The 144179-nt window shown below is 32.4% G+C and overlaps 1 protein-coding gene across 1 annotated transcript; it reads left to right on the plus strand.

Annotated features, from left to right (window-relative positions):
- The first annotated feature begins 2547 nt into the window (after positions 1–2547).
- SI (sucrase-isomaltase) lies at positions 2548–93756 on the plus strand. The gene is made up of 48 exons (XM_072752316.1): positions 2548–2740; positions 4071–4188; positions 5249–5385; positions 10093–10210; positions 10540–10649; positions 11555–11706; positions 13054–13225; positions 15018–15117; positions 16244–16356; positions 19275–19400; positions 19992–20123; positions 20213–20332; positions 22205–22318; positions 26763–26847; positions 27807–27924; positions 29345–29516; positions 32807–32923; positions 35059–35213; positions 36243–36327; positions 37045–37101; positions 37996–38120; positions 39743–39831; positions 42943–42992; positions 43689–43859; positions 46137–46292; positions 47749–47952; positions 50420–50574; positions 52068–52236; positions 54601–54697; positions 54799–54911; positions 54995–55120; positions 56626–56754; positions 57580–57690; positions 59421–59483; positions 65659–65775; positions 69728–69815; positions 70726–70864; positions 78196–78329; positions 79526–79560; positions 79643–79759; positions 81751–81899; positions 84147–84231; positions 84316–84372; positions 84960–85081; positions 87677–87765; positions 89714–89763; positions 90002–90169; positions 93221–93756. The coding sequence occupies exons 2-48, from the start codon at positions 4071–4073 to the stop codon at positions 93287–93289; spliced, it is 5478 nt and encodes a 1825-aa protein (XP_072608417.1). The 5' UTR covers positions 2548–2740; the 3' UTR covers positions 93290–93756.
- Positions 93757–144179: the final 50423 nt, after the last annotated feature.

Raw genomic sequence — 144179 nt, forward strand, 5'->3', positions numbered from 1 at the left:
GAATTCACTTTATAAGCAATTCATGAGCACATTACTTCCCTGGTCATAAAGTTAATGAATGGAACCAGAGCTAAAGTAAGAGGAGCTATGGACCAAAGTGAGCATAGGAAAGGCAAAGGCCAGTTCACAGGACCAGACATGGAAACCTGGATATGAAATAGAAGGCATGAAAATTTCAAATCACATAAAGCTTTTTAAATCAAGAGGACAAACAGTAGTATTTAAAATATTTCTACAAATTAAAGGAAATCTAAAAGATGTTTAATTAAAACTTGACAGATATACAGTTTCAGTTCAAAGAAATGAGAAACTGGAGTGTTTGATCTCACTTTTAGAAGAGCAAAAGGGTGAACAAATTGCTAATTACTTACTTTATTTTGAACCAATCAGAAAGCCTAAACTGCAGGAAAAAAACTAACCTCAGTTTTAGGACTGATCCATGTTGTTGCATGAATCAATATTCATAACTTTTATGCTGTGTAGTATGTTAGGGTTAGGCACCTTAGTTGTTTCCAATTTGGGGAAATTACAAAGTTTGTATAAACATTGATGTAGAAAATTTATAATCAACTTGTCTATATTTACTTGCTGGGATTTTTACTGCAGTTATATTAAATATGTAGATCTAATTGTGAAAAATAAACAATTTAACAATACTGAGTCTTCTAATCCATGAATAATTTATCTCACCATTTATTTAGATCTTTGATTTCTTTTATCAACATTTTGTTGTTTTCAGAATAGATATTCTGCATATATTTGATACGGGGTATAGATTTATACCCACATATTCATTTTTCAAGCTATCATAAATTATCTATATATCCCTTTACATCTGTTTGTAAAGATATATGCTAGATATATGTCTATAGGTATATAGGTAATATTTATCTATATATAAATAAATTTAAATATATATTTAGATAGAATATCTAAAATTCTAAATATATATAAATATATAATATATATGTACATATATAAGTATATACTATATTTAGTTTCAGTTTCCAAATGTTCTTTGCTATTTTGTAAGAACATGATTGGCTTTTGTATATTAACCTATATCCTGTGACCCTACTACATTCACATCTTGCTTCTAAGGGATTTGGGTAGTTTTACTGAATTTTCCACATACATAATTATGCATTCTTTGAATAGAGAGTAAATCTCTCATGATTTCTATTACATTGAGCTTAGTTTGTGCCCACTGAGTCAATCTAGAATGATTCTAATGTTATTTCCATATACTGCTCTTTATATATTGGAAGTTCTCCTTTTTATTCCCCGGATTCTTTTTTTTTTTAAGATTTTATTTATTTATTCATGAGAGACACAGAGAGAGAGATGCAGAGACACAGGCAGTGGGAAAAGCAGGCTTTCCTCAAGGAGCCCAATGAGGGAGTGATCCCAGATCCTGGGGATAACGCCTTGAGCTGAAGGCAGATGCTCAATTGCTGAGCCACCCAATTGTCCCAACCCCAGATTCTTGACAATAATCCATACATTCACTTCGACTGTTTCTCCTTAAACTCATATTCAGGTTGCCTCAAAAAACCAGTTACTTTACTTTGTATGAACACATTATTTTATTTGTATATTCCTTTTAAAGAGTATGTTTATTTGTATATTCCTTTATTATTCCTTTATTATTGGTGCAGTTGTATATTTTAATGTATTTTATTGTATTATTTTATTGTATATTCCTTTATTTTATTATTTTAATGTATATTCCTTTTAAAAAGTAGTGCCCAGATTGTGTGCAGAACTCTGACACTAAGCATTTCAGATTGTATCTATGATAGCAGAACCGCAATAATAATAGACTATATTAGTGCATATCTCATGATGAATCTGTGGGTAGGTATTTTTATTTCCTCTTTGTAAAGTGACTTAGTCTTAAAAACATTAACAAATTTGCCCCCAATTTCTTAGGAATATGTAGTAGACCTAGCATTTATATATACGTCTCTTGTATCAAATCTTTTGATCTTAAACACTATACTGGCTTAAATCAGTAATGTAATTGATACCATAATTTTTACTGTATGAAATGGTGTTTAGTATAATTTTTATAATGAAATATGTGCCTTAAATAAAAAATATATAAATAAAATTTTTATTTCTGGATTACTTATTTATATAACTCTACTTTTACATTGTATTCTAATGGATCTGTTCAGCCCGTCAAACTTAACATTAATAGTGAGACACAAGAGAGAGCTTTTATTTTAGCATTACTTTTTATATTATCTTCTATTTTATAACTATGTTATATATCTTCTATTAAATATTATCTTCTGATTGTTCTGGCAAATGTTTTTCAGATCCTACTTTACCAGTGTTTCTACTTTTTAGTGATAGTTTAAATTTCACATAATTTGGTGAAATAATTTTCAAACTATATAAATAATGAAAGACATAAACTTTTGAAAAAATATAAATAAATACTTTTATACTTTTGGACTAGTTAATAGCTTCCAGAAATCAAAGACTATCTGAGGGCTTAATTATTAATTGACTTATGTTTCTAGACAGAAATATTTATGCAGCTATTTTCAGGGTTACATGTTTTTCCAATGCACGTTGAACAGAAGTTTATTAAATACTGATAGGCCAGTGAAGATGCAATAAAACTTTATGAGTAGCTTAATATATAGCTGAGCAGTTTCCTTGATCATTACTTTGGCAGTCTTACTCAACTCTGGTACAACTTAGCAAACAGAACAGGCTATGAAATAAGGTAAGTTTGCAAATCATATTTCTTTGTTTCTCTCATGTTTCCAAGTAATTTTTCCCCTTATTACGTGTTAGCAATACTCCTGTTTATAGGTGATTGATTAAAATAGAAAGCATAATATATTTTCATTTGTCATTTTAAATATATAGTCCTTATACTAAAACAGGACAAAATATTTTTAGTTTTTCTTAAAGATATGAGAGTAGCATATGAACAATTTTAGTACTGATTGTATATGAGTACTCACATGAGTAATTTAATTTTAATACAATAATTTTGTTGTGATTCTTCTAGATAAAAGGTTTCCTTTGAAACAAGATGCATTTTTGTTTTTAGACTTTTCTTAACAATAGAAAGGCACAATTCTTATTGACTTCTTGATACCAAAGTAAGATAAAACTTTCAGTGAGATAAACTTATTTAAAGTTAAACATTAAATTCAACTGTGTCTTTTCTCAGAGAACATTGAGCAATTCAGTTTCATTTTCTTAACAGCTTCATATATCCCCTTGTAAGCCTAATTTACACTTGTGTCTTTGAAGATTACAGATTCAATAAAGAACTTTCATATGTGTAATAGGAAACCATACGCTAAAATTGAATGCTAATGCTTACTTGATGTCAGGCTCTGAACTACTTCCATGATTATTGTTATTAAGAATATAATAATACTGGAGTGATGGGGTGGCACAGTCATTTAAGTGTCAGACTCTTGGTTTTGGCTCAGGCTCTGATCTTAGGGTTGTGACATCAAGCCCTGTGTGAGGCTCTGAGCTCAGTGTGGATTCTGCTTAAGTCTTTCCCTCTCCCTCTAATCCTCCCTCCCACTTTCTCTCTCTGAAATAAATAAATAAATAAATCTTTTTTTTTAAAGAATATAACAAAAAAATTTAAAAATTAAAAACAAAACAAAACAATCCAATTAAGGAAATTAACATATACATTAATAAAGGCAATAGATTTGTTATGTGGTATGGTAAGATGGAAAAAGATAGATTAACTCTGCTTCTAAGAGTAATAGGGAAGGACGCATCAAGACCATGCATAAATTGGGACCAACCTAGAAGAGCAAAAGTGGAAGGATTAAAGAAAGATTAAATAGTATGCACTTGGGGCACCTGGGTGGCTCAGTGGTTGAGCATCTGCCTTCAGCTCAGGTCATGATCTCGGGGTCCTGGGATCGAATCCCACATTGAGCTCCCCACAAGGAGCCTACTTCTCCCTCTACCTGTGTCTCTGCCTTTCTCTGTATCTCTCATGAATACATATATAAAATCTTAAAAAATATATAAATACATATTTATTAAATATATAATTTCCTTTTTTTCTTTAGATGGCAAAGAAGAAATTTACTGGATTAGAAATCACTCTGATTGTCCTTTTTGTTATAGTTACTATAATAGCTATTGCCCTAATTGCTGTTTTAGCAACTAAGACACCTGCTGTTGAAGGTAACTAATGTTAAAGATACTTACACATTATAGTGAAGTTAAAAAAAATTTACCCCTTAATAGTTACGGATTTTTAAAAGTAAATCTGCATGAGATGAAACATGTGAAGAAAGATCTCAAGTAAGTTACATAATTATTCCAAATTTTTCTATCCATTATAGTTATTTCAATGAAGAACTGTTGTAATTTTTTGGTTTGGCTTTCAGATACTTGCAAAAGTAGGAGGAGGGGTGGAGAATCTGGGGGGGGAACATCCTCTTTATTTTAGTCTCATTTTTGTTTCAAAAGAAACAGATGATGTATAACAAAAACAGGTAAAAGGAAGGTAAAACAAAGCTTGAAGTGTTTATCATTTTTTCTGAATATTTCTATCCTAATTCAGAGTAAATGCTTACTACTCTGATCCAACTAATCTCTTTTTTCCCATCATTCTCTCTTAGAAAAGATGTTCTGATTATCTTCTAGTCTAACTTAGTTTTCTACTGCTATTAGGCATTTGTTTTACCTTCTCCTAGTTAACTGAAAGCTCACTACATTGTGGCGTGATCATTTTATCTTTACTATATCTTATTGCTGGCAAGTTCTTATTATATAGAATTGGGATTTATTTTTCCTTATAGTTCCCTGCTTTCTTTACTATTTACTTCAAGGTATTGTTTTCTTCCTATTTCTCCCTTTTTTGCTCTAATTCTTACCTCCTTTTCTATATCCTTTTCCCATCCATATTTCTCCTTCTTCTTTCTTGATCTATAAAACACATATTTCATAAATGTGGTAAAATGAACATTTTGCTTCCTTTTGAATCTACCTCAAGACTTTCTGTGATAATATTTTGTTTTTCTGCAGAAATAGTCAATAGGGCTCTGCACAGTCAAATTTTAAATATTGTTTCAGTATCTTCTTTTGGTAATTAGGACTTGAATTTGTGGGGATTTAATTAGTGTAAAATTTATTTTTCTTATATATAAATTAATGTATTCTTTCAATGTAAGGTATTTATTACCCAAATAATCTGAAAAAATGCCATGGTTTATTTTATTGATCTCTCTCTCTTTCCTAGCAATTAGTAATTCTACTTCAACTCCACCTACCACTCGTACAACCACTGTGTATCCTAGTTCAGGAAAATGTCCAAGCGAGCTAAATGATCCTATCAATGAGAGAATAAACTGCATTCCAGAACAATTTCCAACACAGGTCTGCAACAAAAGACTTTAATTTTTTATGAATATATATATAATAGTAATTATATTAAGATAATTGCTCAATATTGGATCAATTCCATATTTTTAAAAGCTCTAGTCATCATTAGGCTTCATTTATCTTTTTATTACTGCTCCATATAAAGAGATGAGAGATAATTGAAGTTGATGAGCTTGCTTTTCTGTACTTCTAATCACTTTAAGTTAACAAGTTAATATTTTTCCATGCTTAATAAGCTATTGTTAATTTTAAAAACCTTTATGAAATTCTATCCTTGCAAATCTACACTTTAAAAAAGTATAGCCTTTGACCATATAGAATGTTTGAGAGACAATATGAATACTCCATAAAAGTATTTGTAATGATGGTACTAAGAAGTGTCTGGAAAATGAAATAATACTGATATTTTGGAAAATTATTATTAGTTTTTTATTATTATTTGGTAGTTTGGGAGAAGAAGCTCAAATGGAGAAAATTAAGGGTAACTTAATGGGTTCATGTAACCCTAAGTTGACTCTTCCGTGGTCTTCATAATATATGTGGGAATAAAGGTCAATGAGAGTGTGTGTGTGAATATGTGTGCATTCACATTTTGCAGTATCTATGTATTGTATGTAATCAATAATATATTATGATATATACTAATGTAAATATATATTAATCAGTGCTTTTAAATATTATATGTTATATACATATTATAATATGTACATCTATAGCATATTATTATATACATGTAACATGCATATCTATAATATATGTTAAATCTATAATAAACATATCTAAATCTCACCTCTCTCCCTCCATCACAAAAATAATTAAATTAACAGTAAAATTTCTATTAGCCTTATCCTACCATTGCAACCTCATAATTAACACATAATTTTCTGATTAATTTGCAGTGAAAAGTTGCACATAGATGAGATTTTTCTTAGGACAACATTAGGAATAGTGGGTCTTTGTAACTGATAAAAGAGCTAGATAAATAGTGTTTAATGTGACATGCTAAGATAATTGTCCAGATATTCTCTTCAGGCATATTCTCCTTAGGAAACAGTTGAAGCTTAACATGGAATTCTATTAGGAACAATATTGGCTGCTAAGATCTTAAAGGGAAACAACATTTCAAAGCCAAAGGTTTAAGGTTTTGATGCCTGCTGTTTTTAATGTCAGTCTGTTTGGTTGCTAAAGAGTGTTTTCAATGTGAAACAAGTTAAATTTATGAATTTAGCAAATTTCAGCTAATGTAATTTGTCATTTAAGAAAAGAAGGTGAACTTAATTTAAGAGCAGCTATAATTCTACCCAGAGTGCATAAGTCAGCCTGGACTTCTGTAATAAAATGTTAAGCTAGGTGGCTTAAAAACAGACCTTTATTTTCTCACTGTTCTGGAGGCTAGAAATCAAGATGCCATCAGGGTTTGTTTCTAGTGAGACTTTTCTTTCTGGCTTGTAGACAGCTGCATTCTTGTGTCTCCACATGGTCTTTCCAATGCACAGGTCTTTCCATGCACAGAAAGAGAGAGAGACAATATATATGTGACCATGCTCTGGAGTCTCTTCTTTTTATCAGAGCACCAGTCCTATCAGATTTGTACACCAGTCTATGACTTCATTTAACCTTTATTACCTTCTGAAATGCCCTATCACCAAATACAGTCACTTTGGGGTTAGGGGATTAGGGCTTCCTAATTATGAATTGTGGGGGGACTCAATTCAGTCCATAATACAGTCCATCTGTATACCGTAATATAAATATTGTTACATATATTTCTATATGCATACTCACACACATATAATAAAGATAAGAACATAACAAGTGTATTGTATTTTTACCTACCAAAGTTTATGCCTATTGATGTGTTTTACTTTTTTTGTTTTTTCAAATTAAGAAGAAAATTGAATTCACTCATATGTGGAATAATTAGAAAAGGCATAATTAGATGTAGATACACTGTGGAGAAAGCTGTGGAGAAAGCTTTAATATTTGACTACTGAGCAAAGGTGAAAAAAAAAGAGAGAGGGGGAAAATCAAGAAACAGAGTATTAGCTATAGAGAACTTACTGATGGTTACCAGAGGGGAGGTGGATGCGGGGCGGGGGGCGGTGAAAAGGATCGTGAGGATTAAGGAGGGTGCTTGTGATGAACACTGGGTATTATAAGGAAGTGTTGAATCAACTATATTGTACACCTGAAACTTATATAACACTGTATCTGAACTAAGTGGAATTTAAATAAAAACTTAAAAAAATTAGGAATTAAAATAAGAGGGGAAAATACCTGAAATCTTGAAATCTAGGCAAAATGACTAACCGTAAATAACCAATATCGAAATCTATAAAAAATAAACCAAAATTTACTGGGTGTTATGCTATATGTTGGCAAATCAAACTCTAATAAAAAATATACAAAAATACCCCCAAATAAACCAAAATTATTCATTTTAAAAGCAACAATGAGGATATACATTTTTAAATTAATATTTTGGTGTGTATATGTAGTGGTATGAGGGATGTTCTCCAAAAATTCATGTCTACTTGGAGCCTTAAAATATGACTTTATTTGGAAATAGGAATATTTGCAGATGTAATTAAATGTTAAATGAGGTTATGCTGGAGTGGGATGGGCCCTAAATCCCATAGCTGGTGTCCTTATAAGGAAAGGGGATGACATACAGAGAACTACAGGGAAGAAGGCAGAGTAAAGATGGAAGTAGAGATTGGAGTAAGGCATCTTCAAATCAAGAAATTATAGATTACCAGGAGCTATCAGAACCTAGGAACAGGCAAGGAAGCAGTCTTCCCTAGAGCCTCAGAGGGAGCATGGTTCTGCCACCACCTTGAAGCAGGACTTCTAGACTCCAGAACTGTGAGAAAATACATTTCTGTTGATTCAGACAATCCTGTTTATGGCTGTTACAATACCTAGTAACCCAATACAGTATGTTTGGAAGAACTTCATCTAATTCCATTTTAATGTATATTTTCTATTTTAGCAAAATGTGATTGTAATTTGCTTATTTATTTTTTTCTTAGAATCTTACACATTCCCAAGTCAGTGTATCTACATCTAATTATGCCTTTTTGTTTGTACCAACCTTTTTAAAAAGTCTTTTAGAAAGACTACTGTAAAGGGAAAATTGCCTGATAGAAGTCACACATATTTTATATTCTGATAGGTAATGACCCTCTAAAATATCAGAACCAGTTGTACTTACCATTTGCATGCATATGTGTATCTGAAGCCATTTTAATTTTGTGTTGTAGTAGGAGAGAAGTTAACATGTCAGCTACTAAAAATGTAGGCTTTAAACTTTTTTTCAAGGTCAATAACCAAAAAAAAAAAAAATACCATAGATGCTCATATGAAAGTGTTTCAAACTATTAAATTTAAATATTAAGTAGATTTTTAATTATACCAATGTTAGCACACAGCATTACCACTTTTGGTATATAAGCATTTAGAACTTTTTCCACTTCACATAATCTTTCCATACAGATCACAATACTACTCAAGAGTTCAGTGTTTTATATTATCCATTGGATATAAGGTCTTCAACTAGTTGAGACACCTGGCCCATAAATTAGTTTAACTAGTTTACTTAAGTACTGCACTAATAAGTGGCTGGAACTAACTGTCTTAAGCATTTTCTGTAGGCTTGAATTCAGGGCAGCCAAAATTCACTTGTAGCTTGTTACATAATTGATACACAAAAAATATTTCAATATTTCTGGGTTGACTACATGACAACAGAATAGATTATAATTCCTCATAGGGCAGGAACTTTTACTTTTTTATTTTAATTTTTTTAAAAAAGATTTTATTTATTTGAGAGAGAGGAAAAAAAAAGATAGAGGAGCAGAGGGAGAGGGACAAGCAGACTCTGTGTGCTGAGCATGGAGCCCAAACCTGTGACCCAGAGATCACAACCTGAGCCAAGATCAAGAGTCGGATGCTTAACCAGCTAAGCCACCTAGGCACCCAGGGCAGGACATTTTTTTAAAAAATATGGTCTCAGTAGTATAACTTGAGATCTGGGATTGTGATACCTTCAGCTTTGTTTTTAGTTCTTAAGATTACTTTGGCTACATGGGATCTTTTCTGGTTCCATACAAATTTTAGTATTATTTGTTCTGATTCTGTGAAAAATGCTGGTATTTTGATACGGATTGTATTGACCCTGTAGATTGCTTTATTCAAATAAAAAAATTAAAAGTTGGGGTACCTGGGTAACTCAGTCATTTAAGCGTTTTCTTTTGGCTCAGATCATGATCCCAGGGTCCTGGAATCGAGCCATGTGTCAGCATCCCGGCTCAGTGAGGCACCTGCTTCTCCCTCTCCGTCTGTCTGCTGCTGCCCCTGCTTGTGTGCTTTCTTTCTCTGTCAAATGACTAAAATAAATAAAATCTTAAAAAAACTTAATAGCAAAAAAACCCCATAGGTTTGTAATAATGTGTATTAATATGTTGATTTTATAAATCACAACTAAGAGCATCAATTCCTGGTAGGGTGTAAATTAATTCAAGTTTTATTTCTCCCAAGTGAAAGGAACAAGAAAATAGATGATGCTTTAACATATTCTTGAAGAAATAAGCTTGTTTTTCAAACATTTAATTCAAACATTGGAGTGAATGTTTTAGAAAAATAGAGCCTGCACATGATAAGAGTACTAACCTATGGTTCCTTTTATAAATGTTTTATCAGGCAGTTTGTGCAATGCGAGGTTGCTGCTGGAAGCCATGGAATAACTCTATTATTCCTTGGTGCTTCTTCGTAGATAACCATGGTTATAATGTTGGACAATTGACAGCAACAAGTACTGGTGAGAAATGTTCTGTTATTAGTGATCCAAAAGAATATATTTTAAGTGGAAAACAAAAAATATGTTTAAAATTTTTCTTTGGAAAAAAAAAATAAAAAAATAAATTTTTTCTTTGGACAAATATCTTAAAAAGAATCAAATGGAAAGTTTGTACATAAGAATGTTTAAATTGTTTATGTCAAGGATTTATTTTTTTGCATAATTATATTTTCCAAATAACAAAATAAGTCATTTTTTGTGATAAAGGAAATATTATTATAAAATATTTAATATTTTCTAATCTTTATAAATAAAATCATCAGTCATGACAACTTTTTTCTTCCTTTAAGGACTTGAAGCCACATTAAACAGGATATCTTCACCCACATTGTTTGGAAATGACATTACTCATGTTCTCTTCACAACTCAAAACCAAACAGCCAATCGTTTCCGGTTTAAGGTTTGTTTTTTTATTTATAAAGAGAAGTTAATTTTTAAAGCAGTTATGATCATACCCTTCATCTTACCAAGACATTTTTCCCTCTTAAGAACTATTTATTCCAAAGCAAAGGACTAATTGGGCTAGTTATGCCACTTACTTGAACCTGTGTACTGAACTGTAACATTAGTTTCTCCAGCAGTTAGAATTTCATACTATAGTCAGGGTAAAATATTGGATACAGTGTCTTGATAAGAATAGATACTCAATAAACTTTAGTAATTTTTATTATTTCAACCCAGACTAGGATGAAGAATTAGTTTACAATTTAAGAAACATTAATTGTGCTCTATAAATGGGCCTTATACTTATCAGTTCTTTTTTACTGGTATCACTTTTATTCATGGTTTTAAATAAAGTAATTCTTGCTATTTTTAAAGCAAGTTGTTTACTTGCATGGTCTTTTGGATTTGAATGTGAAAACAACACCGTACCTCTTGTATATTACTTTTTAAAGCAATTTCACAAGAATTAAGAGGGATTTTTTAAAGCAAATTTAAAATCTTCATGGGATTTCTAAGGGGATGAACACTGAAAAGCAATAACAATTTTTATATTCACAAAAACATGTATTCAAAAATAAATATTTGGTAATACTATCATTAATTTCTGTATATTTTAAATCAGTCAATACTAATCTTTATATTATATACAATACTTTTATAACCAATTCTATATTCCTTAATAATTTATACAATTCTGTGCATAACCATTCAACAATATTAAGTTTGACTAGATTAATAGCTCCTCTATTAAATTATTATATTTAGTATTTTCCATTCAAAACTTGCATTTGATAATTCAGAATTGAAAAGTGAAATAATGGTTTTGAATCAAATAATGCTAATTTGTTTAAATATTTGCAGATTACTGATCCAAATAACAAAAGATATGAAGTCCCTCACCAGTTTGTAAAAGAATTTACTGGAACTGCAGCTTCTAATACATTGTATGATGTACAGGTTATGAATAATCCATTCAGCATCAAAGTCATTAGAAAAAGCAATGGGAGAATTTTGTAAGTATCTTATTTTACATTTCTACAAGGTTAAATAACTGGTCAATTTTATTCTATTATCATAGAATTAGGAAAGTTTTAATTTTAAGGCATTTCTTGAAAAAAATAATTTCCTCCCCAGAGAGGGTGAGGGTACATCCTTGTAAAGAATAATGGAAAAAGAGTTTTATTTCCTGTGGATGAAAGGTATGAGAAGGTGAATGAAAATATACAAATTGGAGCCAACCAAAGGTGAAGGTAAAGAGCATCACTGATAGAATTTTAGCTTTGCCTATATTTTTACATGGCTAGAATTCTTATTGTGTCCTTTCCCTATTGCTTATCATATTTTGTTGCCAGTTAGTAGGATCAAATAGCTACTATTCAGAAAAGGGCTAATTCCCATAGTAATATTAAAAGAATTTATATATGCATATAGGAAATGTATATGAAAGCATATATAATAACTAAATTAAATATTGCTCAAATGCCTTCATTATGAATGTATTTTGAGGGATATTTGTAGCAAGGGTTTTAGTGATTTTCAAGATAAATGGTCTCATGTCTCTAAGAAGGTTAATTAAGCAGGTGTCAAGATCAAATCTTAGCAATTACTTTTCTTAAATATATTTTAATAATTTGCAATTGACATTATGTTAAATCACAAAAGTATTAAATACTATATAACATTTCTTGTAGTATATATTTGATATGCCTCAACCATACAGTCTTTTTCATTTTGGAAAAATTATTTTGAATTTCATTAATCCTAATACGTATGCTAGAGGTATGAAAGCCAGTATGCGACTGTATTTTAAAACTGTGTTTGGAGCAAGGCAGAACTGGGTTTGAAATCTGGCTCTGCTGCTTCCCAATTTGTCTCCTTAGAAAACATAAATTAATTTTCCCAATTTGTATTATTTGTAAAATGGAATTGATAATGGTAGTTATGGGGATGCCTGGGTGGCTCAGCGGTTGAGCATCTGCCTTTGGCTCAGGGCATGATCCTGGAGCCCTGGGATCAAGTTCCACATCGGCTTCCTGCATGGAGCCTGCTTCTCGCTCTGCCTGTGTCCCTGCCTCTCTCTCTGTGTTTCTCATGAATAAATAAAGAAAATCTTTAAAAACAATGGTAGTTATGCTTTAGGATTGTTATAAAAGTTAAAAGAAAGGATGTGTATGAAAAATCATATTGGTGGTGATGAAGCAAATTGTGTTGATGGAATTAACAAATTCTGTTTATGATGCAATTCATATAGTCCAAGAAATGATATTTAAAATGAAATATTCTGGATGATAACATAGACCCTTATTTGGTAGAAGATTTGTATGTTTCTAAATAATTTATTTACTTATTTTATTGTACAGGTTTGATACCAGCATTGGTCCCCTAGTTTACTCTGACCAGTATTTACAGATCTCAACCAAACTTCCTAGTGAATATATGTATGGTCTTGGGGAACATATTCATAAGAGATTTCGTCATGATATAAACTGGAAAACATGGCCAATTTTTACCCGGGATCAACTTCCTGGTGATGTAAGGAACTATCTTTTATTTTTTAATAAATAAAATATATTGGAGCAGTTGATAATTTTAGTCTATTTGAAACCATCCTTTACTGATGTCAGTGATACTTAATCCAGAAGCTTGTTTACTTTAGGGGTGAGGATTTATAGTAAAGTCCTAAATTAACTCAAAAAGTAACCAACAGATTTTATGAATACTTAAATAGATATAGCTAGTTTATGAATATTTTCTTTGATTTTGATTTTTATATTTTGTCATTGTCTTTTCAGTCCTTATGCTTAAACGTATCCATCGCGGGGCATCTGAGCTGTTGAGCATCTGACTCTTGATCTCAGCTTCGATTTTGATCTCACAGCTGTGAGTTCAAGCCCCATATTGGACTCTATGCTAAAGGGATGGAGCCTACTTAAAAAAACAAAAGGAAAAACAAAACAAAAATCTATCCATGACTAGTCATTGCACTAGAATAATTCTGAATACTGTATTCTATATCACTTTGCATTATATGGTGTCTGCTTATTTATTGGACATCAAGTTGTATATCTACACCTGCTTCTTCCTCTTCCAAAACATATGATAATCTTCCATACGTTTATATATCTGGGGATTGGTTCCTTTTGTAAACACTGAAACTTGAGGTTATCATTTGTACAATAAGTCACTGAGAGCTAATTTGAAGTTCAAACTCCTAAGAACTCCTCCCAAATTCCCTATGCGTAATTAGTCTTTATTTTCTAACCCTTTATTCATATTTTAGTATGACAGTCACCACAGGTTAGTATATGTATTTATATGTATCTGTACTTCTAAAATATGAGATTCTTCAGGACAAAGACCATATCATTAAAAAAAATATTTTTTATTGATTCATGATTGCTTTGAGTCAATTCTTAGTGATTTTTTAAAAAATGCTAGTGTTAACTGTTTCATTCCCTCAAATTAATAAGTGGATTGTTGCTTTAAAGATCTTCATTTGGTAGAGAACTATTATTAATAAACTGCTAATAATAATTCTAACAATTATTTTTATAGCATCACTATCTGTAATGAACACTTAATAAACACCAGGCTGAGAACTCCTTAGCTATACTCCATACATTCTTTCCTTTGAACTTCCATTTCCAGCTAAAAATTCTTTTTTTCCTTTACTTTTCAAGTGTATTTCCAGTTGGTCTCAACCATTTCACATACTCATTAGCTCTTAGCAAATGAACTGCAGAAGTTTTATGAGAATAGACATTACCTTGGAATTCCCTGAAGTGCCTTGGGCAAACATAGGGCATAATGAATAAATATGTGATTTTCTTATCATTAATAGCTTATTAAAACTCAATCATAATAAAACATAAAGTATTCTTAAAGAATAGTTTGTTATATGTTTTATGTATAAACATATTAATAATTAAAATGAGTTAATTTTTTTGCTACAGTGTTTCATATGGTTATGTACAGTAGAGGAAATTAGTATAGAGATATGAAGAGTAAATTACAGAAACAAATTGGAATAAAGGCTATTTTATTTATTTATTTATTTATATTTATTTAAGGATTTATTTATTTATTTAAGGATTATTTATTTGAAAGAGAAAGAGAGAAAGCACAAACAGGGCAGAAGGAGAGGGAGAAGCAGGCTCCCCACTGAGCAGGGAGCATGACATGGAGCTCGATCTTAGGACCTGAGACAAAAGCAGACGCTTAACTGACTAAGCCACCCAGGTGCCCCAATATAGGCCATTTTAAATATATAATTTTATTGTTTAAGTATACTTTAAAAATTATTTTTCAAATTTTTGCCATACAGAATAATAATAATTTATATGGCCATCATACATTCTTCATGTGTATTGAAGACGAGACTGGAAAATCATTTGGTGTTTTCTTAATGAACAGCAATGCAATGGGTAAGAGCAATTTTTCTGATAATATATTTCAATGAGGTTTAACTTCAATTTTAGAACCCTCTCTTATTCCAATCATAGGTATTGTATGTCAGAATACACTCTATTGGTAATGATTTATTATGTGAAATTATTACAAGCAGGTTTTGTAGTATGACAATGGAATTTTGCTTATCACTGTTTCTATTTTCGGGAGAGTGCACCATGTTATGATATTCTTGTCCCTTCAGGACTTTCTTGTCCCTTCAGAGAAACAATGAACACATTCATGAAAAAGAATATTCCTATTTCCACAGCCTCACTTGTTAAGATAAGTTAATGTACCACTATAACCATAAAAGAGAAAGGTCCATATGGGGAGAGAAAAGAGAAAAAAGGAAGATTAATTTTCTAGCTTATTATAATTCAATTAATATAGAATGTTTTTAAATGTTGTGAGTGCAACACTAATGTTTAGCAGATGAATCAGTGATAATAAAAAGCTACAAAATTGAACAATGTCCCAGCAAGAACAGTATATTTTATGGTTATCCAGGCATATTGTCTACAATCAGAAAAAATAAAAACTTTTATTCTTAGATATTAGCATGTGATAGGTAATATAATCTTTTAGAGAATCTTCAACCAAAATAACTGAGGGACGCCTGGGTGGTTCAGTGGTTGAGCATCTGCCTTCAGCTCAGGTCATGATCCTGGGGTTCTGGGATCTTGTCCCACATTGGGCTCCCCACAAGGAGCTTGCTTCTCCCTCTGCCTATGTCTCTGCCTCTCTCTGTTGTCTCTCATGAATAAATAAATAAAATCTTAAAAAAATAAATAAAATAACTAATTGAAATCCAATTTTAGAAAACAATATATTTATTGTAAAAGGACTGATCCTTTGCTATGCAGTTTCCAGGGGGAGACTCTGCCAACATCTGTAAAAAGAAACATCTGGGATATCCTATCATAAACCTCATATATGGTAGCATTCTATTATTCTCCTATATTCTGCCTATTTTCAGTATCTTATTTTACCTTAATCATTTAAAACAGTGTAAAAATATGTGGTTGATACGAAGCACTGCAATTATTTTACCACTGTGTTTATTTTTACTAATTATGTATGCTTCTCCAATTTTATTTGTAGAAATTTTCATCCAGCCTACTCCAGTAGTAACTTACAGAGTTACTGGTGGAATTCTGGACTTTTACATCTTTCTAGGAGATACACCAGAACAGGTAGTTCAACAGTATCAAGAGGTATGTTTTACATATATTTATAAAGTTATTTTCTACCATAATTTTCTTTCGTCTCACATGTCTAATTTTATTTAAGATATCTGCAGCTTCTTAGCTAAATATATTTTTAAATCTTACCATTTTTTGGGTATGAGTAGGTGGTTTTTATTTTTCCAATACCATGAAAACTATGTATATAATAAATGTCTATATTTCTGATATCAAATTTTTGTTGCTTCTAGGAAGCTGAGTTCAGGAGTTGGATTTCTTTGAAATAGTGCATATTAAATCTTTGCTTATTCATGACCTACTTTGGTGAGATAAAGCAGAGGGAAGTATCTTATATTCAAGGCTGAGGATAGGCAACAGATGTACAGGTCATATACCTTGTTGATAAAAATCCTAGAGGCAAGTGAGTTATAAGGAGGGCTAATGAAATTTGCTGTTAATTTGCTGCACAGTAGGTAAACTCCAGGAGAATTGGCTCTGATGCTCAGGCATAGAAAGACAGATTTTGAAATATAGTCTGGAGTCTTATATCTTCTAAGCAACTCCTCCTTACCTATTAAATAATGTCTTCATGTACCTAAATCCAAGATGGGTTAGAGAGTTAAGAAATCCAGGGCTTACACTCATTTGGGGAATATGAATAATAGTGAAAGGGAATATAAAGGAAGGGAGAAGAAATGTTGGGAAATATCGGGAAGGGAGACAGAACATAAAGACTCCTAACTCGGGGAAACGAACTAGGGGTGGTGGAGGGGGAGGAGGGCGGGTGTTGGAGGGGAATGGGTGACGGGCACTGAGGTGGACACTTGACGGGATGAGCACTGGGTGTTTTTTTGTATGTTGGTAAATTGAACACCAATAAAAATTAATTAAAAAAAATAAAAAATAAAATAAAATTAAAAAAAAAATCCTAAAAAAAAAAAAAAAGAAATCCAGGGCTTATCTTGAGCCTGCTTCTAAAATATAACACTGTATTTCTTCTTTATAAGTTTTTTACGTGATCTGTGAATGTTGGAATATATAATTCCTATGGTTATTGCAGAAAAATAAATTATTTTTATTGGCATAAGATTTAAGGACTATACCTAAATTTAAAACTTGTTTAATTGATATATCTCTGATATACAATTCCCATTTGCTAAAATAATGTTAAAGGAGAATTACTATCAAAAACTTTCTTTAATTAGGATCCAAAAATGTGAAATGAGAGTAGGTATGGTTTTACACAAGTAAATAATTTACAGTGTCTAACATTTCCCAAATTGCTATTAAGAAATATGCATTTCAGAAAAGCACACAAAATTTACAGTCTGTCATACTAAGTCATAATTACAGTGCTAGGCTGAGCTTTAGACAGACTGTGCGTATGGTAATCGAACTATCAAAACAGGGGATAGTACATTTCAGAAAGAATTTTACATTGGGTTTGTGAGATATTAGCTTAGATTGTTATCTGTTACGTGCTGAGTAAAGTCTGTGGTCAGCAGCAGCTGAGCTTGAGTCATGTGTGGTGTATGAATACAGCACACATGTAGTATAGCATATAATGCACACTTGCTTCATTTTATGGATAGCCTTGCAGAGGCTTGATTTTTAGCAATAAGATACGTAGAATATGGCACAATTAATCACTGTGATGTAGATAATAGTTATGTAGATAATAGGCAAAAGAACTTTATTTCTTGTTTGAAGAAAAACAATTTTTTTTTGCATAAGCTAGCCCACTAGAGGTTTCAATATTTTAATATTTAAAATTTAATTCATTAGACTGACCAAATAGTTTTAAAAACAATGTTTATATATAAAGTTTAAAATAATATATAAATTAATATGATATATAATCATATTTTGTAAACCTTTATTCAAAATAAATTATGCCATGTATATATGATACACACACAAAGACATTTCAATTACATGTCCTAATATTTAATGAAATTCTATGAAGCCTAAGATATTTATGAAATGAGTTTTAAAATGCTAATTTTTTAGTTTTGATACTAATTTATTTTTAAAATAAATTTAGTGTTTAATGAGTAGAATACAATAATTCACTATGAGTAATTTTTTTAAATGTTACATTGTAGTTTTTTAGACATATATGATAAGAAATCATGGAATATATACACATGTGCCTATATTTAAAAAAAACCATCACGCCAATAAAGTCTTATGTTACAAATGTCTTTATATAACCTAATACTTTGTTTTAGTGAAAACGATTGCTATTAGTTACACCCATGTGCAAAATTTCCATGTGCAAAATTATGTCCTCTGTTGTGATGACACACTGATATGCTGTTGCTGCTGCGCACAGAGAGAGTGTGCACAGAAGAGACTCTTGTTGGCCCATGGGTGGGGGGGGAACCAATGCCCTGCATGTGAATGAGACAAGTACCTGATATAATAACTGGGTTAGAGCTTACAGAACACATATTTTATAAATATTTTGAAAATATTAATTTTTAGAAAAGGAGAAAAATATGTGCCAAAATATAAGGGGATATAAATTGTATACTTTTAAACATTTTTTTTTCTTACATGAGGACCATTTGTTCACTTATTCATTAATTCTATTGCTACAGGAAGTGAGGGTACGGTGGGACAATTTTCTTTTTTTTCTTTGATGCTATTTTTATATTCTCTTTTTTAACTTTGCATGCTCGGCAGAATATACCTTTGCAAATGCTATTTTATTAAGAGCTAACTTTCTAACTTTTTAACAAAACAGAGATTAGGGACAAAATGTAAAGTGTTTTATAATAAAGTTCTAATAGAATATCCAGGGCATAGAATTCAGGTAACACTAAATCTTTTTCAAAATATGTAATTTAACTCAAACACTAGAGATAACAGAATAAGAAACATATTAATAATAATTTTAATGCTCTTTATTGAAATTAATCAAATATTCTTTTACTTAATTAAAGCTCATTGGACGACCAGCAATGCCAGCATATTGGAGTCTTGGATTCCAACTGAGTCGCTGGAATTATAAGTCACTTGATGTAGTGAAAGAAGTGGTAAAAAGAAATAGAGATGCTGGCATACCATTTGTAAGTGGGATCAAGGGTTTGTGGGACTATAACACCAAGCTAAATATTATCACATAATTATAAATGTAGGGATTGTCAGCATTATATAATATGGTATAAGTATGAATTATTAAACTGCATTTTAATGATAAAGTGTTTTTAAACCCATACGCAAAGCCAAGTCTTCTTGAAATTTTAAGAACTGATTATGAGTTACATTAGAATAGAATATATTTTTAACAGTGAACGTGACATCCAGTTTTTTAATATGGATTAACTTTTACAGTCTATGTGCTTTTTAATATAATTAAAATGTAAAGCATTTTGTGCAATATGTATATTTTGTTTTCTATACAATGATTTCCATATATAAAATATAGTACTTATCCAGCGATCATCATGGAAACAAGCGTGAATAATCATTTAATGCTTATGTACTTTACAATTAAAATATTAGATTTATAAACAATTTCACTGTGTTTTTAGTGAAATAGAAGATCTAAGTTCATTTACTTTTTAATCATTATGTTTATAATACAAATTCATTGGACCTAAAGGTTAGAGTTAGTTCTTTCATTACTATTTGTTGAAATATACTCTACTAATTTTCAGGATACACAAGTCACTGATGTTGACTATATGGAAGCCAAGAAAGATTTTACTTATGATAAAGTTGCATTTCAGGGGCTCCCTGAATTTGTTCAAGATTTACATGACCATGGACAGAAATATGTCATCATCTTGGTAATGACATTATTTATTAATTTGTTTTTAGTATTTATGCATTTGTATCTTAATAGATTTTTTAATAGTTTTTTTCTTTCTATTGTTAGGACCCTGCAATTTCCATAGATAAGCTTGCCAATGGAGCAGCATATGAAACCTATGACAGGGGAAATGCAAAAAATGTGTGGGTAAATGATTCAGATGGGACTACAGCAATTATTGGAGAGGTAAATTATGATATTCATTAAAGTTGTGTTGCTGAGATATTCTGTTGGGTAACCACAAAGTTTTTGTAAGAGTATGTGTAAATACCAAATCAGGACTTGGTATTTTAATTGTGTAAAGAATTTTTTAGACAGAGGAAATATTTCAGTGATCTCTAAAACATTTTTTGTAAGAAGACAGGTAATTTTCAATGTTATGCACATTAAAACAAAACTAACAAAATATAACTTAATTACAAATTATTAGATTCTAGTAATTTGATGTGTAAAATAATTACTTATATAAATTGAATACTAGATATTAAATTTTATGATTTATGTTTAATCCTCATAATAAAATAATGAGATAGCTATGATTAGAATTCTTACTTTATAGGTGAAAAAATGAATTTGGGCATAGTAACTTTCCTAATGTCACAGAGCTAATATAAGCAGAGTTAGGAAACAGTAGATCTCAAATGCATAATTTTAACAAGAACAAAAATTCTTTTGGAGACACCTTTAAGACATATCAAAACTGTAAGGCCTAACTATATTGTCTTGGTAACTCCACTTCTGTACTTTAGTCAAAGGAAATAAAGTAAGAGATAATGTCGATTTATAAAAAACATGTTTATTATAGCATTATTTACTATAATGAAGAATATTCTAACACTTTTTATTACATTCATCAGTCAAAATTTCTGGTGAAAGTCTATTTCCATCAATAGGTTTCCATCAGGAAATAAAAGTTGAATTTTTTTTTCTCATAATGCCTATCAGTATCTCACAGAATATGCTTTGTTACGACCAGCTCCATTTGATATGGATGGATCAGGTCGCCTATATTCATAATTAGTATATGAAACAATATGATTTATTTCAGATCACCTTAAATGGAATTTCTCTTGCCTGTCATGATTTTAAGTAATAAGTAGATAATTTGAACAAGTATAAATCACAAAGAGATAGCATAATATGTACAGTGTTTAATAGCATGGACTCAGATATGTGTTTGCTATGTTTGAATTCCTCCTGTGCCACATATTAGTAGTGTGATCTTGAAAAATGTACTTAACTTCTCTGTTTATCACTTCTCTCACCTGCAGAGTGAGTTTAATTATAGTAAATAACTCGTCTGTAAAGTAGTGATTAAAAAATAATGCCTCTCTCCTATAGTTCTAGTGAAGATTAAATGAGCTAATAATTATAATAATTCTTGGAACACTACCCATCACATAACAAGTGTCATATTCTCATTAAACAAAAAATAAATATAAAAAGACTTCTTTTTACTTGAATTTATTGGAAGCAAATGCCTTTTTGGAAATTAAATAGTATACTTTCTTTTATCAGACAATGAATATATTATATAGTTTTTGTTTGTTTTTAACCTAACCTAGGAGGATGCTAAGATATAAATTTAGTTGCAATCAAAAGACCAGCCTTATTCCATGCTCTTATATTTTTGCCTTCCTATATGCTTTACGGACTTTATCTACTTTACTGTCACTTAAACGCATTTTAAAGTAGGCCTAAGATTATTATAAATACAGATGGTACAATGGCGCCTGAGCGGTTTAGTTGGTTGGATGTCTGACTCTTAATTTCTCATGTCATGAACTCAAGATTTTGAAATCCAACCTTGTGTCGGGCACCAAGCTGAGCATTGAGCCTGCTTGGGATTCTTGCCCTGTCCCCTGCCCTTCCTCCCCTACCCCCGTTCATACTTTTTCTCTCTCCCAGAAAAAGTAAAAGAGAAAAAGAAAGAAAAAATTTAAAAATATATGGATGGTACAGTATAATAACTTTAATATTTTTTACTATTTTCCACTCAATAACTGTATTATCACTATTTTCCTTTTATATGTGTATGTGAATGATCTATTATTTTAGGTATGGCCAGGATTAACAGTATTCCCTGACTTTACTAATCCAAACTGCATAGATTGGTGGGCAAATGAATGCAGCATTTTCTATCAAGAAGTGAAATATGATGGACTTTGGATCGTAAGTAGTTATTTTAAACGAGTAATTTTGAACAATTAATGTAGAATTATTTTTCTATAAAACAATTATTAAGTTGACAAGGTGTATTTTGTAATGTATTGAACATGAAACTAAAAAATTTTAGAATATTTTTCTAGAATGTATAAATTCAGAACTGTCATGTTCCTGAGTTAGAAAAGAATAAAAGCTAAAACTGTAAATTGAGAGTTTTCTTCTTCAGTAATACCCTTTATAGAATAAATTTCATTTCTGTCACAAGGTGCTATATTTTTCTGAGTCATAATTTATGTTTGAAAACAGTTAAGATTTGGAGATAAGTAATGCAATTCTAAAAATATTTATAGTCTACAGTATTCAAGCGATTGCCACAATGTGCAATGTGGGCTATAATAATAAATGAGTCCTCAGCCTTTAGAAACTTTCTTTTTAGTAATTTATGGGGTAGAACAAATCACAATTGCAGTAGGCAAAGTTTCTTTGAATGAAGTTTTATATCTATAACTATTGATTGCTTGCTTCTGGGTTTATTATATACAATGATACTGGATGATAGTCAATGATTTAGTGTCTTTTGTTATGGAAACCACAATCACATTTGGGGAATGAAACTAGTTGGTGATTCCAGAATTCTGTATTTCAGAAAAAAAAAATCTAATAAACCTGAATACAGAGAGACCATCAGGGATTTTATTCAAAGGTATTACAACTGCACAGAATTTTGGAAGGAGATAATGGGTGTCCTAGGGATAGCTATACTTTTCTTAGGCTGTATGGTTACACAATATCTCTACAATTGCTCATTATTCATTCAGTGATTATTTATTTAATCAGTTAACTTTGTTAAGAAGCATTTACTTTGCACCATCAATAATACAAGTACGCCGTGGAGAATACAAAAAAGAAAATTGTGTTTTTAGCTGAAAACCTGCAACTGAGTTAGAGGGTAGCATAATCTTCAGGATTATTTATGATGAATAAAATAAAGATAGAGAGTGAGGCTTTAGCTCTTTGACACAAAACTACTGAGATCACAATAATATCTAGTTGCTGATAGAAATAAAAACTTGCATTCCATTCTTGAGTTTTGTTTTTAGTTCTAGCCCCAATTTCAATGTATTACATGTTAAAAGTTTCTGGTTTCTTTTTTATTTTATTACTGTTTTTGTTTTTGCTTAGGAACAGTTTGAATCCATTAGAGCAGAGTTACAGCATAAATGACACTTTAGGAATAGTAAAAGAGAATCTGACTGTGCTGTACATAGAGAATACTTCATTTCCTATAGCCACTGAAGACAAATACTTGATTCATCTCCAAAGAGAGGGAGGGGATGGGACGAGGAAGAGCATCTGAGAAAGGCAGAGTTGTTCTCATACTAATACATAAGCATTTGATTGAGCTTAAAAAGCAAAACACATGATAATCAGTATGATTTCAAAAGTCACTAAGCATCACTGAATTAATTTATATGATGTATAAGCAGTGGTTATTCTGCTTCCAATTCTTACTTGAATAACTGCCAAATCCTACTGCTAAACTGGTTCCTTAATTCTTTCACTTTCCTCAGATTTGTTCTGATAGGATGAGCATACAGTAAAAAGTATTGTTATTTAACGGCTGAAATTTTATTTTATGTCAAATTTAAAAGTAGTGTTATAATTTACTAGATTTCTAATTTAAATTCCATGCTATTGTTTTGAATTTTAGTGTAAACATCACAATCACTTCAGAAAATTATGTGAGCTTAATTGTCATTGAAAGAATAGATTTTTGCATAACCATGTTATGTACTTGAATTATCTCTTATGGCATCATTCTTGACATAATCTTTTCTACATTTCATCTTTGCCAAAAGGCCAAGAAGTGATTCAGATAATCTTCTAATACTTGAAAAATAAGAGCCTAATTCATTTGGTGCAATTAAGACTGAAGCTGTGATTTTAAAATAAAAGATTAATCAATATTTTTTAAATTCAAAGATCATTTCCACCTTTTATGAATAAATATACATATTGTGATAATGTTATTATTATTATTTCTTTCTTAAAAAACTAATAACCAGTATTCTTCCAAAAGAAGCTCAATAATTTAATATATACTACTAGGAAACTTAAAATTCAATGAGGAGATATATCCAAACAACTCATATATCTAAATGACCAGGGTCTATTTTGGAATATTCTTTACATTTTATAGGCTTCTATAACAATTGAGTTATTTTATAAATTTTTTGAAAAATTGGGTTATTTTTATTTAAATTGATTTTTAATGTGAAGCTATGGAATGCCAACAGGTTTTTAAAAAATTTTTGTTAGCCACCAAACTTTCATACACAATTTTCAATGGATTTTAAAGAAAAGAATCTTTAGAAACATCTCTAAAAATTTTGTTGACAATTCTAGGAATGGTAGTTACTCGATTTGGTATAATTTGAATGATACTTGAATATCTGTCGGTGTACTTATTACTGTTAATGCACTGAGGCTTTTGCCACATGATTTCCACTGCTTTGAATCTGCTGGTTGTAATATTAAAAATACTGATTGAGTTCATTTCTACATAACATTAAATACATGTAGCATCACTTAATGTATGTAAGTTAGAGAAAAATGTTTTCAGAATTTTCAAAAGTGTAAATATACAAAGTACATTAAAAGGGATATTAATAAATTCGATTACATTATGTATAGTATGTTTAATATATTTATAATACAATCTTGCCAAGTAGACAGGGTGTTTTAAAAATAAATAATCAAATAACAAATATTGCATTTGTTGTAAAATATGGTTAAAATAGTATAAAGGTGTTTATTTTTTTCATTTAGCAGGTTAATACATTTATTTTCTTGAGAACACAAGATTCTTTTCCCTTATATTGTGAATTGGTGAAATAATACATTTGATTTAGTCTTGCTAAGATAGTTGTATGATAAAACAAATATTTTATTTTGTTTTTTTAAATATTTACTTAAATTCTAGTTAGTGAACATACAATAAAATATTGATGATTAAACAAATATTTTTTATAAATTTTTCATGTGAAATAAATAATCTTTAAAATTGTCTATTCTTAAATTACATGAATAATGTCTATTTTGAGCAAATGCTTGAAGATCTTGTAAATTTTCTTGCAAATTTTCAAATATGTAATTCACATAGAATAACATAAATTTCAGAGTTAAATGTTTGCCTTGTATTTTCTCAAGAGTAATTATATACAAAGGATGTTAAGTGGTTTAGAAAGTCTTAAAATGTAAAATAATGCAATTCAATTCCCAATTATGAATTTCAGCAGCTGAAGTTGTATTTAAATTTAATTGGTGAACTCATGAAGAAAAAATATTTAAGATCACCTAAAATTATTGGCTGTGTAATTGTAGTATGTCTTTATATTAATTTCGCTAGACATAGGAAAATAAAATTGAATAGAATATTCCAGGTAATTTCAATAAAATAACCCCAATACTTTAGAATAACCACATACTTTTTCTTCTTTATGACTATTAAGAAAATATTTGGATAATGGAAACATTTATCTTTTAATATCTGTTATCACAATGAGAAATTTATTTTGTTCCTCCTTTAAGCAACCTTAGTTTTTCACATTAATTCCATCTGAGCATAATGTGGATAACAGAAGGGAAGAGTAATAAAGAAAATATATTTCTTCTGAGGAAAATAAAATTAACAAGGGACTTGACTGAGTGTGAAGAAAGTCTATGCCTTTGTGAGAGCAGAGACTACATATTACAGAGTTGTGGAAAATAAAGTTGAAAAATTATAGAAGTGCTTCAATGCAATTAGCAGAGGAGAAAAAATTCATTATTTCTTGATCATGTGTAGTGTGAAATATAATTTTATATACATTATCTTTGCCCTTCAAAGACTTTATTTAAAGTCATGGTCACAGAGCTATGATGTGGCAAGACAATATTGGGGACTTAGGTTTTGTCTATAAACACAGCTCTTCCTCCAAGAGATGTTTAAGTCACTGGTTCTCATAATATGGTCCAGCTGCCCTAGGGTTCCCTGAGACTCTTACAGGGATTCCGTAAGGTCCTGACTGTTTTCATTAGAATACTAAAATGCTATTCACCTTTTTTTCACTTTCATTCTCTTATGAGAGTTTAGGAATTAAGGGCTAGGCAAAAAGTGGTGTGCCTGCTGCCACCAATGCACATCTAGAAGCTAGCTAAATGTTAGCTGAAATGAGCAAACTATGTTGAATAAATGAATGTGCTAGAAATGTGTACAGTGATGGACTCACAGTGAAAAGACTGATTTAACTATTGAGAAAGTTGCTTGAACTTATAATTCATGTTTTACATGTATAATTAAATCTAAGTAAATTAAAAACATTTTGGTTATATACAGTCTCTGAATTCTTTCTAAGATACCTTCTGTTATTATTTAAAATCAGCTGTTCTTTATGTTATATCCATGCAGGACATGAATGAAGTTTCCAGCTTTATTCAAGGTTCAAAGAATGGATGCAATAACAACAAACTGAATTATCCACCTTTTACTCCTGGTAAATTTTACTTGGTTATTTACTTACCATTAACTGAGAATAACTTGCCTTGTTGTCTGGCAAATTCTAGCATATATCTATAAATCACAAACTCTGATACAATTTTGAGACCCTGAAATCAATGTGATTTTTGTTGGTTTGTTTGTTTCTGTTTTACATTTGAGCCAAAATTTTAATGCTTAAGAAAGGAGGCTGATTTTAAATCTTGGTATAGCATATTGATTTTATCACTGATAAATTGCCCATGATTAAATAATCAATGAAAAGAAACAAAATTTCTTTGAAATTACAATTTAAATGATCAAATTCTTACCGTGAGCACTATGCTGTAAGTCTGTGCAGTTTTTAGGATGAACCTAATGTGAATAGTTACATCTCACATATTCTAAAAAACAAGTTTTTCATCATTAAATGTGGGTAAAAAAAAAAAAACCAAAAAGATTTTCTCTTAGGGGAATAGATAGATAGCAATAAGTATATCTAAAGAAAGAAAAAAAAATAAAGAAAGAAGACAATAATTATGGAAACCCCACATAAGCCTGCAAATGAAAGCACAAAAAAATGAAAAGCAGAGATCTCAATGGTTTGTAATTGTGTAACAGATTGACACGTATAAGGTAAATAATTATATTTAAATAAACTAAGCTATAAAGCTTTAAAATGGATGTATATGATGTATAATATAAATAAATATATTTCTCTATATATGTTTAAAGGATGTTTTTCTATGAATTTACTTAGTACTGAAATTTGGAAGCAGAGTATTTCTTAGTGTAAGTGCAAACCTTGCAGTTAATCAACAGGAGTAGAAGTTGCAGACCTAATTAGAACTTCGCTTCAACTGTCTTTCATATTTTTTAAAACTAAGTATGGTCTTACATAGCACATTATTTAAGGATTATGGAGTTTATAATGGCAAAATATATCTTAAAAAACATTTCTTACGTATTTTTTCTAAGATATTCTTGACAAACTCATGTATTCCAAAACTATTTGCATGGATGCTGTGCAGTACTGGGGGAAGCAGTATGATGTTCACAGCCTCTATGGGTACAGCATGGCTATAGCCACAGAGAAGTAAGTGCAGTTTCATTCAGAAACCTCTTTCATATTTACTGTGGAGAAATATATGTTATAATTTACTAAAATAGTTGGAAAACAAACTTTTTCTTACAAGAGTAAGAAAACAAAGATAGTATTTTCATGGAAAAATTAGGGCATTAAAAGCATCAGTATTTTTACTAATCTTCCTGAATTTGGAACTTAGTTAATCAAGAACTGTGTGGTGTAGTATTTAGCTGCAATTCTTTTTTTAATTCATAGATTTAAATTATGCTTAAAAAAGATTTAAATTACGCTTCAAAGTTTTACTCAGTTTGCTATCTCTGAATATTTATCTGAATAATATCTCTGAATATCTGAATTTGTGTTCTAAGCATGAACTTCACAATTGGCCTGGGAGAGTGCTGTTTCTAAATAAGTCTTTATGTTTCAAAATCAAGAATTTCGATGTAGTTTTTATATAATAGATTATGAAAATTATATTTTAGAAAAGTAATTTTCTAAAGCAGTGTGTCACTTGCATACAAAACAGAAAAAATATGGAACAAAGGAAGGCAATCATATCTTGATTGCCTACTATTTTCCAAGCATTATATTAGGACCTATAATGCAATAGTCAATAGCACCCAGATCCTGATCTCAATACATTTTAAGTTTTCTCATTATTAAATGACCATGATCAAGTTTAATTAAAACTCACATTTGTCTAGTCCTAAAACACCATGATATTACAACTTTTATACACTGTCTTCATAGTGTTTATTTACCTCATTTTTAAACTCAATAGAGCACCATATATTGAAATGTATAAAGAAATAAATTATAAAAAGAAAAAGGCAACGTTATAGTTCAATGTTATAAAGATTAAAATATAGAAAAGCCACCTGAAATTAACATTATACTTTTACTAAGAAAGTCTGGATAGTTTTATATACTAAATAAAAATTCTGTATCTTTTTTTGAATATTTTCCATTTATGGAAAAAATTATCAATAATACTCAGGTACCAGTAGAGGTAAGATGAATAATACCAGTAGTTGTGGATGATAAACTTCTAGAAACAAACAAAAAGTAACTTTTATCCCAAGATTGCATGCTAATATTTGAAAATACAGGCATTAATACATCATTAACATCACTGCACCACAAAAATGTGTAGAATTCAAGTTCAGTTTACTAAATTTTATATCACAAAGGGATTTCTATGAATTTAGACCATATATGCTAAAACAAATATTGAATGGATAAAAAATATCTATTTAATTTGGTAGAGAAAATAAAATTCGGAACCACTTCTAATAGATTTTTTGTTTGATTGGAATGCATTTAAATAAGTAAATATTCATAGATAAATACAAAATTGTTATAAAAAATGATAAAATATTTTTATTTATTTAAAAATAAATCTTATTTATAAATTTACTTTTATTTTTAGAGCTGTAGAAAAAGTTTTTCCTAGTAAGAGAAGCTTTATTCTCACCCGGTCAACTTTTGCTGGATCTGGGCACTATGCTGCACACTGGTTAGGAGACAATACTGCTTCATGGGAACAAATGGAATGGTCTATTGCAGGAATGCTGGAGTTCAGTTTGTTTGGAATGCCATTGGTAAGCAACTTCGTAGAGTGTTATTTATAAATTATGTGAATTACTCTTAATTTTGTAATATTATCACCTTAATGATTTTCCAAAAAAATGACTAAAAGTATGTTGCAGTAAAATTCAATCTTTATTCTTAGGAAATTTATGAAAAAAAAGAATATGAATGATGTCTATAATATTCAAGCCATTAGAATGAGAAAATTGAATAAGTAAAATTCAAGCAATTCAAGATAATACATAAAACAAATATCAGTATAAACAAAGCATATATAAAGCTCCCATTATCTTAAGGTACCAGATAAGATGATAGGGAAAATAAGAAAATAAAAGAACCTTATAAAAAAGATAAAAAATAAGGACAGAGAAAATCTCAAAATTTGAAAAGCAAAGAAAATTTATGCTAGGCAACTCTAACATAAAAAAAATCTGATGTCTCTATATCAAGTTAAAAAAGTATGCAGAGGATCCCAGGATGGCTCAGTGGTTTAGTGCCTGCCTTTGGCCCAGGGCATGGTCCTGGAGTCCTGGGATGGAGTCCCACATCAGGCTCCCTGTATGGAGCCTGTTCTCTCTCTGTCTATGTCTCTGCCTCTCTCTGTTGTCTCTCATGAATAAATAAATAAAATCTTTTTTTAAAAAAAGTATGCAATGTTCACATACATCACTAAAGACGTCCACTACCTAAAAGAAATAATGTAAAAATGTTAGTAAATTATAGTGCTTCAGAAAATAATATGAAAACCAAAACCCAACCCAACAAAACAACAACAAAAACCACACACACACACACACAAAGTCTTGACTTTGGAAAATAAAAAACACATTATCAAATGATTCATGAGTTAAAAAATAAACTGAACAGAAAAGGAGGGGGAAAAATCCTTAGTACTGAATGTTCACAATTATGCTTCATATCAAAATTGGGATATAAGCTAAGTGTGTTTTAGAGAAAAATTTTAGCCTTAACTACTAAGATTAAAAACAAAGAAATGCTGAATATAAATGACTAAAGTGCATTGATTAAGTAAATGGAAAAAAGGAAAACAGAATAAACCTAAAGAAGGAAGTAGGCCATGAAAGTAAGAGAAGACATTAGTGCAATGAAAGCAAAGTTTCTAGAGAAATATTAACAAAATGAAATTACAAATGTGACTTTGAAAATGTGAATAAATACAGCATTTTTGGCAAGTTTTGTCTGCAATAGAAAAAAGTAAGCAATCTCATAATATTAGTATTTTAAGATGTTATTTATTATAGCAAGTGATTAATAAATAACCAAGAGTAAATATTAAAACTAAATATAGGACATTTTGGAGAAAATTTTAAATAACTAAATAAATGAAATATATGCTAAGTCCATATGTAATAAAGCTTAATATATTAGGAATATGCATTCTCCTAAACTATTATGCAGGTTCAGTGATATTCCAACTTACACTGTAAATTTGGGGAACATCCAAGATTATCTAACGCATGTTGAAGACAACGCATTTTAAAGAAGTAGAAAATAGCACAAAGATTTACCCTATCTGATAAAACAGTAATACAGCACAATGATATTTGTCTCTGTATTCAAATAGATTAAGATGGCAAAGCAAGATATAGGCCCATGCATTAATGAAATATTAACTAATAGCACTATCACTATGGATCAGTGAGGAAAATGTCAAATATTCATATGGATAATTGATTATCCTTTTAAAAAAATAAAATAAAGTGGGTCCATGCCTCACACCATACACAAAAATCAATCTCAGATGAATTAAAGATCTATGTATAAAAAGTAAACAGACATACTCGAAGAAAATATGAGTAACTGTGATGTTAGGTTAGGGGGATATTTCTTAAACAGATCACAAAAGGCACAATTAAAAAAATAAAAAACATAAATTTGACTACAACAAAATGAAAAAAAAAACAAACTTCTGTTCATTTAAGACTATTTTAAAAGTTAAAAAAAAAGTTGCCCACACACTAGAAAATGACATTTTTCAATTAATATAGCCTATAAATGCCTAATACCCAATTCAAAGTGCCTACTACAAATTTGTAGAAGGTAAAAACAGTAGAAAAATTAGGAAAGGGTGTGAAAGGGTAATTCTGTAGAAAAAGGAAACCATGTAGACTCAGTAAAAATATGAAAAAGTTCTCAACTTCTCTAGTATTCAGAGAAATGAAAGTAAAAACTTTGGTGAAGTATAAGGTGGCAAAAATTAAAGTCTATAAATAACAGCAATTGACAAGAAACAGAACAATGGAAATTTTCATAGACTGTCACTGTGTTTACAAATGATTACAATGAGTTTTGATTAAACAATGTGCATTTCTAATAAGCCAGGAGAATAATCTTGAAAGTATTAATATATATAATACTACAGAATAAGAGTAAGTTTTTAATATTCACAAAGAAAACTATATATAAATATTATAGGAGCATTTTTCATATATTATTATAGAAAACAAGAGCTAAATGTTCACATTTAACATAAATGAATCTCACAAAAATGCTTTGAGAACAAAATGATATTCTGAGTCATGCATGCAATATGCCATTTATATAAAGTTAAACATATGAAACAATACTATAATGTTTATGGATATGTCTATACTATTTAGAAAAATAAAGAAATGCTTGCAAAATTTTAAATAAATGTGAACATACTAAATTAAGGATAGTAGGGACACGTAGGTTGCTCAGTGGTTGATCATCTACCTTCAGCTCAGGTCATGATCCCACATCGGGCTCCCTGAGGGGAGCCTCCTTCTCCCTCTGCCTATGTTTCTGCCTCTCTCTCTCTCTGTGTCTCTCATGAATAAATAAAGAAATTAAAAAAATTAATTAATTAAGGATAATAGTTTTTTCTGGAAGACCCTTGAAGGAAAGAAATGACATTTTATATGGCTAAGTGACATTGTTTACAATTTTACTGTTACAGTAATATCTTATAAATGAAAAAATAAAATCATGGCAGGTGAGTTTTGGATTAAGAAACAACACATTTTAATAATATAATTCCAAATTATATTGAGTTAACAATGATTAGATCAAAGGAGAAAGTAAATGCATGACACAATATATAAGGAAGCAATTTTAAAAAGTGTAACATAATGCAATTAGAGGTATGTACATAGCAAAACTGGAAAATATAAAACTATGTTAAGGAAGAATATATAAAGACAGTAAAGCAAAAGGATTGTTAAGTAATGTAAATTAATCATTTGAGGCATAAAATGTGACGTTCTAGGCAAATTTGAGACTCTTTACACTATGAATAATAGATATATTTGTTATTTAGGTTGGAGCGGACATCTGTGGATTTGTGGTTAACACCACAGAAGAGCTTTGCAGAAGGTGGATGCAACTTGGGGCATTTTATCCATTTTCCAGGAACCATAATGCTGATGGATATGAGGTAAATGCCTCTTGCTCTCCATGTTTTGAAACAAAACCTAATTCTAGTTTTACCAATGTATTTAAATTAATATCTATAGGGATCCCTGGGTGGCGCAGCGGTTTGGCGCCTGCCTTTGGCCCAGGGCGCGATCCTGGAGACCCGGGATCGAATCCCACGTCAAGTTCCCGGTGCATGGAGCCTGCTTCTTCCTCCGCCTGTGTCTCTGCCTCTCTCTCTCTCTCTGTGACTATCATAAATAAAAATTAAAAAAAAAATTAAAAAAAATTAATATCTATAGAAGATATAGTCTGAAAATTTGCAGCATAATTCGTAAAGAGGAGTTAGAAGCCCTCTTCTCAAGGCATGCAAATATTTTATATATTAAAAAAACGGTTCAATTAAGGAAATCATGAAATGTAATGATGTCACAACATAAATATTTATTTTAGCCTTAAGCATATACAAGTGTGTTACATCACTTTGACTTAAAATAATTTAATACTTAATGCCCAAGCTTTTTGAGTCTAAATTCTAAAAATGTAAGTTGCAGGTAACTTTTCTTCCATAAAAAATATAATGTTATAGTAGGGATTTCCACTTTTTGTTTTATTAAAGAAGCACAAGAAATTTAAGAGACTTGAAAAGAGTCCAGAGTCTTTCCATAATAAGTAAAACTGGAATGACAGGGTGGGGAAAATAAAACTATCACCACAAACTTCTGAACTGGTGGGAGCGGAAACACAAGGACATACCGAGCTCTTCTATCCGCCCTCGGAATTCAGTATGCTCTGACTCTCAAGACATAATTCTCAGAGGAAATGAGGGAAATTAGGTGAAACCATTAAGTCAATTAAGTGCATGTTGGTTGAGAAATTATTCACTGCTCACACACTGGTTACATACAGAGTCATTAATTCTCTTTGAGAAGAGGGTCAACCACTCAGAACTCTGCCAGAAAGGAAGCATGTCAGAACAGAAGTAAAAGGTATAAATTGGAGATTAGTCATTTCCTAATCTGCCTAAATGGTGCTTTCAAGAAATTTGTGCTCCTGGGAGAGGCTGATACGAATTACATTACACTGTATGTTCGTTTCTGTCTCCAACAAGCAGATGCCGAGACAGACGTGTTAGATTTATTGGTGAAACACTTGTGAAAGATAAAGGGCAGGGAGCAGGAAAAAATTTACATCACAGTTGGGGTCTGAATCTGGTGAAGATGAAGGCAAGGAAGAAGGGTTTTTAGGGGGAGCCACACACTGCAGCCTAATTCTAAGGAAGTTTCCACTCAGTCCAGTCGTGAGTCCTCAAGGCAAAATTGACCATTGGGAAAGTCCTGTATCTTCCAGGAATGGGCCTGAACAGTACCCCCACCATGCTCATTGATTAGCTGGGAGCAGCCAAAAGGGAAATATGTCTTCAGTGTAAACATTAGGGTGAATCCAGGTTGGCAGTAGCTAGTACCCTCAGTTAATTTCGCTACTCATAGCAGGAGAGCTAAGCAGGTTTGCTCAGGTCGCTGCAGCAGAGAGTCTAGCTTGGGCTCAGCAGGAAGGTGTCCTTCATGGTACAAACCTATGTGTTGGCCAAGCAGTCTGTTCCCTGTATGTCTGGGCCAGTAGAGTACCTGGGTTTTTTCTTCTAATGGCAACAACAAGGCACAAGGCAGTAAGACCTCAGGCAAGCACGTTTCAAACCTTTATATGAATGTGTCCTGTGTGCTAAGACTCCACTGGCCCGAGTTTGTCACTGAGCTGAGGACAAAGTGAAGAGGTGGGGAGTACAAGCCCCCTTTAGCGGTAGGGACTCCAGACTACACAACGAAGGTTGTGGGTACAAGGAAACATGAAAATTAGAGGCAATAATTCAATCTCCTACAAATAATACAGGTGACAAATCCTTTGTTAAAATATATTTTCATCTCTAACTCTATTTAAATGAAAGATCTCAGTTTAAAATAAAGTTTGATTAAAATGTATATTCAAATGAAAACATAAAATACATATGTTGATGATGAAAGAGGAACAATTTCAAATTTTTATAAACAAGCTAAAATGTATAAAATTTGTTGTTCAAAAATAGATTAAATGCTTCTCTTTTAATTTTCATTTATTATTTTAGCTTTTTAATGTCAATTTCTTTTTTTTATTCCATAGCATCAGGATCCAGCATTTTTTGGCCAGAATTCCCTTTTGGTTAATTCATCAAGGCACTATTTGAATATTCGCTATACCTTATTACCTTTCCTCTATACTCTGTTTTACAAAGCCCATGTGTTTGGAGAAACAGTAGCAAGGCCCGTTCTTCATGAGTGAGTACCATATTCAAGAATTTTAATATCTTTCAAATTATATTCAGACATATATGGAAAAATTAATAGAGAGTAATTAAGATGTCAAATAGATTTCTGCTTTTTTTACATTCATATAAATCATTTGATGAACTGTGGAATGATAGTAAATAAATATAATTAATTTAATGAATTAGACAAGGTTAAGATAGAAATGTAGGAATTGAATAGAATTTAAAAGGAAAATAATAGAGCAGCCTGGGTGGCTCAGCGGTTTGGTGCCGCCTTCAGTCCAGGGTGTGATCCTGGAGACCCAAGATCGAGTCCCATGTCAGGCTCCCTACAAGGAGCCTGCTTCTCCCTCTGCCCATGTCTCTGCCTCTCTCTCTCTGTTTCTCTTTGTGTCTCTCATGAATAAATAAATACATAAAATCTTTAAAAAATAAATAAAAGGAAAATAATACATAGACTATACTAGGGAAATTATACTAGTAAGATTAAATGTGCAGTTATTGAAGATATACTATGTATATACTGTCAAAATCATTTAAATAAAGATGAAGAGTATAGTATAGTTGTCCAGCAATTAACTGTGTCTGTCTTTGTATATCTTGAGCAAAGCAGGACCTTTCCTCAAGAAATGACTAAAGACTCTTTCAAATCCAGGTTAAAACAGGAATTTATAATGAAAAATTTCAAGGGAAGAAAGTCGAATGTGAAAGATTTCTGGTACTTAGAGGAGAAAAAGAATTAAGCACACTAATTGTTTACTACAAATTCAAGTAACTTTATCGTGTCTGGTAGATTATTTTGAGTCCAGATAAACTAATTTCCTCCTTCTTCCCTCATTTCTTCCCTCTCTCCTTTCCTTCCTTTCTTCTTTCTTGAGAATCGTAGATTCAAAATGACGTGTCAAGCAAGTAAAATTTAAGCTAATAATCATTCCTAGGAAAAAACTGAAATGATAAACCAAACAAGGAATTTGGATACATTTATTTTTTACCTTTATATTGTAAACATTGTCATTGTAATGTGAATTGCCATTCTTAGGTTTTATGATGACAGAGAAAGCTGGATTGAGGACACTCAGTTCTTATGGGGCCCTGCGTTACTTATTACTCCCGTCTTAAAAGAGGTAAATTTTATAATTTTAATAAATTTATTGCTTTAAATTGTTTGAATAATTGTTCAGTAACATTACTGTTTCAACATGATAAATGCTGAATTCTAAAATGTAGAGGAAATTCTGAAAAATTATAAAAATGTGAGGTAAATTTATGCTTTTTAAATATATAATGTGTAACTGGGGAGAAGGAAATTATGTAAGATTAATATTTTTCTAAAAAAGAAAGCTTTATTTATGGAATTAAGTCAAATCTCACAAAATAACAATGAACTCTCATTTAACTAGACACACTGAAATTTTGCTAAGTTGTAAATAAAGGGGAACTTGAAAGCCAACTCAGCATGTGGAAATATTGAAAATATAGTGGAGTGAGATTTTTGGCTTTTATCTATTGTTTAGAAGTCTATATGGACATGGAAATATACAGAAATGAATGTATACACATTTGCAATTACCATGTAGATTATGACAATAGAAATGCATTTTTTTTTATTTGCTACTTAAATTAATTTCAACTCTGCTTTTGGTGTGTTTAATATTATTATATTATATAAAATTAGTAAAATAGTCTTTTGATTTTTATTTATAGGAAATATCGGACTTGATAGTACAAAGAAAGTTTTTGTCTTGAATATTAAAACCCAACTCTCTATTTGATCTGATATTCTTCTGATAAATATTAAAGTAAACAAATGAAAACATATAAATTATCCTGCTTTATTTTAGGGAACAGATACAGTGAGTGCATACATCCCTAATGCTACTTGGTATGATTATGAAACTGTAAGTAACCTTAATAGAATAATTGACTCACAAGTATTATACAGTCAAACATCTGTACGTGGAAACCTAATTCCCAACACACAGCATATCTACTTTCGGCATTTGTGTTATTATTATAAAAAAGAATAATTCCAAATTTGAATAATGTGTGAAATTTGTGAAAGTATGTATGTTTATTGCATATGAGCAAGTAAGTCTGCTTGTTGCATGTGATTAATACAAAGTTATATTCTTTAGTGTAAAAAGTTATTCATTTTTAAATTGTGGAAATAAAAGTCAGAAGTAATTTTAGGAAGGAGTGGTGACATTTTAATGCTTTTCCTACATTACATATTGACAATAATTTAGTATTGAGGTGATTCTAAGCATTTGTTTTTACATGGCACATTCAAAAGTTTGGGAAAGTTTTTCACCTCAAACTTGAAAAGGCAACATTGTAGCTTCATATACAACATATTTCTTAATTGCTAAAATTCCTTGAAAAGTATTTATTTTAAAAGGCATTATTTTGCATATCACTTATATTTGCTAAGCAGACTCTATTTTTATAGAAACAATGATTTTTAAAAGCTTTTTAAAGATATGCTTAATTTTAAACTAAAACAAAGAATAAAAATAAGACTAATTAAGAACATTAATTATTGTAGAGGAGAAATCGACTTCTCTAAATTTTAAAAATCTTTTTGAAAAAGTGAACTTATTTTTCTTCTGTTTTGTTCAGTAAGCTGAAAAAAAAAAAGTTTTTTCCAAGGTTAGAAAAGAGCATGTTAATATTCATTTAGATGACATGAATTGCTCACAGTAAAAATTATTTAGATGTGTAAAATTGAACTCTTGTGAGAAGGGATTAAAGTCTTCACTAATAAAAAAATATTTTTAACTTCCAAATATTAGGGTGCAAAAAGGCCATGGAAAAAACAACGCGTTAATATGTATCTTCCGGGTGACAAAATAGGATTACATCTTAGAGGAGGTTATATTATCCCCATTCAGCAACCTGCTGTAACTACAACTGCAAGGTAAAATGAAATTTCATTAACTGAAGTATGAAATATAATTCAAGTTTTTATATTTCATATTTTATTAAGAGTCAAAGATTAATATTTGGTTATTTTCACCAGAAGATATTTGATATATGGAGGGAATTTTTTTTGAGGGAATTCTTAAATATAGTCATTTATAAAAGAGGATTCAAATTATATAACATTGTTACAAATTTCTTGATTAAAAAATGAATGTAAAAAAAATGAATGTAATTAGATTATAAATTTTTTCCTATGCCAAAAATGTATTTGCATTCTCTGTAGAATATGTATAATTAAAATTAATTGCTTATTCTTGATAAAATTATGAAAAATTATAGTAAGTTATAAATGGTTGAAAGTGTCCATTACATACTTAGATTTTCAATACATAAGTGTCACGATGGTTTTTCTTTCTGCTAAAATGTTTTACTCTTAATATGATAAATGAGATGGATAATTCTGTTTAGGGAAAGAACTAGATAGAAACTAAGTTCAGTAAGAATAAAATCCAGAAACATTTAGAATAAAAGAAGAATCTTGAAAATTCTAGTGCTCTAGCTTGCACCATTCATTCTGGACAAGGGCACAGGAGGAGTTATATTAAATACACATATTTCCCCATATTCTGCAGCCCCCCCAAGGGATACTCACTGTCTATTACTTCTCCTGCTGTGTTTTCTTCATAATGTTAAGAATATCTAGAATTTTTTTATTTACTTTATCTTGTATGTAGCATGTCCACTCCCTTTGACTATAAATTCCATTAAGGCAGGGACTTGACTTTTCCCTGCTTTAGTCCCCAAACCAATAATAAATATCCAGTCCATAATATATTCTCTAGTTTTGCTAAATATTTGTTGAAGGAACAAATACGTAAGTGAATGAATGTGTGCTAGTAATTTAAATTATTTTGATGTTCTAGAATTGCTTATTTTCAGACTAAAACTGTTCCATGACTGTCTTCTCCAAAAAATTAGTTTTACTCTAGAGCTGTATTAAACAAGAGAGACATACACTTTGGTGAGCATGCAGGATGGAATATATTCTGTATAGAGCAGTTGCCTGAACTGTATAGCCTCAAGGATACTATTTTAGATTTAAAAACCTATAGTAATAGAGAAAAAAATTGTATTCATCATATCTCATTTCTCATGATAGAATTAGCCTCATTTGTAAGATTATTAGATATTCCATTAAGGATTAAATTTTTATCATATTGTACTTTTCTTTATTATGTATGTAAGACGTAGCCTTGATAAATCGCATGGTAGAGTTAATTGAGATGTGCAAGTATATATTGAATGTATTTTGCATTCATAAGGTATATTTAATTTTTCTTCTTTGAAGTATTGTTATGTTGTTTCAATTTTGTTGGTATCTTAGCCACCATGAAATTCCATATTATATATTTCTTTCACTTATTTTATATATTTTATAAATATATAAATTATTTCTCTTATGGAAAAATTAAGAAACAGACATGAATTTCATTGATATCTATGTTATCATATGAATGCAGAACTCTTACGTATCCATTAGGTTGAAATGAACTTATTTATATGATATTTCACTAGTATAAATATATTTTGAATCATATATACAAACTTACTTCACAGCCGAAAGAACCCTCTAGGACTTATAGTTGCATTGGATGACAATAACATAGCAAAAGGGGACTTTTTCTGGGATGATGGAGAAACTAAGAGTAAGTCTCAATGTGATATTCATTCTTATGATGGGAGAATTGACTTTTATTGATATAACATCACATCTATTTAAAAATGTCACGTTTTATTTTTTAATTATTGGTTTTATTTATCTTAGGGGATTAGGTTGCTTTATGAAATTTAACGTTGTTCTTTAAATTATAAATATTGAATTATAATATTTTTGTCTATTGGTTCACTGTAAAAGTCTTTGACAAGTATAGATATCTTTATTAGATTATAACTTCTAGTTAGATGAGTTAATAAATTCAGACATAAATTTTTCATCATGTTTTCAATTCTCTTAAATGATTGTAGTGGTTAAAAACTAAAATTTTAGTACTGTAAAAGATACCTTCACATTTAAAATTTTGTTTAATTAATGTTAAATTGTTTGATGTAAGAATGTTATCATATAAATATTTCACAATTTAATTAATAAATATCCTTAATTTTATTTAATGAGCTCCAAACTTGAGAAGGCAGTACCCAAGTGAATAAAAAATGAGCCTTTTTTTTTTTTTGCTAATATATAATTATTCTATAGTAAATTTATCTGTTTAGATTTGGTCAATTACAATTACCCTCATAAATTTGTGGGGTTTTTTTTATCCTATTTCTTTTAATAGAAGACTCAGGTATATGTGTTGTATATGTGTGTACAAAAAAATTATGGTTTGGCTACTGTTTTAGCACACTACTTCCCAGATGTATTAAAGAATATCCCAAGGACACTTGAGTGTGGCTCAGTCTGTTAAGCGTTTGATTTCGGCTCAGGTCATGATCTCAGGGTTCTGGGGTTCATCCCTACCTCCAGCCTCCCGGCGCAATGCGGAGTCTCCTCTCTCTCTCCCTCTGATCCTTCCTCCTGCTGTTTTTCTCTCTTTCTATCTCTCTCTCTCAAATAAATAAAGTCTTAAAAAAAAAAGAAAATCCCATATGTCTCTATATGTGTGTGAAACATCCAAACTTCTCTAGCTTAATTTCAAGAAATAGTCTATGTATTTGTGTGCTGTCTTATAATTTGAAAATATGGAATCTATGAAAAAGTTCATTTTTTTAAGGCTTATCTATGAAAATATAGATTACCACAATATATCTGCTTCACCTTTGGTCTTCTCTTGTCAGTTGATGATTCCAATTCTACAAGATGCTAAAAACTTTAGTTGACTATTCTCTCACAACCTAGAAATATCTCTTGGTCAACCATGACCTGGGTTCTCTCATCAGTTCCATCACTATCACTAATATCTTCCATTTTAATTCCTATAATATCTTCCTAACTGGTCTGTCTATAGTTCTTGTCAAATCCCATTTACATTTATAATGTAAATTTATAATCCAGCAGGTGGAGTACTCATTTTAAAAGATGACTCAAATCATCACACCTCCACTCAAAACCCCCTTATGATTCTCCATTTTATTCAGTTAGAAGCCATACTCTTTACCGACCTAGACCACTCACCAGGTTGCTGTTTTTGCACCTATGCACAAACACATACACACACACATATCCCCTACTGCTCTCTAGTTCTCATTCTACTCCAGCACAACAAGCCTTCTTACTCTGTCTCAAATGCCTTAGAGCTTAAGCACAGTAGGGTGAGCTCTCCTATGAAAATAGGTTCCAAACATTTACTACATAGAAGTTTCTTAAGATTGGATTCCTGCTGAATTAAATTATTTTATTGCTGAGATAATCCCTGTATTGGTAGCATGTGGGTCTTGATTTTAAGGTTACTCTTTATTTCTCAAATTATATAAATATACTCAATATATTTCTTTCTATATAAAAATATACATTGATAATTTATTTTCATATAGGAAAATGGTTAAAACGATGGATAGGATTCAATTAATCATCTAATATGGTATCTACATAGTTATGTGCTGTGAAAAGTTAAAATCAGAGTTTTCTAAATAATCGATTTGTAAATAAACAACAATAAAATGACTTCAGTTCTGATTTTGATTTTTTTTTCTGATTTTGATTTTGATTTCATTAACTAGGATTAAAATTTTAGATAAATTAATGTTGGAAATATATATAAGTTCTCAGATTCCTTTTACTTTTTCACTTTCTTTCTAATTATTTTAGCTATAATCTTCAGTTTCTCTGTTAAAGAAACATGTTAAAAAATTCTATTACATAGATAGTGTAGCAAATCATTGTCTTCTTCCATTTTCCTCATTAAATTTTATTTCAGGCTATATCTACAGATTCACTTTATTGCCTCAAACAATGAAAAAAATTAAAGATTGTATTTATTTATTCATGGGAGACACACAGAGAGAGGCAGAGACACAGGCAGAGGGAGAAGCAGGCTGCATGTAGGGAGCCCACATGGGACTCGATCCTGGGTCTCCAGGATCAGGCCCTGGGCTGAAGGCGGCGCCAAACCCTGAGCCACCAGGGCTGCCCCTGAAAAAAAATTTTTTTTAAATATGCAAAATAAAATCGTAGTGTCCCATATTTTCCAAAGATAACTGAATATTATATGGTTTACTAGAAAGAGATAAAATATTCAAAATAATGAATTTATAATGACTATATTTTACTATAAGTTTCTTTTCTCTTAATTTCCAGAAATATTTTAGCCATCTTTGAAAAATTCAACTAGGCACATATGTATTCATTACCTTTACTTACTGAGATAATACACTGCCAAGATTGTTTTGTATACAAGAGATTAAAATTTTAATTTGAAAAGATAATTTTTTGATTTGCTTCATTAATAAAAACCATCTTTATAATTTAAAAGATTTATTTATTTATTTATTTATTTATTTATTTATTTATTTATTTGAGAGGGTGTGGATTGGGCACCAGCGCATGCGTGCAAGTGGGGAGAGAGGCAGAAGGAGAGGGAGAAGGGGAAGTGGACTGCCCATGGACCACAGAGTCTGACCTGAGGCTCAATCTCAGGCCCTGAGACCTAAATCAAGAGTCGGATGCTCAACCAACTGAGCCACCCAGTCACCCCTAAACAGTATCTTTTTTTCAAATATCTTAAATGTTTTTGTTGTATAACTACAAAAATAGAGAATTTAGCTAATAGAGTGAAGAATTACATTTTGATTTAATAATGCCGTTTTTTTTCCCATTTCAGATACCGTACAAAATGGCAATTACATTTTATATACTTTTTCAGTTTCCAATGTAAGTATTCTTCTTGGACACACAGCCAAACATCTATCTTCCTAATGCAGAGTTATGCTTTTATCATGGAATTCTATTTGTTAAGATGTTTACATGTACCCTCAGATTTCAATGGAAAGAAATGAAATAAATTGTTAAATTTTTAAATTTAAGTTGTTAAATTATAAATACATTGTTACTTTAAATGTTTATATTTAAACATAATACATAAGTTTGCAATTATGAGATTGATGCACAAAAATCTCCAAACATCTTAAAGTGCTGTGTCTATTTCAAACGATATGACCTAGGAAAAAAGTGTCAACATATTTGAAAATGGTTTACTATATCAGTCACAGTAATAATTGTTATTAATTATGAGAGAGGATAAAACATCTCACACAAGGCTAAATTATAATAAATGATAGCAATAGTTTTAGTAGATGTTGGATTTCTTCATATATTCTTTGTTGCGAAAGCTGTTATCCTTCACCAACAAAGGCTAGAATGAGAAGAGATATATATGAGTTGTATCATGGGTAATTCAAGTTATCTCTGAAAATAAATTTTTTAGTATAGGCTATTTGGAAGTGGAGAGCTGGTGGGAATGGAAGGATAGATGATTGGTTCTTTTTCCGTTTCATACCTGTATTGTTTTTTCAAGTTTGCATCCAATGACTTTCTACTTAATATATACTGTTATGTATTTCTTTACAGAACAAATTAGATATTATATGCACACATTCATCATACCAGGAAGGAACCACTTTAGCATTTGAGACTATAAAAATCCTTGGGTTGATAGATTCTGTTACACAAGTTACAGTGGTGGAAAATAATCAGCCAATGAAGAATCACTACAATTTTACTTATACTGCTTCCAACCAGGTAAATTAAAAATTTAGAAATATTTTGGCTGTCATATATTCTCACATTTAACATTGTGTGACCATTCAGTCTCTTGGTTTTGTGACTTTTTTTCTTCATGGCATTCCTTTTTTCCCCCCTTTTGCTACCAATATTCCATTTTAGGTCATTCCAATTTCAGATATCAACATTAAAAGGACTCCTTACTGCTTCTCCTTATTTCATTTTATCTTGGATATCTCTTATATATTCCTTCTTAATATTTTATCATACCATTTTCTTACTCTGAACTTTAACTTACTCAGTTGTTGCATACAGTAAAGGTTCTAAATGCTTTAGCTTCTCATTTAGTACTCTTTAAGATATTGATATCCCTTTCTTCAGTCATTCCCTATGCTGTCTTCTCCTTTCAAGAGCTCTCAGTGTCATTGATATATCTTGTATTTTTTTCTTTGAATTTTTGTTTACATTTTCCCTTCTAGTGCAATTGTAATTTTTGTCTCTTTTAAGATACGTACTAGAGAGGCACCTGGTCAGCTCACTCAGTAGAGCACATAGGATTCTTGGTCTCAGCGTTGTGAGTTCAAACTCCATGTTGAGTATAGAGATTCCTTAAAAATAAAATCTCAAGGGATACCTGGGTGGCTGAGTTAGTTAAGCGTCTTCCTTGGCTCAGGTCCTGAACCCAGGGTTCTGAGATTGAGCCCCACATCGAGCTCTCTGCTCAGAGGAGATCCTGCTTCTACCTCTCCATCTCCCTGCTGCTCTACCTACTTGTGCTCTATCAAAATAAATGAATAAAAAATTTTTAAAAAACAAAACAAAACAAAATAAAATAAAATCTGAAGATGTGCACTAGGGAAGGAAAAGGAGTCATAGGATAGGGCTTGAATTCCAGCCCTGCGATCTGTGTATTAAAACATATCAAAATAATCTCTTATCTCAGCTTCCTCACCTATAAAATGTAACATTTAAATAATAAATTTGCTTTGGGTAATAAATCACTGTATCTAAATTGGGCTGAAGGCAGTGCTAAACCGCTCAGCTACCTGGGCTGCCCAGAAGGTGGAAACTTAATCCAGTGAGCCACCCAGGTGCCCCTGAAGTGATTTTTATTGACATTTTTCCCCCACGATTCATATACATACTAAATTATTGGCAATATCAGCATAAATTCTGATTTACTTGAGACAATATTCTCCTAGAGTATATTTTTCTAATTCCTAAGTCCTCTGGCCAAGTTTTTCAGCTGGTAATTTTCATAAAAATTTGTATTAGCTAATCATTTTTATTTAGCAAAAATACTATAATATATATATCATATATATAATATGGAGACAAATATAATATATATATTCCTAGGGCTGTAATAATTATTATAAATTAGACAATATAGCCCTACTAAAAACTTTATGACTCTAACAAAGATTATCAGGAGAGTATAATACAAAAATAATTTTATTTCATTTTTGCAATCTCAATTTATATCTGTGTCTGTATTTATGCTTATATAGAAAGAGATATGAAAGTAAGTTGATATCAAAAAGTAAGCTATGAAGATGGAAGCTCTGGGATAAATTTTGCCCAAATTATTCTCAGGGTATAGAGACAACAAACATAACTTTTCAATATCCTAGTAATAGAAAGAATTATGTGTTAGAATATATATATATATATGTATATAACCATTGTCTAATTTTTTTTTCTTTTTTGCATCATGCCATGTTCTTTTCCTAACTTGTTCCTGAAATTATAGGCAGAACTGAAGAAATAAATATTTCCCTTTTCTGACTCTGGCGTCTTCCATATCAACTTAAGTGGTTAACTTTTCCCACCCTTTAGGGAACTAACATTTATTTCACACCTAATCTGCCCCAGACACTGTGTTAAGTGCTATGAATTTCATTTATCATGCATTCTGTATAGCAACACCCTTTAGTAGTAGCCATCATCCCCATTTTATAGGGGGAGGAAATTGAAGATAATAGAGGATAGTCAATTTTCCCAAAGATTTATAAGCATTAAATGGCAGAACTGAGAACTGAACTCATGTCTGGATTTAGCAATAATGTCTTTCGTTTGTATTCTACAGTTTCTCATAGTTTTCTTGTCTTGAGGTTCTAGCCATTTTAGTGGCATGACATATTTTCCCCTTTCTCATCTCTTCTTTAAGTATTCTATTAAAAGTACAAATGATTTGTTTTGAAGAATTGCTGTGGTTGCTGCATTTTATAAGTGTTAAGTATTTTTAAATAATCCAGTGCTCACAAATATTCTTTAATGTTTCTTTGTCTTCAGAGTCTCCTAATTTACAATCTCAAGTTGAACCTTGGAGGAAACTTTACTGTTCAGTGGAATCAAATTTTCTCAGAAAATGAAAAGTTCAATTGTTACCCAGATGCAGACACTGCAAGTAAAGAAAAATGTGAAACACGTGGCTGTGTATGGGAAGCGGTACTGATAATTTTAATTATGATTCATAATATGACTTTTACATAAATATCTCAACATAATGATTATGTATTATAATTTTAATTCTACAACATATGAACTAAATTCATCTAGAAAAACATTGGGAATTTGAAATTAGGACTTTGATGGATAATTTATTTTTACCTTAATTAATTCTCCAAAGACATAGCTTAGTAAATGTCAGGCTAAATGAATGTGTAAATTGCTTTCCAGGCAGTTTGGACAGTGTGCCTTACTTTACTTAATAAAGTGTGCCCATTTTACTTAGTAAAGTAGTCCTCTATTTGTTGGACTCGTTAGATGTTGTCTATAGCCGACTAGCTTAATTTACTAAGGTATTATACCACTAGGAGACAGTTTTTCAAAAGCGTTGTCTAAAGTTATTAAAACTTCTGAAATTGATGCACTATTGTAAGTTCTACTAAGGGATAATTTCTAGCCAGTTATTTTGGTCATTCATTCAACAGAATGATGATTTGGTTAAACAAGACACGATTTATTTTTCTCTTGCAAAAAAGAAAAAGAGAGTCCCACACCTAATATACTGGCCTCTCAATGTCATCAATTTCTTATGATAATCAATTTCTTTTTATCCTCAAGGTTGTATTATGTCTTCTGTCATTATGTAGGCATTCCAAGCCCATGGCTAGAAGGAAGAAGGCCATCCTATTTTAATCAGCTTATACTTTTTTCTTTTAAAGAGGTTTTAGAGATCATATGTAACTTCCTCAGAAGTGGCTGGGACATGTAGATGGGCATGTTGCTTCTCCCAGTTTAATAAATAAGAAAGATGGGAGAATGGGCTATTATAAGGCAACTAGCCCTCAGTACCACTATTTATCATTCTTTTTCTTAGGTCTTCGCTTCCACCCTTATATAAATCAATTACTTTTTTTCTTTTTCTTTTTTTTTAAACCAATTAACTTTGATCTTTGGCCACAGTTCCTATTCAAATACTGGTCAGGATATTATTGACCAGTATAAGGACCAGTCATGAAATAAGGAATGATATAGTTTCATTATAAGTAAAAGAAAAGAACTTTAAGTACAAGCCCTTTGAGGGCTGTTGTAGAGCCATTTTACACACAAAAGTCAATAGTTAATATGAATAGAACAAGCATGAAATCAAAATTTGTGTGTAACATACTTAATTTTTGCAAAGACCACAGAATCATTCTATTTTCTGTTGAAAAGCTGACATTTGATTCTCTTCCTCTATTGGTCTGTCTTTAGAGTCAAAATATAAAATTATATATAACATTTTAGAATATGGTGTTTTGGGTTGCATAATAGGTATTTTGTGTTGTGATTATAATTTTATTTTAGTATTAATAAAATTTATAAATTATACATGTTATTAAACATGTCTACCTGTTTTGAAGAGATCAATGTAACGATGCTTACAATTTCTGGTAACAAACATGTATCATGTTTTTAGTCTTTTAGCTCCAAAGCACCAGACTGTTACTTTCCTAGACAATCCAACCCATATTTAGTCCGTTCAACTCAGTATTCATCAATGGGTATAACAACTGACCTGCAACTGAATCCTACAAGTGCTCGAATAAAGCTACCTTCTAAACCCATCTCAACTCTTCGTGTGGAAGTGAAATATCACAAAAATGATATGCTGCAGTTTAAGGTATGTTTAATATAAACTCCCCAATCCATGACTTATCTCCCAAGATGAGATTCTGAATAGCTTAGATATTTCAATTTTAATGTAATATTAAGGATTATAAATTTAGTTGGAGACATTTTGATTTTACAAAAATAAAGCTTTTTTCCTATACAACTCATAGCTAGGTGCTCAGTAAATAAGGCTTCTTATTTTTGCAATTTTGTGAATAATTAAACATGTACTGGTGATTTAAAAAACTATTAAATTCTTCCTAATACATAAATTACTTAGAATCGGACTATATTTATAGTACCATTAATGTAAACAAAAAAAATTAACAAAACAGGATACTATTTCCAATATTTTTAAATAGTGACCTGAATTTTCAGACCAATGCAGCAGATCTAAAAAAATTTTTTTCATTCAATAGTATATTTACTGGTTATTTTTTAAAATTGAAGTATAGTTGGCACAAATGTTAAGTTGGTTTGAGGTGTACAAAGTAGTGATTTCACAAATCTATACATTATGCTAAGTTCAACAGAAGTGTAGTTACCATCTGTCACCATATAACTTTATTACAGTACATTCCCTAAACTGTACCTTTCATCTCCCTAATCTGTTTATTCCACAACTGGAAGTCTGCATCTCCCAAGCCCTTTCACCCACTTTGTGGAAGCCTCCACTCCTCTCGTCTGGCAAGGATCAGTTTATTCTCATTATTTTTACTTAAGAGCTCAAGGGAGTCCATTAAGAAAACTATTAAAAATATTAAGAAGATCAGCAAATGATAGATGTAAAATATCTCCAAAAAAATGTTTTGCTGTATGCTATCATTCACCGTTTAGAAATTGAAATGGAGGCAAGTCCCATTAGTAAAATCAAATGAGAAAAACAAATTAGCAACAAAAATATCAAAAATCATAGGAATAAATTGTTTATAAGAAAAGGACTTAGAAAGTGTTGATAGATTTTTTTAAAGATTTATTTATTTATCTAAGAGAGAGAGCATACACCTGCATACTTTTGCTCTAACAAGATGGGGGGGGGGGGAGAGGGAAAGTCTCAAGCAGACTCCCTGCTGAGCAAGGAGCAGTATTCAGGGCTGATCTGAAGGCCCTGAGATCACCATCAACCTGGGCCAAAAACAAGAGTTCAATGCCCAACTGATTGTACCATCTGGGCACTCCCCCAAAAAAGTGTTGATAGATTTTAAATAACATTATGAAAACAAGCACATTTTAAAAATCCTAATCCTGTTTTTTTTTTTTTAAGTTTACTCATTTTCTTTAAGTTCATCTGGAAAAAAAAAAAACCTATGATAATGGCAATAGTTAAAATTCAGAAAAAGAGGGCATAAAATTTACCGAATTTAAACAGTACAGAACTACAGCCAGAATTACCTGAAAGTTTGTTGAAAGAAGATAGCATAAAAGATATATGTGTGTGTGTATAAAAGACGTGCTTGTGTATATACAAAATCAACCAAACATAAGCTCAGAAAAAAAAAATAGCTACATTTATATCTTGCATCTGCCTAGTGAAAATCTTTCAAACCACGGATACTAAAATATAAATTCCACAGATAAAAATCTCTATATTTATTTTCTTACATAACAATTAAATATATTTCAACATCAACAAACACTATAAAAAATTAGAAGGCAAACAAAAAATGGAAAAGTATTTGCCATATACATGACAGAAACCAAGCAATTACAACTCATGTAACCAAAAACAAAAAAAGGTTAAGACCTCCTAAACAGACATTTAATAGAAGAAATAAAAATTAGAGATAAAAATATTAAAATACTTATATTAGTGGAAAATGAACAAAAGGAAAATTTAAAAAATGGGAAACTTAAATGTTGAATATCATGTAGAAAAAGGTTGATTCTCATCAGCAAAGAAATACATGACAATTTAAAAAATGCTTTTAGTTTAATAGGAAATAGTATTAGAGTACACATTTTGGTAAGAATATTAATTAGTATACTATGTTTGGAAAATAGATATCAAAGACCCTACAAATTTTAGCACACTAATACTAGCCTAATACTATCACTTCTCAGAAATGTACTGGGGAAATAAAGACATGAATGAACATAAATAACCATTAATATTCATTGTAGGATCATACATGTGACCAGAAATACTGAAACAACTTCTGAGTCTAACCATGAAGTGGTAAATAATTCTGTATATCCACATAGGAGAATAGTTAGCTCTCATTTTTTGAAGATTTCTCATTGTATGGCAAAATGAATTATAAAATATTAAACAAATGATAAAATGCAGTTCATAATTTGCTCTCAATACATGTGAATGAGGTTTCCTTATAGATAAATGGCCATAGATACAGAATTAAGAATTATATAAACAAGAATTCTAATGTTCTTGTTTGAGGAATTATTTGAATTATTTGTTATTTACATGATGTTTTAACAATAAGAGTGAAACATTTATTTTCATTGTTTCTCTGCAATAGATTTATGATCCCCAAACAAAGAGATATGAAGTTCCAATACCTTTAAACATTCCAGACGTGCCAACAAGTACCTATGAAAATAGACTTTATGATGTTGAAATCAGAGAAAATCCTTTTGGCATCCAGGTTCGAAGAAGAAGTACAGGAAGAGTTATGTAAGTGATTGAATTATTTGATATGAAGAATATTTTTATTTTAAGTTAGAGGGGAAAAGTAAGGTTTTCACTGTGCTACAGTATCAGTCATCACACTGAAAAGGTTTTTATTTCTATTAAATAAGTTTGCCTGTTTTAACATTTTTAAACTAAACAATTATCACACTCATGAGACTATCATTAAGGATTAGTAAAATTTCATCTACATTTTGGATGTGATTTCGTTATTATCACACTCATTCTTCTAATCAAGTTACAACCCAAATCAAGATTCCTCTTGAAAAGTGTGTGTGTTAACAAAATAAGTATTTGGAAATGTATTATGTAAATATTTAATAAGAAATTAATTGAAGTTGAAGTTTATTAATTCTGAAATCTGACAATTAATACTATCTCCACCAGGTATTGATGAAAGGAAATTATGATACATACACCTGTCTATATTTTTATGTTACAATGAATAAATTTATGTAAAAAGATTATATTTATTTTAGTAAAATGTAGAGCTTGTAAACAAACTATAGTATATTAAGAGAAAATTTTACTAATTTAAGCTTGCCATGCTTCTTTATAGAAGATGTCAATTTTTTCAGGTATTGTCAGGATGGATACAAATAATGAAGAAAATTATGTCTGTAGAGTTTTAAAAATTGTATGATGACAATATTTTTGTTTCAGAGGATAAGAAGTGAAGTCATTTTGTAAATGACTTCTGGTGCAATGGCATTATTTATTTTTATTTGGAAAGCATTATTTTTAGTAAATACTTCTCCAAAATACTTAATATAGAAATTTATGTGTCCCAAATTATTTGTAATTATTACATTTCTTTTTCCTTCCAACCTTAACTTCTTTTCTTCTTCCTTTACATTCTTGCAAATCACTAGAAAAACAATATATTCTCTGTAACACATTTCTTCTGGATTTTTTTTTAAACACCAATTTTTATAAATACAAAATAAAAGAAAGAAAATGATTGGGAGTAGTAATTAGCTTGGAATTAAAATATCCATCATGCCTTATAGTTTATTTTTATACTGATTTCATTTCATTCTATACATAGAAAAAGTTTACTGTGATTATCTTAAGGGAACAGGAAAACAGAATTTTTCATTCCTTGGAAATATATTACTTCTAGGTCATATTTATAACTTATTAATTTTATTAATAAGTTATATTAATATTAGTTATACTAATATTAATTTTATTTTTAAAGCAATATATATCTAAAGATAATCATATAATCCTATTCATCATATAATTTATTTTATTAATAATGTTGAATAAATGAAACATACTTTAGATATTCTCTAACTTAGTCAAAAGAAAAATGTAGTGAGATAGTTCTTGTCATTTGGTGTTTCAGTACAACAATAAGGAATATAGAGAAAAATATTACTGCTTTTCTGATAACCTAAGAAAGAATTACCAAGTATTTGTAGTGCTAATTTGTATGTATTTTCAGGATTAGAATTGTATTCTTTTCTTTTCAGTTGGGATTCTCAGCTGCCAGGATTTGCTTTTAATGACCAGTTTATTCAAATATCTACTCGCCTGCCATCAGAATATATATATGGTTTTGGGGAAGTGGAACATACAGCATTTAAGAGAGACCTGAACTGGAATACCTGGGGAATGTTCACAAGAGACCAACCCCCTGGTGTAGGTATCAATATTTGACCACTCCATGAGGCAGTTAAGACCATGATTAGGATCTCAGCAACTTCTCTGTAGGCCTAGACTTCAGTAATGAAGTAATGACAAGGGGGCCCAGATTTGCTACTGTGATTTTCTAAAAAGCAAACAAAAAAGCCACAATAGGGGATCCCTGGGTGGCTCAGCGGTTTCGCGCCTGCTTTTGGCCCAGGGCGCGATCCTGGAGACCCGGGATCGAGTCCCACGTCGGGCTCCCTGCGTGGAGCCTGCTTCTCCCTCCTCCTGTGTCTCTGCCTTTCTCTCTCTCTCTGTCTATCATAAATAAATAAATAAAAATAAATCTTAAAAAAAAAGCCACAATAAATTACGGGTGAAGGCAGAGGACTGGATGGATAACATCCTTGATTACAGTGAAAAGTGAGGTGCAACCCATCCCTTATCCTCTCAACTATGTAGAACAAAATATTCAGATTCAGAATCCCCTGCCAAATCTACTTTAACTCGCAGCTTTTAGTAATAACTGACTAGAGTTGTCTTTGATTTTTTTTTTACTCCTTTGATACTGATTTGATGCTAACATTTTCCTTTATGATACCCAGCTACAGGTGTGCATTTTTATGAGGCCATACTATTAGTTACATCTGTAGAAAATGTTTTTATACACTCATGTCACTTTTCCCAATGTTTTATCTTATTAATGGAATACATTTCATGAATATTTAATGCATTGCACAGCTGATATTAACTATAGTTTTTCTAACCATATCATGAAAACAACACGCTTTAATAAAACATACTAGCTCATTTCCATTTTTCACACATTATTTGATCTAAAGGATATATTCAGTATGAGATTTTAAGTGTATTGGGGTGCCTGGGTAGCTCAGTCTTTTAAGCTCTGCCTTCAGTTCATTCAGTTCATGATTCCTGCGATTGAGCCCCTAGGGCTCAATAGGGCTCCCTGTTCAGTGGGGAGACTGCCCCTCCTTTCCGCTTGTGTTCTCCCTCACTTTCGCTTATTATCTCTGTCTTTCTCAAATAAATACAGAAAATCTATAAAAATAAATACATAAATGTGTATACTATTGCAAACACTTATTGTGCTTAAACAACTTAATTCAAACTTAGTTTATAAAGGCTGTTTTTATTTGTATCAACTTGACAGTATGTTTTACAAAGTGTATTTTTTTAGGGATGCCTGGGTAGCTCAGTGGTTGAGCATTTGCCTTTGGCTCAGGATGTGATCCCAGAGTCCCAGGATCAAGTCCTACATTGAGCTTCCTGCATGGAGCCTGCTTCTCCCTCTGCATATGTCTCTGCCTCTCTCTCTCTCTGTGTCTCTCATGAATAAATAAATAAAATCTTTAAAAAATGTATTTTTAAAAACTATGCAACCTAAGTGTTGGCATTATTAGTTTAATGTAATCTTGATTTCCAATATATAAATCTTTCACATGTTAATTACTGGGATACAGTGTGAATCAAAGAGGTCAGTTTCTTTCTTTCTTTCTTTCTTTTCTTCTCTCTCTCTCTCTTTCTTTCTTTTTCTTTTTCTTTCTTTCTTTTTAGAGAGAGAACACAAGCAAGAGTTGTGGGGGTGGGGCAGACTGGAGAGAGAAAAGTAGAGAGAGAATCACAAGCCCACTCGAGGCTCGATCTCATGGCCCTGAGACTGACCTGAGTTGAAATCAAGAGTTGGAGACTTAACTGACTGAGCCACCCTGGTGCCCCTAAAGATGTCAGTTTGATTAGGGATCATTAAATTAAAAGTTTTGCGACTTTTGACAATTCATTTCATGACCCTGAATATAAGTTTTTTATACTGAAAAGTGAAAAGATCTAGCTGAGAATGAAATTAAATGTTTTGTAAACTATTATATAAACAAGATATTATCATTTAAAATATTATCATAAAATATAAACATATGAATTACCATATAAGTTATTAATAAGTTTGAATACTTTCATCATTTTAATTATTTCTAGGAAATTTTGTTATCAAAAAAGAAGTTCCAATTTATAGATAAGATATACCTGTTGAAGGAAACCCAACTACCCTAATGGTTTTTACATCAGTTAATGTGACAATATTTGTGGGTTACATGAATTTTCATGTACAGAATTACAAATCTGTACATGAATTTGTATGCTCTAAAGCAGTAATGGTTCAAATAATAGAGATTATTTTCTAAAGGAAATATATTTATTTTAATTTAAGCATAGTTTTGTGTACAAAGAGGAAACTTTAAATTCATATAGGCTTAATCTTATGATTAATTTAAATATTACTTTGACAAAACTCATATGCTATTTTTAAATATTATGCTTTTATTATTTAAATATTTATATTATGTTTAATTTTTATTTTAGTATAAACTTAATTCCTATGGATTTCATCCCTATTACATGGCTCTGGAAGACGAAGGCTATGCTCATGGAGTTTTATTACTTAACAGCAATGCAATGGGTAAAACAATCATTTTTTGAAATTCTCATATTTTATGTGACTCTTTAGTGAACTAATATCTTATATGTAATTAAACATGTAATCATATTTTGAATTTCCAGATGTTACATTTCAGCCAACTCCTGCTCTAACTTACCGTGTGATTGGAGGAATCTTGGACTTTTATATGTTTTTGGGCCCAACTCCAGAAGTTGCAACAAAGCAATACCATGAAGTATGATTATATAATTTTTTAAAGTTTTCTTTGTAAAATAGAGTAACTCTCTTAGTTCACAAATAATTTTTTTTTCTCCAAAGGTAATTGGCCGACCAGTCATGCCACCTTACTGGGCTTTGGGATTCCAAATATGTCGTTATGGGTACAGAAATACTTCACAAGTTCAGCAAGTATATGATGAGATGGTGGCTGCTCAGATCCCCTATGTATGTATATTCGTTTTAAAACAGTGTTAAATGTGTTATCTATTAGAGCAAAATGAAGCAAATAAATAGACTTTAAAATTAAGCATTTGGCAATAATTGATACTTAGTTTTTTTGTAGCATCTAATGACTTAATTATAAGATTTTTATAAAGTGTCTTTATTAGATGGAGGAAAAGGGAAAATACCATTCCTTTTTCTCCTTTCTCTCTAGTTCCATGACCCTGAGTTGTACTAAACAAGTCATTGTGCAGTTGGTTTTCTCTCACAAACTTTGAGTTGCCTAAGACTCAGATGTATTTCCCATATTTTCTTTATATGAGAATAAGACTCCACAGAAACCTACTTCATCAACTGATGTGACAAATTATGGAGAAGACATTGGAGATGAAACTGCATGATTTTTGCCCTGGAATAGGTGAATGTTAGAACACAGAACTAGAGCACTTGCAGAATGTCTTCTCCCCTCACTATTCAGGAAACTAAATATTATTGAGTCTCTAGAAATAATCATCCCTGTGATTTTATTTTTTAGAAAGATTAAGGAATCCCAGGTGTCTTTCTGGGAGCACTTAAACAGTGAAATCCAGAATGCTTGGTATATAAGAACTCACTCAAAGAAGAATAAGGGCCTCGTTATAAGACTTTGGTACATGTATTAAAATCAAGTATATGATCCCTGAATACATTATTTTGAGGAAATTAATTGTATAGGTAGATGATACAGAAATATGCAAGTGAAAATTTTTTATAAAAAGGGAGTTTTTTCCATTATCAATTGGGTCCACTCTACCAGCGATACTTTTATAACACCTAGAAGAAGAAATTGAATTAATGTCTATTAACAGAAAATAATTTAAAGTTTTGTTATTTAGTTCTAAATTAAAGATGTCATGATAGAATTCAAACATTTATTTTTTTAAGCATATTTGTTAGTAACTATTTGTAAGCAATATTTTGCTTATTTAAGCTTGGGCTATCATTCTAAAAAGATTTCAGTAGGTAATAAAAGAATCTTAATGGATTTGCTAATACTTCTTCCTTTCCCTCTGGCAATGTTAGAATTATTTGAAATATTCCCCTCTTGCGTTTATGTTTCTGGAAAAATAACAACATCTATTTCTGTATATGTTGTACAAAATTCCAAATTGCCATTTATTGTAATTTCATTGCCTCGTAAATCCTTTACTCCTGTGTCTTCCTATTTCCTTTGGGAAGTACATAACAAAAGGTACTGATCTGAAAGAATTTTTAGAAATGGAAATTGTTAAGTGTACTGTTAATAAACAACAGTTATATGAACTTGTTAATGGACTATTTTGCATTTTATATGTTAGTTTTTTTTCTGTTGTTGTTGTTGAACCTTGTGTTACTTACTTAATTCTCTTTAGGATTAAGTGAAAAAGCATTTAAAATTTCATAGTGCTATTACTTTTATAAGATGACAGAAAGGGATGCACTGACTCCTGTGATTCTTACCCCACTACCATATTCTTCATATGTTTTAGGATGTTCAGTATACAGACATTGATTACATGGAAAGGCAACTAGACTTTACAATTGATGAAAACTTCCGTGACCTTCCTGCGTTTGTTGACAAAATAAGACAGGAAGGAATGAGATACATTATTATCCTGGTCAGTATTTATATTTTATATTTTTCTGAGACTTATTATCTTGATTTCCTTAAAATTTCTCTCTTAGAATGAGGTGGGAGGGAGGTTTTTCAAAATAGAAGACTTTTATTTTATTATTTATTTTATTATATTATATTATATTATATTTAATTATATTATATTATATTATATTTTATTTTATTTTATTTTATTTTATTTTATTTTATTTTATTTTATAGACTATTACTTTAAATTCTTCCTTTAACATTTTTATTTACATGGGCCACTACCAGACTACCTTTACATTTTGGTATATCCTTAGAGATTTAAGATTGAATCTGGAAGTCAAAGGCATGCTATCGTCTAATAATCTTTGAAGCTACAAACTAGTCTCAGTTTATAGAAGCTATCACAAACTAATGATGGATTTTTCCATTTCTATACAATTCTCAAATCATTCTATGGGACTACTTCTTATGTTGGTCATGTTTAAAAATTTGACTTCAAGTTAGTGATTCAGTGGGGAGAATATTTTATCAATATCTTACAGGAAGCAAGCTAGGCAGGCAGTAATCCCACTGGTAGAAATAAAAACAAAATGAAAAATACTAGCAATCTTTCTTGAAATCATAACGAATACATTTTCAAAAGTTCTTAAAATTTCCTTCTATGGGATTTAGAGGACAATCTAGCTAGAACATTGAAGTCTATACTGTCTATTTGTCAGTCTATGTGAGAACACAGTAAAATGATAATATAATTGTGGAAAATTTGTTTCATAACAGTGACTCGAGTGGCTATACTTTATTCCGGAGTTACCTGGTGTGTCTTTCATTTTAATTTTAGGATCCAGCAATTTCAGGAAATGAAACAAAGTATTACTCTGCATTTGAAAGAGGACAGGAGAAAGATGTTTTTGTCAAATGGCCTAACACCAATGATATTTGTTGGGCAAAGGTACTGAATTGATATCTTGAGAAAAAATAAGCATAAAATGTTATTTCATTGAAAGTTTCTACTGAGTAAGAAAAAAACCTGTTAAAGACATATTCAAAGGGAGAGATATAGAATACAGATATGTAATGATTTAATAGCTAATAAAATAATATGTATTCTGATTTCAATTCAAATTATTAGAAACAGTGAATTTGTATAGTTCATGTGTCTAAATACTATTTGTTTCATCTTTAAATTGTCTTTTATTGCATTTCTTAGAATGTCTTGTGTTTTACTGTAAAATTAACATTAATAAGATGGCTGTTCATTATTCTGCACTGCAAGTCACTTATATGTTTGTACTTCTTTCATTAACAAAAGAAGAGACAATGTTTTCAAGAGCTATACTTACATTCCTGACTTTACAAGGAATATAATTTATTGAATTACTTTTAAGCAAAAATATTTAGACGGGTATATTAATACAGAAATATCCTAATTTTGGTTATATATAAAAGAGTAAACAAAAAAATCCATTAATTCTAGCTAGAATGAAAAACAAAAACAGATTTCTGTAATGGGAAACACAATGAAATGCAATGTAAAATCCTTTTTTTTTTTTTTAATCCTGGACCAAAAATAGCACACTAGTGATAAAAGTGGTGAAATTCAAATATGGCCTTTAGATTACTTTATACTATTGTATGAATGCAATTTCTTGGTTTTAATAATTGTAGAGAGGTTATAAATATGTTAACATTAGTAGAAACAATGAAGGAAATAGAACTCTAGTTACAATTTTTGTAGCTTTCTGTAAGTGAAAATATTTCAAGACGAAAAGTTAAAAATAAAATAGAAAACATCATACAATAAACTTAATGAAGAATCATAACATTTAAGAAGCATGCAAGTATAGAGCATGGCATGTTGGCCACAGAAAGGGTTTTTTTTTTCTTCCTATTTTCTTCCCGTTCAATATATCTATACATTTTTCTCAGTTTTCTATCTTCTGTTCCATTCCTTTATAGTACTATACCTTATCAGCAACTAATGCCTTGTAGGTAATTAGTCCTTGGGAATTATCTAGATTTTTTTCTATATGGAACTATCTAACTTTTACTACACATATTCAAATTCTCGGAGCTTTTAGCATGATTGAATGTGGGCTCACGTGTGTTTGTGGTTGAGGTAGCAGAACACATTGGTAGGCATGGAAACAGACAGAGATGAAGGTAGGGAGGGTGAGAAAGAGGAGTATTTAGTACTGATTGTGAAAACTAAGAAAATATTTGCCTCAGCATGGCATTATCCAACTCAAATTTCAATTCCTTTTAAATAAAAATATATTCATTATTTTTAGATTTTAATACTGGAATAATTATAGAAACAGTTTTATTATAGAAACAGTTTTAATATACCACATTAAATTAAATTTAGTATATGCCTTCATATTAGTTCTTGACTAGAACTTTTGGTTACATGCATTGGTTTTAAAGTAACTACTACTACAAAGATTGGCATTCTATTTCCTATTTGTGATGTTAAAGAGGAAATTAATCTGGAAATGGGAATAGTTTGCAAATGATACATTTACCAAAACACAAACTGAAAAAAACAATTGAAGGAATTACTGACCTGGGCATCTTTGGTATAATAATATGCTTCCAAAACTCTATTATACTTTATTTACAACATAGTCGTATCATGCTGAATTTATTTTCAACTATTTTCCCATTTTTCTTTCTCTATAGGTTTGGCCAGATTTGCCCAATATAACAATAGATGAGAGTCTAACAGAAGATGAAGCTGTGAATGTAAGTTTTACAATGATGGACTACAATTCAACACTTGGACTTAACGATCACTTTGACCAATAATTCAATTTGAATATTTTCTTTTAAAAAAAGTAAATTACTTATTTTTAAATGATCTATACCAGGCAATATTTAAATTGTATGGTATTTCTATTCTTAATTTTTGGAGGAATATCCATGCTGTTTTCCTAAGTGGCTGCACCACTTTGCATTCCCTTGTGCACTTCCAACAGTGCACAAGGATTCCAATTTCTCCATATCCTTTCCAAAACTTACTGTGTTTGTTTTTTGGATAATAGCCCATGATAACAGGTGTGAGGTGATATCTCATTGTGGTTTTGCATTTCCTTGATTATAAGTGAATTTGGGTATCTTTTCATCTATCTGTTGGCCATTTGCATGTGTTCTTTAGAGAAATGTCTATTCAAGTCTTTGCCCATAATTTAACAGGTTATTAGCATTCTTTTCTTTCTTTTTTCTTTCTTTCTTTCTTTCTTTCTTTCTTTCTTTCTTTCTTTCTTTCTTCTTTCTTTCTTCTTTTCTTTCTTTCTTCTTTCTTTTTCTTTCTCTTTCTTTCTTTCTTTCTTTCTTTCTTTTTTTCTTTCTTCTTTCTTCTTCTATTGAGTGTAGGACTATCTTATATAATTTGGAGATTTACACGTTATCTGATATATGGTCTTTAAATATTTTATCTTGCTCTGTAGGTTGCCTTTCGCTTTGTTGTTTGTTTCCTTTGTTGTGCAGAAGTTTTTTGTTTGATGTAGTCACCTGTTTACTTTTGCTTTTGTTGCCTGTGTTTTGGTGTCATATGGGTAAAATATTTGCCAAGACCAATGTCATGAAGCTTTTCCCCTTTGTTTTCTCCTAAAAGTTTTTCAGTTTCATGTGTTACATGTCTTTACTCCATTTTGAGCTGATTTTTATGTATGATGTGAGATAAGGGCCCAGTTTCATTCTTCTGCATATGTATGTCCAGTTTTCCCAGCACCATTTTTTGACTATCCTCTCTCCATTGTGTAGTTTTGGAACACTTGTCAATCAATTGACTATATATGTATGGATTGATTTCTGTGCTGTCTATTCTCTGCCATTAATCTATATATCTATTTTTATGCTGGTATTATATTGTTTTAATTACTGTGGCTTTGAAGTATATTTTGAAATCAAGATATGTGATGCCTCCAGCTTTGTTCTACTTTCTCAAGATGATTTTGGCTATTCAGGGTTTTTGTAGTTCCATAAATTGCAGAATTGTTTTTATATTTCTATAAAAGATGCCATTGGGATTTTGATAGAGGTTGCTTTGAATCTACAGATTGCTTTGGGTAGTACAGAAATTTTTCATAATATTAATTCTTCCAATCCATTAACTTAGACTACCTTTCTATTTGTTTGAGTCTTTTTCATTATCTTTAAGTAGTGTTTTGTAGTTTTCAGTGTACAAGTCTCCCACCTCCTTGCTTTTATTCATAAGTATTATTTGTGTTGCTGTTGTAAATTGGATTATATTTTCCTAATTTACTTTTTTGATAGTTCATTGTTGGTGTATAAAAATGCTACTGATTTTTGCATGTTCGTTTTACTTTCTACAACTTTAATAATTCTGTGTGTGTGAGAGAGAAAAAACTCCATTTTTTTCTGAATAAGTATGATATTAGCTGGGGGTGTTTACTGAATGATCTTTATTATGTTGAGGTATTTCCTTCTATTCCTAATTTTTTAAGAGTTTTTATCATGAAAGGGTGTTGAATTTTTTCAAGTACCTTTTTCTGCAATACTTTTTCAGATGATCATGTGATTTTTATACTCATTCTGTTAATGTGGTATATCACATTAATTGATTTTCATATGTTGAACAATCCTTGCATTGAACAAATTCTGCTTGTTCATGTGTATGAACTTTTTAATATGCCGCTGAATGTGGTTCTCTAGTATTTTCTTGAGGATGTTTGCATCTGTAGTCATAAGGGGTATTATTCTGTAGTTTTTCTTTTTCTTGTGATATCTTTGACTTTTGTATGAGAGTTATGCTGCCATTTTCAAATGGGTTTGGAAGCATTCTAACCATTTCAGTTTTGGGGGGATAAATTTGGAAGGTTTGGCATTAATTCTTCCTTATGTGTTTAGTACAATTTCCAATGTAATCATTTGGTCTTGGGCTCTTCTTTAAGAAATTTTTGATTACTGATTCAATCTCCTTACAAAGAATTGGTCTTTTTAGGTATCTATTTCATCATGATTCGGTTTTATTAGGTTTTATGATTCTAGGAATTTATCCATTTCTTCTAGGTTATTCAGTTTGCTGGTGTTTAATTATTCATACTAGCCTCTCATAGTTTTTTTTATAGGCAGAAAGTGAAGGAATGTGAAAAAAAGATACTCTAGACAAATGGCAACCAAAAGAGAGCAAGGGTGGATACACTCATATCAGAAAAAATAGATTTTAAGTGAAAAACTGTCACAGGAGACGAATAGGGACATGATGAATGACAATAGGTTCAATTCATCAAGAAGATAGAACAGTTGTGAATATATATGCACTCAACATCTGAACACTTAAATATATGTAACAAACATTGACAGAACTTAAGGAGAAGTACACAGTGGTACAATACTAGTAGGATACTTTCATACGTCTTCAATAATGGATGGAACAAGCAGACAGAAAATCAACAAAGAAACAGGAGTCTAAGGGTGCCTGAGTGGCTCAGTCTGTTAAGCATCTGCCTTTGGCTCAGGTCATGATCCTGAGGTTCTAGGAGGGAGCCTACATTAGGCTTTCCCCTCTCCCTCTGCCACTGATCCCGCTGCTTGTGCTCTCTATCTCACTCTGTCAAGTAAATAAATAAAATCTTAAAAAAAAAAAAGAGAGAGAGAGAAAAAAAGTGGACTTAAACAACAGTATAGAGCATATGGACTTAATAGACATTTACAGAACATTCTACCTAAGAGCTGCAGAACATTTTACCTAAGAGTGTGCTAAGAGCACATGCAATATTTTCCAGGATATATCATATTAGATTGCAAAGTAAGACTGGTTTTAAGTCTTAAATTTAAGAATGGTCAAATTATACCAAGTATGTTTTCTGACCACAATGGAATGAAGCTGAAATCAATATCCAAAGGAAAATTGGAAAATTCACAAATATGCAGAAATTGAAGAGTGCACTTTTGAACAGCCAGTGAGAAAAGAAATTAAAAGGGAAATTATAAAATTTGTTAAGACAAACAAAATTGAATATCCCACACACCAAAATTTATAAGATGTGGCAAGAGGGAAGTTTATAATGATAAATACCCACAGTAAAGAAGATATCAAATAAACAACCTAACTATACACCTCCAGGAACTCTGAGAAGAACAAACTAAACCCTAAACTAACAGAAAAAAGGAAATGATAAAAATTAGACCAAAAATAAATGAAAGAAAAAATATCAAGACAATAGAACAAAATCAGTGAAACTTCATAGTTGGCAGTCAATAGTTTAGGTCAGTTATTGTAATCAGTAAGTCATACAAGTCCATGTGTGAAAAATTAGAAAGAAATACTTACTTAAAACTTACTAAATTGTTTCTAGAGTTGAGCCAAAAGACTACTGAACAATGTTGTTTGGGAAAAATAGAGTTTTATCTCAACTGCAGTTCTACCCATTACTCTTGTACTGTGCTGTCTAATATTAGCACAAGAGTAATGGAGAGGAAGGCATGGCTTCTTCATATAAATTTGGAAAACCCCTTCAATTTACAGTGGTTTATGTAGAATCCTTTGGGATACTCTAACACAGAAGGTATAGAGAATCTTGGATCATATGTATTTTTTAAAATTTTTATTTATTTATGATAGTCACACACACACAGAGAGAGAGAGAGAGAGAGAGAGAGAGAGAGAGAAGCAGAGACAAAGGCAGAGGGAGAAGCAGGCTCCATGCACCGGGAGCCCGACGTGGGATTCGATCCCGGGTCTCCAGGATCGCGCCCTGGGACAAAGGCAGGCGCTAAACCACTGCGCCACCCAGGGATCCCAGGATCATACGTATTTGATGAAAGTTTTGGATATAATTAATGATTTGTATTAAAGGAATAAAACAGCCACCTAACTGAATAAAGCAAATAGAAAAATGCATGAATTGTGGAAAGAGCACAACAATAGAAGTTAAACAAAACATGGTTTTATGTTTTGTACTTATTTTTCATTATAATTTAGAGGAGAAATTACAATCTAGCAGAGAAAATATTTGTTGACTATAAACCCATTGTGCCTCTTTCCTTATGAATAAAAGTAATTATCAGGCAAAATGATATATTGAAGTATATCATTATATTGGCTCTAAAGTATCTATGACATGTGTTTTTCTTTATTAGTTTCAGAGGTAGAACTTAGTGATTCATCAGTTGCACCTTCTTTGTGTGTTCATCTGTCAATGGACATCTGGGCTCTTTCCATATTTTGACTATTGTGGATATTGTTGCTACAAATGTTGGGGTACGTGTACCCATTTGAATCACTATGTTTGTATCCTTTGGATAAATATTTGGTAGTGCAGCTGCTGAGCTATCCTCTGATAGCTTTATTTTTAATTTTTAAGGAACCTCCATACTGTTTTCCAGAGCAGCTGTACCAGTTTGCATTCCCACTAACAGTATAAGAGAGCCACCCTTTGTCAACATCTGTCATTTTCTAAGTTATTCATTTTAGCCATTCTGACTGGGGTGAGGTGGAATCTCATTGTGATTTTGATTTGTATTTCCCTGATGCCAAATAATGTCGAGCATTTTTTGATGTGTCTGTTGACCATTTGTATGTCTTCTTTGGAGAAATGACTGTTCATATATTCTGCTCATTTCTTGACTGAATTTTTTGGGTTTTTTTTTTTTTTGGGAGTTGAGTTTGTAAGTTCTTTATAGATTTTGGATACTAGCCCATTATCTGATAAGACATTTGCATATATCTTCTCTCATCTCATTGGTTGCCTTTTAGTTTTGTTGAGCATTTCCTTTGCTGTGCAAAAGCTTTTTATCTTGATGAAGTCCCGATAGTTCATTTTTGCTCTTATTTCTCTTGCCTTTGTAGATGTGTCTAGCAAGAAGTTACTGTAGCTGAGGTCAGAGAGGTTGTTCTCTGTGCTCTCCTCTAGGATTTTGATGGTTTCCTGTCTCACATTTAGGTCTTTCATCCATTTTAAGTTTCTTTATGTGTGGTGTAAGAAGTGGTTCAGTTTCATTTTTCTGCATGTGACTGTCCAATTTTCCCAACACAGTTTGTTGAAGAGACTTTTCCCCCCCCATTGGATATTTTTTCCTGTTTTGCCAAAGATTAGTGGATCATAGAGTTGGGAGTTCATTTCTGGATTCTCTGTTCTGTTCCATTGATCTATGTGTCTGTTTTTGTGCTGGTACCATATGTTTTGTAAATCCCTATATTGCTTACCCTTTGCATTATCTCTATGCATAATGCCTTTCCATATTTTATTCATTCAGAACACTATTCTGGCAGTTACTACATAGACTTTAGTGTGACAGGAAAGCATGCAGATGATACCATGTTTTCCAGGCAATTGATTTACTTACAGAAGGTCCATCCTCTGCCAGCACATAAACTTTGACCTTAGCATTTATATAGGTAGGCTGACAAGCAAGGAATCTTCTTGGTAGAGAAAGAAGTAAATAATCTCTTCTCTGCTGATGTGGGAAAGGTTAGATGTGAGAAAGAAAGACAAATGGTTGAGTTGGTTTTAAAGCAATATATTGGTCCTGGAAGAGCAGAAAGCAGGGTAAACATTTTTTTTAATCAAATAAATAGGCTAAACCAGGCCTTTTCCTTTCCTATCATGCTCCACAAAAGTAAATCTGCAGTATAAGGCTCTAAGGATACAAAGAAAAAAATTCCTTAAAACTCTAAGAAGCAGTGAAAATATATTTCTGTGTGTTGTGTTGTGAACTTTTTAAAAAAACAATCCATAAGGATTCCAAGCTTTCTCCCTTCTCTCTCCATGTATCTCTCTCTCTTTTCATTCTTTATTGTTTTTGGTTATAGAAAAATTATATGCATTCATGAAATTAAAGTTAGGATCAGGTTGCCTTCATTATCACCTGCATACAGCTTGTGAATTTGATAGATAAATGTCTGACTTACACATGCATGATGTCTCTTCTGACTTTCTACATCTTTTTACAGGCTTCCAGAGCTCATGTAGCTTTTCCAGACTTTTTCAGGAATTCCACAGCAGAGTGGTGGGCAACAGAAATTATAGATTTCTACAATAACCAGATGAAGTTTGATGGCTTGTGGATTGTAAGTAAACTTTGAACAATTTATATTTTAAGTTATGTTGTTTTATTTCTTATGCAGTGATTATGCAAAAGTTCTTACTAGATTCTAATAATGGCAACAAAGTATTTTTTGTGAAAATACTAATTTTTCCATAGAAAGAAAAAGCATTTCAATATGCAAAGGACTGTAAAATACAGTATTAACAATTCATTTTATATATACAGATGCTATTTCTTGAATATTTTCAACTTCACCAAAGAACCAAAATATCTTTCTTTCTAATTATTCATAAATGCTTATAAACATTTATTTTTCTTTTATTTAATGTAGAAATAAATCTTTCACAACTGTCAGTCATTGGTACAAGAAATCATAATCACTTACAAATGTAGTAAATTATCTTTCAATCTCCTAATTTTATTTTTTATTTTTTTTAAGTTTTTTAAATATTTAATTTATTTATTCATGAGGGACAGAGAACAGCACAAGCCCCTGCAACACCATGTCTACTGACCATAGAGTCCTGCAAAGCTTCAGTTCTTCTTCTTCTTCTTTTTTTTTTTTTCCAAAGCTTCAGTTCTAATGGAAATAGCATCAGGTCTCTTTTAACAAGCAAATCAAAGCACACATAATTAAAACTCACCACACACTGGTCAAGGTCCAAACACTCCCCATTGCAGACAAAGATAAACTCTGCAAAGGAGTGACCTGAGGGATAGAACATCCATAACACACTAGAGACACTTCCTGAAGTGTCAGGCCCTGGATATTATATGACTTCTTCTTCATAAATTCATTACTCTCAGAAGCAGGAAACATAGCAGGCTGTCATAATACACAGAAGAGGACAGAAAACTAGACAAAATGCCAAGATGAAGAACTTCATCCCAAAAGAAAGTATAAGAAAGGATCATGGCCAGGGATCTAATCAAAACAGATAGGTCATATGTCTGATCCAGATTTTAAAGCAGCAATCATAAGGATACTAACTGGGCTTGAGAAAAACATATAAGACATCAGGAACACCCATATCTCAGAGATAAAAGAGCTTAAAACCAATCAGGCTGAAATGAAAAAATTCAATAAGTGAGATTCAAACTGATGGATGTAATGACGACAAGATGGAAAAAGCAAAGGAACGAATTTTATATAGAAGATAAAATGATGAAAAATAATGAAGCTGACAAGAAGAGAGAAAGAAAAATATTAGATCATGAAAGTAGACTTAGGGAACTCAGTGAACTCAGTGATTCTATGATGAGTAATAACATTTGTATCATATGAGTCCTAGAAAAAGAGAAAAGGGGGGCAGTTATATTTGAGGGGTTTATAGCTGAAATCATTTTTAATCTGTGAAGGAAATAGACTTCCAAATTCAGGAATCATCAAAAGCTGGCCAACTCCAAGACATAATATAGTAAAATTTGCAAAATGCATCAATAAGGAAAGAATCTTGAAAGAAGCAAAGGGGGGAAAAGTCCTTAACCTACAAGGGAAATCAAATAAGGTTTGCAGTAGATCTATCCACAGAAACTAGACAAGCCAGTGGAGAGAGGCAGGGTATATTCATCATGCTGAATGGGAAAAATCTGCAGTCAGGTATACTCTATACAGCAAGACTGTCATTCAGAATAGAAGGAAAGATAGTTTCCCAGACAAGCAAAAATTAGAGGAGTTGATGTTCACTAAATCATCTCTGCAAGAAATATTAATGGGGACTCTGTGAATGGGAAAGACCAAAAGCAACAAAGACTAGAATGAAACAAAGAATAAATCCAGAAACAATGACAGGATTATCTTGATTCTCAAACCAAAAACCTTCTAAAAGAAAAATTACAGACCAATATCCTTGATGAACATGGATGCAAAAATTCTCAACAACATATTAGCAAATTGGATCCAATAGTATATTAAAAAAATCATTCACCATGATCAAGTGGGATTTATTCCTGTGTTGCAAGGGTGGCTCTGTATTCACAAATCAATCAATGTGATACACCACGTTAATAAAAGAAAGGATAAGAACCATATGATCCTCCCAGTAGATGCAGAAAAAGCATTTGACAAAGTACAACATCCATGTTTGTTAAAAACCCTCAACAAACTAGGGATAAAGGGAACATACCTCAACGTCATGAAGACCATATAAGGAAAACTCATAGCCAATAACATCCTTAATCGCAAACTGACAGCGTTACCTCTAAGGTGGGGAAGAAGACAGGGATATCCACTCTCACCATTGTTATTTAACATAATACTGGAAGTCTTAGTCTCAGCAATTTGAAAACAAAGAGAAATAAAAGACACCCAAATTGGCAAGGAGGAAGCCAAACATTTTATCCTTTGCAGACAACATGATACTCTATGTATAAAGCCTGAAACATTCCACCAAAAAACTTCTAGAACTCATACATGAATTCAGTAAAGTCACAGGACACAAAATCAATGAACAGAAATCTGTTGCATTTCTGTGCACCAATAATGAAGCAGCACAAAGAGAAATCAAGGAATAGATCCCATTTATAATTGCACCAAAAACCATAAGCTACCTAACCAAATAGGTAAAAAATCTGTACTCTGAAAATTACAAAACACTTATGAAAGAAACTGAAGAGGACACAAAGAAATGGAAAAAAATATCTATGCTCATGGACTAGAAAAACAAACATTGTCAAAATGCCTATATTATCCAAAGCAATCTACAGTTTTAATGCAATCCCTATCAAAATGCCACCAACATTTTTCACAGAGCTAGAACAAACAATCCTAAAATTTGTATGGAATCACAAAGGCCCTAAATAACCAAAGCATTCTTGAAAAAGAAAAGCAAAGCTGGTTGCATCACAATTCTGAACTTCAAGCTGTATTACAAAGCTACAGTCATCAAGACAGTGTGGTACTGGCACAGAAACAGATACGTAGATCAATGGAACAGAATGGAGAACTCAAAAATAGGCCCCTTAACTGTATGGTCAACTAAACTTTGGCAAAGCAAGAAAGAATACTCAATGAAAAACAAAGAGTTTCTTCAATAAAGAAAACTGAACCACTTTCTTATACCATACACAAAAAATAAACTCCAAATGGATGAAAGACCTAAATGTGAGGCAGGAAACCATCAGAATTCTAGAGGACAACACAGACAACTGTTTGACATAGCAGCTTCTTATTAGAAACGTCTGTGGAGGCAAGTCCTAATGAACTTTTGAAACTTCATCAAGATAAAAAGCTTCTGAACAGCAAAGTAAACAATCAACGAAACTAAAAGGTGAGCTATGGAATGGGAGAAGATATTTGCAAATGACATTATCAGTTAAAGGGCTAGTATCCAAAATCTATAAAGAACTTATGAAACTCAACACCCAAAATGTAAAGAACGCAGACAAGAAATGGGCAGAAGACATGAACGTTTTTCCAAAGAAATCCAGATGGCTAACAGACACATGAAAAGATGCTCAATGTCACTGGGCATCAGGGAAATACAAATCAAAACTAGGGTTGCTGGAGGGGAGGTGAGCAGAGGGATGGTTTAAATGGGTGATGAGCATTGGGTATTGTATGTAAGCGATGAATCACTAAATTCTACACTTAATAAATACAAATAAAACAAATAGTTTTCTGCATGTAAACTATATTTTATGGTTTTAAGAAACCATAAAGGCTCTGGGGCAGGAATGGAGAGAAGGGCATAGGAGAAGATACACCATTATAATTTAATTTAATGTTTATAAAGCATAGAAACTGCACTTTTTACTTTATATTTATAAAGTAGGACATTTTATGTGTTTCAAAAGGAGTCATGAAATGCAAAAAACACATAAAGTAAGTCTTTATTATTGATATGCTTTATATTTTGTCCTTTACAATAGTAAATGTGCCATTACTCAAATATACTCCTTTATTAGCTATCTGAAGCAGTTCCTTTGAGAATACATTTTCTAAATTCTTTTTGTTCACTTTTCTCTTTTTTAAGGATATGAATGAACCATCAAGTTTTGTACATGGAACAGTTTCTAATCAATGCAGAAACACAGAGTTAAATTATCCACCTTATCTCCCAGGTACAATATTGTTGCTACTCCTTTGATGTTATTGGTATTTATTAATCAGGTTTATATACCTTATGATGTAGTGAATAGGATTCACATTCCTAATTCCCACTACCGTTTTACACATTGAACCATACCTTAACCGGTTACCAAAACTATTTAACACTATTTGGGAAGAAAAATCAAGAAATATGTCTTATTTATATAAACACATTTTAAGAATGCTTAGAACTGTTGCTTTGATTTTCTTAAAATCTACCCAGATTTGAAAATTCTCAATATTCCTTAAGATTAAATAAAAGAACCTTTCATAAAGTTTTCTTTTACAATTTCTTTCCATTAAGAAAAAATTGAAAGAATACTGACATTTCTTTGATTGTCCCTGACCCAGGAAAGAGGGGTCTAGTCACTCAGCATTCATCCTGATACTCTATATTCATAAACTGTTGACACCTAAAGTGACAGCAAAGCTCTGAAAACATGCATCTTTAGCCAAAAAAAAAAAGTGGATCAAAAAATAATGTTGTAATAGATTTTGCTCAGTTCTTAACCCCTGGGCTTTATGTTACCAAATGGATTTTTAACAAAAGTCTTTCTAATCAGTATGTCTCATATGAGTACATAAAGTATAGTACACATTTAAGAGTACCCCTATTTTTCAGGTTTTTTATTTATTCATGTTAATTAGTAACATTTTCATTGCTGAGTACAGTAAAGTTATTCACATATTTTTCAGTCATAGTTGTATCTGCCATTTTTGTTCACTTTAATTAGCAGAGGCAAAGTGTACAAATGGTTAAGAAATCAATATTATTTTAAATAATGATTAATGTTTTACCAAAAGAATATATAGGTATGATGTACACATTTGAATAGAGGGTACTTCGTAATATATTAATATTTTTCCATTGATTTTCCCCAGAACTCACAAAAAGAACTAGTGGATTACATTTCAGAACTATGTGTATGGAAACCGAGCAGATTCTTAGTGATGGATCATCCGTTTTGCATTACAATGTTCACAATCTATATGGATGGTCACAAATGAAACCTACTTATGAGTAAGCAATGTTCATATTATCCTTTTTTACTGTTATCTTTTAGATATTAGATATTAGATTTAATACCTAAATTAGTTTTAAGAGTTTTTCCCTGCTGACCTATCTGATAACACTTTACTTTCCAATGTTCTCTGTAACTTACTTGGTCCTTTATGGCACTTAGAATTATTGTATTTCTCTCTCTCTCTCCCTCTGTCTCTCTACCTCTTTCATTTATCATTGTGTATCATTTATCATTGTTTTAAATTTCATCCTATTCCAAAAGCAATCCTTGTATCATTTATCATTGTTTTAAATTTCATCCCATTCCAAAAGCAATCGCGAATAATGTTATTTTGTTTCTCCCTAGCTCATAGTAGCATAGAGATTATAATAATAGGCCTTCAAAATATAGCTGTGAATGAATAAATGAGTAAATAATATAAGATTAGTTAATAATATATAATTATTTTAATATATGTATTTTATATATTTTTATTTTTATTTATATATTACTTTTTATTGGAGTTCAATTTGCCAACATATAGTATAACACCCAGTGCTCATCCCATCAAGTGCCCCCTCAGTTTTATATATATTTACATATACATATCACTTCTATATAAGTATTATCTTAATTTAATATATGATCTTATATTTATATTTATAACAATTAATATAGTATTAATAAATAATAAAATAATATAGTCCATTAATTAAGGCATTAGAGTTTGGTTTAATCTGTTATTTAAATCCATTATTACCAAATTAAAATATGTGTAAGTGAACTTGACTTAATGTCCACAATAAACAAATTTTTATGTGAGGCCAGTGATAATGGAGCACAAACCATTCTTTGACTATCAAGTCTTTATTACCACTGTCCAATAAGACTTTTTGCAATGATAGAAGTATTTTCTGATTCTGTGTTGTCCAGTATGGTATGTACTAGCCATATAAGGTTATTGAACAATATGGCTAGTGTGACTCAGAATTTTTATTTTATTTTATTTTTTAAGATTTTATTTATTCATATATTTCAGAGAGAGAGTGAGAGAAAGAGTGCAAGCAGGGGAAGAGGCAGTAGGAGAGTGAGAGTGAGAATCTAAGAGAGACTATGTGCTGAGCTTGGAGACTCACATGAAACTTGATCTCACGACCTTATCATGACTTTTTCTGAAATCAAAAGTTGGACACTTAACCAGCTGAGCACTCAGGCATCCCCAGAAATGGAATTTTAAATTTTATTTAATTGTAATAAATTTAAATTAAATAGTTCCATGTGGCTTGTGTGCACCTTGTCACACAGTGCAATATATGTCACAGGCTCTTAACTACACAGTATAATCAACCACTAGGGATTTTTAATAAATGTATTGATTTACTTGGTCTGTACTATAGCCTAAGATCTGAATTTTAAAAAATTTCCCAGGTAGTGCCAGTGAGCATCTAGGGTTGAAAACCACACACACACAAATAATAAATAATAAAATAAAAATAAAAAAATAAAAAAGAAAACCACAGCTCTAGTATATGATTGAAGTTGGTAAAAGAATGAAAAGCATTTTGGAGTAAAGGGTATGGGTAATATTTCCTCAGTTAGTGAAACATGCTTATCTCATTTCTAGCACCAAACTTTTTCAACCTATAAGAGATGAATTATTTAAAGATGTTATTACGTGAATGAATGACTACAGATTTGCTCACAAAATTCCAATGCAAGGACACTAAAATCATATAGAAAGACTAGGAAATGTCATTTTTAAGAGTAATCAAATTGGTCTTCAACAAAGTTTTTTTAAATGGGATAAATGTTTCATTAAATTTACCCTGCTGGAATATAATTTTGAAGTATAATTATCCTCACTTTTTTATCCTCAGCTAACCTCATTTTATCATAGAAATATAGGTGTTAAAAAAAGAATAAAAATACTGAAAATTGATTGATAATCTTTTTGGCAAAACATGCATTTTGGGATGAAACTGTAGTTTAAGAAAAATTGAAAAAATATTTCTCAGCTGAGGTAGTAAATTGTACTGGAACACATTTCATGGTTCCTAACACACTGTAGGATGCTTAGTAAATTTAAGGAAATGTAGGTAAATTTCTAAATAATTGATATACAAAGATATTTAGTGATATTTAGGGATATTTAAAGTACATTTTACTCTTAAATAACAAACATTATGAGGAGGAGATCAGTACAGTCTTCCAAAGAACAGTTTTTAATTTAAGTCATAATACATTTCTTTAATAGTGTTGATTTTGCTCCCATTCATAAAATTTTCAGTAAAGGTGTTAACCACATTTGTTATTTAAATTAGAGATGAATAAATGTTAAATGTTGAGTTAAATAGCACAATTTACATATAGTGATAGTCTTTTCATGTTTTATTTTTTATTTATTTTAAAGATCTTATTTATTTATTGATGAGAGACACAGAGAGGCAGAAGGAGAAGCAGGGTCTCCACAGTCTCTGATAAGGGACTGGATCCCAGGACTCTGGGATCACACCCTGAGCTGAAGGCAGATACTCAACCACTGAACTACCCAGGTGTCTCGACTTTTATGTTTTACCTAATTTCTTGATATTTATTTTTTTTCAGTTATATTAAAAAAAATGTTGAACTCTCCATCAGAATTGTTAGAGATTAAACATAGTCTGTGTTTTTAAAGACCTTGGCAAATGTAAAAGGACATTACATTTACATTTAAGCAAAGGATGGATAGTAAAGACTTTATTAATCATTGGGGAAAAGTGAAAGGATTAAAACATAATTTTTTTCTTCAAGGTACCCAGACTGTAGCATTTTATTTTTCCTTTTTTTTGACGCAGTTTGTGCCTTTCAAAACTGGTGCAGATTTAACATGCAACTAGTTCTTGCTACTGTCCTCTTCACTAAACATGTCACAAACAAGCAAAACAAGGAAAGAATACAGTGAGTGGATTCAAAAACAGGAGATAATCACTTGAGAAATAGCAGTTTAAGAGGAAGGACCTTGGACCAGTGGCAAATGAAGTTTCATATTTAAATCCCATACAAAAACTTTGTCTTCAATACATCTCTTTCTCTTATTTAAAATTCAGTGAAAGGGATTATAGGGGAAAGTAGAGAAAATGAGTGGGAAAAATTAGAGAGGGTGACAAAATATGAGAGACTCCTAACTCTGGGAAATGAACAAGGGGTAGTGGAAGGGGTGGCGGGCGGGGGAATGGGTGACTGAGTGACTGAGGAGGACACTTGATGGGATGAGCACTGGGTGTTATACTATATGTTGGCAAATCGAACTTTAATTAAAAAATATATTAAAAATTAAATTAAATTCAGTGTTGAACTGATATAAGGCTTGGGGTTCAAATGTAGGAATAAGTATGCTTTAAAAACTACCTCAAATTCTGTGTTCAAATATCAGACAATTAAAGAATTATATGAGTATATATTCCATATTTTCAACTTCAACAATACCTAGAGTGACTTTAAAAGATTATTGTATATTTTTCATTAGACAGGATTTAGAAAAATCAAAATCTTTGTCTCCCTTTGCAAATTTTCCCTTTTTTGTTAAATATGTAACTTTTAAGTAAATGCCCCTGTTTTTTGTAATCATAATTTAGAATGGAATTTGAAAAATCAGTAGATACAAGTTATTTTCTTAGATATTCCTATAGACTGGGTTAGATGGCAAATGGAAAAACCATATCCCATTTCTAAGTTTAATATATCTGTTGGAAAAATAAAGATGTCTTTTAAAACGATTTTATTTATTTATTCATGAGAGACACAGAGAGAGAGAGAGAGGCAGAGACATAGGCAGAGGGAGAAGCAGGTTCCATGCAGGAAGCCCGATGTGGGACTCGATCCCAAGACTCCAGGACCACTCCCAAGGCTGAAGGCAGGCACTAAACTACTGAGCCATCCAGGGATCCCGAAAGATGCCTTTTTGAGTGGGAGAATTGTGTAATGTAGGAAGTGACCTCTTGTAATTCTTTTAACAAAAAATAAGATTGGTAGGTCAAAACACAATATAGCTTACCCTCCCACTAATTTGGAAATTTTCTTGTTTACAGCTGTGACTTTGTTAGTCATTTGAACAGATACTCAACCTTGTCTTTCGGACTTTACTTCCTGATTAATATGTTTGAGTTGAATGTTGATCTAGCTGGTATCAAAATTGAGATCTGAATCCATAGAACTATTTCCATGGTTTACCCCTTCACATTATCCTCTCACTAATGGAAATTTAAATTTGTTTTTATTGTGCACTAACAATGGAAATAGTTAAGCTTACAAAAACTTATTATCCAACTCTAAACCTGAAACTGAAATTACATTTTCTGATCTAATGGCGAGTCTGAGATATGAAATGGGCCAGTTACTATTTCTAATGAATGTTAAATGTATAATACTGAATGATTGCTTACTAAAAAAGTAATTTAAAGATATATATTTAGCTTTCAAAGAGTTTGCTTAAATAAATATTGAGAAAAATAATCCTGTGATAACTTCATTTACTCTAAGACATCCTGTCCTATGATCTAAAATAATTTAATACCCACCCGATCAGAGATAGAAGTATCTCAAGTATAGTTATTTTATTAGTAATTAAAAAATGATAATCAAATGAATTAATTTCAAGTTAGTATCTTTAGTAACCATGGTGAAAATTATTTTTTTCATGGTAAAAATCAATATATATAGTTATGGCTAGAAGTTCTTAAATGTTTAAAAGTTTCAATTTAATATTCTCCATTCGCATTATCTACTTTTGTAATATACATGAATAGTTTTCTAAAAATCATTTTTAAGGACTTTTTTCCCCCCCCAATAATTTAAGGTATTTTTTTTAGAAGTTTTAAAATTCTTTTAAAAAATGCTCATGTAGGCAGCTATAAGTACACAATAAAAATACTTCTATTACACAATATTATAATCCTTTCTTTAAGTTTTTCAAAACCAACTGGTAACAGAGGACAAACTGTCCTACAGGTCAAAAGTGTTTCTTAAAATTAATCTAAATTCATTATGACTAAACCATTTGTGAAGTTGGAAGATGTCAAAATTATTTGGAAAATATTTATACTGATGGGATTTTAAATTGTATATTTAGTGGCAGCAAGCGCTTTTATTTTATTTATTCATGAGAGACACAGAGAGAGAGACAGCGGCATAGGCAGAGGGAATAGCAGTCTCCCTCTGGGGAGCCTGATGCGGGACTCAATCCCAGGCCCTGGGATCATGCCCTGAACCAAAGGAAGACGCTCACCTGCTGAGCCACTCAGGTGTCTCCAGAGGAGATTCCTCTAATGCAGGAGGTTATATTTTCCTTAAGAGAAAATTATTATGAAAACAATGAAGAATTCTTCTCAATTAGAAATCTAACAAGGTCTATGTCCAGTTATTGATTTAAAGCCTCAGTAAAAAGTTTTGCATGAAGCAGACAAAAATAAATTTAAAAAATGTATTTCTTGAGTGTGAACACATTAAGAATTTGGGAAAACTCCATCCTTATAAATAGTTTTTGTATTAGTTAAATAAAATTAATTTTGTTCACAAATTAAATTTAGAATGTATGTTTTCACATACATATTTAGATTGATCGTCAGTGTTTTTTTATTCTCTATATAAATAATCATTCATTTCTTGGTAAATTTCAGCTAATATATGTGATGTATGTTAAATATATTAACGTTCCTAAATAGACTAGATCCTTTATTGTAGAAAATAAAGTAATGAAAATGGTTTTCTTATATATGATCTTTTTAAGGATCGGCATACATGCAAGTAGGAAGTTTTAAGTTAGTAAATACAATATGGTCTTTATTGTTAACAAATGGTTCGATTTATTATCTGATGTCCATTGAAAATACCTTCAGGAAGTGCCTCGGTGGCTCAGTTGGTTAAGACTCTGCCTTCTTCCTGGATCATGATCCCAGGGTTCTGGTTGGCATCTTTGCTCAGCAGAAAGCCTGCTTCTCCCTTTCCCTCTGCTTGCCACTCCTCCTGCTTGTGCTCCCTTTCTCTCTCAATCAAATAAAGAAAAATAAGAATCTTTTAAAAGGTGCCTTTAAAAAAGATAACACTTTCAGTTTCCCGTAATTTTGATTTGAGATATTCATTAATTCAAAAATTTATTGAGCTATTAGTATTCACCAAACACTATATTAGGTATAAAAAATACAAAAAAGAGGATCCCTGGGTGGCGCAACGGTTTGGCGCCTGCCTTTGGCCCAGGGCGCGATCCTGGAGACCCAGGATCGAATCCCACATCGGGCTCCCTGCATGGAGCCTGCTTCTCCCTCTGCCTGTGTCTCTGCCTCTCTCTCTCTCTCTGTGACTATAATACATAAATTAAAAAAAATTTAAAAAAATACAAAAAAGAATAAGACATTATCTTTAACTTCAAGAATCTCAAGGTTTCACAGAAGAAACTTTCTGTATAAAGAAATCAGTACAAACACTGTCATCCATGTTGTAATAAGAAAATGATTGCAAAGTCTGCCTAATTAGATATTTGCAGTATTTCTTTTTCCTGAGACAGTTCTGTAGTCCTTATTCATATGCAATTTATTTTAAATAATATAAAAATAAACACTTTACTTCCAATTAATAGTGGAATATTTTTCTACTTTAGATGCTCCTAAAATATCACAGAAAGAGTGCAGGTGATATAAAATAATGCATTATTATATAGCTATTAGCACTAGAATATGTTTTCAAATGAAAAGTAAGTCTTCAAAGACTGAGTAGGGGAGAAAAGAAAAAAAATATGAGGTATATTGTAAAATTGTCTTGAGATCTGGCTTTGGATAGATTCTGTGCTTGAAATAGAACAACTAGGTTTATTTTTAACACCCCCAAAAACCTCACTCTCTTTAACCTGCCTTCTAAAACAGAGTATTATAGCAAAGATTCTCTGTAGAATAGTATGGAGATTAAGTGTTGACAAGTATATTATAATTGAGAAAGACTGGAGCAATCAATAGTTAGAGCTTAGACCTTTATTCACGAGAACACATTTAAGTAGAATAAAATGAATTCATTAAAAAAATCTCCCAAGATATGATTAGTTGATTTGATAACTTCAGTAGTTGACTTAACCTATATTTGTTGAACAAATAAGCAAAGGCCACTTAGGCATGTCAGTCTGGTAAATGGTGGAAGGGAAGAAAAATGTCCTTTATGTGTGTGAGAATTTTATAGGATAATAAAAGAAGACTCATTTATAAAGAGCTAGTTGTAGTAAGAGAAAACAAAGACACTATAAAAAAACCCACTTTTTTTAAATGAGATGCTCATAAGCAGAAATGTCTGAGAATACCTTAATATAAATACTCTCCATCTATATTAGTGCATTACAGAAGACAACTGGCAAAAGAGGAATTGTTATTTCTCGTTCCACATATCCTTCTGGTGGACGATGGGGAGGACACTGGCTTGGAGACAACTATGCAAAATGGGACAATCTGGACAAATCAATCATTGGTATGTGAGTCACCATCTTTATCATTACTTTTTTGAGTTTTCTGTTAGGTATTCACTTTTGCTGGTACTAGTACATATACATTATAAGTCCTCTTCAAAAACATACTTTTGGATCATGTTCTATGACAAATGGCTTGATGAAAAGGCAGTAGGCCAGAAAACAGGTTCTGGGATGCTTTATAGAAACTAATGATATAGTTTATTCTGAGAAAATAATTTCATCCTTTTTGGTCTCAGTTCCCTGGGAAAAGGCAGGAACTGGGAAAGATAGCATCTAGAGTTAAGAATATAAATGGGTAGAGATTCTAGAGAATAATGATGCTCATAGATGCTAATGAACAAAGCATTTAAAGCCAAATTTTTAAAGAGTCTTTTGACAATTGTTGGGTAAATAGTAAATAAGACATTATTATTCTGAAGGGGAAATGGATACTTTTATGTTTCAGATCTAGTATTAACAATTCTTTAATGTTTATATCAGGATCAAAAATAATCAATGTTTAGAAATATTGGGGTGGGAATCCCCGTGTTTAGAAATATTGGGGTGGGGATCCCAGGTGGCTCAGCAGTTTGGCGCCTACCTTCAGCCCAGGGTGGGATCCTAGAGTATGGGGATTGAGTCCCACATTGGGCTCCCTGCATGGAGCCTTCTTCTCCCTCTACCTGTGTCTCTGCCTCTCTCTCTCTCTCTCTCTCTGTCTCTCATGAATAAATAAAATCTTTAAAAATAAATAAAAATAAATAAAAAAATAAAAGAGCTGGGATATTACATGAATCCTACTTTATTGATCTCTGATGTTTTTTTTTAAAAAAACGTAATTATTTTTTCCCAAATGATGAGACCTATGGTTAAATAATTTCATAGATGGCTTTTCATTTTAAAAAATGAAACCAAGGAAAATGTTACCACTTTTTTTCTCATACTGTAATGTATTTATCACTATTTTGTGCTCTAAGCATATCATCTTGAAAGTGACAAAGAAGCATAGTGTCTTATTTTTATAAATGTCATTAACATGATGACAAAAAAACCGATGAATATTCTAAGAGGAGATAATAGAAAGTTCTATTAACAATCTGAAAATGTTTCATTGGATTAGGTTATTAGAAATAGGACACCTCAATAAATACAAAAAATCAAATATTAAAATATATGAAATAATAGCTTTCTAAGTTTTTTTTCTTGATTTTTTTAGGTATGATGGAATTTAGTCTCTTTGGAATCTCATATGTAAGTAGCTCTATTCCTTTCACCTTAACGTATAAACATTAAGAAACAAACCATTAAAATTAAACATTATAATATATTTTAGACTGGAGCAGATATCTGTGGTTTCTTCAACAATTCAGAATATGAGCTCTGTGCCCGCTGGATGCAACTTGGAGCATTTTATCCATACTCAAGAAATCACAACATTGCAAATACTAGGGTATGTAGTTACTACACTCTTATTTGTTTCTCCTTACTAACCTTAGAAATTTTTAAAAAGAATTCACCAAATCTGGCTCATTTCCAGTGCATACTTTGAATGAGCCTCTTTACTTTTACTAAGGATATCTGAGCCCATTGCTTTGAGAATTTTCTGATTTGAGTCACTTTACCTTATACTTTGGGATATAGAACTTGGTTAGCTGGCATGCTTACTGCTCTGTTCTGTATAATTTTGAAATAGCCAGGGGAAAAAAAATCTGCTTCTGAAACTTCTTCTAAACTAAGACAGAAGAAAAAAAATCAGCCTTAAACTAAATATTAGAACTGAAAAGTCATTTGAAATGCTAGTATCAGTACATGAAAATGAGCAGATTTAAAAGGCAAATGTTAAGACAATGAGTTGAGAAATTGAGAAAAAGGAAAAGGGAATTATGAGACCTAATTCTTGTGTGGTGGCACAATTCTCTATATTACTAAATTGTCTGAAAGAAATATTGGAGTAAGGGGTGACAATATTAAAAATTATGGAAAAGTATGAATAATTAGAGGCAACATATAACTAAGCACTAAGATTTGTGCTACTGACTTTTAGTGAGGAAATGCAGAGGAAAGATGAATTATCGAAAAATACTTCATGGAGTAGTTGTAGATAGAGCTAGTCTTTGAAGGATGGATTCTAGCAGCAGTAACTGAGCGGTGGAGCTCATTAGGTGCTATCAAATCCTTAGGTCCCTCCTGGGAAATTTTAGTTAGATTGGGATAAGGATTTATTTTAGAAAATGAAAATAAAAATGAAAATCTATTTAAAGATAGATAGAAGGCAGTACCTTCCCTATTATTTTTTAACTAGTAACTGCAACAACATTTTTTGAAAGAGAGAGAGAGAGAGAGAGCTGTACAAGTGGGGAGAGGGACAGAGAGAGAAAGAGAGAGACTATTTTTTTAAAGATTTTTTAATTTATTTATTCATGAGAGAGAGAGAGAGAGAGAGGGGCAGAGACACAGGCAGAGGGAGAAGCAGGCTCCATGCCGAGAGCCCGACGGGGAAGTTGATCCTGGGACTCCAGGATCATGTCCTGGGCCAAAGGCAGGTGCTAAACCACTGAGCCACCCAAGGTTCCCTGGGAGAGAGACTCTTAAGTAGGCTCCAGGCTCAGTGCCGAGCCTCACGGGGGCTCTATCTCTTGATCCTGAGGTCATGACCTGAGCCAAAATCAAGAGTTGGGTGCTTCAGGCGCCTGGATGGCTCAGTCAGTTAAGTGTCTGCCTTTGGCGCAGGTTGTGATCTCAGGGTCCTGAGACTGAGCCCCACATAGGCCTCTGTCAAATAAATAAATAAAATCTTAAAAAGAAAAAAAAAAGTTGGATGCTTAACTCACTAGGCCACTCAGGCATCACTTAACATTTTTTAAATAGGTTTTAATCTTTCCAGAGTCAATTTTCATCTTTTTACCTGAAGTGTATATTCCAGGGCAGACTAGGGCATGTTCTTCTTTCTTATCCAGCATTAATTAGGTCCTCTCTTTCTCCAATAACTTTTAATTTTTTCATATCACAATTTATCCATTTCTCATGAGAACTCACAATGTGGGTGTCACCATGATGGGCTCTGCCTGTCTCTGTTTATTTCAATCCACATTTTTACAGCATTTCATTTACTTACCATCTTTTCACCCCCTGGTGATTATCACCATGATTGACAATATATTTGCGACCTATTCACATGTGAACTGCACTTTACATATGTTCACCTAAACTAAATCAAGCTGTGGGTGTAATTTTCATTTTTCTTATTAAAGTATCAGTTCTTTTTCTCTTCATCATATGAGATAGTAGTATTATTGCATAAGATTTTTGTGAAGAAAGTATATAGCAAATTGGCAGTGTATGAATATTCTTTTCTACTTTTTATTCTCCAAAAGTGTCTTTGAAAATTATGATTTAAACAAGAACAAGAGCTTATGATTATTTTATTCTGTTTTGTTTCAGAGACAAGATCCTGCTTCCTGGAATTCAACTTTTTCTGAAATGTCAAGGAATATTCTAAATATTAGATATACTTTATTGCCCTATTTCTATACACAGATGCATGAAATTCATGTTAATGGTGGCACTGTTATTCGACCCCTTTTGCATGAGTAAGTGCAAATTCTTTTGTTCCTACCAAAAAGAGATAGTTTTCACTTAGTTTACTCAGTAATATCATAGAATATTTGAAATTGGAAACTTTTTCAGTTATTTTATTTTTTATTTATGTTTAATGATTTTTTTATTTATTCATGATATATATCATGAATTTATTCATTTATTTATATGTCATTATTATTTATATTTCATTATTACATATATCGTTTATTCCTGATCTCTCTCTCCTCCCGAGAGAGAGAGAGACACAGAGAGAGAGATAGGCAGAGACACAGGCAGAGAGAGAAACAGGCTTCATGCAGGGAGCCCAATGCAGGACTCGATCCTGGGACTCCAGGATCATGCCCTGGGCTGAAGGCAGGTGCCGAGCTGCTGAGCCACCCAGGCGTCCCATTCACGGTTATTTTAGTATACATTTTGGGTTAATAAACATTTATATAAAAATATTAATAAACAGGATGATATTAAAAGTGATCTTGGGGTCCATTAATCATTAATCAGTTATTAAAGAGTAATAATTCTTGGAAATAATTACTATATACCTAGTATTATTTTAGATTTGCATACCTTATTATGAGGAGTATTTTAACTTGGAGGCAAGTAATATTATTTCTATATAATGATTTGATTAATTGAAGTTAATAGCAGTTAAGTAAATCCACTATATATATTTGCCTAACTGAAGGTAGCCATCTCACCTCTTCTTGGATGTATTATATAGAGCACCCTAGAACAGTCCTAACATTTTCCTTAGACAATTGCTCTGGATTCTCTCCTTAAAGCTCAAACTGATATATGATCAAATCTTGAAATTCTATTCTATGGAGCATAGTTGCAAAAATTTTAGCCTGTTCTATTTCTTTTTTTTTTTTAAAGATTTTATTTATTTATTCTTGAGAGATAGAAGGAGAGACAGAGCCAAAGACACAGGCAGAGACACAGGCAGAAGGAGAAGCAGGCTCCATGCACCGGGAGCCCGACGTGGGATTCGATCCCAGGTCTCCAGGATCGCGCCCTGGGCCAAAGGCAGGCGCCAAACTGCTGCGCCACCCAGGGATCCCCACCTGTTCTATTTCTAAGGCAAATATAAGCCAGTTTTTACTGTTGATGTCACAAAAAACAAACACACATTCAAACAAAAAATACCAAAACCTTTAAAATAATCATACTTCTTGTGTACCCTATATTACCAGAGTAATTGCATGAGGTGATTTGTTAGATTGCACAATTGATAAATCAGTAAAAATACACAGGACATATTTACTAAGTAAAATGATAGTATGTAAGGCAAGATGACAAAAATAATAAGTTGATCAATATGCCTTCTGTTCTGATGATAGGGTTTTCAAAAATCTAGGCTTTCCTAGATTCACATTTTCCTTTAGTAGCTTTATTTATTTATCTATAGTAATCTACTCTTTATTTCTGGTAAAATTTTATTAGTATCTCACCTCTCTTATTTCCAGACTTTCTCCCTATTAGCTTCTCAGAAGAGTCAGAATATCAGCTTGGACTGAGTCCCCAGCCAGAAATGTTATTATTAACTATGCAAACTCCTGTCCTGTTGAAAACATCTGGGCCTTTTTATCCCATGAGAAGTCAATGAAGGAGTAAATTTAGCAGTCCAATTTGACATTAATCTCAGTTTATAGTTAAAACAAAAACAAAAGAACAAACAAAAATTTGCAATTCCATTTCATTTGGAGAAGAAAATGCGGACATTTAATAGTGACTTTCTCAAACTATGAAAAACAGGTTTTTGTGTTTCTAAGCAGTTGTATCTGAAATTCAGAACTATATTAAATGCACTATTCAGTGAGCTCTAATTTAAGTGAGATAAGAAAAATCTTTTTAAATTACCAAATTAAGATTCTTATAGCACACTTGTCTCACAATTCTGTTCCAGTGTATTGATAATTTTTGCTTCCTAGTTTGTTGATCATCTACTAGGTAACAATATTTGTACCTCTGTGAATTCTCTTCAAAGATTTCTCACTTAGTTAGCCTTATACAAATTCTCTGTATTTTGTCAGGAAGTTTAGTTATGGTCTGTATTTACTCATAAAGTATTGTACTACTTATTACATTTTAAATTCCAAGAGATAGAATTGGTTTTGATTTGTTATAGTTTGGTTTTCACTTCAATCTACTGCAAAATGTGATTTGAATACTTATTTCATGGTATTCCGGAAAAAAAAAAGAAGTTTATTGATTTAATTATTTGTAAATATTTTGTCAAGGTTCTTTAACGACAGGATAACTTGGGATATATTCAAGCAGTTCTTGTGGGGTCCTGCATTTATGGTCACCCCTGTATTGGAGCCTGTAAGTCCTATCATTTATTTTTGTTCACAAAATATTTTTTGCTTTGGCCCATATGTTTTTAATGACTATATCTTTAAATTCCAGTATGCTAACACTGTACAAGGCTACGTCCCTGATGCCCGGTGGTTTGATTATCATACGGTAAGTCGTTAAGGAATTCTGGGGAATTGACTAAGAGGAAATGAGTTAACAATTTAATCCCAGCCTTTTCATTAGGGACATATTTGGTTTACTTTACACTTAAAAAGATATCTCTTGTTCATTACAGCTGAATCAAATTTATAGTGAAAGAGAATATATTCCACCATAGTTTGTTACGGAGTCATTGATTTATTTTATTGAATAAATATAGAGAATGCACATTGTACACAAAAAGTCATTGTCCTGTATCAAATATGCATAATTACTATTAAAGGTGATATAGTCCTTCTGAGAATAATGTGTATGACAAATCAGGAATAACTTTTGTGACTTTGGAAAACTCATATTTTCTGCATGAGAGCATCACAAAAATAAATAATGGTGAATTACTTCCAAAGGTCTTAATAACTAAGAACTAATTATACACTTTAAATAACATAATTTCCTGAATATGTGTTTGAATTTTTATTAATTTTTAAATTAAATATATCATTTGAAATTATAAATGTGTCCCCTCAAGTACCAATATTGCTGATGATTCTGTTTCTTGCTGCTTGTGTTCTTCCTTGCAACCTTCTTGTTTCCAGGGCCAAGATATTGGTGTCAAAGGATTTGTTTCATTTAATGCTCCTTTATATACAATAAACCTACATGTCCGTGGTGGTCATATCCTACCATGTCAAGAGCCTGCTCAAAACACATTTCACAGGTAAGTGAAGTGTTTACAAGAGCTCAGATTAAATTTCGAATTATGTCATGCTAGAATTGTCAATAACTGGGAAGGGTTTAAGATTTTACCCTACTTTCAAGTTAGTCTGCCACAGTGTCATGGATGTTGGCTAAAAGACAAAGGTCTTTCTTACTCATGGCATAGCAAGAGATGTGAAATTCATGATTGCTTAAGTTTTCCTTGTCCCCAAAGTCCCGTGGAGATAACATGGAGTGGACTATGCCTAGGCAGATGTTGCACATGGAGGAGGTTTGTGTCACACCTAAGGAATTCCAGGCTTAGGCGCTCAGTCCTTTATAATGGCCAGTAAATTTCTTTAAAAATTAATTTAAACCAAACCTGTCCTATCTTCCAATACTGTCTGCTTTAAAAACATCCCTTAAAATATAATTCAGGGACACCTGGGTTACTCAGTTGGTGGGGGATCCAACTCTTGATTTTGGCTCAGGTCATGATCTTAGGGTAGTGGGATTGAGCCCCACATAGGGCTGTGTGCTCAATGGGGAGTTGGATTAGGATTCTCTCTCTCTCTCTCTCTCCCTTTACCCCTCCCTCCTATGCAAGATATGCAGATATTTGAGACTCATGAAAAATTGTCTTCCAACATGGTATTCCTTCTAATAGTAATAAGACTCTCCGGATGAAAATAACAACTAAAACTTCATGTCTTCTGTATAAATTTGCAAAGGGATTGATAAATGAATGCCTTCTTGTATTCTGAGTGGCTGCCTTACCTAAGTACTCACCATTTTTGATGCCTCTGACTTGTGGAAAGAAATAATATTTACTTCATAGAAACATGATTTTTTAAATGAACCTTTCTATAAATTTTAAGCAAATATTAGTCTTTCCTTCCACCTTTTCTATTCCCCCTTTCTACTTCCCTGTGTCACTCCTGTGAAATAGTCTCCAAATCACTTTAGTCTATGAAAATGTAGATGCCCATTGAAAACATCACTGCTTCTTCAAACTTCAGGTCTACTGATGTCCAGAGAGGAACCAGACCTGTTTATTAGCAGCCTTGTACCATATAAAGACGAAAAATAATTCATATTTCCTACCCATTACCATTCATAACTGATCATCTGGCTAAGACCTTCTCTTCTTTGCCCTAAGAGTCCTACCTGGTATTCTCTCCCTCTCATTCAGCATTATATTCAATCTACCAGAGATCATGGGTCCATTATGCTTTTTGTGACTGATGTAAGAGTGAATCTTTTTACCACTCAGAGTGTCTATTTTCATTGTCTAAATTCCTGGCTTAGACATTCAGATTCTAGAGGACTCAGTCTCTGTTCCTTTTCTCATCTTATGCAGTATCCTCTAATTTGGTGATCTAAATGCTGACACCCCCATGTGGAATGAATGGAGTTTTTCTATCTCCAAGAAAGATTCAAATCCATTTCTTTTAATATTCTACACTGATATAATTAAAGAGGAGAAAAACAATTATTCCTTGAGAAGTGAGAGCTTCGTGGAGAAGACCATTAATAAGTTGGGCCTTGAAGAAACCTTTTGTTGTAATAGAACAGTAGAGAGGCCACTGTGTGTGTGTGTGTGAGTGTGTGTGTGTGTGTGTGTGTGTGTGAGTGTGTGTGTGAGTGTGTGTGAGTGGGTAGGGGGTAAAGTAAATAGGCCCCAGGGTTAAGTATATAGATAGGATAGAATGTAAACTGTGAAACATTGTTTAATCTTAAGCTTTAAATATGTTGGAAAATTATGGAAAAATCAGATATTTAATGTTGCTAATAAGGTATTCTTATCTTTTACCCCAGTTACTATAAAATGAAATACATATATAAGTATATATGAACATATATCTATATGTATTCATACTAAGACTTGTTAACATTTTTACAAGGAAAAATCAAGTTACTATAGAGATTTGAACTCTAGATAATCTGGATATTTTAGGGAAGTTCGATGGCAATACAATTTTCAACATTTGTGATTGGAAAAGGCAATAGCAGCTATGCATAATATGCCTGAGAAATCCTTCTTAGCAATATGAAGCTGTCAAACCAAACCACTGTGAGTGAGGAAGCAGATATTTAGTCCATGTAGGTGCAAGGTTGGGAGGTATTGCCCACTTCAAGGATAGAAATTACAACTTGCAGGCTACTCATCACATTCTTATTAATAATTTCCAATGATAACAGTGATTTATGTATGAAAATGTGAAGAAGGCTTAAATTATAATAGATAAATAATGCTATTAATATAGTTTCATGGTTAATGGGCAGTGGCAGGATTAGCAGAGAGAAAAATAAATATATCAATAAACTTAACTTTAATTATTATAAATGATGCCCCTTTTGATTTGTTACAATAGATGATCTCTTGAGATCAAAAGACAATGCATGATATTTTCTATTAAATATGAAGGATTTTATGGTTTATATCATTCCCAGTAACTCATTAAGGAAAGTCCTTTAATTTTCTTTGTCTAAAACAGTTAGTATTCTCCTTAGTTGGTATTCTTAGTTTTCCTTTGGATATTTATATGGATGCCACATCATAGCTAAACATGTGCTATTCTATAAACATAGGTGAAATTATATCTTTTTTTTTTAGCCGACAAAATTACATGAAGCTCATTGTTGCTGCAGATGTTAATCAGAGGGCACAGGGGTCTCTGTTTTGGGATGATGGAGAGAGTATAGGTGAGTGTCCCATTTAGTAGATAAATGTAATTGATGGCATACATATTATCTCGCATTACTTTTATGTTATCTACTATTGTACCTTGTAAACTAAGTGAAAGGCTAATAATATTATTCAAAGCTAAAGTAGCTTAATAATTAGCTAAATCAACTTAAAAATGTAGTGTCTAAACATTATAGACTTTTCTCTAAGCCTAAATATAGTTAATCCTTATGGTAAATGTCTGAAAAACTAAGAAATGTGTATGGACCGAGAATGTATATTGATTATCTGTTGTCATGCCATTCACACGATAGACATTCAGTATGCATGAGGTCAGCAATGCTGAAAAACCAGGTTCCATGTGTGCAGGGCAATGCCTAAAGTGTGCCTCTAAAATGTGAGATAGTTTAGAAACAAAATTCAAGTTTGGTCTCAGTACCTCATGCCTATTTTTTTTTTAATTCAATATTTTTTTACGTGTGAAGTTTAAGGATTTAAACTTAGATCTATGTTTACTCTATGACTATTTCTTAAGACCACACAGAACTAACTGCTAGGCTTCCAGCAGTGTGTGCTTTGCTGACCATTGTCATCAGAATCACTTGAGGCAGTTTAAGATGCAGATTCTAAGGAGCATTTTATTTCCATTAATTTGGGGAGAAGCCTAGGTATCACCTTTAGATGATTATTATGCTGTTAAATATACACCAGTGTGGATTTAGGCTTATTGACTGCCATTAACAGTGCTACTCTACTTAGATGGGAGTTCTGAACATTCTCTTTACACAAATGTTAGTCGTAAAAACTAACATCCATGTGGAACTGATGGTCACGTGAGGCAGTTTACTGAGATTTAAATTATTCACAGAAGATAGATTTTTCATTACTAGTCAAGACATACATCTTTCATATTTTTAGGTAAACCCTAGTTAATATTTTGGAACCCTAAGAAATAGGAATCTATTTATTAGTAAATAAAGCATACCAGAAGGTTGATACAAGAGTCATATGGTAAAAAGCAAGACTCTTAAAAACAACAACAAAAAAACTTTTCCTAGTATTTTGTGATTTAAGGTGAAGAATCAACCACTATTAGTTAAAATCTTACATTTTTAGAGTCCTGACCTTCATTAACACATTAGCTGGAGTTCTGCAGTTTGCAGCCTTTCTCACCTGGGCCCAGCAGGCTGCACTTTGTATTTGCCTACAGTTTCCCAGGGTTGTAAGGTTGAATTATGCATAATTTGCATCTTTGTCTTGGAATCTTTGAATTTACCTATGTAATAAATTAATTCAATTGAACAGAAAAGGAGACAATGCTTCTCTTAGAAATTTTCTCCAGCTCTCCCTATCAAATTAAGATACAGATAAAAGAACTTGGTATGACTATTACCCTATGAAAGTTTCATGGCAGATTTTATTTTTTAATCACTGGAAAGTAACAACTTAATTCAAATATTTATTTATAGTCTTTCCATGTAAACATACAAAATTCTTCTGGCAAATTGTATTTGTTTTTGTTGTTGTTGTTGTTGTTGTTATATCTCACAAACTCAGTATATATGTTGTAATTAAGTACAAAGATTTCAGATAATCCCTTGAGCAAACAGCCACAACAATATGCAACAAATGCTTAGCATGTCTGATTCAGCAGGTTGGAATCTCCGAAGAAGTTTTCTCTTACAGCAAGCTTGTCAATCTAGTTGATAGGCACAAAATTATTTCCTCCTTTAAGTACATTCACATTTTATAAAATGTTATTTCCTGACATATTTTTTTTCTCTCAAAGAAAATCAAAGATAACATTCAACAGATCTCCCTCATCCATGGTTAAGTTAAATAAACTTAGAGAAAAATTAGATATGCAATGATGATATTTGTTATCCTTTTAACTAGGAAAGAGAAGCAAAATATTTTTACTATGTTTCTTCTTTGTAAATATAAATACTTTTTTTCCTTCTACAGATTCCTATGAAAGAGGCTTCTATTTCTCGGCACAATTTAATTTAAACAATGTATGTATTCATGTCCGATTATTTGTATGCAATTGTGATAAATAATATTTGAAGTTTTATTCCATACTTATATTTTTGTATTTTATATTTATTGCATAGCAGAACTCATGTTAAATATATGAATAAATAATTTACTATATTATTATATACATTTTGGTTAACAGGTATGTGCTTTAAAAGTCTTTATTGCTTTTGAAAGTGGATGGTTTAAATTACTTATTTTTCTTTGTCTTTATAGAATACCTTGACAAGCACTATATTGCAAAATGGTTACATAAACAAAGATGAAATGAGGCTTGGATTCATCATCATATGGGGGAAAGGAAAGACTCCTGTTACTGAGGTTAATCTCATATATAATGGAAATACAGAAGCAGTTAAATTTATTCAAGAAACAGACAAGGAGGTAAGTGACACACAAACAATTTTAATGGAGTTTTTCAAAACATCTATATGGATGTCTTCTATTTCTTAACCCTAATGAAACATAATTATGAGTTACCTATGACTTCCGTTGTTTATTCATTTTTTCTTAAACTTCCAAGTTGATCTCCATATTATCATCCTTATTGACCTGTCATACAAATCAACCTAGTGGGATCTGTGTTACAATTTTCCCGACATAATCAAAGCAAGATTAAATTGACATTAAGCTTCTAAGTCATTGTTATCCCTATATGGTAAAGTGCCTCAAAATTTAATTTTTTTCAAAATAAAATGTCTACATTTAAATATTTAATACATCTCGGATAAAATATATTTGGAAATCCTTGCAAAATTAATAGATTGTCTATTGGCACTCATGAATAATTTGACATACAGGTGTGTAAGGATCTGATGTATGTTAAATAAATATTCAGGATTTTTTGTCAAAATCCCACTGCAACCAGTAATTAGTTTTTTACTTTGAACAAAAATTTTAAGCTTCCTTTTTCTTTCAAACTCAATAAGTATACACAAGTAAACAATTTCTTCAGTTCCTTCCAATTCTAAATCCTGGAATCCATGTCTCAAAAAGGTAGAATTCAAAAAACATATGTTCTAGACAACAGCTAAGTGTTATAAATGATCCAAGTACAAGGCTATGTCTCTACTGCTAAAATTGTGTGTGTGTACGCACCTGTTAGTGTTTATGGCTGAATAAAAATAGCTAGTTGTTAATCAACCAGTCACTTCAGATAAAGCTAACTTACAAAACAGCCAGTCGTTTGACTGACTTCAACCGAAAAAAAATAATAATTGTGTCTTGGACCATAGTATTAGGTTCTTATAGATTTTATGAATGTGAGAAGTGAACAGCACCTGAAACGTCACTCCATCCATTCGAAACTTAGTACCTGTCCTAGGCAAGTATTATTTCCCCTTTAATATAGAACCATGTCTTAATTACCATTTTAGCATCAAAATGCTTTTATTTCTTTATATTATATCAAGATTGGGAAGTTAGAGTTTTGTATACTTAATGTTCTTCCTTTGTAAAATAAAAAGTTGATAGCTTAGTGCCTCATCCCCATTTTTTCTTCTTTTTAAAATTTCAATGGTTTGTAAAATTGCAGGGTAAGGGAATCACTGATTTAGTCTAGAGGTCACCTACAGCATACCAAGAAATTGAGTCCTTCAAAAGGAAAATTAATTTTCTAGGAAGAGTCAATAGTTATTGGTCACAATTAGAGTCCATGTTTTTGACTGGCCAATGTTCAACCAGATTAAAAGGGATAATTTGCCATATAATTTTCTTGCTCTTTATTTAGTACTGCATTGATAAAAAATAAAGCTCCTAATTTTTTGCTATAAAAATAAACTAAATACAGTCAGATGAACAATGTCAAATAAGATATTTTAACATATCAAGTATTATTTCAAGTTCATTTTGACCAGATACTTGGTATAAAAACACATCATTTATAAAAAGTTCATTCCACTGCTTCCAAACTCATTCAAAAAGAATTTTAAGTTTTAAGAAGAAATTTCTACGCTATTTTATTACCTCGGTGATTCCAAAAGAAGATACTAAGTTTAATTACTAACAATTGAACAGTTCCTTCTAAATTCATTCAATAAAACAAATATTTATGAGTGTCTAATGTTTCCAAACTTTATAGATATATGCTAAAAGTAAAGAATGGTCAATTTTTTTCTTTATCCTGGTTGCCCTTCTCCGTCAGTGTGGGAATTATATGCAAAGCATGATTTAATTGCTCTGTCAATGCAATTTTATCTAGTGTATTTTTAAAAAGATTTTATTTACTTATTTGAGAGAAAGAGAAAGAGAGAGAGTGCACCAGCAGGGGGAGGGGCAGAAAGAGAGGGACCATAAGACTCCTCACTGAGCAGGGAGCCAGACACAGGGCTCAATCCCAGGACCCTGAGATCATGACCTGAACTGAAGCCAGATGTTTAACCAACTGAGCCATCCGGGTGCTCCTCTATCAATACAATTTTAAAAACATTTTCCTAGCAACAATTATGTTTTGTTGTCTTTTGTACAGATATTAAGAGCTATCTGATGTACTTGTTGCTTTTCACTTTTGATATAAAGGAACTAGCTTAGGTTTTGGTGTAAGATGAATATTTCAAATCTGGCTAATATATATTTTAAAAAATGCTTAACTTTTATCTTTTAAACTCCTCTACTGTACAATATGGGAAATAAATTCTAGAATGTTGTGTTTTAGTGAGGAATGTATTTTATAAAGACTCAGAGTAACTGGTATTCAATAAGCAGTAAAGGAATGTTGAATTCTCTTCCTCTTCTCTTCAATATATGATAATTGAAACTAAATTTTCTGAGCTAAAGCACAGAAAGTCATGTGAGTGTATTGGAGAAAAAGCAATAAGGTCTAATGTAATCATCATATCATAAAAATATTACAAATGGTTGACTGCAGCTGCTTAATTAGTCACCTCCATATTTAGTCCAGATTCTGTCCAATGAAAGAAAGTAACACAACTAAGTTTAAATTATTGGCAATAAATTAATCATCCTAAAGCATTTTAAGATTGATACAAAAGAAAACATATTTACAGTCTAATTTTTGCATGTAGATGTGCTCTAATATTTGAAGGCAGGAAGCATAGAGATTTATGTAATGCAATTATAAATAATTCTATGTTTAGGAATATTGAGAAAAAATAAAGTAATATAAATCAAGATAATTGGTTAATAGTTTTATTTTATTATTTTTATTTTTTTTAATAGTTTTAGTTTTCATAGTCTCTTAACTATTCCACCTCTCTGGGATTTATTTTTAACTGCAAAATGAGTGGGTTGGGTGAGATTATTGCTGTAATAGTTGTGAACTCTGTGGAATAAAAATTCACCAAAAAAAAAAAAAAGAGAAACAAAGACTATTATGCTACTTACAGAAAATTTATTTATGGAAATAGTCTTACTTAGAAAAACAAAAAACAACACAGTTCTGAATAAAAAATAATTACCATTTTATTTTCTTTTTAGATATTAAATATTGATCTGACAGTGAATAATGTTACTCTAGATGAACCATTTCAAATCATCTGGTCATGAAGATCACCATCAATTCCAGTTGTCAAAGGGAAATTAACACCTGGATTTAAGTTTCACTGTACTTATAGTTTTCCCTTTTTGATGATTTCTTATATTGTGTAAAATATGATTTTCATAATATCTATCTAAAGTTTTCCCACAGTGTACAATAATATTAAAACTAATTTTTTATATTAATGTGTTCTGGATCCAATTTTTAACATATTTAGCAGGATTTAAGTAGTTCTAGTTACCTTGCAAATATTAACCAAAACTGTAAACTAGTTACTAAATATATATGTGTGTAGCTTAGATATACTTAAAACAGGTGATTTTTTAAATGAAAATTTTGTATAATTCTATAAAATATTTTCTTCAAGGTTTAGCAATTTTAAGACATGTAACAGTAATTGTCATCAGATTTAATTATTTCTTAGTATGTACATTTAATTAAAAAACAGAAAATAAAATGTATATAAGTATAGAAAGTGTACATTTCTCTTTATTTTCTAAAAGGAAATTGTCCTAACTTGGATTGCTATACAAATTATCATAGATTGAGTGGTTTAGGCAATAAACATTTATTTCTCATTGTTCTGGAGGCCCAGAAGTCTGATCAAGGTGCCAACAGATGGTGTCTGGTGAGGACACTCTTCCTGGTTTTGCAGATGGCAATCTTCTCCTTGTATCTTCACATGGTGAAGACCAGAAAGAAAAGACACAAGCTCTCTGATGTTTATTCTTACAGGCACTAATCCCGTTCATGGGGCTTCACTCTCATGACCTAATTACCTTCCAAAGGTGTCATCTCCAAATGCTGTCATACTGGAGATTAGGGATTCAGCAAATAATTTGGGAAGTACACAAGCATTCAGTCCAGAGCAGAAATCAAAATTTCTCTTATAGCTGTGCTTTCTATACAGGAGGACAAATATTAAAGTTTATTCTATTTAGTTGGTTAAATAAACCTTATTCTAGCGCATTCATGTAGGTTGGAAGACGCTAAATCATGATCTAAAATAGTATTCATTGGTATTTTTAACACTTCGGTTTCCTTGGAGTTACTTCATCAAAGAATATCTGTAACTTGACCTAATTCTTTTCTAATTAAAAATTAAAATATTATTATAATGGAATCCTTAAGACAACTCAAACTCAGAATACAAGGAGTGGGGAAATAATAATAAGAATAATGATGGTTATTATAAAATAGACAAGAAATACAGAGTATTGATGAGGATGTGGAGAAAAGAGAACACTTGCATTCTATTGGCAGGTATGTAAATTGGTATAGTCACTTTGGAAAAGAATATGAAGTTTCCTCAAAAATTAAAAATAAACTATCATAAGATACAGCAATTCTATTTCTGGGTATTTATCTGAATAAAACAAAAATATTAATTAAAAATATATGCACACTCCATGTTCATTGCAGCACTATTTATAATAGCCAACATATGGAAATAATTTAAGTGTCAATTTATTGGTGAATGGATAAAGAAATTGTGGTATGTACACACAGCAGAATATTATTCAGCCATAAAAACAATGAAATCTTATTTGCCATTTGTGGTAACACGGTTGGACCTCGAGAACATTTTACTAAGTAAAATAAATCATACAGAGAAAGACAAATACCAGATAATTTCTCTTATATGTGGACCTTAGAAACAAACAAACTCATAAAAAACAAGTTCATAGATGTAGTCAGCAGATTGATGGTTGCCAGAAGTGGGGTAGAAGGGGAAGGTTAAAAGAAATGGGAGAGGAGGGTCAAACGGTAAGGAGAGAAAAGAAAAATAGGAAAGAAAGGAAAAGAAAAAAGAAAATTAAAAAGAAAACAAAATAAAAGTATTAGAATACTGTTATAATGGAATATTTAAGACAATTCATAACTCAAAATACAAGAACCAGGGAAAACAATAGTAATGATGATAATTGCGATAATAACAACACTAAAAATAAATTAAGTTTACTGTTAAGAAATATTATAGCAATTGTGGAGAATTTACAAACAGATTCTAGATTATAAAATCAGGTGTTGGCAATGAATCCAGTCACTACAGATGAGATTATAAATGAACATAGCCATTTTTGAATGGCAATCATGTAGTAGTCAGTAAAAGTAAGTTGGTGTATTCGCTTCCACCCAGAGTTCCATCCTTGAGATGCTTTCACAGAGGTGCACAAAGAGGTACATACAAGCATATTTGTTGCTTGTTGTTGAAAAAGAAAAAAAATCATCAATGCTGTTAGCTTGGAGTTAGTTTGGCTGTAAGAATTAAGCCATAAGGTTTTTCTACTGAAAATAAACAGGTCGCAGACATCTGACCACAGTGGAGCAAGACAAAAACAAAACTATTCCATAATCATTTTTGAGTCAGGAAACGATAAAAATACTCAAAAACATAAAATACCGAACACCTGCTTCTCTGGACTTATATGAGTAATCTGCCTTTTTTTTTTTTTTTTAAATCAATTGCAGCTGTAGTCCCATTCCATTCCTTCCACCTTCTAGAGAAGAAGGAAACCCAGTAATATAAAAGGCATCACTGTTGACTATGGTAATAAAAGAAGTGGAGATAGCTCTGTCCTAGTAGGGGTCTTAGTGATAATAGCATTTATGAATCCTAAGTCATTTTGTAGGAAAAAATTGGTCCCATGATGAAACCGGTCAAAATATGTTAACTTTAAAAATAAAGCTAACTTGAGTAATGTAATTATTACTCTAGCAATTATATTTAGTTCTCAACGGCATATTTCATATACAAGTGCAGAGGCATCCAGGTATACGTTTAAGAGAGAATGAGAAATTACTTATAGCTGTTCACATAAAAATGAGATGCCCATCCCATACTTGTCTCTCCTAAACAACCTGAGGCCATCATGCTCTGTTCTGTACCACTGTGATTTCTTCTTATGTGTTCCACAGACACTAACTTCCTCTTACCTGGGCAAGGAAGAACTGATTTACTCTGGGGAACTTCAGCCTATCAAAACAAGTTTTCCCACCTTAGTTTTCTATTGCTTTGTAACAAATTATCACAAATATAGCAGTTTAAAGGAATTCAATTTTATTATTTCACAGTTTCCAAGAGTCAGGAGGTGGGTCTTGAATTAGCTGGCTCCTCCACTCAGGCTCTCACAAAACTGAAATCATGAGGTTGACTGGGTTATGTCTTCATCCTGAGACTAGATTGGGAAAGAATTACTTCCAAACTCACTCAGGTTGTTGGCAAAATTCATTTTCTTGCATCAGTAGGACTAAGGACTTGCTTTCTTGGTGATCACAAGTTACAGGCTGCCCTCAGCTTCTAGATATTGCCCTCGCTTCCCAGTGGCCATGCAGAGTTCCTTACTGTGTATGCTTCCTTTACATTGCCACTTACTTATTGCACTAAGGAGAATCTCTGGAGCAAGTCTGCTAGTAAGGTGGAGCCTTACATAACATTTTATGATCATGGAAATTATGTCTTATCAACTTGTCATAGTCCCTTGAGTAGAGTAATTGATATGCCCTGTCCACACTCAAGGGTAGAAAATTACACAAAGTTGTGAATTTCAGAAGGTGATGCTTAGAGGAGTCGTCTTAAATTCCATCTGCTGCATCCCAAAACTTTTCCACGTGCCAAACAGAACACTATCAAATTGATAGAAATAAGGATCCACTAAGGATTTCAAAACCATACACCAAAGACAAGTATGTCTGTAGACCCAATAAACACTATAATAATTAATTAGCAAGTATTTGCTGAGTACTAATTACACATAAAGCTTGTATAAGACACCAGTTGGCATTTGGAACCAAATTTCAAATGGAGATAGAAACAACAGGTACTGATAATCCATTCTCATTCCTCAGAAAGCCAGCATATATTATCAACCCTGAAAAAAAAAATATTCAAAATGAGTGCTCTGCCATTGAAAAGTGTTTCACTGAATATATATGTTCAAATTATGATTGTCTATTTAAAAGAAGTGTGCTTGCTTTATGTTCTTGCCAGTGAGATAATATACAAAATACAGAATAGTATAGACCAATGATTTAGAAATGCAGCCCCCAACAGCCCTAACATTTCTCTAAGGCCTTCTCTAGCTAAATAAAGAGAAAGATTTAGCCGGCCAAATCTCCTACCCCATCCTCATTTCATCCATATTAGCTCTGGTTTATATGACTTATGCATTTGGCTACTCAACGAACATAAAATCGGGGGCAAACAGATGAGTCTAATTTTGGCTTCCAACATGTAATGGTGTGACATGGATTGGGGGGCATCCCCTGCATAATCTTGGCGATCTTTATTGTTCCTAAGTAGCAACTAACGCCTGTGTTTCAAAACATACAAGTTATAAAGTAGAAAATATATGACATTCACTATCTTCCTCTGTGATTCACAAAATCAATGTTTCAAATCTGATTTAAGGGGCTGAGAAGATTAATTTGGTGATAACTACGTGAAGGAGACTTACTTTGTCATAACCCAAAATAAAATGACCTGAGTGTTAAAAAGCCTTATGCTTTATATTTCAAACCCTTCTCCAGTGTATTATCTCCTCTCTATTCTTCTTCAGGTCCCCATTGTTTCTAATCTGGAAACATTTTTTTTAGAGCTTCCTAAATATCTCTTCTTGTTTCTATTCTCATCTCTTCCAAACTTTCCCAATTACCACACAATACAGTAAAAATATAAACTACAAATATCATTTTATTTTCTTGATCACACTTCTGTGATTCACCTCAAATAAAATCCAAAACTTTTATGGTTATATGCAAGTTTCCAACTAAAAGACCTTTAAAAAAGTAAAGTTCTACTAAAGAGCATGAGAAAAAATAAATATTTTGGAAAGAAATACCTTGTTTTTGATAAAGAGGTTTAATTTTAACTTAATCTCTCACACTCATTGTGTTTCTTCCTCCTTTGCTACCTAAAATGCTGCTTTTTTCTGCCTTATTCTCTTAACAAATTCCTGCTATGTTAACATTAAGCTTCACTGTCAAATTAATGGGCATGATTTTCTATCTCCTTGAAGCAAAATTAGTTCTCTCTTCCTTCATATTCCCATGGTACTTCCTGTATTACATTAATTTGAAATTGAAATTGGCTATTTATATCTTCCAAGTATAGGGTTTTGAGGCCAAAGAACAGGGACTGCCTCCCATATTCTACTGTTTAACTCAGTACATAATGCTAATAAATGTGTTGAATAAATACAAAAAAAGGAAGTTAAAATTTTTATTAAGCTCTTAATAGTTGAGTAGAGAAGATAAATCATTTATTAAGGCTTTTTTCCCATGGCAGAATGAGAAGAGAATAGGATACAGGAAAATATATATACAATGTCTTACTTTTCCTAGATCTAGAAAATTGCCCATAAAAGGGACAAAGATTTTAAAAAAACAAGAACAAGAAGGGCAACCTAGTGCCATTTTTCCCAACTAGTGTTATCATAAAAACCCAGAGTGAACAAAAAACATTTTACACTATGAGGTGAAGGAAAAAGAATGAAGGATTCCTGACTTCCTATTAATTGAGAATTTGGGGAAGAAATTGATTTTCAGAATAGGCTTAACCTGAGGGATGGGAAGCTGTTAACTTGCAAAGCAGAGGTCTGGCTTGCACTCCTGAGATTCTTGTAGTTCCTGGCTAATAAAACTGTCATATTGAGCCCAGTGACACAATTGAAAGGAGACTCAGTCCCAGACTTCTAGGCAGAGATATTAGTACCAGAACCAACAGAAGGATCCATATTGGCTAAGGAGGCAAAGACATAAAGGAGACTCATGTGTCAGCAAAGCCGAGGGGCCCTGGGACCTGAAAAAAAAAAAAGTACATATCAGTAAGCAAGCTATTCTGCTCTTCGATAACCACTATTTGCTTATGCCTAACAGAATAAAGAGCAATCCATAATAAATCTCTTATTTTCTCAGATGAAATTTGCATATTTCTTACAAAATAAACATTGGACATTGAAAGAATATTAATAGTAAATTAATTTGAAATAATTGATTTTCAATGTATATCATCTTTGCCAGTGTTAATACATTTTATGATGGCTTTATTGAGATATCATTCACAAACCATAAAATTCATTATTTAAAGTGTACTAATCAGTTGTTGTTACTATATAGTCCCAGAATTGGGCAACCAGCACCAGTATCTAATTTTAGGTTGTTTTCCCCCAACTACTCCATTCACATTTAAATCCATTCATCCACTTCATTCTACCGTTCCTGCCCCTGGCAACCAGTAATTTACTTGTCTATAGATTTGTTCATTCTGGACATTTTATATAAATAGAATCATACAGTTCATAATCTTTTGTGGCTGGATTCTTACAACTTAGCATAATGTTTTCAAAGTTCATTTTATGTTGTAGCATATATCAGCAATTTACTCCTTTTTATTAATGAATAATATTTCATTTTATGGATATACTACATTTGTTTATTCATCTTTCATTGATAGGCATCTGTATTGATTCCACTTGTTGACTGTCATGAGTAGTGCTACTATAATAAAGGCACACATATTTGTGTACAAGACATGTCTTCATACCTTTTCAATATAGACCTATGAATGGAATTGCTAAATCATATGGTAGGTCCTTGTTTAGCATTTTGAGAAACTTCAAAACTTTTCCAAAGTGGTTGCACCATTTTACATTCCTACCAACAGTATATGAGGGTTTCAATTTCTTCCTATCTTCACTACGCTTAAAATTCTTTTTGATTATAGCCATCTTGGGGTGTGTGGAGTACTACCTTACTGTAGTTTTGCATCCAAAATAATAAATGATATTGAGCATCTTTTCATGTGCTTATTGACTATTTGTACATCTTTGGAGAAAGTCTAGGTGACTTATATGAGGGTATATGCCATGTGCACGAAAGTCTATAAAGAATTAATACAAATGAAGTATAAATAAATAGCCCCAGTAATAAGTGGGCAATTAATTTTTTATTTAGGTGAAAGTACAGCTCATAGAAAAATGACAACCTTCTTTTTAAAAAGATATTTATTTATTTGGCAGAGAGTGGGGCAGAGAGAGAGCACAAGCATGGGGAGCAGCAGGCATAGCGAGTGGAAGAAATAGGATCCTCACTGAGCAGGGAGCCCAATGCAGGGGATCATGACCTGAGTCTAAGGCAGATACTGAAACAACTAAGCCTTGCAGGTGCCTCCAAAATGACAATCTTCTTAATAAATGGTTTTGGGCCAATTGCTAAGTATATGAAAAATTTATCTCTTGAATCATATTTAAAAATTAATTCAAAGTAGTTTATAGACCTATATATAAAAACTAAAACCTATTAATTATCTAGAATAAAAACACAGGAGAAAACTTTGTTACCTTATATTAGCTTTATATTTGTTGATATATCAAAAGCACAATAGATCACAAAAAAAAACCTGACAAATTTGTTTTTATGAAGATGTAAAAGCTTCTGCTCTGCTAAAGGTACTGTATAGAGAATGCAAAGACAAACTACCAACTGAGAGAAAATATTTAGAAATTATATATCTTATGTAGAACTTTTATCCAAATATATATAAAGAACTCTTAATACACAATACAAATAAAATAAAACAAACATGTTGATTAAACATGGACAAAAGAGGGGTGCCTGAGGGGCTCAGTAGGTTGAGTGTCCAACTGTTGATTTTGGCTCAGGTCGTGATCATAGGGTCATGAAATTGAGCCCCACGTCCAGCTCCACACTGGGCATAGAGACTACTTGGGATTTTTTCTTTCTCCCCTTGCCTTTTCCCCCAGTTTGGAGTTCTTAAAAAGTTAAGTATTCACCTATCATGTGACCCATCAATCTTACTCTTATATATTTATCTTATATATTTATCTTATATTTAATTAAATTAGGGCTTGTGTCCATGAAAAAGGCTATTTTGAAATATTAGAGTGGCTTTAATCATAAGCCCCAAGGCTGGAAAACATCCAAATACACCTCAACTACAAGATGCATAAATAAATTATGGGAACCCAAAAAAAGAAATAAAAGCTTAAAACTTATAAAATCATGGAAGAAACCTTAATGCATTATACTAAGTATAGAAACTCAAACAAATTCACATTATTCAAAATTCATTTATTTGAAATTCTGTTAAAGTAAACCTGAGACAAAAGACAGACCAGAGTTGTCAGGGACATGAGGTGGGGGAGGTGAATGGTGACAAAGAAACATGGAGAATTATTTTGGGGCAATGAAATTATTCTAATCCTTATTTTGGTGACAGCTACACTGAGATATGTATTTCTGAGAAATTATAAACTGCTTACTTAAAAGGATAAATTTTATCATAAAAGTTAAACCATATACGAAAGTAAAAAATATATATAATACAAATCCAAGTATTTAAGATAAAAAGCAGGCAAAACTAATCAATTGGTGATAGGAGTAGTAACCTTTGTGGGGGTTGTGTCCAGAAGGGCATTAACACGGTTTCTAGGTGCTGGTAATGTTCTTTCCCTTGGTCAAGTTTTGATTCCAAAGGTGACTTAATTTTGTGGAAATTCTTTGAGTTCTACATTTAGCTTTTATTTGTATTTTTACATATACATGTCCATAGTTTAAAAATTGAAGGGCTTCACAGATAAGGTAATTAGAAATATATTTGATGATTTTTAATTCCTATATTCTTTCTTTTTTAAAAGAGAATATTTAATTAATTTATCTATTTATTTAGAGAGGGAGAGTGTGAGTAGGAGGAGGAGCAAAGGGAGAGGGAGAAAGAGAATTTCCAGCAGACTCTGTGCTGACCATGACACGGGGCTTGAGCTCATAACCCAAAGATCATGACCTGAGCCAAAATCAAGAATCAAACACCAACCACCTGAGCCACCCAGGTGCCCCCCTATATTTTACTTCTTGGAGAAATATCTGTCTTATGTGAAAAAGGTTTGAATCATAATTCTATGTAATCAGAACTGTTATATCTGGCACAGGATTATTTTACAGCAATTACCATGGAATACAGATATACATACAATAAAAAATCCTGACAAAACTTTTTATAAATTAATTGAAGTATGTTGGTTAAGTCTTCTACTGGTCTCTTTTATGATTCTATTTCTTAATCTTATTCTTTCTTTTGATTTTAGTATCCTCTCAATGAGGTCAACTCTTATGTCTGTATCTCCTTCACATTTTTCAGCTCAGTCCCAAACTCAAATTTCAATCTGCCTTTGGGGTATATTTTTTAATGCAGTCTTACATAATAGGGATTGAAAATCAAAAAGTACATAACTTGTGAAATTATCAAATTAACTTCTCATTTCCCCTCCAAACAATATATTAGGTTTTTTTTTTTTTTTTTAATCTATTTTTTTTTTTAATTTTTATTTACTTATGATAGTCACAGAGAGAGAGAGAGAGAGAGAGAGAGGCAGAGACACAGGCAGAAGCAGGCTCCATGCACCGGGAGCCCGACGTGGGATTCGATCCCGGGTCTCCAGGATCACGCCCTGGGCCAAAGGCAGGCGCCAAACCGCTGCGTCACCCAGGGATCCCAATATATTAGGTTTTTAAAATAATAAACCTTTGTCAATATTTTATATGCATAGAAGCACATTTGTTTATATATCCTTTTCTCACCTGCACTATCTTTTAAATTACACAAGTGGTCAAATGGGTAGGTAATTTGCTTTTCTCAAACTCATGCAATTAAAATTTGAACACATCACATATATAACTCACAAAATGAGTATCAGAAAGATATTTACAGGACACAAAGGACCTACATTCCCACGTGTTCAATCAGAAGTCTCCCTTTCTTTCTTTCACTGAATGAGTCACAGTTCTGCACTCAGATATTCGAAAACCTTGACATGATATTTTATTTGTCTACAATCTCTTTCACTTTATCCTTTCAGGCTTTTCTATTTTTTTTTCTTTTGCGCCACAGTATTTGTCAATCTAGTCCCTTCTTTTCTTTGCAATACTATCATCTAACGAACTTCTTCATCATCTCAAACTCCATATTATTAAAATACTTCCTTTGTAACCTGTCTTCAATCTCTCCATTCTGTAATCTACTGTAATCTCTCTGTAATCCATTCTGTAATTTCAGGAAAATTGTTCCCAAAATTCACTTTCATGATTCTTGTTTCCTTCTTAGCATGCTTGCAAGTTTTTCCATTTTTTCCCCAACAGAATTAAAGTTTAATATTGTTAGCCTATCCTGAAATATTTTCTGCAATCTGAGAAGAAACAGTGGGCTAGTAAGTTTAGTTCTGTTGCTGTGAAGTCAGACTTCTGTTTTGGCATTAATATTATACAATGCTAGATGTATGATCATAGGCTATCTTAATAGTTAAAACATTTACTTTCTGTGAGATGCTTTATAAATCTTAGTTTTTCTCCAATAACATTTAATAAGTATGTAATATCATTATCCTAATTTTATAAATGAGGAAAGTAAGGAACAGAAAGTTAACTTGCCCAAGGCCATATAGCAATAAATACTGGAGATAAAATCCACCTTATTCTAGATATCACACTCTATACCAATACATTGCACAGACTTTGTTAAGCTTATCAATTCTCATTTTCCTCTGCTTACTCATTGCTTATATGATCCAACTTCTCTACATTTTTTGGTTTCAGTTCCAAAGAAAAAATGGTGCTACCTATTCGTTTGTTCATTTGTGCGATGTGAAAAATCACCCCAACATCCTGTGATTTTAAAAAATCATTTTGAGTATCTTTCATGGTTTTATGACGCTGCATTGGGTGTGTCATGTATTGTATCAGATATAGATTGGAACATGAGTCAGTTGAAGGCTCGATTGCCTAGAAATCCAAAATTCAGGATGCCTGGGTGGCTCAGCAGTTGAGCATTGGCCTTCAGCTCAGGGCATGATCCTGGTGTCCTGGGATCAAGTTCCCCTTACCCCCCGCAATTGCTCCCTGCAAGGAGCCTGCTTCTCCCTCTGTCTATGTCTCTGCCTCTCTCTGTGTGTCTCTCTTGAAAAAATAAATAAAATCTTAAAAAACAAAACAAAAACCAAACAAAATGACACCTTCATTTCTATGTGATGACTCATTGTTCGTCCTCATGACCTCTCTCTATAATTGAGTTGCTTGGATTTCTTAGGTGGAAGCTCAGAGCTCCAAGAGGCAGGAAGTGATACAACTAGTAAAAACAGTCACAGACTAGACTCAAGGAGGTGAAGAAATACAGTCTTTCTCTAGAGAAGTGGCAAACTGACAAACTACCAGATTATATTCTTTCCTCCAGCTCCTCCTTTCTGTTGTTTGGCTCCATGCTGACATTGAAAATCTTCATTGCCTGCTCAGTATTAATTTTACTGGAACTTATATTTAGGAGGAATTGCATAAAGCATTATATATATTAAGCAGAATTCCACTATTAGCAAATTAATTTCTCCTCTAATTATCTCTCAACAATCTCCCCAAATAACTTGAGGTTAAAAACATTGGAATGACACAAACACAAAGTAAAAGAGGCAATGATATGGAAATTAAATTGAATTGAATTAAATTAAATTTGAACTATGTAAATATTGTGGACATATCTGTTTTCTCTGACTGTCCTTCATATACAACATGAAATTAGTCACAACTAATGTGTTTTCCTCTGATTACTAGGTCATTCAATGCAAGTTTTCATTTGACATAAACAGAAATAGTGGTTGGAAAATTGATAGATTAGGAAAAAAATAGATGAGATTTTTAATAGTAAAAAGGAGACAATAATTTTTGTGTTTGCTTGCTTGCTTGCTTGCATAGATTTCAGAATGTTATGCTAAGTGAAGAGAAATCCAAGAATAAGTCAGGGGCAAACTAATCACTATCATATTCTCTGTGGAGAACCAAATCTGTTTAACTTAGTCTACGTGAAGTTAACGTTTTTACTTACATCAAAGATGTGAGAGCAGAAGTACACTGTGTTGATGGCTCTCCCTCAGAATTCTTTTGGTTCAACCAGGTAGGGAATGTTGAGACTCATCTTTTGAGCAGGTGACAAATTGCAGAGGAGGTTGAGGTGCTTTTCTATTGGGATCATTTCAATCTTTTATGGATGCATGTTTCAAAATTAATATTTTAATTATTATAACTATTTTATTTGCCCATGTAAATTCTATTTTTCAATATACAGCTCTTTGATTTCAAAGATTAAATGATGTGATGAGATAAATCAATAAATAAATCCCCTTGTCATCCCTTTTGAGAGTACATGTCATATTTTATGGTTATGAATACTATGGTTTGTAGTTACTTATTGATATGTTTTCCTTAGTTTTTATACCCTCCAAAATAAATCTTTTGTTTTCTCTCAAAATTTAAATATTTTTCTCCTTATATTTTCTTCTAATGAAATTGTACTTTCTATTCCAAGTCCTTAATTAAAGCTTGAAAAATTGTTTGAAATGTGTACTTTATTAAAATAATTCTCCTTCTGCTACTTGTTTGTTTTTCTAGCTCCTTCTCATATTCTTGGGTATTTCAAGAATTCTGGAAATCCTATAAATATCTGGGTATAAGTTTGTTCCTTTTTAAACTCAACATATCATGTAGGGCCTGAAATTGTCAATCAACCGTTCAATCAAGTAATTATTCCCTTAATTACCCAAGGTTTCACATTTTATTCCTAACTCACATTCCTGCCAAATGCCTGGTTAAGCTTTGCCTCCTATGACACATGTCGTTTATATTCTGTAATGTCACTTTAGTAAATATTCTCAGGATCCTTGATGTAACTTTCTGTTTACTATGGAGATGCATATTGGTTTGCTTTTAATATAAACATTAACAGCATGTAGTAACACTTACTAACACTTTATTTTAAAAATGAGACTGCAAAAATATGTTAACAGGAAAAGAACACATATTACTATACTTTAGTCCCTTTATCACTGTGATCTTTTCACTGATTAACAACATGTATCTCATTTCTTATTAGTAAGTTTGAAAAAATATAACTCACCTGTGTGACATTCATACTTGATATGCATAAATATGATATAATATGCAAAAAGGGTACAATCAAAATAGATGATAGTTATTTGGAAGAATAATTTTCTAGAAATATAATAAGATTCAATAGCATTTACCCTAATTTTACCCTTAAGTTTCCTTTGATGTATTTAGTTAAAATATGAAACTTATTATCAATATATAAAGTTATATAAAGGCAAATCCTGGGAATATGAAAATAAAATTGTCTCGAAAATCAACATGCAATATCTCATACCAAAAATTGTAAATTAAACTTAGTAACATTCTACATCCCCCCAAAGGCCAACTAGGTTCTTTTCCCTGTCACAGATCTTTGCTTCACCTCCTAATCTTTCTCTAAGTCTTAACACATTCCAGCTTCGTGGTCATCAGATGCCCAGATCTCCAACTTCTCCTCCAGACACTCCCTCAACACATTCTGTTGTCCTCAGCTGAAGCCTGGCTGATCCCAATGACACTGCTTCTCTGGCTATTTATTATTTTGAACGTTAGCAGTCTCCAGCTCCTAAGAGTGGCTTCACACCTATGTTTTCAACTCCTTCCTTTTTAGCAGCTCCTTGGACATCTCACACACACGCCAAATGCAAACTTTTCAAAACTAAACTCATAATCTTGCACACCTCCCCAACTCCACTCTAACTGCCAAACCAGCTCTTCATCTATTTCTTCTTATTTGGGAATATGACCCCACAGCTCATCCAGTGGCTCATGCCAAATTTGGGGGTCATTTTTGACAGTGGCTTCTCTCTTATATCTCAAATCTAAGGTATCACCAAGTCCTGTAAAATCTAGGTCCTAAATCTTTCTTGACTCTATCTCCTGCTCTTCATCTCTCTTGCCACCACAGTAGAAGCCATTGTTCAGGTTCTTCTGGCACACGCCAATAGCCAACAACTCCACTTTCTTTAATTTCCTCAATTCCTGCCCTCTCCCTCTATTCTCTTGGCAGAAGTCAAAGTGATTTTCAATAAAAACACAAATACAGTTATATTACCACTATGCATTCCATCATTACCTTGCCTTTACTCTTAGGGTAGAAATAAAGCCTTAATATGAGCCCAGGATTCTTTCTAATTTGGTATCGATTTAGGTTTCTATACTTACTTGTGTCAAGCTATCCTTCAGTCTCCCTGCTCCAATTATACTCACTTTCTTTATGTTCCTAGAAATTCCATGCTTCTTCTCTCTTGAGACATTTGAACAGACTCTTCCCTATGAACATATCTTGTTCTCCAGGTAATAGCACATCCAGCTTCCTCGTTCCCTTCAGGCCTTTGCCAAGCATCAGCCTCTCAGTGACTTTGTACTTGACCACACCCCTGCACTCTGTATCCCTCTTCCATTGCTCATTCAGCACTTTTTGCCATAAGACACAGTATATATTTTATTTATGTATCCGTGTATTACCTGGCTTCCCTCACCCCAGGATGTGAGCTCTTTTGAGAACAGGGCTTTCTTGTTTGCTTATTGCCTTATCCCACACTCCTAGAAGCTTGCCTGCCAGGGAGTCAGCACTCAATACATGTTTTTGGAGGAATTAGATGATCTTATTTAATACTCTGGACAACATTCAAAGTTTATACTTTTACCTTTACTTTTAAAATGAGGAAGCTGACTGATAAGGTCAGGCAGCAAGAAAGTGGTGGAACAGGGAATAGAGAATCTCAGCTGTTTGGCTACTAAACACTCTGATTTGATGCCCTCATATGTACTTGCATAAATCAGAAGAATACAGTGTTTCCTCTAGCACAATGGTTATTATATTTGGGCATTCCTAGGGCACTCCATTTCCCTGTTTCTATTTATTTTAAATTATGTATCTTATAGGGAAACAGAAATCAATAATATTTACCTTGGCACTGATGGATTTCTGCATTTAATTAGTCATGTATGAGGTAAAACGTAGCTGATCTGAGGAGCATTCTCACCCCAGAAACATCAAAATACAAGAAATATTTGCACTTGACACACTGAAAATATGGATGTTTCCTTTTTCAGTTCAACACATCCTAATAGGTGTAAATTGGTTTAAAATGGGATTCAGAAATGTGTTTTATCTCTTCAAATATTGTTAACTTTTAAAATAGAGTTTTCCTTAAAAGGAACAAAATTTCCCTTGCTAGGAATTATGTTATGAAACGAAAACTTTAGAAACTTCATGTTATATTCTATATTTATAATAGTGAAATCTCCACAAAACATTGCCACAGATAGCTACCATCACAAGAACTACTACAGCAAATGCATTATTTCTTTGGAAAAACTTGCATTTGTATTTGCCCAAACACAAGATCACAAAAATCAGCTAGTCATCCAGTTAAGGACTGGATTATCTGAGTAGTCCCAATATATCTCAAGGATCTTTATAAGCAGAAGAGGAATACAGAGGAGAGTGATGTGATTGGCCATTTTTGACTTGAAGATGGAAGAGGGGCTCAAAACAAGAAATCCATGAAATTTTTGGAAGGTGGAAAAAGTAAGAAAACCTATTTTCACCTGAAGCCTCCAGAAATAATGAAGCTCTGCTGACATGTTCATTTTAGCTGGTAAGGCTCATTTCAGACTTCTGATCTCCAGAACTCTAAGATAATAAATTTGCATCATTTTTAATACTCTATGTTTAAGTTTGTAATATTTTGTTACAGTAGCTGTAAAAAACTAATACACTGATATTTAAAGTATAACCTCAAGTAACACTCAGAATTGTTGTTTTCATATACAGAACTTTAAATCTATAAGTAATATTTTAGAGTAGAAATGCTAATAATGAAAAAAAAAGAAATGCTAGTAATGTATATATCTAGAATCTATAACTTGGATTCAGGAAGATATCTAATCACTGTGGGCAGAATCTTGCATGTAACTTCTGAAGATGTCCATGCATCAGCCCATAGCTATCACTATGGAATAATGACTTCTCTTCTGGATTCTGTAACAAACACAAGTCCTCTAACAGGAATTAATTGACAAGAAAGTCTGGGAAATGTTTACAGGCCAAATGCCCTGTGGTGAGAGTTTAGAAAGACAGGAGTGGTATTGAATATCAGTAGGCATTATTGGAAATATCAGCTATATGACTCTGGGTAAATAAGGTAATTATTTTCATCTCTAAAACAGGGATAATACTACTATTTATATTTTTGCATAGGTTAAAGAAAATGATCCATGGAAATAATTTCAAGGAAATCTGATACATAGGAAGAGCTTAATATAGCTTAGCTGTTCTTGTTTTAATTAAAAAGAGTCAGGTGGACCTGGATTTAAATTCTGATTATGGTATCACTTCCTAGTTCTAGACATTTGCTAAATTATTTAATCCTCTAGCCTTTCTTTTCATTAACTGTAAGATGTAGATCCATTCACATATGAGAAAACACATGACTGGTACATTAAATGATCAATATATTGAAGTCAATGTCATTAATAATTATTATCACAAGTAATACATTTAAATTGAATACATATCTTCTGATTAGACATTAATTCGTTTGGTCCATCAGTAAATTAAAGCTGAATAGAAATATATGAAATGTAAAACAGGGCATGTGATTACATTTTAAGTCTAGCTTTGTCTTGAGAAAGAATGCTAAAAGAAATAATCCATGAAAAACATTTTCTCCCCACTTCCATTTCGATAAAGAACTATTGTGCATTGAACTCAATTGACATGAAACCTGATCTTTCTATTGTGTTTAGTGCATAATAAAAGCATACAATGCCTCTGTAATATATAAAAATAATAGAAAAGGTTTTTGTTATTTTAAATTGTCTATTATTTAAGTAAATACACCGTATTGCCATTTCTTTTAATTAAGCAAAGCAGAAAATTACAGAGAAAATATTTAAAGTCATCCAAATCACACCACCCCAAAATGGCTGTCATTTACATTTGATGACCACCATTCTAGAAATCTCAATATTTATATGTGAAGAGACATCAAAACCTGTTTCTTATAGAATATTTAATTTTCAGCATTAGTGTCGCAGCATAAAAAGTCCAACAGATTTTATATTCTTCTTTCTGTTCTTCTTATACATTTTATAACTAGTACTATTTTAGAAAAATGTATAGACTTGCAATTATAGGAGTTACCGCATTGCAGTTTTATTTAAAACTGTTGTTTTAAAATATTCTGTTTATGTTGTCATTAGGAAGGTGTTAGAAAAGATAAAATCATATTCTTTTATTCTGTGAAAAGGAAAAAAAATCTTTCTCTTTGACTTAATTTTTACCTTTAAATGACCATAAGACTACAGTCTTCCTAGCACAACATGTTGTGCGTGAATACGTGTGTATGTATGTGTGTATATGGTAGTTTCAGAGAGGGGTTTTTAAGATTCTTATCTTTATTAGGAACTAAACATTTGTAAGCTCATTCCCAGGACTCAAATTTCCAAATTTTATAGATACAAACTACTAATGAAATCTTCAATAATACCCTCCAGCCTCACATTAAGAATATTGAGGGAACAGACACACGTGTATCAGAGGCAAACTGCATGGAGTTTTTGACGCTGTGTAGTAAGCTAAGCTCAATTCCCAGATAAATGACTCCTTTCCACATACAGGACTCCTTTCCACATGTGTATGATTGAATTTGTTCCACTGCAAAGTTGCAAATTACCTTGCCACAGACTTACCCAGTCATTCATGAATTGTCCGAACCAAGAATGCAAATGAAAGTTTTTATGACATTTCATTACAGATATTTATATTTGCACTTCTGGCTTGATTTCAAGAAGTTGCTTTGAATTATTTAAAGAAAGCCATAACTCTGACTCTTTCAGATTGCTTGCGAAAAATAAATTCACTCTTGGTGACCTGATAAAAAATCTTTCTCCTGAATTTGCAAGGCTGCTGGGCAGGTTCTGGTTCTTGGATAGTTCAAGGCACTACAAACTTGTGGCTACACATACTGATTTCTCTGAATCACCATGGGCAAAGTGGCCAACTTTCTTCTTACTAGAGATCTCAAAAAATGTGCATTTAAATTTAGGGCATATAGACCATCAGATAAATTTATTATTGTGCTTGAGAGTAAAGTCTGCTAGCTCTGAGATTAATAATATCTGGATGTTTTGAATTTTTATAAACCACTTTGACATAGTTGCTCTACATTTTATTTTGCAGAAATGAGAATTTCAGTGGTGTAAAGAATTGCAGCACACAGATGTTCAATTGCCAGGAGCTGAGCATCAAAATGGAACAGCAGCAGTGGAGAAGAGCTGGCTCAGCAAATGCCTGTGTGATTTTCTTGTGTAGCTTGATAACTGGGAAGATGGTAGTACTATCAACTGAGATATTGATGATAAGGTAAGAAAACAAGGGGAAGTTCCAAAATAGAGAGGAGGAGTTGCTGGGCAGATAGCACAGCAGGAATTTGCTAAAATTAGCAAAATTTCTTTTTTCTTTTGGATGTGCAAGGAAGGAGAGAATTAGGTAGAAACAATCAAGCATCTTTCAATCATCTTTTATGAAGTTAAGTATTTTATTTCACCTTTTTTTCTGGCTCAAAAGTCAGTTTCTTACCCAGTATACTGGTTGAAATCATGTATGTAAGTGAAATAATCATTGAAGGGCATCTAACAAGGAAAACGTGCGATAAAGAGAGAACTCTGGAAAAGATGAACATTTAATATTTGGGAAAGTAAGAGAAACTTTTGAAGATAATTTAAGATTAGTCTGAGTGTTATTAAAAAACACAGGGAATGATCTCCTGAAGTCAAAGGGATTAAATAATTTCAAGTTGAATTGAGAAAAAGTCATCAGAGAGGCACAGGAAACAAGAAAACAAAACATGTTATCCAACTTCAATAATGAAAGGGTAGAATATGAAAAGAAAATTAAAAAAAACATGAACTGAGAATTAAAAACCGCAGTCTAGTCCCAGCTGTATCACTAACTTCTCTGGGGCTCAGCATTTTCAAACCCCAAGTGAGCAGTTTATAGACAAAAAGACCCTGGTCACCCTTACCAAATTTGTAATAATCCAGGAGTAATTCAAGACATTTCTTTAGGGAAGTTAGAAATTTTATATTTAATTTTGTTAAGGAATAGGAAAACTGCTAAAATATACGAGTGACTACCTTCACTTCAAATTAGAGCTGTTTTATAGCAATCCCAGATTATTAATATCTTCTTTTACTTTGTATAGTTAATTTATTTGAATATAAATATGCCATTTGCACTATAATGCTCTTTGTCCAACAAAAAAAGTGAGGGAAACACAAAGAAATTCTAATGGAAAAAAAAAAAAAAGAAGGAAAAATACCTGAAATTTCCAGAGACAAACTCCATTTTCTTATTGTTTGTTTGTTTGCTTAGGTGATTTATCTCCTCTGGGTATTATATTAGCAATGTTGGCTCCCATGAGGTTGGATTTTGTACTTAATAAATAACAAATGCTTATAGGAAATAGATATAGATCAAATAAGTTTATAATAAATTTCAATAGTATTGAATAAACCACCAGTTAGCAAATACTGAGTAATAATTACATTAATAATTCATATTGAAAAATGATTGAAAATCAAAATGGTTATCTCATGGGGGGTGATAGTTCACTGTCAGTTTTGAGTAAGATAAGGTTTTACAATAAAAATAACATAATCATTGCATATATTGTTTCTTATTTGCAATAAAAATCTTATACAGAGATAAATTAGATATATTGGGTCTACTTTTTAAAATAGTTAAGGCTCAAAATACCTTTTTCTCATTTTTCATTCTATGGTAAAATGTAATTGTTTCCTAATTTTTGATTCTAAAATATAGGAGTAATTGTCTAATCTAAAAAAAGCTATAGAATTGACAAACAATAATTTATTACAATACTTGCTTTAGGAGATGATCTTGGGAAAAAATGGAAAGATTCTATGCATATATTTTTTATGGAAATTGAAATGTTTATTAGCATATGAAGTATACTATACAATCCTGAAATATTAAAACTTATATAAATTAGTTTTTATTGCAATTTTCAAGCTCATATGTCCATCAAATATATTTTCCATAATATGCTTTAACATATAGTGGAGTCATTATTCCAAATAATATAATTAGTAGAGTATTAGTATAGTCCTCTTAAAATTTATTTGTTCTGCATAGATTTGAGTTGTACCATACTAATTTTGGGGAGGCAAGGTAACCCATTTAGTGAAATTCCTATTTTTATTACCTAGATTACATAAATTATTTGCATAGCCAAATTTAATCAGTCTTACAATGATGATTTCCTATAAGACACAATTACATCATGATTCAGAGTGTCATTTTCTAAATTAATCATAAGCATATTTTAGTAAAAATATTACTATTTTCCAATGTTACAAATAGAAATCTAAGACTTTTCATTTCAGAATAACATGGCAAACTATTAGAAGACTTTGAATTAACATTGATTTTATTCATTGCCATTGAATACTGGACAATGCTTTCCATCTGTTACTCAAATGATTCTCTGGGTATAAAAACTAATTTTATTCTGATTCTTTGAATATTGTTATGGGAATCTATTACAATAGGATATCTATGAAAAGTCATATGCACTAGGCAGATGTTTATATTCCGCAGTACTGCTTCCTTATTTAACAAGAGAAAATAGATTTTATATGATTAAACATTTTTTAAACTTTAGGATTTCAGAGAGAGATGAGTGTGTTATCTTATACCTATGAAATGTGTTTGATTCCAGGATATTTTAACCAAGTTATTTCTTTTCTCTCTCCTTCTCACTCTTTCTTCCTTGGAAGGAGCACATCTCCACAGTTGTATCCCTTAGAGGACACACTAGGAAAGTGAAGGGCAGAGGAAGAGGGAAAAGTGGGTGTGGACGGGACCTGGGGCTCTATCCTACAATCCTGGGATCATGACCTGAGATGAAAGCAGATGCTTAATCCACTGAGCCACCGGGCACCCCAAAGTAGTAACATATTTCTTAACATCAAATTATATTGGTTTAGGTACTTATAGCAAGCTGAAATATTCTTTTAGATTTTAGAAAAAAAATGTGAGTTGACAAATACAACTATATTGTTCTTGAAGAGAGAATATACAGGGATTTTAATTTCATTCAACTATTTAGTTTAATTTAATTATCTATAATGTAATAGCACTGTTTAGGAACAATGAGTTCCAGCTGTTCTGTTTCATAACCATGCAAATTGTGTATTGTTTTATACTCAAAAAGTGTGTGCATGTACACTTGTACATGAGCTTAGGTGCTATTGAAATTACTTATAGATGAATTATGCTGAAGGTCTACCTTGCAGGCCTCTACATGGAACATTTGTGTAAGTGTACAAGACTAATTTTACTTCTACAATGTTTACTTACTGAAACTAGAAGATAAAAACAGTAAAAACTTTCATAACTGGTTATAAATACATAGGATTTGGCATTATATCTGCATGCCCCTAATTCTTTGAATCCTGTCAAATAATGGTAATAAGCCATCTGAAAAAAAAATATGTTGAATAGACATGGTGCAGTCTAAATTATTATAATAAGGAACCATATCATTGAGTACACTTACATATATATTTTTTAAGATTTTATTTATTTATTCATGAGAGACACAGGGACAGGCAGAGACATAGACAGAGGGAGAAGCAGGCTCCCAGCGGGGAGCGCAATGGGGGACTCATACCAGGACCCCAGGATCATGACCTAAGTGGAAGGCAGATGCTCAACCGCTGAGCCACCCAGGTGTCCCTCAAGGAGACATATTTTTAATTTATCTTGAAATGATAATTCAAAAATCATCTATAAAAATTTATAAATTTTATTCATTCTCTCTTTCTATAAATCTAAAACCCGTTATTTCCAGAAAAAAAATCCATCTTGTTGGTGGTGGTCCCAAAGTATCAATACTTACAAATATTTACAAATTAGAGTGAAAGAACAAGAAATATGATATCCTCAGGTATATTGATAATGTTTATGTCCACTGAACATAGAAAAACAGTAAAACTATACTCATGTTTAAAAGATAGGCAATTTGATTATTGCTTAAGTATTTGAAAAAATATATACAATGCTAAAAAAAATTTTAAATAACAGTTAATGCAGAATCACTTATTTAAAAATTATAAAAATAAGTCATGGGGATCCCTGGGTGGCGCAGCGGTTTGGCGCCTGCCTTTGGCCCAGGGCGCGATCCTGGAGACCCGGGATCGAATCCCACATCAGGCTCCCGGTACATAGAGCCTGCTTCTCCCTCTGCCTATGTCTCTGCCTCTCTCTCTCTCTCTCTATCATAAATAAAATAAAAATTAAAAAAAAATAAGTCATGTACAGATGTGGGAAGGAAATATGCTTTCTCCTTAAAAAGAGCATATAAATTGGTGAGGGTTTTTTTGCCTAATAATTCCTCATTTATCAGTATTGTCTACAAATTCAACTCAACAGGAAAAAAATTACATTTTCAAACTTGTTTAAAAAATTTATCATTAAACCAATAATATATCTTAGCCATTATATTATACCTGAGTAGTCTATAAAATTTCTTTTCTTTCTTTCTTTTCTTTTTTATTCTAATGGTCATGTCCGACCAACTGAGCATGAATTATGCCCCAAGCCCTGTGCACATGGGGTGGGTGCCACACTCCTTCCCTCACTTTGGGGCCTGCACTCCCAGCCTCTTTCTTAAATTTTCTTCTTTTAATTACAATGATGAAGAAGTAGCAATGCCTGTGTATATTAGCAGAAAGAAAATTAAGGTGAGTAATTATCACCTTAAGTGATAATTTAATATTATCTGCTTAAAATAACTGGAAAAGGGTATATAGAGTTTCAAGGTAGTTTTTGTCACATCTTTCCCTTATTTTTGTGGTAAAATATACAGATATCTAATAAATAGCATTGTAAAAACATGAAGAATATTTTGTCATTTTAAAGAAGTTATTAAGTGATATATCTACAAAATTCAAAAGTTTAATTCAAAAAGAGTAGCCGGTGAGAGTATACTGCATGAAAGCAGATTCATGGCTGAACAGATGTTGTAACACCATGGTGTGGGGATTCAAGTGGCTAAAGGGTTAGAACACATAGAAAAGCAGATATTAAAACTCAAAAAGGATTAAAAATGGTAATTTGAAATTATTTTATTTATAAAGAGTTACCAAGTTTGGGCAAAATTGAGCGTGATGTATGTGAGTAATTTTCCTAAAGAATCTGTGAAAATCCAAAAAGAAAATATGTGTCACAAGATGTTAAATATAAAAATTGGAGGAGAGGATACAAGTAGTTTCTTCTGTCTGATGAAAAAGTTAATTCTATAATTTTAGGGGACAGCTCTGCCTGGATACCTGGCTGCATGAGGTAGCCTAGGACTTATTATCTAGGAGAAATACTATGTGTGCCCTTTTTTTTTTTTTTTTTTTTTAAGTAGGCCCACACTCAGACCCAGTGTAGAGCTCAATGCAGGGTTTGAACTCAGAACATGGAGATTAAGACCTAAGTTGAAATCAAGAGTCAGATGATAAACTGAACTACCCAGTTTATCTCCCTGGGCCCTCCTAATTAAAGCTTGAATTGCTTAATTATTTTAATCCCATAATATTTCTTGCCATGACTAGACTTATACATGTAATCTTTATTTTTCAAAAAATTTTAAAAAGATTTTATTTACTTATTCATGAGAGACAGAGAGAGGGAGAGACACAGGCAATGGGAGAAGCAGGCTCCATGCAGGGAGCCCAATGTGGGACTTGATCTCAGGACCTTGGGATCACGCCCTGAGCCAAAGGCAGAGGCTCAACCACTGAGCCACCAAGGCGTCCCTAGAGTAACCTTTATAATGAGACTCTGCTGGCATGAGTTCTTCCTATGGTTTCTGGTTTGTCGGGAACAGAGTGAGCACCTGTCCACAGACTAGGTTAAGTTCCCTTTCTACTCTTTTGGACTGTTTTAGCCTTGCTTCCTAAATTATAAGGATATAACAAATGATATCATCATGAGTTGAAGTGTGTTAGCCTCCCAAAATATGCTGAAGTACTAACCCCCATCAGGGGGTACTTTAAATTGTGACCTTTTCTGGAAATATGGTCTTTATAGAAATAATCACATTAAAATGAGATTGTTAGGCAAACAAAAAAAGAAGAAAAAAAAGAGAGAGAAAGAGAGAAACCAAAAATAGACTCTTAACTATAGAGAACAGATAGTTACCAGGAGATGAGGTTGGGAGGGGAGGAAGGGGTGAAATAGATGAAGGGGATTAAGAGTACACTTATCTTGATGAACACTGAGTACTATAGGGAAGTATTAAAACCAATATATTTAAATGGAGGTCATTAAGGTGGAACACAATGCAATATGACTGGTGTCCTTATTAAAAGGGGAATATGGGGGGCAGTCCAGGTGGCTCAGCAGTTCAGTGCTGCCTTTGGCCTCGGGTGTGATCCTGGAGACCCCGGGATGGAATCCCACATCAGGCTTCACACATGGAGCCTGCTTCTCCCTCTGCCTGTGTCTCTGCTTCTCTCTCTCTCTCTCTCTCTGTGTCTCTCATGAATGAATAAAATCTTTAAAAAAAGGGGCGGGGGAGAATTTGGTTATAGAGATGGGCAGCACAGAGGTAAGACTCTCAGAAGACACAAAAGGAGAAGGTGTTCTGAAGATGAAGGTTGAGGCTGGAGTGATGCATCTACAAGCCAAAGAATGACAGAGATTGCCAGCAAATACCCAGCAGCTAGGAGACATACAAGGAACAGAGATGTTGCCTCACAGCCCTCATGAGGACCAATCCTGTCACAATCTTGGTGTTGGACTTCTAACCCCCAGAATTGTAAGGCCCCAAGTTTCTTTTGTTCTAAACTATTTAGTTTGCTACAGTAGCCCTAGAAAGCTAATACTATGTGTTTTTAAAAGGAAGTGGGTAGGCACCATGATATGTAGCACTAATAATTTGTTTTAGAGCCCTCACTAATCTTTCCATGCCTGCCTCCAGATCATAACCCTTGATTACATATTTTGTTATTTGGAGATATGATCTAGGAATCAGTGGCTTTTAGTAGGTGCCTTAAATCAGAGAAGGTCATGTTGTAAGCTGCATATTAGTTATAATCTATTTCTCAGTTGCCGTTGTCTAGATGTCTTACTCAGTTATTGAAAAATACTTTGAAGCCCTACTATGCTCAGCATTGTACTAAAGCTTGGAATGGTGAGATATTCCTCCTTTTTCCTTGTAAAAGTGATGGAGAGCACAATATCTGAATGTTTAGATTTATGTAAATGCTTAGCTACCCAAATGACAAGAGTTCCACTTTCCACTCAAGGAATCTCACATTATCCCAAGTGACTACTTAGAATGTACCAGAGATTCATCTCAGTAGTCTGCATCCATTCATTCTACTTGTTTTTTTTTTTTTAATTTCCTGGTAGGCAGAAATTAATGCATTTTAAGTTTCTGGAAAGCAGGTCAGAAATACACATTTTCTGGATTGGATCATATTTATACCTTTTATCATTTATAAGATAGTTTCCCATAGTTTTGCACATCACTTTTTTTGTATAACATTTGTCATGGCAGTGAAAAGCAAAAAAGGAATCATGTATTTTGGCTGCAGGATTCTGAGTAGCAGCAGACGGTTGAAGAACAGAAACTGGGAGGTAGATACTAAAAAGAAGAGAACTGAGACTTGCTGGTACAGTCAAATTATCAAAACTTGTTTCTTTTTTTTTTTTTTTAAGATTTTATGTATTTATTCATGAGAGACACAAAGAAAGAGGCACAGACATATGTGGAGGGAGAAGCAGGCTCCCTGTGAGGAGACCGATCCCAGGACCCTGGGATCACACCTTGAGCCAAAGGCGGATGCTCAACCACTGAGCCACCCAGGTGCCCTCAAAACTTTTTTCTTTCCATAGATCTTCTAGTATTTTCTTTGGGCTCCCCCCCCCCCTTTATTAGGTAAAGAATGAAAGAATAAAACGTGGGAGATTTTCTTAAGTATCCTTAAAGAGCTAAAATACAATTGTGTCATAAGACTGAGATGATTCTACCTCAATTTACATATGAAGCATTAGTGAGAGATGCATAGAGGTAGTTACACATAATCACATGATAGAAGGGGGGCTGGCTGGCTCAGTAGGTTAATTTCATAATATACGTCATATGTACAGTATTCTGATCCTGTAATCATGTTATTTGAAAGCGTTTAGCAGATCATTATTGCTTTAATCTAAATTCTACATGCTTAGCAAAATTTACTAATTCCAGTAGACTTTTTGTTGATTCGTTGGGATTTTCTACATAGGCATTTTATTGTCTGCTAACAAAGACTTTTATTTTTTATTTCTTCCTTCCCAATACTTTTTCTCTTTCTTTCTTTCTTTCTTTCTTTCTTTCTTTCTTTCTTTCTTTCTTTCTTTCTTTCTTTCTTCTTTCTTTCTTCCTTTTTTCTTCTTTCTTTCTCTTTCTTTCTTTTTTCTTTCTCTCTCTCTCTCTCTTTTTGCCTTATTGCATTAGAGGGGACTTCCAGTATGATATGATATGGTAAGAAGGGACATCCATACCTTCCTCCTAAGCTTAGTAAGAAAGTACCTATTTACTTACCATTAGATATGACATTCCCTGTGTTTTTTTTTTCTTTTAAATATTTCTTAGGGAGTTGAAGATGTTCCCCCCAACAGTTTTTTTTTTTGAGAATTTTTATCATGAGCAGATGTTGAATAGAGCATACAGTTTTTGCACTAATACATGTAAACATAACAATGTTTTACCACTAAATTAGTTTAATTTCAGTTTTAAGTAATAACTTTGGCTATCAGTTGAGAACAGTTATCTAAGCGAGTGCAGTTTCTAAGTTTTCCAACGTTACATCTTAGTTTGGGGGTCTTTCATAGTATGAAGGTAGCCCTGTCTGGTAATTGATGCCATCTATCCCTTTAGCCATCAGCGTGGTTGTCTACTTTCCCTTGGTCTTGACTGAGGATGGTCTTTTCCTCAGTATCCTTTATTCTTCTCTCTTGGACTTTGAGCTCTGACTAGTTTATGCTATAGCTTTCTGTACTTGAGGATGTGGGAATTTCTCTTTTCTTTTCAACTTACACTGGGCAGTAGGAAATGTCCAGAAGGTTCTCTTAGTCCATATTCTAAACACAATCACTTCTTGATGTTTTCTTGAGAATCTGTAGGGCAGGCCACCAGACTGGAAATTAGGACAAGGTTTCTATATTAGTCTGGATGCAGAAAGAATGTTTTCTCCAGTAAACCTATTTTAACTCTTAAGTCTCAATCCAATATTTTAATTATTGGATGAGGTCCATCTGCATTATCAAGGGTGATATCCCTTACATAATGTCTACTAATTATAAATGTTAGTCACAGCTATCAAATACCTTCACAGTGACATCTAGACTAGATACCCTTTGAAGTATTTGACCAAACACCTGGGCACCATAGCTTAGCCAAGTTGACACATAAATTTAACCATCAAAGCCTCATTATTCTAATTTTTCATAAGATTTCCCACAATCTTTTTCTTTTTTTTTTAAAGATTTATTTATTTATTAAAGGGGAGAGGAGAAGAGGGAGAGAGAATCTCAAGCAGACTCCCTGCTGAGTGCAGAGCTCCACCCAGGGCTCAATCCCAAGACCTGAGCCAAAATCAAGAGTCGGACTGAGCAACCCAAGTGCCCCTCCTAGAATCCTTTTTAATGGTATATTTTATATTCTAAACTTGAAATTTTTCACACCTTTCATAGATTCTTTTCTGTAGAAAATAGCATTTTTAATTAAAATACTCTCCCACAGGTTCTCAGGGACTTGTAAACTCAGAACCAATTCTGCTAAATGGAGCATATACCTAATTCTATTATTTTGTATTGAAATGTATAAATATTTTAGTTCAAATATTTCTACAGACACTACTTTTTGCCCTCATTCAGAGTGGTTTTCTTCAGTAAATATTTTTTATAAGACTAGACTTTGCAAAAAGTTTTCTTTTTTCATGATCCCATTGGATGTTTGACAAAGTTAGATTCTGCAAATGCATGGAATAGGATTTTTCAGTGAAGATGCATGTTGAACCATTGTTATTTTTTTAAAGAAATGTCTCATACCAATACAATAAATTATTGCAGATTTTAAACATTTGAAGAATATTCACACTAACTCTTTATTCTTTCTACAGCTAACCTGTGAGCCTCTGTTTTCCAGGACATACTTCATATGCCCTCATCCTATCATTTTCCAAAGACATCTGGGATTTTATGCAATTCTCATGCCATAACATGGGTCAAAGCATAATTGGCTATTACACAAAGTGGCTGGAAAGGCAGCAATATTGAATACTTTTCCCGGTACCTCTTAAGAACAGAGGAGTTTCCTATTTTTTCTTAGCTTTATTTCAGTCAAGTTTTTCTTTTTTTAAGATTTTATTTATTTATTCATGAGAGACACACACACAGAGAGAGAGAGAGAGAGGCAGAGACACAGGCAGAGGGAGGAGCAGGCTCCATGCAGGGAGCCCGACTGTGGGACTCAATCCTGGGTCTCCAGGATCAGGCCCTGGGCTGCAGGCAGTGCTAAACCCTGAGCCACCCAGGCTGTACTATTTCATTCAAGTTTTGTATGCATGAAAGTAAAAAGTCACTAATATCTCCAAGGTTTTTATTATTCTTATGGTTAATGATTGCAGAAGAAAGAGAGTACATATCTTTTTCAATGGCACCCGTACAGTTTGGGGAGATTTATTGATTGATTTATTCACATGAGTTGACTATCCTTGAACCAGCTAATGCGAGCAGGTGGATAGGATTTGCTGACCAGCTAATCTTTGCCAAGTGGACAGCCCAGTTCTTGGGAATGGTAGGCTCATGAGATTGACAGCCTGAAGAAAAAAAAGAAGTTCTAAAATGGAGAGGATGCTAGGAAGATCAGAAGTACCATATATTCACTATAATGTATTGGTAGGACGTGTCTAGAAACTGGCTTTGATAGTGAAGAGTATATATTGTGATAGCGGAGGGATGTTGTTTAGAGAAGATGGGAAAGAATGAGGATAACCTATGAATTCAAACAGTTTTTTTTTTCCTTTTTTTTTTTTTTCAAACAGTTTTAGATTAATAAAAGAAGGGACACCTGGTCTCAGGTGTCTGCCTTTGGCTCAGGTGGTGATCCCAGGGTCCTGGGATCACGTTTTTCATCAGGCTCCCCATTGGGAGCCTGCTTCTCCCTCTGTGTCTCCACCTCTCTCTCTCTCTGTGCCTCTCATGAATAAATAAATAAAATTTTAAAAACAAAAACAAAAAAGTAATAAAATACTGGCATCAGAAATAAGAACACACTTTGTAAACTGATGTTCTGCACAAATTTTTCATAAATATTTTTTTCTTTCTATACCAAAAGGTAACCATTAAACTGTGTTTTGCATGACTCATGTTGCTCTAGGTTTGCCTATGGATTGAGGCCAGAAGATGCAGGATAAATTCAAGTTACCATATATTCCTTGAACCTCTACTTCATATTGATTGTAAAACATCTGCTATGTCTATGCATTTTGGTATTTATACACTGAAAAAATAAGGAAGCAGTCATATACTTTACTCACTATAAACTTGAAATGAAAAATATTGAGATGTGTAATATACACAGCTTAAAATCAGCTTCCATGTCTTTTTATACTACTCTCAAATTCTGGAGCTGAAAAGATTTATTTATATACACTTTTATTTCAGTAATTTATATAGTCTGCTCATTACTGTTGAGGACATTCAGAAATGTCCTTGACAATAGAAAGAAATTAGAAGGACAGCAATACATTTGGTAAAAATGGATATAAAATGACCTATGACAGCTAACACATTTGTGATAAAAAGAACAAGGTCACAGCAGTGAAAATCAAATATAACCACAAAGGAATTCTCTTCAAAAACAGTAAAAGGTAGCTTTTGGAGATAGTAGTCATTATCTACACCATTTAATGATAGGGAACAGATAATGTTTGGGGAAGATAACTAGTAGAATGCTCTGATAAAAGATGGAACATAAAAAAAGGTTTAAAGTACTTAAGTGTTGCTTAAAAGGTTAGATAAAATGAATCAGGAATCTGAGTCATAGGTTTAGGCCTGGTTCACTAATTCACTGCATGACTTGTATCAAATAATTTCACATATTAATTTAACTCTGAGAAAGGAAACTGAGAAGATGGAATCATAGGGTTGTTTTAGAGGCCACATATTGAAATTATTTTGTGATGGAATCTAGGCTGACAGTTTTTAAAAAGTCTGACTTAAGGAAAGCTCATGACTGGAATGAACATAAATGGAACAAAAACATGACCCTTTAGAGATGATGTAAGCAGAAAGAGTTAGGGGTCCCCAGGAAAAAAAAAAAAGACAGACATAGCCTTCTTGGCATAAGAAGAGTCATTTTAGGCAGCCAGCCATCTTGTTAAAAAAATTAAGAATGAAGAGCTACTATCAGGCTGGGAGATGGCCTCATCATATCAAGGACAATGAGTCAGTTGTAAAATTTCTGATCCTAATTCAAAAGTGAAGATTAACCCTCCAACATGTTCTTGAGTTATCTTTGCAGGATCTAAACCCCTTTGAACACTCAGATAACTAAATCCAGAGAATTGATGGCACAGACTCTTTTGGCCCTCATAGCTTCAACCTGAATTGTGTCACCTTGAAATAACTTGGTCCCAAGTTGAGGCTGAATTCCCCATTGGACAAGCCCCTTCAGGAATATGTTTCCCCTTTAGCATGAAACTTCCCCAGTTTTGTTGTTTGAGGAGACAATAATTGGGAAAATATTCCTGGTGTTTATTTTTACTTGTTGCAAGTAAAACGCTTTCTTTTCCTATTCTTTGGCTGGATTGTGTCTTTTGGCCAGACACCCAACAAAGGTGAACTCCATTTCGGGTGATAGTGAGGGGATACTAAATTAAATCAAAAGTGAATAAGCAAGAGTCATTTCCCGGGAGCTCAAAACATTCAACATGAATCTTTATGTTATTGTTATAACATAATTGTTATTTAGGTACAAAAATAGTATGATTTTAGACCATTTAGAATATATTTTGTGTGAAAGGAAAGCAAGCTCTATTAGGATGAGGGATTTTTTACTCATCTGTTGAAGTAATTTATGAAAACTATACCAAATATTCAGGATAATTGTTCCTACGACCATTTAGAATAATATTGTTTTCTCAAAGCTTGAGGTCAATTTAATATTTATAAAGTAGGTATATGTAATTCTGGATTTTATATATGTGCATTATTTATATAATAATATAGAGGCTTACTTCTAACTCTACTCTGCCTATTTTCCCTCAATAACTGCCTGGCTTCAAAGGATGAATATCTCTACCTTACTTCCTAATCGTGATATGATCACCTTAAGAGCATACACAAAACAAATGAACTGTTTTCCTGGTAACACCAAGATACATATAATATTTCATGAATTTCCTAATATTTTCATGTAGGGGAGCCATAGAATTATTCCGTTGAACATAGATAATTGAAAGTGGACTACCTGGATAAAATATTCAAAACTTCAAGACTTTCAAAACAAAAAAAAATCATTATGTTATTTCTTTCACCAGGATCTGCAATTGTTAAAATCTCTTTTCTGTTGACATCTTTGAAATTCTTACATTGCAAATTATACTGAAATTCAAAAATGTAGCTATTATAGTAGGTTGGCTACTAGGAATGTCAGGGGGAATGTGTATTCTTCAGAGTGTGCCAGTATTCTGTACCTGATTTTATATGGTTCTTTATTCTTGTATATCCTCATTGTTCTTGCTGGGAAAGGAAGATACATTATAAATAAAAAAAATAGAAACAGAAAGAAAGGAGAAAAAAAAAGTGCATGAGTAAATTGGTGGGCAATGACAAAGGCATAAAGAAAATAAATAATCCAGGTGATAGGTGGTACTGATGAACACAGGCATTAAAATTTCCTCATTTCCTGAAAAGAATCCCTTTGACTTTCTCTCATTCATAAGAAATTTCTGTGGAAATTGATAAATGAAATGAAGCTATTGATAGCATCCAATAGGACCCAGATAGGCCAAAAACTTGAAAGATGAGGGCATGTAGGTGAACAGATAAGGGCGTAACAATGACATTCATGGTCTTGTGCCTTGAACTATGAACTTTGTGCTTGATCCAGAAAATTACAGAGCGCTTCTTAATATGTTTAACACAGAGTTCATCAAATTTGTGTTTTAGAAAGTAGACCCTGTATGAACGTGAGATTTTGCATTTGAAAGACAAAGGGAATTTCCTAATATTGAGTGAGAAATAGATCTTAAGACCAGAAATCTTTTGTAATCATTCAGTGCTGGGCTCATGGTGAAGACACTTTTCATGTTAAGTGAGTCGATTGATTAATGACTTAAGACCGAAGACCCTTCAGGATCTAATAATGCTTTTTTTTTTTAAGATTTTATTTATTTATTTGACAGAGAGAGAGAGAGAGAGAGCACAAGCAGGGAGCCCAATGTGGGGCGGATTCCCAGGACCCTGGGATCTTGACCTGAGCCAAAGGGAGAGGCCTAACCAACTGGGGCACCCAGGTGCCCCTCTAATTGAGCCTCTGTGACAATATTGTGGACAGAAAATATAAAGATTGGGACCACATCGTAAATGTAAAAAGCTAAAAGAACACAGAAATCACCAGTTGTTGAACTGCGATTATGAGAGTACCTATATTCTCTGTATAGTTCTTAAAAGAGAGATTTTTAAAAGAGTGAGAAAGAATTAGTGGCGGTAAAAAGCAGGGAGAGAGGGAGAAGCAGAGTCCCCACTGAGCAAGGAGCCCAACACGGAGCTTGATCCCAGGACCCTGAGATCATGACCTGAGTTGAAGGCAGATGGCAGACGCTTGGCTGACTGAGCCATTCAGGCACTTCTTGTAAGAGAGATTTTTTTTTTTTAAAGTATTATTTATTCAATCAAACCAAATTATTTTATTTCCTTTTCAACGGTATACATCTTAAATTGGTGGAGCATAACACCAATTATTTTAGAAATCTTGAGCTTTCAGGTGCACAAAATCTGGACAGTGGCTGTAGCTGTAGAGCCACTTCTGAGGCAGGGTGCATACTGAAAATAGATTTTAAAGAGGAATAGATCAATTTGTCTTCAGTCAGCAAACATTAATTCACAAAGTCAGTTCTAACTAGCTAGTTGAGATGATATGTTGAGGAATAGGTATCTAATTATTTGAATTCTTCAATGGTTGAGATTTCAAATAAAGAAGGATAACTACATTTTCTTCCAGTTCACTCTAAAATTTTAGTTAAATATGCAATTCAGTCATAATTTTTCAAAGTAAAATATTTCTTTTCCTTTTCTTTTCCTTTGCTTTAGAGGTGGGAGAGGGGAGGGGATGGGCAGAAATAGAGAAGAGAGAGAGAGAGAGAGAGAGAGAGAGAGAGAGACTCTTAAGCAGGCTTCATGCCCAGCATGGAGCCAGACATGGGGCTCCATCTCACAACCCTGAGATCATGACCTGAGCCAAAATCAAGAGCCAGACGATGATGTGACTGAGCCACTCAAGTGTTTTCTCTTCTTTCTCTTCTCTTCTCTTCTCTTCTCTTCTCTTCTCTTCTCTTCTCTTCTCTTCTCTTCTCTTCTCTTCTCTTCTTCTTTCTCTTCTCTTCTCTTCTCTTCTCTTCTCTTCTCTTCTCTTCCTCTTCTCTTCTTTCTCTTCTCTTCTCTTCTCTTCTCTTCTCTTCTCTTCTCTTCTCTTCTTCTCTTCTCTTCTCTTCTTCTCTCTCTTCTCTTCTCTTCTCTTCTCTTCTCTTCTCTTCTCTCTCTTCTCTTCTCTTCTCTTCTCTTCTTTCTCTTTCTCTTCTCTCTCTTCTCTTCTCTTCTTCGTCTCTTCTCTTCTCTTTTTCTCTTCTCTTCTCTTCTTTCTCTTCTCCTCTTCTTTCTTCTCTTCTCTTCTCTTCTCTTCTCTTCTCTTCTTCTCTTCTCTTCTTTCTTTCTCTTCTCTTCTCTTCTTTCTCTTCTCTTCTCTTCTCATTTCCTCTTTCTTCTTTCTCTTCTCTTCTCTTCTCTTCTCTTCTTTCTCTCTCTTCTTCTCCTTTTTCTCTTCTCTTCTTCTTCTCTTCTCTCTTCTCTTCTCTTCTCTTCTCTTCTCTCTCTTCTCTTCTCTTCTCTTCTCTCTCTTCTCTTCTCTTCTCTTCTCTTCTCTTCTCTTCTCTTCTCCTCTTCTCTTCTTTCTCTTCTCTTCTCTCTCTTCTCTCTCCTCTCTTCTCTTCTCTTCTCTTCTCTTCTCTTCTCTTCTCTTCTCTCTTCTCTTCTTTCTCTTCTCTTCTTTCTCTTCTCTTCTCTTCTCTTCTCTTCTCTTCTCTTCTCTTCTTTCTCTTCTCTTCTTTCTCTTCTCTTCTTTCTCTTCTCTTCTCTTCTCTTCTCTTCTCTTCTCTTCTTTCTCTTCTCTTCTCTTCTCTTCTCTTCTCTTCTCTTCTCTTCTCTTCTCTCTCTTCTCTTCTCTTCTCTTCTCTTCTCTCTCTTCTCTTCTCTTTCTCTCTTCTCTTCTTTCTCTTCTCTTCTCTTCTTTCTCTTCTCTTCTCTTCTCTTCTCTTCTCTCTCTCTCTTCTCTTCTCTTCTCTTCTCTTCTCTTCTTCTCTTCTCTCTCTTCTCTTCTCTCTCTTCTCTTCTCTTCTCTTCTCTTCTTTCTTTCTTTTTCTTCTCTTCTTTTCTTCTTTCTCTTCTCTTCTCTTCTTTCTCTTCTCTTCTCTTCTCTCTCTTCTCTTCTCTTCTCTTCTCTTCTCTTTCTCTTCTCTTCTTTCTCTTCTCTTCTCTTCTCCTCCTCTCTCTCTTCTCTTCTCTTCTCTTCTCTTCTCTTCTCTCTCTCCTCTCTTCTTCTCTTCTCTTCTCTTCTTTCTTCTCTTCTCCTCTCCTCTCCTCTCCTCTCCTCTCCTCTCCTCTCCTCTCTTTCTCCTCTCCTCTCCTCTCCTCTCCTCTCCTCTCCTCTCCTCTCCTCTCCTCCCCTTCCCTCCTCTCTTCTCTTCTCTTCTCTTCTCTTCCCTTCTCTTCTCCTCTTCTCTTCTCTTCTCTTCTCTTCTCTTCTCTTCTCTTCTCTCTCTTCTCCTCTTCTCTTCTTTCTCTTCTCTTCTCTTCTCTTCTCTTCTCTTCTCTTCTCTTCTTTCTCCTCTTCTTTCTTTCTTTCTTTCTTTCTTTCTTTCTTTCTTTTTTTGATTTTATTTATTAATTCATGAGAGGCAGAGACACAGGCAGAGGGAGAAGCAGGCTCCATGCAGGGAGCCCGATGTGGGACTCCATCCCGAGTCTCCAGGATCATGCTCGGGGCTGAAGGCAGGTGCTAAACTGCTGAGCCACCCAGGGATCCCCTCTTTTCTTTTTCTTAAAGACATTTTTTCTTAAAGACATTCAATTTAGATAGAATTCATTCATTCATCTATGATCTACAAATAATATTTTAAGTAATATATTTTTTGTTTGTTTTTTTGAAAGGAAAGCATATAAAAGCATTTTAACATAGTCACTTTGGTAAATCAACAGCCAAAACATAGCTTACAAATTAGGATAAAAAGCAAAAAGAAATTAACAGTTAAAGAAGATTTTCTAAGCTGATTTGTCCAAAGCAGCCTTATTTAGGGCCATGTTAAAATTTTATTTTATGATGAAAATATATATTTTCTGATGAAGGTTTGGAATAAGGTGAGGCTCGATGGAGTGAGGTCTAGAGCCAATGACCAAGAAAACTTGAGATGTCTTTGGTGCAAAATGGTGGTTTTATCAAAGCACAGGGACAGGATCCGTGGGCAGGAAGAGCCGTTGCCCTGGCCTGTGAGGGGTGGCTGATTATATAGCTGGCAGTGGGGAATGGTTTGAGGTTAGCGAGGTCTCTAAGGAATTTTGGAAACAAGGTTACCAGGACCTTGAGGGGGCTGGCTATTGCTGGGAAAGGTCACTTATTACCATCTAATAAAACCTGAGTTATGAGACCCTTCAGATGTATATCAATGGGCCATGTGCTTGGGGTATGGTTGCCAACACTTATCTTGGGGAATTCAGAGATAAAGGAAATTTCTAAAGGAATTTTTACTGTTAAAGGAGACTTATAAGATCCTGAAGGTTGGGCTAAGATTGCTTTTTGCCCTTACAGAGTATTAACATTGAAGCAATTGAGTCCGTAGAGGAATGTCCCTCTGCCTGTCTCAAGGATATGTCAATGTGCTGCCCTGGGCTTGTGCTTTGTCCTCAGCTAGCCCTGTGTTCCCCCGTCATTTTCTACTGATAAACTTGATAACAGAGCAATAAAACCATGCCAACTGCTAATATATACACATACTTGTTCACTTGGCCATAATTCTGAAAGCTTACTTCAGAGTGACAAAATATTGGAAAAACATAACTCTATAAGGCAAGCTTGTCATGTTGTGTGGTTTTTTTTTTTTTTTTTGAAGTTTTATGAACACTTTGTTTCTGTATTCCTTAATTCATTTTAATAACTAATAGAAGTTAGGGCTCTTCAACTAGCATGGGTAAAGCACATTTATAAATTCATACTGTAATAGATAAGTAGGGATAATCTGCCCGTTAGAGATGTAAAAACAGTTTTAAAAATAATTTTCAAAAAATATATTTTCAGAAACAATTCAGCCGTATATTTCTGATTAATTATTTATTCAATTATTATGCGTTTACTGACTCCATACGTTCATTGAGTGTCTATATTGTGATTAATAAAGTACAAAATAAATTTTAGAGGGAAATTAAATTGTTGTTATAGCAAAAATTATAATGAAGTCATAATTTTACTGCAAACACAGATTGGCGTGATATAGCATTCTCAAATGGGAGCAATTTTTTCCCTAAGGGACAATTTAGTGTCAAAGTTGAGAAACCCTGGTATAGTAGAATGTAATTTTTCTTGAAATTTAACATAGGGCTAGCTGATAAGCAAGTTAATGCTGTTTCATTACTTCTAAAAAGATTCTTTTCAGATCAACTATTTCAAATACACAGATAAAATTCTAAGATACTGCCTAATTTAAAGGAATTATAACTAAAAAAAAAATCTCAAGTTTCTGTTAGCTAAGGATACAGTTTCATAGTAACTGCTTAAATTTTGTCAGTTGTTTATTGATATTTTCTTTAATGGGCCAAGGAATAATTTGGTAAAACAAAACAAACAAAAAAGGTAACTCCAATTCTATTGTAAAATTTCTAGAGAAATCCTGAAATACTCAACTTTGATGCCACACATGCTTTTTCCCCAGCGGTCTTCCTTCCTGTGGTGTTTCTCCAACTTTAATAGCAGAACAACGGAGAGTAGCTGAAATTTTGCCTCTTGGGCCCTATTCCCATTGACTGTGATTCAGTAGTAGAGGGTGTAAACTTGAATTTTACATTAAAATATGTAGGTGGTCCATGAACCAGACTTTGAGAAACACTAGCCAAATCCATTCCCATTCTAAACTGATTTCGTGATCTAAAAATCAGTGCGTGCTTAACAGTCCCCTACTAACTTATTTGCACAGAGCCCTAATTAGGTATTCCGAAAGTGTGAAGTATTACAACCTACAGAGTTTTTCTTTCTTAAAAAAATTTGGAAACATTTTCTCATACTTCTGGAAAATGTCCAAGTGATGCAAATATCAGTATAAATTGGAGCATCAAGTGTCTTCCAAAGTAACCTGCAACCAAGGTCAGATATTTAGAGTGAAACATTACCAATATTTCGTTTTCCCAATGAAAGTAAAATAATTTCTTCTAATGCATTTCACATTATTTGATTTGGTAATATGAAAATAGGAATAAAACTCACCTACTATAAATTAGACTGTTTTGTAGCAAAAATCTTAACATATTCTTGGACTTCTGATGGAAAGGAGCAGGAACACATAGAAATCTTAAGCTCTTTCAGAAAATTTACAAGAGAATAAAAACGTAATTCCTTTCTGTTTCTTTTTTGTACTTATTTTTAAAATCTTATATAATTCATATAAACATAGTTACATTTTATATATGTATACACATAGATGTGAATAAGTGTATATGTGTGAGTGATATGTCACTTTGAATTTTACTCATTTCAAATCAGGTATTATAAAAAATAATGTAGTCTTATAGAAGAAGGTTTTTAGGACACTGAAGTCTACAAAGTAGTGCAGAGTCAAAATACAAGGAGTAGAGGCATCCAGCTCCATATATTGATAGGACAGAAATAGTAGATGGAATTCAACGGAAGAATTAGTATTAATAAGGGTCAGTTCTAACACTATGGTGATAATAATTTTGCAATTTGTGAGTGCATTAAATTATCATGCTGTATACCTTGAACTTGCATAATGTTATCGGTCAATCCTATTTCAATAAAGCTGGAAAGAAAAATGGAATAAAGTAAAATGGTCTAAGTAGTCAAAAAGAAGAAAAAAAACAAGAAAAACAAAAGAAAAGACAACAATGGGCAACAACCTCTTTATCTTTAAAGATGGAATTCAGCATACATGGTAGTTCAGTCATGTGATGGAGTTTTATGCAATCATGAAGAATTTTGGAGGTCTACTTTTGATATTAACAAATGTCTATATGGGTAGTCAAGCTTAAAAAGCCAATTATTAAACATAAATATACTATGCTCCCCTAAAAAAAAAGAGTCAGTTTGTGCTAATGTAAGGAATTTCTAAATTATGGTTTCATATACTGTGGGGGGACTCAGAGTTGGCAAGTGTGAAATTGTCTGTCTTTATTCAATTTATCACAACATAGAACCACTGTATAATAAGAGCATCCTTAGTGGAAAAATTTATGGCTATTTTAATTTATCACTGGTGCTGGCTTTTAAATTAATATTTTCTATTGAGGAATAGAAGAAATCTGATTTCCCAAAGTCTCTCATGAGTTTTGTACTCTTGATGTTCATGTTATATATGTAATATCTAGTGCATAAAATCCAGCCTGTAAGAACTATACATATTTTCATGAAGTACTTTTTCTTTAAGTCATGAGTTTCAGCATCAGAATTTTATAAATAAATTAAAATTATAAGTTTATTTTATTTACTATTACTTTAAATTTTCAAGTCTTACAAACATTTCTTCTGGTAAAGAAAACATTTAGTAGAAAACTAATAGTAATGCAAAATTTCTCAGAATACTTTAAATATATTACACTTTTTATGAAAGAAAATGAAATGTTATTGAACGTGCATCTCTTAATGCACTTAATGGGACTTCTCTCAATTCTTGTATCTGTGAGTTAACATAAACTATTAATTCAATGAGATAGAATTCACTATCAATTACACTCTTATTTTTCTCTTTTAAGTATTATTCAAATTGATAAACCTTGTACACACAAATAAAATAACTAAAGGGTTTGGTATAAGACAGGTCACTCAGTTCTTTAGAATTATCTGAACACGTTTAAACACATAATTGTATACCAGCAAAAGAATTACTTTTTGTAAAGATTTTATTTATTTATTTGTGAGAGACACAGAGAGAGAGGCAGAGACAAGACAGAAGGAGAAGCAAGCTTCCTGTGAGGGCCCTGATGCAGGACTCAATCCCAGGACCCTGGGAACATGCCTTGAGCCAAAGGCAGATGCTCAACCACTGAGCCACCCAGGCGTCCTCAGCAAAAGAATTCATTTAAAAATATAAACAGTTATTTCCTCTTTTTCTTTCTTTCTTTCTTTCTTTCTTTCTTTCTTTCTTTCTTTCTTTCTTTCTTCTTCTTTCTTTCTTCTTTTTCTTTCATTCTTCTTTCTTTTTTTTTGTTTTTGAACTGCAAATAATTGGAAACATCTGACTTTGAAAAGGTCACGTTACTCATTCATTAGAGTTATTCAGGCTATCAAAGACTGAGTATATTCATAACACTTAGCCAAGATTTAGCAAATGGCACTTACATTTTGATTTACCTGGCTTAATCCAATATTCTCAGATAGGGTTGAAAAAATAAAAATATAACTAGTTTCAATAAATCTTTCAAAAACATTATTTTTCATGATTCATCTTATCACATGTCAAAAATCCGGAAATAGCAAAATTATACGTGCTAAATCAATAAATAGTGTTAGTAGAAGTTTATTGTGCATACACTGTTACTAAAGTAGGTTAAGATTTCATGAACTAAGAGCTTTCAAGTTCAAAGACTTAAATGAAGCTCAGGGGCATGGCACTATAGGATGGCTTATAAAGAGAAATGGGGGAAATTGCTTAAGTTTTGCAATAATTGTTATTACAAGCAGTTTCCAGATGGCAGAGTATTGATTAAAAGTTATTATCTCATTCCATTTTTAGAAAGGCAATTTAAGGTTCTCTTATGATTATCAGAGACATTTACAATAGATATATCAATTAAGTTTAGCTTATGTTCATGAAATGAACTAGCTTTAGTTTGGCTTATATGGCTTAAATGTTTCTTTTCTGCTCATGAAATTCTCAAGACCTGTCTTCATTTTATATTTCATTTTAGCAGCACATGATTCAAACAAGTTTTCATTAAATCTGGGGAGCTAAAATTTTAGCTTATTTGATTTATAGAAAATGTCCAGAATTTGCAGTTCCAGTACAATGTAATGTAATTGCAAAACAGTCTTTGTGGTCAAATACACTTAAAGGAACAACAGCAACAATATAAAAAAAAAGACACTCAAATGAATTATGGAACATATTTTGCCAGGAAAGTTGTTAGAAATAGAGGTTAAATTGTGCAGATATCAAGATTTTATCTCTAATGAAATTACCTAATCACTTTTATTAGTATAAAATGAGATCAAAATGGTATTTCTCATTACTTATTTTGAAATTATATTCTGTCCCAACTTTTTTAACCATCTTGAAAACAAAGAGTGTAGTAAGAGAACACCAAAGTTTGATATACGTATGCACACCTTTGCCCACCATACACCTAATGCACACACACATAATGAATTTCAATTGAAACACAGAATTTAAAAAGAATGTGAAGGAAACACTTACCAGAATTTGAAAATGATAACCACCTAGGCCTGATATATCTTTTTCCTCTTTTTAGAAGACTTTCAAGGTGCTAAAAATAATTTTTTAGCTTTGTGATTTATCCTCATTTCATTTTGGATGTCATATCAGTGCATATTTATATAAATTCCTTTCCCGTAAAATCATTTTGCTGCACTTGATAAAGGTCATTACCTTGATACAGGTCTTACTGCTCATTACATTATGTTCTGTAAATGCTCGAGCATCTCCCAGGTTGTATACACATGAGAATCTGGCTATGAATGTATTTCCCCTTAAAAAGCAAGTGCTTTGCAAAGATTAATTACTAGCAGTTTAATTGATTGTTATTTACCTATATAACTAAGGTTAATAAATATAGCCATCTCTGTTCAGAATTTTATAATAAATTGCAGGAAGCTTACAATTTCCCATTGTATATGTGATGTATTAAGATATCCAATTCCTTAATCACTTATTACATACCATATACCATGCCAACACTTACATGCGTTGTCACAGTTAATACTCACTCTACAATTTCAGGTAGGTAGAATGATAAGCTTTGTTCAGATATGGGTGGTGGAGGCTGTGGTATTTTAGCTAAACCACATATTTGCTACTGAGGCAGATTTGCAGTTCCAGTCTCTGGCTCTCTGAGGGATTTTTTTCCCCCACTAAACCCTACTGAGTTTTACGATAAAGCACATTTTGAAGAAAAGAGAGATGAGAATTTTCAGTAGCATGGGCCAAATGAAGCTCTATGTGAACATTTTAGGTTGACATAATAGGAAATGGCAAATAATGCAATTCTTTGTGATGCTTTAACAGGCAGTGTATGAACAGCGCGGCTGCAGTTGGCATCCACTGAATGAGTCTTTCCTTCCCTGGTGCTTCTTTGCAGACAATCATGGCTATAAAGATGACCAAAAGACAACAGCAAATGTTGGTTGAGGCAGACTTTTCTTTACAAAAACAACAATCTCTTTAATTACACAGTCCTATAGGGGTGTTCATGTATGCTCTCTCTTTAGCTTTCTCTGTTTTTCTTTTTTTCCTCTCTATTTCTTTTCAGGGTTAGAATTTAAATTTAGCAGGACAAATTTACCCACTTTGTTTGGAAATGATATTAACAATGTGCTGCTCACAGCACAAAGACGCACAATAGTTTCCAGTTCAAGGTATGGTTTTCAAGTTGTTCAAGTTAAATTTTTCTTACCTGTGCAAATTATTTGTAATAGGCTCATTTATATTTCTTGACAAAAGTGATGTGTTAAGAAGGAGGGAGTTTATGGATTCCACTTAGGATTGAATCACAGAAATTTGGAAATAAAATGGGCCATGTGACAATCTATTTTAGTTTGTTTTTTTTCTCTCTCTCTCTTTCTCTGTAATTCTTAATTTGAGACACTAATAATAGCTATAGACTCCTTTCCCCAAAGATGCACATGCAAACTAAATTTTGCACTGTAGTTTCAGGGAAATTCTGGAGATGCATCCATGAAACATCCACTGGTTGAGAGCTAGTTGTCTAATCAAATCAAGCTAATTTTAAGCTAAGAAATTAAAATTTCAGAAGATGATGCGTCTATTCTAGAAAATTAGCATTGAGATTTAAAATGAGCATTTATATTTTGCCCCTAGAGGCTTTTTGCTGTTCTACCACAAATATGTGTGGTATTACCAGTTATTATCATTATGTTGGCATAGGTTTCATAAAAATTTTGCCTTAATTATATTCATCTTAATGGTCATTTTATGCCCAGATACTAACTAACCACCATTCATATCCACTCTATACTTTTTAGAAGGTAAGAATGAAAAATAAAATAAAATAAAATAAAATAAAATAAAATAAAATAAAATAAATTTTACATTAAAATAAATCTACCACCTAGAAATATCATTAGATTCAGAGGTGAACTTCTCTAGGAACAGTGATTCTTACATCATGTATTGTACACTGAATCTTTTTGTCCCCCAAAGTTAGCAAAGGAAAATGATCAATTAATACTTTAAAATGTGAAACTATATAAATACCTTCAATATTGTTTTAAGTCTAATATTTGCAAGAAAGAAATTAAATGGCAAAATAAATATGATTAGTGAAATTAGAAAAGCAGATTTGGCTGCTATACATAAACCTCTGTAAACACTTACTTAGTTTAGGCAATAGTAATGTCAGCAGCAACAAAGTTCCATCGATTTTAAAAGAAATGTGCATTGAAAAGAAAAAAATGCTATTCAAAAACATGTAAAGTACCATAACTTCAGGGTAGCCCAGGTGGTTCAGAGGTTTAGTGCCACCTTCGGCCCAGGGCTTGATCCTGGAGATCTGGGATGGAGTCCCACGTCGGGCTCCCTGCATAGAGCCTGCTTCTTCCTCTGCCTGTGTCTCTGCCTCTCTCTCTCTCTCTCTCTGTGTGTTTCTCATGAATAAATAAATAAAAATCTTTAAAAAAATACTATAACTTCAAATTATATTGTCTATTTTTACACTAAAATTTATGAATATTAGTTTTAAATTTCTGGTAACATATGCCTATAGACTTAGGTTTATATTAATTCAAAAATGACACATTTTAGCCAAATTTTATTTACAGATTGACCAGAAAATTAGAAAATATTCACTGACTATGTCACCTAAACATTTTAAAAGTAACATTTCTTGAATTTTAAATAATGTATTCCCTCAGCTGCAGATAACTTCAATTTACTAATTATGCAGACTGGATATGTAACAGTCTTGTTCTATATTTAATTAATGAACATATGACCCTTGGAAAATAGCAAATGTCCAACTATACTTATTACATATATGTGAATCTTTTTTAGGTTATCGACCCCAATGACAAAAGATAGTCCCTCATCAATATTTTAGAGTTCAGTGGATCAGCAGCTTCGAACACCCAGTTATCTCTGGAAGTCACTGACAGTCCATTCAGTAGCATTAAAGTGATCAGAAAAAGTAACAATAACATTTTGTAAGTGATTTTTAATTTGACATTTCTCTAGTTTCAAACATGTATCTGACCTTTATTATCATCACCTAGAAATCAAGTATAAAAAATATACTCTTTTTTTTTTTTCTGGCAGACAATGTTTTTCTCAAATATGAGATACTTTGTTATTTCTTTAGCAGGCCCTTCTATATAAAATATGAAAATTCTTCTACATTATTCCAATGTTGTCATTTAAATATTTTGACAAATGTTGCTAGGAAAACAAATTTTTTAACAAAGATGAAGTGGGGATAGGATATTGAGAAAGAGACAAAAGTAATTGTAACAGTACAGTTAATATTTAGGAAATATCAAAGATAAGTTTGTCAGAATATATATTTGGAAACTATCAGAGATTAAAACTAATTATTTTTAAACTATGTCTGTTTTTAAGGCATATGAAGGCACCTTGTAGAAAGGAAGGTAAATAGAATAATTTTATTATGACAATGACTGTCTAAATTGACAGTGACATGGAAAACAAAGAGGCAGGTATAACAACATACTTAATAAGCATAAGTAAGTTCTTTAAAATTATAAATGCATTTGAATATGGCATTTTCCAGCTCTGAACCACCTTCTAGACATTTAGTAAGTTTACAAAAAGGTAAACATGATTTACTTCTTTTTCATCACAGGTTACCTCCAAATTCTGAAATTTCACTTATCTTGACTTTAGTCCCTTCTACTGCATTTGTCTTTATTTCAAACTGTTGCTCTCAGTTATAAAAATTCATAACATGGCAATATGTGAGGAGCTACTTAGGTTTAAAAAATAGCTTCTCATTTAAATAACTCTGCAGAAGCTTCCTCCTAGACTTGCTTACTGGAAATGGTAACATAAAAAGAGGCTGTGTCTGTTTTAGATTGTGGCTTAGGTTTAAATGACTCAATCACCTAATTTTTTTTTTTTTCTATAAACATGTTGCTGCTAAAGTGTAAAGTGGCAGGGAAGATTTCTCTAGTAAGGTTATATTTACATAGTGACCTATAGGAAGGGAGATGCTTGAGTGTCTGGGGAAGAGGATTGCCAGACATAGTGGCCAGCAAGAACAAAAATGAGATTGGAACCATCTTGGCTTGTGTGATTGGTAAAACAAAACTTGATAGATGATATAACAAGAGGAAGCTGGGCAGGTTGTTTCAGTCAGTGGAAGCGTTTCAATTTTTACTCAGTGGTTAGGCACCTATTGTTGTGGACAGGTAGGAAAATATTTAGATGGAGCAAGGGTGCAAGCAAGCAGAATGAACAAGAATGAACAATTTTGAATAATCAAAATTGACTGGATGAAGGTGGCAGTATTGGAAGTTGAGACCTTAAGAAAGTCTAGTAAGAAGGAAGGATTTGCTGATAGATGGATGTAGATTATAAAACAGAGGGCCCTGGAGATTTTTTGGCCTGAGAAACAATGGTCAGACACTTAGTCGTAGATGAATTGGAAAGGAGCAGATTTGTTTGAGTAGATAGATGAGAACAGAAAGCTTGTTTCTAGACATGTTACTCCTCAATTGTCTGTTAGACATGTAAGTGATGATGTAGAATAACCAGTTGGATTTTTGAATTTGGGGACCAGAGGAGTACTAGAGGCCTTACTCGGGAAGCTTCAGAGTATAGATGATCACTAAAGCCATGATACTGTTGTGAGGTCCTCTGAGAAATCATTGTATTCCAGACCTCCACCTGGGAACATGTCAACCTCTGTAGATTGGGAAGAGGAAAAGGGTCCAGGAAAGAAGACAAAGAAGGAACATCAGATGAGAATGTAATGAGGGCAAGAAGCAAATTATCTTGTTACTAACTAAGCTTTTTCTACAATGGCCAGCATTACCATAGCTAATTGCACCACTTTATGGAGATTCAACTATAAGAAGAATTCTGGTTGAGAAAAATAAATCTAATGAGAAAGGCATACCCATTTCTTTAAAAAGGTCCATCTAGGGGACAAATTCTAATAATGTAAGAGCTGGACTTATCTTTGAAGGATAGCCTTCTGGAATTACAGATTTTAAATAATGTTATATGAAGAAACTTTATAAAATTAAGATGAGTATGCATGTGTAATTTGTTTCATTTATTTTATGATTTAGGCTTGACACTAGCATTGGGCCTCTAGTTTTTTTCAGTTCAGCATTTACACATCTCAACTGAACTTCACAATGACTACTTTTATGACCAGGAAACACAGTCACAGATGGTTTTTTCATGACCCAAATGGAAATCGGCCCATCTTTATCTGAAATACATTGCCAGACCAGGAAACATACCATACATTTTTTTCAAAAGTTATTAGATATCAATCATATTAAATTTTTGTGAGTCAAAAAAAATAAATAAATTTTTGTGAGTCTTAAAGTTTTATCTATCATTAAAAGTATGCAATTTCTAAAATCAATAAACGAGGAAATGACTTCCTAGAAATTTCCACTAATACATATAAAGCACTTTGTAAATGTTGGATACGTTATGAGCATTCAATGATTGTTGGTTTCTAGTCACTTTATTTTGGAATCATGACCTTTTTTACCCTAATAGGATACATTGAAATAGGTAAGGATATAAATACCTTGATCTACTGGTGTATAGATACATTACTTTAAGCTATTAAATAAAATAATGTTCTGATTAAAGAAAATTGTGAAATATCAATTGAAATATTGAAATATCACAATTTTCTTTAATCAGAATATTATTTTATTGGTATTGAATGGTTTTATAAAAATTTTGTTGTATTTTACATGTTTTCGCTTCAGTCCTTTATACTTAGTAATAATGGCACATCCCATTTTTTTCTAAACAATTTTTTTTCCACTTACTAAGTTGATTTAAGAATTTCCCCATTAAATTATTTGGTCCCCATAAGCATCATTATTGGTGACTACACACAATTCCAATTGTCTTCTGTTATAAATAATAGTGTAAGTATCATTTGTTCCAAAACTTTTTCTGGTATTTCAAAGGCAAGTGATTTTAACATATCACTTAACATCATTTGTAGTTCTTTTGATTGTGTCAAAAAGTCATGGTTGCTAATGTCAACATTAGCACTAGATGATAGCTTTTGCTTTTCATACCCCATAGGGCTTTTTTAAGCCCTAAAACTAAAGTTATTCTGACATTTTTTTTTGCAAATATAAGACATCTTCCACCTCTGACACAGTATTAACAGTAATAGAGAAATAATTGCCATTAGAATTTAAAAGTTATAGCAATTATTGGATATAATGTTTCAGGTATTACATGCTCATGATACTGGACATAATCTTTCAGAAATTTCTCTCCATTTTGTTTTTCTTGATGAGTGTTTTTGCCTTTAGTTTATCTTAAAATATTTATGTATTTTAAAACTGCCTTAAGTGACTTGGGAAACAAATTTTTGGATTAGTAAAGACAACTAAGTCACTCTTACAATTATAGTGAAACACATTCAACTAGAAAAAGAATTGCCTACTTAAAATGACTTTTTGGGGGGTGCCTGGGTGGCTCAGTTGGTTAAACGTCTGCCTTCAGCTCAGGTTATGATCCCAGGGTCCTGGAATCAAGCCTCACATTGGGCTCCCAGGTGGGAACTGCTTCTCCTTCTCCTTCTGCCTGCCTTTCCCCCTGCTTCTGCTTTCTCTTTCTGTGTCAAATAAATAAAATCTTTAAAATATAAATAAAATTATTTTTGAAACAATTGAATAGGCTTTTACATATTACATGATTGAATACCATGAATTTGAGGTAAATAGGCCATATAGAGAAAGAAGACAAATTAAATAATTAGTGCTAGAATTTTACTATTCTTTAAATGTTCAATTAAAAATAATGTATTTGAATATTTGTATTTTCAAAAATTCTGTTTTCCTTCCAGAATAATCACTGTTTATATGGCCATCACACATTCTTCTTATGCTTGATATATGTCACTTTATCTAATTCTTATAGCTTTACGTACATCAATTAAAATACATAAGGGTAAGATAACAAGTCAAGTTTGTCGAACTTTATTAAGCCTCAAGGTAAGGCATTTATAGCTCTGAACACAGGAGCTTTATTTTTCACAATTCAGGGAAATTTGAACACTTACTAAAATTTCTCAAATCAATTCCTTAATTCTTACTTCTATTTTTATTGCTTTGTTTAAGCTTACTCGAGTACCACTGATACCTTAATACTAGGTGCTTGAACTCCACTTAAACCACTGAAATTAACTACAAATAATGTGAAAGAGATGGTGGCTAGAAATTGGGAAGCAGGCATTTCTTTTGTTAACTTAGTGACTGAATGTTTTACCAAACATTTAATTTCCAAAATGACCAATATTGACATTATTTCTTCATATGTACATGAGTATATTTAAATATGTATGTATGTATATTTTATATTTGTACGTAAAATGATTTCATTTGATAGATTTGAACACTGGATAGAAAGTCAATATTTTATCAGTATATTTATTGCCTTGTTTTTTCATGAGCATTAAAATTTAAAAAGTAATTATAACTCGGTAAAAATGCAGTGTTTCATGTCTATGTGTAACTTCTTATGTGAAAAAGCCTAACCTCACAGCATGGTTTTCTAGTTCGGTTACAATTTCTTGAACCCTCTGAAAAAAAATATTTATGCTGTCTTGTGAAACAAAATATATAGGAATATTCAAATTTTGAAAACTTTTAAAGAATATGTTGATGCTATGAATGATTTATATTATAAGTAATTTCAAAGAAATGTCTATATTTTTCATGACTCCAAAGCTATGAAATGCATATTGGATGTTTATATTTTAAACCTCAAAAAACATGTAATTTTTTCTTTCCCCCATCCACATGGGCTTTATTTGGGGACAGTTGGGGGAAGGGATTGGAGGGAGCTAGGACTGTGGGTTGATGGGGAGGGCCTTCTCAACTTGCTTTCTAATTTAGTGTGTGTTGCCTGGAGGTTAGGATGAATGAGAACAGATGAAGTTGTAGCTCTTGGGTCCATCTCTGTGGATCTCCGCTCTATGTCGCAGTCCCTGGTGTGGCTGGCCTTCCAGCTGAGGGGATCTCTGTAGTCCACCTGTGAGTCAGGGCGATGGTGTGAGTCAGTAGGACACATCTGCCCATGATCAAGGCTGAGGGAGGCCACTGGGACCCCACAGAAGACATCCCTGATGCTGAGTTCAGAGGACCAGGAGGACACAGCTTGCCAACACCATGCCCTACTCAGGTGTAACAGTGATAAGCCTCTGCTTGGACAGGTCCCTCAGCGTGGCCAGATTGGCCAGCAAGTCCAGTTCACAGCCAACCAGCACAACCTTAGCATTGGAGCAAAACTCTCCCCTTGCCGCTTCTTGAGGACACTGTCCCCAAGCCTAAAATTGATTACTGATAAGCACGATTGCCTTTCAGTATGTTCAGTTCACTGATATTGGCATGAAAAACTTCAGTTATGGTGAAATCAAATTCCAAGGCCTTCCTGAATTTGCTCAAGATTTTCACAACCATGGTCAAAATACTCCAGAATTCTGGAAGTGATAGAAGATACTACTTAAAGTTCCTCCTTTGAAAATATAATTGTCTTTTTCTATGTTCTCCTTTTTTCTTTTGTTAAGAATCATGCTGTTTTTATAGAAAAAGATAAAGAAATGGAGGAGCATGTGAATTCAATGATAAAGGAACAGCACAAAAAGTGTAGGTTAATCAGTCTGATGGCATTACATTGATTATTGAAGAGGTAACTAGTAAAAACCTAGTTTTGAACCAACCACTATGTTATTTAATTTGTTGGAGGGGGAGATTAAATTGAGAGGTTAAGATGGTCCCATTTAATTTGCCTCCATCATATAACACAGAACCTCAGAATCACTCTGCTAAACACCTGCCAGGTGGAGAGTTATTGTCAAAATTGCAACAAATCTATCCTAAATGTATCAGAAGAGAACATAAAAAAGACAGGCATGATATTGCCAGGAAAATTATAGTAATTTTTCTGTTGATCCTTTGTTCTGGAAAGTTCAGCCCTCATTTCCTGCACTATATTTTTCTCCATGGACTTCCTCTTTCCATCCAATCTGAGTGCCCACAGATCTCTGTAGATTCTTTGGAAATAATCTTTGGAGGCCAATAATTTGCCAGATTAGTTGTTTCCTCTTCTTGAGACCTAGCCCTTCTTGTTTTCTGTCTCTTTTTCCCCAAGGAACAGAAATACCTTAACAATGGAATATATTATTTTCTTCTGAAAGTAATTGTTTCTCTGAACTAACCTTAGTTCATTTTCCCTTCTCAAACTCTAGTCTCAAAAGGGACCTGGAAAACCTGTTTCTGAATCCAGTATTCTCCCTGGGGTTGAACACAGTCGGCCATGTGGGGGCTTGGTCACATTATTGCTTCTCAACAACAGTTTAGTAGCGTACACTGTCCGAGCTCCCAGGGCAACTTGCCGGGCTGATAGTCATGAGGCACTTAACTTAAACAGTCCCTTGGCTACTAAAGGACAAGTTGATGTATCAGAGGCTCTGAGATATATGTGGGGGCATGCTTTCTAGGTCCCAAGAAGAATTAAGAATCAAATCTTAAAAGGTTTATTGTGCTCAAAGGGACCATTTTGATGTCATGTTTTGTAACAATATCACCTGAAGTTTGTGTGGGTCACTCTTGCCCACAAGAGAATGTGATTCCCACAACAACCCTGGTAATAGCTACTAATAGAAATCATTATTCTCATTTTATAAGTTGAAAAAAGAAGTTTGGGGAAGCTAAAGTTTCTCATTTTAAAATAGAGGTCACATTTCTTGCAGGGTTGTTATGAGTTTATAAATGATTCTACTCGCATAATGCATTGAGCTAAAAGGACAGGTTTAACACATGGAATGTACTTAATAACTACTTGCCAATAGCGGTATAATGAAAAGTAATATTATGTTAACAATTTTACCTGGGATTCCCATTTTCTGATTTGTGACCAAACATAATTTCCAGTACTCTTGCTCAACTCCTTATCATAATTCAGTGTCATGCTTGGCACATA

The sequence above is a fragment of the Vulpes vulpes genome, chromosome 3 (assembly GCF_048418805.1).
Source record: "Vulpes vulpes isolate BD-2025 chromosome 3, VulVul3, whole genome shotgun sequence".
NCBI lineage: Eukaryota > Metazoa > Chordata > Mammalia > Carnivora > Canidae > Vulpes > Vulpes vulpes.

What these genes read in the sequence shown, in the direction of transcription:
- SI (XM_072752316.1), top strand. Translation starts at nt 4,071, where the DNA reads ATGGCAAAGAAGAAATTTACTGGATTAGAAATCACTCTGATTGTCCTT. An exon ending in TAAGACACCTGCTGTTGAAG is followed by an intron (nt 4,189 to 5,248) that starts GTAACTAATGTT and finishes TCTCTTTCCTAG; the next exon opens with CAATTAGTAATTCTACTTCA. An exon ending in GGGATCAACTTCCTGGTGAT is followed by an intron (nt 13,226 to 15,017) that starts GTAAGGAACTAT and finishes TTTGCCATACAG; the next exon opens with AATAATAATAATTTATATGG.